Source organism: Triticum urartu, chromosome 3A (genome assembly GCF_056163025.1).
Source record: "Triticum urartu cultivar PI428250 chromosome 3A, HENAU_Tu73, whole genome shotgun sequence".
NCBI classification, from domain to species: domain Eukaryota; kingdom Viridiplantae; phylum Streptophyta; class Magnoliopsida; order Poales; family Poaceae; genus Triticum; species Triticum urartu.
Genome location: NC_141875.1, coordinates 743472457 through 743616635, shown reverse-complemented (window position 1 = coordinate 743616635; position 144179 = coordinate 743472457). Strand labels below are relative to the sequence as shown.

At 45.2% G+C, this 144179-nt stretch overlaps 6 protein-coding genes and 11 pseudogenes across 6 annotated transcripts in view; 2 read left to right on the top strand and 15 right to left on the bottom strand.

Annotated features, from left to right (window-relative positions):
- Positions 1-1614, bottom strand: part of LOC125547406 (uncharacterized) — a 1820-nt gene extending 206 nt beyond the window's left edge. The window contains exons 1-2 of the mRNA XM_087516355.1: positions 1571-1614; positions 145-670 (exon numbers count right to left, since the gene is read on the bottom strand). Coding sequence (XP_087372481.1) covers positions 145-670; positions 1571-1614 — 570 coding nt within the window. The remainder of the gene's footprint in view (positions 1-144; positions 671-1570) is intronic.
- Positions 1615-4089: 2475 nt separating this feature from the next.
- LOC125547404 (uncharacterized) lies at positions 4090-8047 on the bottom strand (annotated as a pseudogene).
- A 31153-nt stretch (positions 8048-39200) lies between these two features.
- On the bottom strand, positions 39201-49301 carry LOC125547402 (uncharacterized). Its single transcript, XM_087516354.1, has 3 exons — positions 49291-49301; positions 47831-48410; positions 39201-39422 (listed from the first exon to the last, which is right to left on the bottom strand). Exons 1-3 carry the CDS (start codon positions 49299-49301, stop codon positions 39201-39203), a joined length of 813 nt encoding a protein of 270 aa, XP_087372480.1.
- A 2404-nt stretch (positions 49302-51705) lies between these two features.
- On the bottom strand, positions 51706-54999 carry LOC125547405 (floral homeotic protein AGAMOUS-like; annotated as a pseudogene).
- On the bottom strand, positions 52711-54063 carry LOC147982571 (uncharacterized). Its single transcript, XM_087545773.1, is given in 2 exon segments — positions 52711-53763; positions 54049-54063. Coding segments are annotated over 2 exon segments (1068 nt in total).
- An 8607-nt stretch (positions 55000-63606) lies between the features above and the next one.
- LOC125549581 (agamous-like MADS-box protein AGL62) lies at positions 63607-65519 on the bottom strand. The gene is given in 4 exon segments (XM_087516353.1): positions 63607-63822; positions 63951-64228; positions 64231-64513; positions 65511-65519. Coding segments are annotated over 4 exon segments (786 nt in total).
- Positions 65520-67846: 2327 nt separating this feature from the next.
- LOC147982570 (uncharacterized) lies at positions 67847-68737 on the bottom strand (annotated as a pseudogene).
- Positions 68738-73732: 4995 nt separating this feature from the next.
- LOC147982569 (uncharacterized) lies at positions 73733-74302 on the top strand. Its single transcript, XM_087516351.1, has one exon. The coding sequence runs from the start codon at positions 73733-73735 to the stop codon at positions 74300-74302; it is 570 nt and encodes a 189-aa protein (XP_087372477.1).
- Positions 74303-79336: 5034 nt separating this feature from the next.
- LOC147982568 (uncharacterized) lies at positions 79337-80124 on the bottom strand (annotated as a pseudogene).
- A 1084-nt stretch (positions 80125-81208) lies between these two features.
- LOC125547403 (uncharacterized) lies at positions 81209-83166 on the bottom strand. The gene is made up of 3 exons (XM_087516350.1): positions 83158-83166; positions 81561-82139; positions 81209-81469 (listed from the first exon to the last, which is right to left on the bottom strand). Exons 1-3 carry the CDS (start codon positions 83164-83166, stop codon positions 81209-81211), a joined length of 849 nt encoding a protein of 282 aa, XP_087372476.1.
- A 2203-nt stretch (positions 83167-85369) lies between these two features.
- On the bottom strand, positions 85370-86643 carry LOC147982567 (uncharacterized; annotated as a pseudogene).
- An 11067-nt stretch (positions 86644-97710) lies between these two features.
- On the bottom strand, positions 97711-98459 carry LOC147982566 (uncharacterized; annotated as a pseudogene).
- A 3305-nt stretch (positions 98460-101764) lies between these two features.
- On the top strand, positions 101765-102617 carry LOC147982565 (uncharacterized; annotated as a pseudogene).
- A 1590-nt stretch (positions 102618-104207) lies between these two features.
- On the bottom strand, positions 104208-105083 carry LOC125547400 (uncharacterized; annotated as a pseudogene).
- A 3127-nt stretch (positions 105084-108210) lies between these two features.
- Positions 108211-109139, bottom strand: LOC125549579 (uncharacterized; annotated as a pseudogene).
- A 13000-nt stretch (positions 109140-122139) lies between these two features.
- Positions 122140-123101, bottom strand: LOC125547398 (uncharacterized; annotated as a pseudogene).
- Positions 123102-142449: 19348 nt separating this feature from the next.
- LOC125549578 (uncharacterized) lies at positions 142450-143345 on the bottom strand (annotated as a pseudogene).
- Between the last annotated feature and the right edge of the window lie 834 nt (positions 143346-144179).

The window sequence follows — 144179 nt, the reverse complement described above, 5'->3', positions numbered from 1 at the left end:
CCATCAACATCTGTTGCTACATATTTATCTCGGTGTCGAACAGCTAAAGCGGAGGCAGCGTCGCCATCAGCATCTGATGCTCCTGCTGCTACCGAGCTCCAAAGTACTGCCACCGAAGAGCTGGAGCGGCAGCGGTGGGGCCACCTCCTTCATGCGGCTCACGTCCACGCGCAAGAGAACCTCGTTGGCGCGTTCGGAGACGATGTCCTTCACCTGCATCAGCGCAGCAAAGAAGGCCACCAAGTCCTCGTCCCCCATGTCGCGCACATTCGGGTCAACCCAAGCCACTATCGGCTCCCCCGCGTCATGCTCATTCGCGGTGACCTCCTCGCGCTCGGTCCGCTTCTTCACCTTGGATAGGTCTGTGCACATCTCGTCGAACTCCTGGTGCCGCTTCTCCATCTTCTGATCTTCACCGGCAGCACCCTCCTCCCTCGCGCCTGCCCCAGCACCCTTCCCCCCCAGGAAGCGTTCCACGACGGTGTTGACAGAGGGGTGGCCGAAGGAGAAGGCATTGCCACCGGGCGAGAAGGTGAGAGCGGCCACCTGGGTGCCGGTCAGGACTGCAAGATCGCTCGCCTTGCTGAAGAACACCACACAGCCCTTGGAGAAGCAGACGTGCCTGGCATCATCCTGCTCGATCCGGCGGATGACGGTCTTCTTCCGGCCGCTTTCACCCCCCGTTGGACGCTGCCATTACTTGCTTGCTCTGTGGCTAAGGTGCTACAATTGTTCAGATATTGCAATTTTTTCGTGCTTAAGTTCATGACTTTTTAGTTGTTCAGAGGCATGTTTTTCATGCACAAGTTCATGATTTTTAGCTGTTTTGGTCTTGCTTTCTTTAATTCCCGGGTTTATGATTTTTAGTTGGTCATATCTTGCAATTTTTTCATGCTTAAGTTTATGTTTTTTAGTTGTTCAGATATAGCAATTTTTAGTTGGTGCATGTTGTCATCCTTTGACCCGTGAGTTTTAATGTACACAGCTCAGTGAATACTGAATTGAATCCCATGGCCTATCACGACATTTAATGTACGTAGCTCAGTGAAGCGATTCTCACCGGCAGCTTGCTATATAAACCCACCGACACCGAGACGTAGTTACACACAGTCTTCCTCCCTTGCTCTGAGCGAGGGAGGAAGAAGAACGTCATCTGCCGGACCGAGCAGGAGGATGCCCGTCACGTCTGCTTCTCCAATAGCTGCCCCGGGTTCTTTACTTTGAAAGCGCCGTAAAATCAGGCCAGCAAGGCATATCGTGTGAGCCAGATTGCATGCGTGCCCCGAACACCCCGGAACAGTGGGTAGTGTAGAGAGGTTTATAGGAGAAATGTTCACAACATATAAAATGTTTTCCCACACAATTTTATAAAAATGTTTGTAACATATGAAGAAAATCTTTGTGTAATTTTAATTAATGTTCATAACACTTAAAAATGCTCCCACATTTTTTAAACTGTTCAAGACATTTTTGAAAAAAATCAACAACTTTATGAGTTATGTTCACCTTGTATTTACAGAATGTTCAGCATGACTTAGACTGGGTGTTGATCTGATCTTCTTGTCAATACAAGAAGCCGGCGTTCGGCTCAAGCGCCTGCTGCAGCATCTCCATCCCGGCGGGAAATTCTGGTGGAGGCGGTGGTACAGACATAAACAAGTGCCGTATCTACATCTCCGTCCCAGTGTTGAACCCTAACGGCTGAGGAATGTCCATCTGTACCATATCTATCGCAGTGGCCAACCCCGCTAGCGGAGGCATTTTCTACATATCAACTAAATTCCCACGACTAGAAGCCATTGATTAATTATTACTATGATAAGGAGACAACCTAATTATTGAGGAAAGGTTTCATCCAGATCTAGGTAGATACATTGTAATATATAACATAAGATTGATGGGATGACTTAGAAGATGCATATGTTACCGATTGACAATAAATTCACAAAATTAGCGTCCATGCATGCACTGGATGGTTTTGTGTTTGAAAGCGGAGCATGCATCGAGAGTTCATTAAGAGCTTATCTCTGTGGGCCCTAGCCTTTATAATTACAATACTCTTGGACCATCACAGTTAATTCTTTACGACCCTCCAAGTAATAGCTCATGAAGCTTCATTTGCCAAGTGTTAATTACATTTATGCTAAAAAGTGTTAATTACATTTTTCTAAAAAAGTGTTAATTACATTTTCCTAAAAATGTGTTAACGATATCAGTACCTACTAGCAGGGTGACCCGCTCGTTTGCGCGGCTAGATGTAACACATATTGCTATATTTAATATTATGTAGTCCTCGTGATATTGGTCTGGAAGTTAACTATCATCAATAGTCTGGCAAATAAAACGGACATTTTGTAGAAACATGGTGAAACTTACTAAGGTCATGTTAATGCAAGAAATAAGTAAATAAAGTAGGAGATTATACATCGTGTGTGTTTTCCTCTAAAAGTACTATAGCATGTTGCATTCCATTGGAAATTCCCACAGGTCTAATATCACCAGACCTTTGTTTTGAACAACTCCAAGAAATTCTATGATAGGACTTCTCTCCTCTAACCCTACTTTTAAATGTTCAAGAAGGGATCATTAAAAAACCTCTAGATAAAATTGGTGTTTTGGATCGATGTGGAATCCATTGGTTTTCATATGTTTTACCCACTTTTCCTCTTCGATTTGCCCTCATCCATATGTTTCCCTGTCTTCAGATCAATCATTTTTTAAGAAATTGCTTATAATTATGGTTAACTCATTGATGAATCAAATGACCTCTTAGCCCAGGTTGTATTACAACTGTCTATTTGATTAATATTGTATTATCGTCATATCCTCATCTTAATTACTATGATTGTCTTTGTCAGAGTATCACTTGATCTGATGCAATTCTAGCTTTCTGTTATTGAAATTTTTTGAGACATTAATTTTCACTCCCAAAAAGATCATAGACTGTAGCTATTTTTCATTGCCTTTTTATGGCTGAAAACATCTTTGCTACAACATTCTCTATTGGTCAGTCACAACCTAGCTTGTCCTTTCACCTCATATGCATGTTGTCGCCTCTAACGCGTTCTTTTATGGGAGTGAAATTATCAGTGAGGAGGTTTCCGGGCTCACATTAGTTAGATAGTGGGTGTACAATTTCTTCATTTTGGATCAAATCCTCGATCGTAAATGAAAATTTTGTTCATTATTTTTCATAGTGCCATGATATGTTTATCTCTTTCTTTCAACAAATATATTCATCCTTGTACATTCATAAGAATTCTTCTGCAATATTCCCTTGCACTTAAACAAGATGTAGCCTATTTGACACAATGGTGCCCTTGTCCGGTTCTGCACGACTTATACCTTTTGACACAATGACCGATTATATATTGCCAAGCCAGTATAGAAAACCTGTGATCCACAGAAGCATATCTGGCATCAGCGGTACTAACGAGAGAAAAGAGAAATAACCCACTCACCCACCCAAGACGTCACGAGCACGTATCACAAGCTCGTGTGTTTGATCCATGGCACATCATCGAAACAATTGGATATGTTGTTGTGGATGCACCGCAGTCTGGTTTGAGGGGTATCTACAGGCATGTATTAAGCATTCTCTTTGGTGCATGTGTTTGGGTCTACTGATGTAGAGGCCGGAGGTTATCCTTCTTTTAAAAAAAGTGTTAGGGTCTACTATATCCCATTCTAATATATATTCAAGGCTTGTCAAGTCCGTATTATGATGGATAAAATGAAGCTTCGTTTTATTGAAGAGAATTGTATGTCCGCTTGTTACCATGTTAAGTCATCCCAAGTATTGAACGTGTGTGTCCATTGAGAAAAGAAGTCAACACTTGTACATTGCTGACTCAAAATCCTGTAGCCAGCTAATGTGTGTAGTACATTTGGGAAGATGCCTGTACTTCATTAAATGCCAGCAGCTAGAGACAGGATAATACAGATTTAGCCATCAATTATTGATAATAAAGAAACGACAAAAAATTTGACAAAAGATTGCATCCAGATGTAACTAGATGACAATAGATCAATGAACTATCGTCCATTGTTTAATGCTTTCACTTGAACGGATCGACAGAGCTCATCATCTCAGTACAGGAACAGGAAGCCGGCGTTCGTCTCCAGTCCAGCAGGGATCTCAGGTGACAGAGGCATCCCCATCTCATCTTCAAACCCTGGCAGGTGAGGAATCACCATCTGCATCTCCTCCATATCCATCCCCGCGGCGAACACCAGCGGTGGAGGCATCTCCTGCATATCCATCCCGGCGGTGACTGCCTGTGCCAGAGGCAGCTCCATCAACAGCTCCTGCTACATATTTATCTCGGTGGCGAACAGCTCAAGCGGAGGCAGTGTCGCCATCAGCATCTGATGCTCCTGCTGATACCGAGCCCCAAAGTACTGCCACTGATCATGAAGAGCTGCAGCGGCAGCGGCGGGGCCACCTCCTCCATGCGGCTCACGTCGACGGGAAGAGAATCAGGTTGCGCATTCGGAGACGACGTCCTTCACCCGCATCAGCGCGGCAAAGAAGGCTACCAAGTCCTCGTCCCCCATGTTGCGCATGTTCGGGTCGACCTAAGCCGCTATTGGCTCCCCCGCATCACACTCCTTCGCTGTGACCTCCTCGCGCTCGGTCTGCTTCTTCACCTCGACCAGGTCCGTGCGCAGCTCGTCGAACTCCTGGTGCAGCTTTTCCATCTTCTGATCTTCACTGGCAGCACCCTCCTCCCCCGCACCCTCCCCCACAGAGTGGCCTCCTGGGTGCCAGTCAGGACCGCCAGATTGCTCGCCTTGCTGAAGAACCCCACGTGGCCCTTGGAGAATCAGACGTGCGGGGCATCATCCTGCTCGATCCGTCGGATGAAGGTCTTCTTCCGGCCGCTGCCCCCCCCCCATTGGGCCCTGCCATTACTTGCTCGCTCTGTGGCTTAGCTCAAAGAAAGGGAAGGAGAGGACTTTATATAGCAATCAGGACTGAGCTAGGTGCATTAAGTGTGGTGATAGGCCATGAGATTCGATTCGGTATTTGCTAAGCTATATGTCAAAGGATAACTAAATACTCTATCGCGCAACAACGACGTGCTTCCGTTTTTCGAGAAACTGTTGGTCGGGTGCATCCCAGATTTTTTTTTTGAAAATAGAGAAGGGCAGCGGACCGGGGCAGCCGCCGGGGCCAGATCTAGACGGTGGGTGGGGCTCAAGGAGTTTGGTCCGGCACGGAGCAAGCAAGCACCGAAGCGGAAGCTTCTTGTCCCTCGGAGACCAATGCCAAAAATTGAGAAGGCAGCGCCACTGAAGCTCCAGGGCATGGAGGGGGGAAGCGCGCTCTAGGGCGCCGGCAGTCCTGGACTTCCGACATGGGGAGGGAGGTGAGTGGGGAAGGGTGGAGGGATATTATACCGGAGGAGGGGAGCAGAGATACGGTGGAGGCGATAGACGATCTAGATTTCCGAGAGACGAATGGGCGGAGTATGTTCTCGTTTGGTCTCTTGGCAACCATGGATGGATTGGTTTTTTTTATTCAACAAGGGAACCAACCCTACCTTCTTAACCTACGGGGATTCCGTTACCCAACCACATAGTGTGGTTAGCTTCTACAAACAAGTTAAGTTGGTGAGTGGGGGTTTGGTGGGTAGGGTACCGTGGAATACTCTACAAGACTTCGATGATAAGTAAAGGCGTATCTAGAGGTCCCCTCGGAATAGGGCCCAAGGAAATTTTTAGGGGATAGGGCAGAAAAAGAGGAGCGATGGGCCCCCATACTAGGAGGCACACATAACACATTCCTCCTTGACAGCCCATCCTCGATGGGTGTGCTTTGGACCATGAAAAACTGGTCCTATAATTTCAACCTTGCGTGAGCCGCCAAGTATCCTTGCTTGCCCTACGGCGACCTTGGCCATTTCATGCTCGCCGTCACCCCGGTACCTGAGCCCGCATCGGACCTCGTGTCACCTCAGAATAATGTCAGGAACTCCGCGTCCATTTATACATTAAAATTAAGTAGTCTATTCGTTCACACATGTTACATCGATATGGACGTGATAAAAAATGTACATGTATATATTTTTTTCACACAGAAGCTAGCGTTCCTAACAATGAGCGTATTCCGGCGAAAATTTATCTTTTTCCTGGGCACACATTTGATACAACACATGAAATATATATACGCACCTCAAATCACCCACAAAAAATTGTCAGGAACCCCGCGTCGCCTGACAGGCAAAACAAGGGAGATCTAGATCGCACCCCCGCATTCTCTCGTCCCTCTTACTCATCTCGCCGCACAATTAATTCTTTTATCGCACACGCTGAATAGTTTTCCCATAAGCAGCCCACGTTTTTTGAATTTGGGGTACCCATCTCATAAATATGGCACGAACATTTATACATAAATTGTTTTTTATTATATTTAAAAATATGTTATTAACATTTAGTCTTTCAAATCTATTAAATTCCAGCCACTGATTTCTAATACTTATTGAAGAGCACCTGCAAGCGCTTGGGGAATCAGGTATGTTAGGCATCCTCTTGATCGTCTTCTTCCGACGACAGCCACCCCCTGATTAGGGGCCACCATTGCTCGCTCAGTGACTGGCATACAGAAAGAAAGCAATAATAGAGAAGGTCAATGCAGATGAGTGCGTTACTACATCTCGAGGTAGGGGGTGGGTAGATAACAACCGATAGGAGATGAATCACTAAGATGAGCTATCTACATTAAAAATCCAGATTGGCATGCATTGAGATTTGTTCTACTCTCTGCCGAATTGTGAGATCTAGGCAGAAAAGTGTAACTCAGTATTTACGAAAAAAAATGGATGAAAATTTGAAGAATTTCTGAAACGTAAATTACATGTTGGATAAGTATGTACGATCGGATTAGCACATCTCTTAATTAAGTAAATGAGACGAAAACTCTAGTAAGTCTGAAACTCAGTGGCGCCGTATATATATATTTTTCGGGGAACATAGAGAAATTTATTCGACCAAATGCTCTCTGGACCATCATGCAAGAGACTACTGACCCTGAATCTGGATGGTTCGGCCAGCCAACTCTCAGTTAAAATAGATACATGTGCAGAGATTCTTGGCACAAAGATGAGATGGAGTGCCGAAGCACGGACTACATATTGAATTAAATGTAGTAATATCAGGACCTAGCTGACCTATTTCTGCAATGATTGGAGCCACAACTGAACAATAATTGTGACAAGTATTCCAAAGATTAAGAACTGCCAGGCAATCAGTCTAGACTAAGACTTTAGGGAAGCCTCTGATGTTAGAAAAATTGATGCCCTCTCCAACGACTTTGTTTTAATATAAGTTGAACAGTAACTCCAAAGAGCAGTTTGCTCCTGGCTCCCATAAACCTAGTTAAATATCAAACACCAAATCCATCTCCTTCAATGGAATTGATAAAGCTTACAGCTATATCCATGTTTAACATAATGATATCGTCTTGTCGAGACCGCCATCCACGGCCTAACCAAATATAGCGTTTCTTGCAAGGGATGTCCAGAAGTAAAAGTGCTTCTTTTGGGAGTTTGATTGAGTTTACCCGATCAAGCTACTCTTTCTCAAGCAGGTGTCTAACTATTCTATTAGTTCCAAATAGACTACACGATGGTAATAATTTTTTATTGCTGGTTATTCGTGTACAATTAATCTGACAGGATATCAAGGGCCAATGTATTTGGATGGAGCCATGGTAGTCGAACATGAAACCATAACCCAGCTCATGTGTTTTAATGTCATACTAAATAATGATTCTCAGTGCAGTACCCAGCTCAGCCAAGGAATTTCCTCTCCGGCCGCTTCTATATAAACCTCGGTGACCCTGAGAGATCTTCCTCCACCTCCTCTTTCCTCTTCCTTCATCCCCGACACTGAGCGAGCGAGCAATGTTGGCCAGGAGGATGGGCGGCAAAGACTGGAAGAAGACCGCCCTCCGCTCGATCCTCAAGAAGGACGCCCGGCATGTGTGTTTTTCCAAGCACAAGCGGGGGCTGTTCAGCAAGGCCACCACGAGCATGCTGACCATGCTTTTGTTGAGTCAACCTTGGTCAGCAGCATTTACACAGATGCATGCATAGTTGCATGCCGGCAGAAGCATCAGCTGTTACTTAGCAAGGTAGTAATGGGCAGGTCGGCAGCAATACTTGCGTGCCTTACTATCTAAGGTAATAGCTAGCTTACTATTGTAGGTAGTAGGCTGTGACATATGTGCTCACGTCACAGCTACAAAAATATCCCAGTACTAGGTCGGTTCACTTAGCTATAAAAGGAGCTTCACCCCGGCCAGTTGTAAGCATTCCATTCCGATCAAATACAAGGAAACAAGCCACTTTAGTTTCCTCCTCTACTCGTGAGTGTACCAGCTTCACTACTAGTGTGTGTGTGTGTGAGCAGGGCCGTGTGCTCTGCTAGTTTACTCTAGCTATAGTTTAGACTTGGTTGATCTTCAGACAACTAGCTACTCGCTAGTTCGGGCCAACAATTGGTATCAGAGCCTTTGGTTAGGCCGAAGCATATGCCGAAAGAAGGCGTCGCCGGCGACGGCTCCATGACCGTCGGGGAGAGCTCGGCTGAGGAGGCGCGTGCGGCGGACGCGCTTGCACTGCGAGGCAGGCTAGGAGGGAAGTTGGGTGCACCACGCTTCATGCGAGACGTGGGCATGTCCAGCACCTCCTTCCCTCTCCTCACGCGGACCAACTACCCCAGTTGGTCGGTCATGATGAAAGTCATCATGGAGGCGCGGCATATGTGGAAAGCCGTGGATACCGGCGATGTCGAGTACGAGGAGGACCGGTTGGCGATGGAGGCAATCTTGCGCTCCGTCCCACCGGAGATGGTGCTCACCGTTGGCGCCAAGGAGACGGCCAAGGAAGCATGGGACACCATCAAGACTCTACGCATCGGCGTGGAGCGCGTACGGGAGTCGAAGGCCTAGACCTTGCGCCTCCAGTACGAGGAGATCCGGTTCAAAGCCGGTGAACAAGTCGACGACTTCGCCTTGCGGCTGCAAGGTCTCGTCAACAAGCTCGCAACGCTCGGAGATCACATCAACAACAAGATGATGATTCTCATGTTCCTCCGTGTCGCCCCCAGGCAGTATAAGCAACTGGCCTGGTCCATTTAGAGCTTGGTGGATCTCTCCACCACGACGATCAAGGGGCTGGTAGGGCGGCTCAAGGTCGTCGAGGAGCGTGGCGACGAAGCTGACAACCGTGCTGGCGGTGAACTACTGCTCACCAAGGAGCAGTGGGACGCGCAGCTTCAGCAGCGTGGCCGCGACAGCTCTTCCGGCAGTGGGGGAGGCACCCCCACGGGAAGCAGAGGGTCGTGACAGAGGCGGAGGCCCACCCAGAGTGGCGGCGGCAACCGCGGTCGCAAGCCAAACCAGGCAGGGCGAGGCACTAGAAACGGTGGCAAGTGTCGCTACTGTAACATGCCGGGTCACTGGATCCGGGATTGCCACAGCTGGAAAGCCGACGAGGCAGCCGCGGCAACGGCAAACCACGTCCATGCTGACGTGGACGGCGGGCCGGCAATGATGCTGTCATGAGTCGAGCCCGTGCAGGAAAGCTCAGTGTCTCTCGCAACCACGGCCCCGACATCCACCCATTCCGTGCGAGAGGCATGGATCCCGTCCATGGGAACCATCACTCCAGTGACAGGCGACAACGACGTTCTCGGGGCCTGTCGACTGGGAGGCGATGAAGACCCGGGTGTGGGGGAGCCACACCCGGCGACGGTGTCCCCGACAACCTCGGGACCCGACGATGTCGCGTAAGTTGGCGCGGGAATGACGCATATGGCGGACCATGCTCCGACCATGATGCTGGCGACCATCGACTCTGTGCAGGGGTCACCCACACCCCAACGACGAGATGTTCGGGGTCTACTGCTTTGGCGGGAGATGGCTCCCCGACAACGGCATGTGCGTGCGGCTTAATCTTCCTCAACGAGGAGAGAGCCATGACCACACCCACGCTTGCAGGAGGCAAGCAAAGTGAGGGTTGGTTCCTCGACAATGGCGCCACGAACCACATGACTGGTTCGGTCGATGCGTTCGCGGAGCTGAACCGCTCAATCACCGGGAAGATGCGGTTTGCAAACGGATCCTTAGTGGAGATCCACGGGCACGGGACCGTCGTCTTCGCCGAGAAATGGGGTGATCACAGGGCGTTTATAGACGTCTACTTCATCCCGGCGCTGAAGAGCAGCGTCGTGAGTGTCGGACAGCTCGACGAGGGCTGGTTCGACATCAGCATCCGCCGCGGTGTTCTCACCATGCGCGACCAGCAGAAGAGGCTGCTCATTGAGGTAACCCGCTCGCCAAACCGCCTATACAAGCTCTTCTTTCGACCCGTGCATCCTGTGTGCCTTGCTGTCGGCCATGTCTCCGACGCGTGGCATTGGCATGCCCGGCTATGACACCAGCACTTCGACGGGTTACGAAAGATGGTGCGAGGCAACCTCGTTCGTGGGCTACCTCACATCAAGCACGCCGACGAGCTGTGCGATGCATGTCTTGCCGGGAAGTAGCGGCGCCTGCCCTTTCCCGAGAAGGCACGCTATTGGGCGCAGAAACCCCTGGAGCTGGTTCACGGGGACCTCTGCGGCCCAATCACCCCGGCAACTCTAGGAGGGCGTCGCTACATCCTGCCGCTAGTCGACGATTATAGCAGGTTCATGTGGGTGCTTCTCCTCGCCTCCAAGGACGAGGCGGAGCAAGCCATTGTCAAGGAGGAAGCGACAACAAAGGTCGAGTGTGGCCACAAGCTGCGTGTGCTACGCATGGACCGTGGCAGCGAGTTCACGTCGGCCACATTCTACAAGCACTGCGCCGATAAAGGGGTGCAACGTCACCTCACAGCCCCTTACTCGCTGCAGCAGAACGGCGTCGTCGAGCGGAGGAACCAAACTATGCTCGGGATGGCACGCTGCTTGCTTAAGGCAAAGCAGGTGCCGAGCACATATTGGGGGAAGGTCGTGCTCACGACTGTCTTCATCCTCAACCGCTCCTTCACAAGGAGCGTCAATGACAAGACACCTTATGAGGCGTGGTACGGGAGGAAGCCCGATGTACGCTTCCTCCGCACCTTTGGCTGCATCGGGCATGTCAAGACGGTGCGCCCATAGCTGAAGAAGCTCGACGATAGGAGCACCCCAATGGTGTTTATGCGCTACGAGACGGGCTCTAAGGCATACAAGATGTATGACCCCGTCTCGCGCGATGTCATCTTCGACGAAGACACGCGATGGACTTGGGAGGCGTCGGGGGAGGCCCCGGCAAGAAGCTCCTTCACCATGGAGTACCCGATGTACTCTAGGACCCCGGGAAGTGCCACCCCGGGAAGCCCGGGAGGTGTGGATCCAGGAACCACAACCCCGAGAACACCGTCCCCGGGTACGGTGTCCCCGGACACCCCGATGTCAAGCAAGGTGGGTTCCGGGAGGCAGTTCGCAACCCCGCCAACGGCGAGGTCAGAGCTGTTCGACACCGAAGACAGCGTTGGCGCACCCCACAGGTTTCGGCGCATGGGGGATCTCCTTGGCGAGGCTGCGGAAACACCGCAACACCCCGAGGATGAGGACGCTGATGACGACGAGGTCCTGCATCTGATGGCCGGTGAGGAGCCGACCACATTCGCGGAGGCCGAGCAAGAGGATTGCTGGCGCCACGCGATGCTGGACGAGCTGGCGTCGATCAATGACAACACCACTTGGACACTCACCACACTGCCTGCTGGGCACCAAGCCATCGGGATCAAGTGGGTGTTCAAGGTGACGAAGGACGAGCACGGTGCCATTGTCAAGCACAAGGCGTGCCTCGGTGCAAAGGGCTATGTGCAGCGTGAGGGAGTGGACTTCGAGGAAGTATTCACTCCGGTGGCAAGGCTGGAGTCCATGCGGCTCATCCTTGCCGTGGCCGCTCACCGCGGGTGGGAGGTACACCACATGGATGTCAAGTCGGTGTTTCTCAACGGCGACCTTAATGAGGATGTGTACGTCTCCCAGCCACTCGGGTTCATTGCCAAGGGCGACGAGCAGGGCGTGTATCAACTACACAAGGCTCTGTATGGACTCCGGCAAGCCCCAAGGGCGTGGAACGCGAAGCTCGATGCAAGCCTCGCATCTCTTGGCTTCTCACACAGAACTTCTGAGCACGGCGTCTACTCGCGTGGCACCGCGAACACGCTTCTCATCATCGGCATCTACGTCGACGACTTGGTCATCGTCAGGGCAGAGCCTGAAGAGGTTCAACGCTTCAAGGGAGAGATGCATCGTCTCTTTAGTATGACTGACCTTGGGCTGCTCCGATACTACCTCGGGCTGGAGGTGAACCAGGAGGGATGTTGCATCACGATCATGCAGACGACCTACGCCACCAAGATGCTCGAGCGAGCAAGCATGAAGGACTGCTATGCTGTGCATGCTCCAATGGAGGCACCACTGAAACTCAGCAAGGATAGCTCCGTGAAGGCGGTGGATGCTACGCTCTACCGCAACATCATCGGGAGCCTCAGGTATCTCGTGCACACCCGACCGTACATCACGTTCGTTGTCGGATACCTGAGTAGGTTCACAGAAGCCCCGGCAAGCGATCACCTCGCTGCCGTCAAGCACCAGCTCTGGTACATCGCGGGTACGCTCACGCATGGATGCGTGTATCGTCGTGGCAACGATGAGAGCTTGGTCGGATACAGCAACTCCGACCATCCTGGTGATGTGGATTCTCAAAAGAGCACCTCGGGCATACTATTCCTTCTCGGGAATAGTCCCGTCAGCTGGCAATCGGTGAGGCAGAAGGTTGTCGCCATATCTTCGTGTGAGGCGGAGTACATCGCGGCAGCTACAACGGCCTGTCAAGGCATTTGGCTTGCTCGCCTTCTCAGCGAGATGCTGAATCAGGACACCGCCCCTGCGCTCATCTTCGTCGACAACAAGTCGGCGATTTCGCTCTGCAAGAATCTAGTGCTTCACGACCGCAGCAAACACATCGATCTCCGCTATCACTTCATACGTGACTGCATCGAGAAAGGCTCGGTGATCGTGGAGTTCATCCGAACTGGTGAGCAGAAGGCGGACATCACGATGAAGGCACTTGGCCGCGTCGGGTTCCAGGATCTGCGCGACAAGATCGGGATCGTCGACACCAAGCTCCTTCGACAAGGTTGAGGGAGAGAATGTTGAGTCAACCTTGGTCAGCAGCATTTACACAGATGCATGCATAGTTGCATGTCGGCAGCAGCAGCAGCTGTTACTTAGCAAGATAATAGCTAGCTTACTAGTGTAGGTAGTATGCTGTGACATATGTGCTCATGTCACAGCTACAAAAATATCCCAGTACTAGGTCGGTTCACTTAGCTATAAAAGGAGCTTCACCCCCGCCGGTTGTAAGCATTCCATTCCGATCAAATACCAGGCAACAAGCCACTTTAGTTTCCTCCTCTACTCATGAGTGTACCAGCTTCACTACTAGTGTGTGTGGGACCAGCACCGTGTGCTCTGCTAGTTTACACTAGCTGTAGTTTAGACTTGGTTGATCCTCAAACAACTAGCTACTCGCTAGTTCGGGCCAACAGCTTTCCGGTGCCCAAGTGGGCGCTGTCATCTTCTCGCCTCGCTGCAAGGCCTTCTCCTATGGCCATTCATCCTTTGACGCCGTCGTCAGCCACGTCATGGCGGGGGACGGTGCAGAGCTTCAGGGCTCCGCCACCGACAACGTGTTGCAGACGCTGCACCGGCAGCATGGCGAGATGCGCACAGAGCTGGCGGAGACGAAGAAGTAGAAGAAGCGCGCGCACGAGACCCTGACCAAGGAGCGCGCCACGGGGGACCAGATTGCCCAAGGACCCCGCAGTGATGGTGATGCATATGCTCATGGAGATGGCGCCGCTGCAGGAGTTCATCGTCGTTATGCAGGGGCATGCTAGCTTTCCCTACCGAGGAGAGAAAGACAAATGCGCACATAATCAAAGTCTAACTTCGCATGAAATCTAATAGTTTCTTGCCACATTTATAGTATTATTCTAAATAAATCAAGCCAGGTCGATGTAAGACCCATCTCCTTGAGTTCTCCATTATCATAGTATCTATCATATTATTAATGAAAAGGTTAGCTGTAAATGGGGCCCGACCCATTTTTGTCTGAGCTGCAAGTCCACCCACGACACACAACTAGGTCCGACCGCTTTTTGTCCTAGTTGGAAGTCCGCGCTCGACATGCAACTCCATGCCTACAGCGAGATTGCAATTAGTGGTGGGAGCAGGGTTGTCGGCAAGTTTAATTTACACATTTATAAAATATTCGTGGTATTTTTTATTTTATTTTATGAAAGTCATGACCATTTTCCAAAATTATGAATTTTTTTCAGGAATAATGTGTTTTAGTTCATGTTTCAGTTTAGAAAAATAAGCATGATCTTTTATGATTTGAGTCTTTGCTTGTTAGTCTACCACAATCATCCTTGCTGTACACACCTTTTGAGAGAGCCATACATGATTTGGAATTTGATAGAATACTCTATGTGCTTCACTTATATCTTTTGAGCTTTATAGTTTTGCTCTAGTGCTTCACTTATATCTTTTAGAGCACGGTGGTGGATTTGTTTTATAGAAACTATTGATCTCTCATGCTTCACTTAGATTATTTTGAGAGTCTTAATAGCGTGGTAATTTGCTTAAAATCCTAATATGCTTGCTATGCAAGATTAATAATAAAACTATCTTATGAGTGTGTTGAATACTAAGAAAAGTTTGATGCTTGATGATTGTTTTGAGATATGGAGGCAATAATATCAAAGTCATGCTAGTTGAGTAGTTGTGAAATTGAGAAATACTTATGTTGAAGTTTGCATGTCCCGTAGCATGCACGTATGGTAAACGTTATGCAACAAATTTGAAACATGAGGTGTTATTTGATTGTCTTCCTTATGAGTGGCGGTCGGGGACGAGCAATAGTCTTTTCCTACCAATCTATCCCCCTAGGAGCATGTGCTTAGTGCCGAGGTTTTGATGACTTGTAGATTTTTGCAATAAGTATGTGAGTTCTTTATGACTAGTGTTGAGTCCATGGATTATACGCACTCTCACCCTTCCATCCTTGCTAGCCTCTTCGGTACCGTGCATTGCCCTTTCTCACATTGAGAGTTGGCGCAAACTTCGCCGGTGCATCCAAACCCCGTGATATGATATGCTCTTTCACACATAAACCTCCTTATATCTTCCTCAAAACAGCCACCATACCTACCTATTATGGCATTTCCATAGCCATTCCGAGATATATTGCCATGCAACTTTCCATCATTCCGTTCATCATGACACATTCATCATTGTCATATTTCTTAGCATGATCATGTAGTTGACATAGTATTTGTGGCAAAGGCACCGTTCATAATTCTTTCTTACATGTCACTCTTGGTTCATTGCATATCCCGGTACACCGCTGGAGGTATTCATATAGAGTCATCTTTGTTCTAGTATCGAGTTGTAATCATTGAGTTGTAAATAAATATAAGTGTGATGGTCATCATTATTAGAGCATTGTCCCAAGTGAGAAAAAAGGCCATGAAAAAAGAAAAGGCCAAAAAAGAGAAAGACCATAAAAAAAGAGAAGGCCCCCAAAATAAATGAGAGGAAAAGAGAGAACGGACAATGTTACTATCCTTTTACCACACTTGTGCTTCAAAGTAGCACCATGATCTTCATAGTAGAGAGTCTCTCATGTTATCACTTTCATATACTAGTGGGAATTTTTCATTATAGAACATGGCTTGTATATTTCAACAATGGGCCTCCTCAAGTTCCCTAGGTCTTCATGAGAAAGCAAGTTGGATGGACACCCATTTAGTTTCTTTTGTTGAGCTTTCATACATTTATAGCTCTAGTGCATCCGTTGCATGACAGTCCCTACTCCTTGCATTAACATCAATCGGTGGGCATCTCCATAGCCCATTGATTAGCCTCGTTGATGTGAGACTATCTCCTTTTTTATCTTCTCCACATAACCCCCCTCATTATATTTTGTTCCACCCATAGTTCTATGTCCATGGCTCACGCTCATATATTGCGTGAAAGTTTATAGGTTTGAGATTTCTAAAGTATGAAACAATTGCTTGGCTTTTCATCGTGGTTGTGCATGATGAGAGCATTCTTGTGTGACGAAAATTGAACATGACTAAACTATATGATTTTGTAGGGATGAACTTTCTTTGGCCATGTTATTTTGAGAAGACATAATTTCTTAGTTAGTATGCTTGAAGTATTATCATTTTTATGTCAATATGAACTTTTGTCTTGAATCTTTCGGATCTGAATATTCATACCACAATTAAGAAGAATTACATTAAAATTATGCCAAGTAGCACTCCGCATCAAAAATTCTGTTTTTATCATTTACCTACTCGAGGACGAGCGGGAATTAAGCTTGGGGATGCTTGATACGTCTCCAACGTATCTATAATTTTTGATTGCTCCATGCTATATTATCTACTGTTTTGGACTATATTGGGCTTTATTTTCCACTTTTATATTATTTTTGGGACTAACCTATTAACCGGAGGCCCAGCCCAGAATTGTTGTTTTTTGCCTATTTCAGTGTTTCGGAGAAACAAAATATTAAATGGAGTCCAAACGGAATGAAACCTTCGGAAACGTGATTTTCTCATCAGTTAAGATCCAGGAGACTTGGACCCTCCGTCAAGAAAGCCATGAGGCGGTCACGAGGGTGGAGGGCGCCCCACCTAGGGTGCGCCCCCTGCCTCGTGGGCCCCTCGAAGCTCCACCGACGTACTTCTTCCTCCCATATATATCCACGTATCCCTAAACGATCGGGGACGGAGCCAAAAACCTAATTCCACCGCCGCAACTTTCTGTATCCACGAGATCCCATCTTGGGGCCTGTTCCGGAGCTCCGCCGGAGGGGTCATCGATCACGGAGGACTTCTACATCATCATCCAAGCCCCTCCGATGAAGTGTGAGTAGTTTACTTCATACCTACGGGTCCATAGTAAGTAGCTAGATGGCTTCTTCTCTCTTTTTGGATCTCAATACAATGTTCTCCCCCTCTCTTGTGGAGATTTATTCGATGTAATCTTCTTTTTGCGGCGTGTTTGTTGAGACCGATGAATTGTGGGTTTATGATCAAGTCTATCTATGAATAATATTTGAATCTTCTCTGAATTCTTTTATGTATGATTGGTTATCTTTGCAAGTCTCTTCGAATTATCAGTTTGGTTTGGCCTACTAGATTGGTTGTTCTTGCCATGGGAAAAGTGCTTAGCTTTGGGTTCGATCTTGCGGTGTCCTTTCCCAGTGACAGAAGGGGCAGCAAGGCACGCATTGTATTGTTGCCATCGAGGATAACAAGATGGGGTTTTTATCATATTGCATGAAACTATCCCTCTACATCATGTCATCTTGCTTAAGGCGTTACTCTGTTTTTAACTTAATACTCTAGATGCATGCTGGATAGCGGTTGATGAGTGGAGTAATAGTAGTAGATGCAGGCAGGAGTCGGTCTACTTGTCTCGGACGTGATGCCTATATACATGATCATACCTAGGTATTCTCATAACTATGCTCAATTCTTTCAATTGCTCAACAGTAATTTGTTCACCCACCGTAGAATACTTATGCTCTTGAGAAAAGCCGCTAGTGAAACTTATGTCCCCCGGGTCTATTTCTCATCATATCAATCTCCATCACTTTATTATTGCTTTGCTCTTACTTTGCTTTTTCTTTTTACTTTGCATCTCTATACCAAAAATACCAAAAATATTATTTATCATCTCTATCAGATCTCACTTTCGTAAGTGACCGTGAAGGGATTGACAACACCTAAGCGTGTTGGTTGCGTCGAGCTATTGTTTTTGTGTAGGTACGAGGGAATCGCGCGTAGCCTCCTACTGGATTGATACCTTGGTTCTAAAAAACTGAGGGAAATACTTACGCTACTTTGCTACATCATCCTCTCCTCTTTGGGAAAATCCAATGCAGTGCTCAAGAGGTAGCAGGCACCACTCCATGCAAAATAGTATTGGACGTTTTAAGACTTCTATCAGTCAACCCCATGCGATGGAAAGTCTCATAATAGAGGATGTTGATGCTACTGTCTCCTTCCATGAGTACCTTAGTGAATTTATATCCACCAACCTGAGGTGCCACCACTAAGGCCAGGTGACCCGTATTGTCATCCCGGGGAGGATGATCTTCCCTACTCCACATAATATGCTGCTCAGACCATCTCAAATAATGAGGGACAGCCGGATGAACAACATTTACAGCCCTCTTATGAAGCTTCTGGTCCCGTCTGCACAAACTGGTGGTGAACACATGATACTGTCCACTATTCAACTGCTTTGGATTGCTCTGATATCCAGACTACTACTGCTGACCTCCCTGGACAGATTGCTAACTATAGCCACCTTGATTTCCGTGAGAGCCTTGAAAGTTGGAATTTGAACCGCCGCCCGGGCCATGAAAACCGCCGCCACCTGAGCCGCCGCCCGGCCCATGATTGCTGTTGAACATGTTAGAATTCTTGAAAGCCTCCCCTTACATCGTTGGTTGTTTCCCTATGCATTGGTGTTAGTCACAAACTCCGAGCTACCGTCAGCCTTACGCTTATTATTGCCTCCTTGATTCGCTGGGTTATGCTGATGACCCTTGGCATTGCCGTTCTTCTTTACCTTTCCTGTCTTCTCATAGTTAGACTCAGGATCCTTGCTACTATCAGAGTCGGCGTACTTGACTAGAGCCGCCATTAGCTGGCCCATGTCATTACAATCGCGCTTGAGCCGCCCCAGCTTCTGTTTCAGAGGCGTAAAGTGGCAATTTTTCTCCAACATTAAGACTATAGAGTCGGCATCCATCTTATCAGATGAATGTATTATGGCTTTGAACCGGCGCACCCAATGGGTCGTGGACTCACCTTCCTCTTGCTTGCAATTAGTCAAATCCACAATTGTCATGGGATGCTTGCATGTGTCTTTGAAGTTCTGAATAAACCGGGGCTTTAACTCTGCCCATGAACCAATGGAATTAGGCGGCAGCCCCTTTAACCAAGTGCGGGTCGTCCCGTCCAACATCATGGTGAAGTACTTGGCCATTGCAGCATCACTGACCTCCAGCAGTTCCATGTCCATCTCATAACTTTCAATCCACTCCCCGGGCTGTAAATCGTCCGTGTAATTAGGCACCTTTCGAGGCCCTTGAAATCCTTAGGCAAACGTTCATTACGCAGCGCTGGCACCAAGCAAGGGACACCTCCAATCGTCGTGGTCACGCCTGCTTCAAGAGAAGTCGTCGGATAGACCGGAAAAGACTGGTAAGCTGCCTGCTAAGCCGCCTACTCAGCTGCCTGTTGAGCCGCTCGCTCAACCTCTTGGCGAATCCTGTCCTGGTCAACCAAGTTAGTGTTGGAAATATGCCCTAGAGGCAATAATAAATTAGTTATTATTATATTTCCTTGTTCATGATAATCGTTTATTATCCATGCTAGAATTGTATTGATAGGAAACTCAGATACATGTGTGGATACATAGACAACACCATGTCCCTAGTAAGCCTCTAGTTGACTAGCTCATTGATCAGTAGATGGTTACGGTTTCCTGACCATGGACATTGGATGTCATTGATAACGGGATCACACCATTAGGAGAATGATGTGATGGACAAAGACCCAATCCTAAGCCTAGCACAAGATCATGTAGTTCGTATGCTAAAGCTTTTCTAATGTCAAGTATCATTTCCTTAAACCATGAGATTGTGCAACTCCCGGATACCGTAGGAATGCTTTGGGTGTGCCAAACGTCACGACGTAACTGGATGGCTATAAAGGTACACTACAGGTATATCTGAAAGTGTCTGTTGGGTTGGCACGAATCGAGACTGGGATTTGTCACTCCGTGTAAACGGAGAGGTATCTCTGGGCCCACTCGGTAGGACATCGTCATAATGTGCACAATGTGATCAAGGAGTTGATCACGGGATGATGTGTTACGAAACGAGTAAAGAGACTTGTCGGTAACGAGATTGAACAAGGTATCGGGATACCGACGATCGAATCTCGGGCAAGTATCGTACTGTTAGACAAAGGGAATTGTATACGGGATTGATTAAGTCCTTGACATCGTGGTTCATCCGATGAGATCATCGTGGAACATGTGGGAGCCAACATGGGTATCCAGATCCCGCTGTTGGTTATTGACCGGAGAGTCATCTCGGTCATGTCTGCATGTCTCCCGAACCCGTAGGGTCTACACACTTAAGGTTCGGTGACGCTAGGGTTATAGAGATATTAGTATGCGGTAACCCGAAAGTTGTTTGGAGTCTCGGATGAGATCCCAGACGTCACGAGGAGTTCCGGAATGGTCCGGAGGTAAAGAATTATATATAGGAAGTGCTATTTCGGCCATCGGGACACGTTTCGGGGTCACCGGTATTGTACCAGGACCACCGGAAGGGTCCCGGGGTCCACCGGGTGGGGCCACCTGCCCCGGGGGCCACATGGGCTGTAGGGGGTACTCCTTGGCCTATATGGGCCAAGGGCACCAGCCCCAAGAGGCCCATGCGCCAAGAGAAGAGGGAAAGGAAGAGTCCTAAAAGGGGAAGGCACCTTCGAGGTGCCTTGGGGAGGAGGGACTCCTCCCTTGGCCGCACCCTTCCTTGGAGGAAGGGCCAAGGCTGCGCCCCCCCCCCTCTCCCTTGGCCCTATATATAGTGGGGGGAAGGGAGGGCAACCATACCTAAGCCCTGGCGCCTCCCTCTCCCTCCCATGACACATCTCCCTCCTCCCGCAGCGCTTGGCGAAGCCCTGTTGGAATCCCGCTACTTCCACCACCACGCCGTCGTGCTGCTGGATCTCCATCAACCTCGCCTCCCCTCTTGCTGGATCAAGAAGGAGGAGACGTCGCTGCTCCGTACGTGTGTTGAACGCGGAGGTGCCGTCCGTTCGGCGCTAGAATCATCGGTGATTTGGATCACGACGAGTACGACTCCATCAACCCCGTTCTCTTGAACGCTTCCGCGCGCGATCTACAAGGGTATGTAGATCCACTCCTCCCTCGTTGCTAGATGACTCCATAGATTGATCTTGGTGTTACATAGAAAATTTTGAATTTCTGCTACGTTACCCAACAGTGGCATCATGAGCTAGGTCTATGCGTAGTTTCTATGCACGAGTAGAACACAAAGTAGTTGTGGGCGTTGATTTTGTTCAATATGCTTACCGTTACTAGTCCAATCTTGATTCGGTGGCATTGTGGGATGAAGCGGGCCGGACCAACCTTACACGTACTCTTACGTGAGACTGGTTCCACCGACTGACATGCACTAGTTGCATAAAGGTGGCTAGCGGGTGTCTGTCTCTCCCACTTTAGTCGGATCGGATTCGATGAAAAGGGTCCTTATGAAGGGTAAATAGCAATTGGCATATCACGTTGTGGTTTTTGCGTAGGTAAGAAACGTTCTTGCTAGAAACCCATAGCAGCCACGTAAAACTTGCAAACAACAATTAGAGGACGCCTAACTTGTTTTTGCAGGGTATGCTATGTGATGTGATATGGCCAAAAAGAATGTGATGAATGATATGTGATGTATGAGATTGATCATGTTCTTGTAATAGGAATCACGACTTGCATGTCGATGAGTATGACAACCGGCAGGAGCCATAGGAGTTGTCTTTATTTATTTATGACCTGCGTGTCAACATAAACGTCATGTAATTACTTTACTTTATTGCTAACCGTTAGCTGTAGTGGTAGAAGTAATAGTTGGCGAGGCAACTTCAAGAAGACACGATGATGGAGATCATGATGATGGAGATCATGGTGTCATGCCGGTGACGATAATGATCATGGAGCCCCGAAGATGGAGATCAAAAGGAGCAATATGATATTGGCCATATCATGTCACTATTTGATTGCATGTGATGTTTATCATGTTTATACATCTTATTTTCTTAGAACGACGGTAGTAAATAAGATGATCCCTCACTAAAATTTCAAGAAGGTGTTCCCCCTAACTGTGCACCGTTGCGAAAGTTCGTCGTTTCGAAGCACCACGTGATGATCGGGTGTGATAGATTCTTACGTTCACATACAACGGGTGTAAGCCAGATTTACACACGCAAAACACTTAGGTTGACTTGACGAGCCTAGCATGTACAGACATGGCCTCGGAACACAAGAGACCGAAAGGTCGAGCATGAGTCATATGGCAGATACGATCAACATGAAGATGTTCACCGATGATGACTAGTCCGTCTCACGTGATGATCGGACACGGCCTAGTTGACTCGGATCATGTAATCACTTAGATGACTAGAGGGATGTCTATCTGAGTGGGAGTTCATAAGATGAACTTAATTATCCTGAACATAGTCAAAAGGTGTTCGCAAATTATGTCGTAGCTCGCGCTTTAGTTCTACTGTTTAGATATGTTCCTAGAGAAAATTTAGTTGAAAGTTGGTAAACTGAGGATTGTCCCCATTGCTTCATAGAAGGCTTATGTCCTTAATGCATCACTCAGTGTGCTGAACCTCGAACGTTGTCTGTGGATGTTGCGAACATCTAACATACACATTTTGATAACTACGTGATAGTTCAGTTAAACGGCTTAGAGTTGAGGCACTGAAGACGTTTTGAAACGTCGCGAAACATATGAGATGTTTCGAGGGCTGAAATTGGGATTTCAGGCTCGTGCCCACGTCAAGAGGTATAAGACCTCCGACGATTTTCTTAGCCCACAAACTAAGGGAGAAAAGCTCAATTGTTGAACTTGTGCTCAGATTGTGTGAGTACAACAATCATTTGAATCGAGTGGGAGTTGATCTTCCAGATGAGATATTGATGTTTCTCCGAAGTCATTACCACCAAGCTGCTAGAGCTTCGTGATGAACTATAATGTATCAGGGACATATATGATGATCCTTGAGATATTCGCGATGTTTGACACCACAAAAGTAGAAATCAAGAAGGAGCATCAATTGTTGATGGTTGGTGAAACCACTAGTTTCAAGAAGGGCAAGGGAAAAAAGGGATGCTTCATGAAACGGCAAATCAGCTGCTACTCTAGTGAAGAAACCCAAGGTTGAACCCAAACCCGAGACTAAGTGCTTCTGTAATAAGGGGAACAGCCACTGGAGCAGAATTACCCTAGATACTTGGTAGATGAGAAGGCTGGCAAGGTCGATAGAAGTATATTGGATACACATTGTGTTGATGTGTACTTTACTAGTACTCCTAGTAGCACCAGGGTATTAGATATTGGTTCGGTTGCTAAGTGTTAGTAACTCGAAATAAAAGCTACGGAATAAACGGAGACTAGCTAAAGGTGAGCTGACGATATGTGTTGGAAGTGTTTCCAATGTTGATATGATCAAGCATCGCACACTCCCTCTACCATCAAGATTGGTGTTTCCGTTGAGCATAGACATGATTGGATTATGTCTATCGCAATACGGTTATTCATTTAAAGAGAATAATGGTTACTCTGTTTATTTGAATAATACCTTCAATGGTCTTACACCTGAAATGAATGGTTTATTGAATCTCGATCATAGTGATACACATGTTCATGCCAAAAGATATAAGATAGTAATGATAGTACCACCTACTTGTGGCACTGCCACTTAAGTCATATCGGTATAAAATGCATGAAGAAGCTCCATGTTGATGGATCTTTGGACTCACTCATTTTTGAAAGGATTGAGACATGCGAACCATGTTTGTTGGTAGATATGCATGAAGAAACTCTATACAGATGGATCGTTTGGACTCACTTGATTTTGAATCACTTGAGACATGAAAATCATACCACATGGGCAAGATGACTGAAAGCCTCGTTTTCAGTAAAATGGAACTAGAAAGCAACTTGTTGGAAGTAATACATTTTGATGTGTGGAGTCCAATGAGTGCTGAGGAGTGTAGTGGATATCGTTATGTTCTTACTTCACAGATGATTTGAGTAGATGTTGAGTATATTTACTTGATGAATCACGAGTCTGAATTATTGAAAGGTTCAAGTAATTTCAGGGTGAAGTTGAAAGATCATCGTGACAAGAGGATAAAATATCTATGATATGATCATAGAGATGAATATCTGAATTACGAGTTTGGCACAGAATTAAGACATTGTGAAAATTGTTTCACAACTAATACAGCCTGGAACACCATAGTGTGATGGTGTGTCCGAACATCATAACTGCACCCTATTGGATATGATGCATACCATGATGTCTCTTATCGAATTACCACGATAGTTTATGGGTTAGGCATTAGAGACAACCACATTCACTTTAAATAAGGCACCACGTAATTCCGATGAGATGACACCGTATGAACTATGGTTTAGAGAAACCTAAGCTGTCATTTCTTAAAAGTTTGGGGCTGCGACGCTTATGCGAAAAAGTTTCAGGCTGATAAGCTCGAACCCAAAGCGGATAAATGCATCTTCATAGGACACCCAAAACAGTTGGGTATACCTCCTGTCTCAGATCCGAAAGCAATAAGGGATTGTTTCTAGAATCGGGTCCTTTCTCGAGGAAAAGTTTCTCTCGAAAGAATTGAGTGGGAGGATGGTGGAGACTTGATGAGGTTACTAAACCGTCTCCTCAACTAGTGTGTGACAGGGCACAGGGAGTTGTTCCTGTGGCACCTACACCAATTGAAGTGGAAGCTTATGATAGTGATCATGAAACTTCAGATCAAGTCACTACCAAACCTCGTGGGATGACAAGGATGCGTACTACTTCAGAGTGGTACGTAATCCTGTCTTGGAAGTCATGTTGTTAGACAACAATGAACCTACGAGCCATGGAGAAGCGATGGTGGGCCCGGATTCCGATAAATGGCTCGAGGCCATAAAAATCCGAGAGAGCATCCATGTATGAAAACAAAGTGTAGACTTTGGCAGAACGGCTCGATGGTCGTAAGGCTGTTGAGTACAGATGGATTTTAAAAGGAAGACGGACAATGATGGCAAGTATCACCATTAAGAAAGCTCGACTTGTCGTTAAGATGTTTTCCGACAAGTTCAAGGAGTTGACTGCGATGAGACTTTCTCACTCGTAGCGATTCTAAGAGTCTGTTGGAATTATATTAGCAATTACTGCATTATTTGTGAAATCTTGCAGATAGGATGTCAAAACATTGTTTCCTCGACGTTTTTTTGAGGAAAGGTTGTATGTGATACAAACCGGAAGGTTTTGACAATCCTGAAAGATGCTAATAAGTATGCAAAGCTCCAACAATCCTTCTAAGGACTGGAGTAAGCATCTCGGAGTTGGAATGTATGCTTTGATGAGATGATCAAAGATTTTGGGTTTATACAAAGTTTATGAGAAACTTGTATTTCCAAAGAAGTGAGTGGGAGCACTATAGAATTTCTGATGAGTGTATGTTGTTGACATATTATGGATCAGAAATGATGTAGAATTTCTAGAAAGCATATAGGGTTATTTGGAAAGTGTTTTTCAATGGAAAGCCTGGATTAAGCTACTTGAACATTGAGCATCAAGATCTATAAGAATAGATCAAAACGCTTAATGGTACTTTCAAATGAGCACATACCTTGACATGATCTTGAAGGTGTTCAAGATGGATCAGTCAAAGAAGGAGTTCTTGCCTGAGTTGTAAGGTATGAAGTTAAGACTTAAAGCTCGACCACGGCAGAATAGAGAGAAAGGATGAAGGTCGTCCCCTATGCTTAAGACATAGGCTCTACAGTATGCTATGCTGTGTACCGCACCTGAAATGTGCCTTGCCATGAGTCAGTCAAGGGGTACAAGAGTGATCTAAGAATGGATCACAGGACAGCGGTCAAAGTTATCCTTAGTAACTTGTGGACTAAGGAATTTTCTCGATTATGGAGGTGGTAAAAGAGTTCGACGTAAAGAGTTACGTCGATGCAAGCTTAACACCTATCCGGATAGCTCTGAGTCGAGATACCGCATACGTATAATGGAGCAACAATTTAGAATAGCTCCAAGTAGAACAGTTATTTGAAATGGCTCCAAATATAGCATAGTAGCTGCATCTACAAGATGACATAGAGATTTGCAAAGTACATACGGATCTGAAAGATTCAAACCCGTTGACTATAACATCTCTCACAAGCATAACATGATCAAACCCAGAACTCATCGAGTGTTAATCACATGGTAATGTGAACTAGATTATTGACTCTAGTAAACTCTTTGGGTGTTAGTCACATGGGGATGTGACCTTGAGTGTTAATCACATATCGATGTGAACTGGATTATTGACTCTAGTGCAAGTGGGAGACTGTTGGAAATATGCCCTAGAGGCAATAATAAATTAGTTATTATTATATTTCCATGTTCATGATAATCGTTTATTATCCATGCTAGAATTGTATTGATAGGAAACTCAGATACATGTGTGGATACATAGACAACACCATGTCCCTAGTAAGCCTCTAGTTGACTAGCTCGTTGATCAATAGATGGTTACGGTTTCCTGACCATGGACATTGGATGTCATTGATAACGGGATCACATCATTAGGAGAATGATGTGATGGACAAAGACCCAATCCTAAGCCTAGCACAAGATCATGTAGTTCGTATGCTAAAGCTTTTCTAATGTCAAGTATCATTTCCTTAGACCATGAGATTGTGCAACTCCCGGATACCGTAGGAATGCTTTGGGTGTGCCAAACGTCACAACGTAACTGGGTGGCTATAAAGGTACACTACAAGTATATCCGAAAGTGTCTATTGGGTTGGCACGAATCGAGACTGGGATTTGTCACTCCGTGTAAACAGAGAGGTATCTCTGGGCCCACTCGGTAGGACATCATCATAATGTGCACAATGTGATCAAGGAGTTGATCACAGGATGATGTGTTACGAAACGAGTAAAGAGACTTGCCGGTAACGAGATTGAACAAGGTATCGGGATACCGACGATCGAATCTCGGGCAAGTATCGTACCGTTAGACAAAGGGAATTGTATACGGGATTGATTAAGTCCTTGACATCGTGGTTCATCCGATGAGATCATCATGGAACATGTGGGAGCCAACATGGGTATCCAGATCCCGCTGTTGGTTATTGACCGGAGAGTCATCTCGGTCATGTCTGCATGTCTCCCGAACCCGTAGGGTCTACACACTTAAGGTTCGGTGACGCTAGGGTTATAGAGATATTAGTATGCGGTAACCTGAAAGTTGTTCGGAGTCCCGGATGAGATCCCGGACGTCACGAGGAGTTCCGGAATGGTCCGGAGGTAAAGAATTATATATAGGAAGTGCTATTTCGGCCATCGGGACACGTTTCGGGGTCACCGGTATTGTACCAGGACCACCGGAAGGGTCCCGGGGTCCACCGGGTGGGGCCACCTGCCCCGGGGGCCACATGGGCTGTAGGGGGTGCGCCTTGGCCTATATGGGCCAAGGGCACCAGCCCCAAGAGGCCCATGCGCCAAGAGAAGAGGGAAAGGAAGAGTCCTAAAAGGGGAAGGCACCTTCGAGGTGCCTTGGGGAGGAGGGACTCCTCTCTTGGCCGCACCCTTCCTTGGAGGAAGGGCCAAGGCTGCGCCCCCCCCCCCTCTCCCTTGGCCCTATATATAGTGGGGGGAAGGGAGGGCAACCATACCTAAGCCCTGGCGCCTCCCTCTCCCTCCCATGACACATCTCCCTCCTCCCGCAGCGCTTGGCGAAGCCCTATTGGAATCCCGCTACTTCCACCACCACGCCGTCGTGCTGCTGGATCTCCATCAACCTCTCCTCCCCCCTTGCTGGATCAAGAAGGAGGAGACGTCGTTGCTCCGTACGTGTGTTGAACGCGGAGGTGCCGTCCGTTCGGCGCTAGGATCATCGGTGATTTGGATCACGACGAGTACGACTCCATCAACCCCGTTCTCTTGAACGCTTCCACGCGCGATCTACAAGGGTATGAAGATCCACTCCTCCCTCGTTGCTAGATGACTCCATAGATTGATCTTGGTGTTACATAGAAAATTTTGAATTTCTTCTACGTTCCCCAACAGTTAGGAGCTCCATCACGCGCCGGGTCATGCCCGCACGGCTGGTCACGGCACCGGGCGTTGTTTGAAACAGCTGTTGAATCTATATGCCTGCTATAACTCGGGCTCCGGCTTGGGCGAGGAGTCGAATGAGTCCTATCTCGACTATAAGAATATGCCTCCTGCTGCACCAGAGCCGTCTGAAGAAGTTCTCTGACCCTTCGTGTTTCAATTGCCGTCGTAGAGTGGCCCTCCACCGGGAGAGCCGCCAATCATGCCGCCGCAGCGGTCATGTTTTCCAAAGGGTTGGAATAATGACCTGGTGGTGTTGGTACACAATGAGGTGAAGCAGTATTCATACGAGGAGATTCCACCACTCGTGGTCGAACCAGTGTTCCTGCCCCGGGTGTTGCAACCCGGTTTACCTCCGGCGGGTAGCTGTGCCCTACACCGGGTGTGCAGATGAGGTTTCTAGGATCATAAGTTAGAGGCAGACGTCAGTTTTCTGGTGCCTTCTCCTCATGACCTCATTTGATGCATTCAAATCCATCGTAAGCTGGAAAGCCCTTGATTGAATCTTCTGAGCCCGAGCATCCAAAGCCTCCCGCTCTGCGGCCATCCCGACGTCCTCCGCTGCTAGGTTTTCCTTGGCTTGTGCTACCTCCTCACATAACCGTGCCACTCCTGCATCATGTTGCGCCTGATCCGCTAGGTTAACCACGACAGTTATCAGGGTTGTCATCCTATCCATGAGGTCCATCAGTACTTGAGCCCGCGGGCACGCAGGGCCTCTTGCCCCGTCCGCCGCTGACCCGGAAGTTATCGCTGCCGCAGCCGTAGAGTTTTGACCGGTTTCGTGCCAGTAATGAAGATCATTGCCCTGCTTGGCGGCTCAAAGGGGTCCGGAATACTGCTGCCATCGGAACAGCCCCCGAGCCAAACACAGACCCTTCAGAAAATTCTCCTCCATGGATGCATCCCACGAAGGCACGCTTCATGGCGAGCTGAGTCCGGGTGGGTCTCGCACGCTGAGCCGTCTCGACGATGTCGGTGCAGATGTCTGGCTCAAGGCCCGGCTCACCGATCTGGCCGATGAAGACATGGAATCCGCCGAAGGGGACCCGGTACCCGTACTCAATTGAGCCGGCGTCGGGGCCCCAGCCTGCGTCGTCGATGTAGAGCTTGCCACGATGACTCTGTTGGGGAACGTAGCAGAAATTCAAAATTTTCCTACGTATCACCAAGATCTATCTATGGAGAGACTAGCAATGAGGGGAGGGAGAGTGCATCTACATACCCTTGTAGATCGCTGAGCGGAAGCGTTCAAGTGAACGGGGTTGATGGAGTCGTACTCGTCGTGATTCAAATCACCGATGATCCTAGCGCCGAACGGACGGCACCTCCGCGTTCAACACACGTACGGAAGGGAGACGTCTCCCATGCCTTGATCCATCAAGGAGGAGGGAGAGGTTGATGGAGATCCAGCAGCACGACGGCGTGGTGGAAGTAGCGGGATTCCAACAGGGCTTCGCTAAGCGCTGCGGGAGGAGGTAGATGTGTCACGGGAGGGAGAGGGAGGCGCCAGGCCTTAGATTGGTTTGCTCCTCCTTTTTCCCCACTATATATAGGGCCAAGGGAGAGGGGGAGGCGCAGCCCTTGCCCCTTCCTCCAAGGAAGGGTGCGGCCAAGGGTGGGGAGGAGTCCATCCTCCCCAAGGCACCTCGGAGGTGCCTTCCCCCTTTAGGACTCTCCCCTTTTTTCCATCTCTTGGCGCATGGGCCTCTTGGGGCTGGTGCCCTTGGCCCATATAGGCCAAGGCACACCCCCTACAGCCCATGTGGCCCCCCGGGGCAGGTGGCCCCACCCGGTGGACCCCCGGGACCCTTCCGGTGGTCCCGGTACAATACCGATGACCCCGAAACTTGTCCCGATGGCCGAAATAGCACTTCCTATATATAATTCTTTACCTCCGGACCATTCCGGAACTCCTCGTGACGTCCGGGATCTCATCCGGGACTCCGAACAACTTTCGGGTTACCGCATACTAATATCTCTATAACCCTAGCGTCACCGAACCTTAAGTGTGTAGACCCTACGGGTTCGGGAGACAAGCAGACATGACCGAGATGACTCTCCGGTCAATAACCAACAGCGGGATCTGGATACCCATGATGGCTCCCACATGTTCCACGATGTTCTCATCGGATGAACCACGATGTCAAGGACTTAATCAATCCCGTATACAATTCCCTTTGTCTAGCGGTATGTTACTTGCCCGAGATTCGATCGTCGGTATCCAATACCCAGTTCAATCTTGTTACCGGCAAGTCTCTTTACTCGTTCCGTAACACATCATCCCATGATCAACTCCTTGGTCACATTGCGCATATGATGATGTCCTACCGGGTGGCCCCAGAGATACCTCTCCGCTTACGCGAAGTGACAAATCCCAGTCTCGATTCGTGCCAACCCAACAGACACTTTCGGAGATACCTGTAATGCACCTTTATAGTCACCCAGTTACGTTGTGACGTTTGATACACCCAAAGCATTCCTACGGTATCCGGGAGTTGCACAATCTCATGGTCTAAGGAAATGATACTTGACATTAGAAAAGCTATAGCATATGAACTACACGATATAGTGCTATGCTTAGGATTGGGTCTTGTCCATCACATCATTCTCCTAATGATGTGATCCCGTTATCAACGACATCCAATGTCCATGGTTAGGAAACCGTAACCATCTATTGATCAACGAGCTAGTCAACTAGAGGCTTACTAGGGACATGGTGTTGTCTATGTATCCACACATGTATCTGAGTTTCCTATCAATACAATTATAGCATGGATAATAAACGATTATCATGAACAAGGAAATATAATAATAATCAATTTATTATTGCCTCTAGGGCATATTTCCAACAGTCTCCCACTTGCACTAGAGTCAATAATCTAGTTCACATCGCAATGTGATTAACATTCACAGGTCACATCGCCATGTGACTAACACCCAAGAGTTTACTAGAGTCAGTAGTCTAGTTCACATCACTATGTGATTAACACTCAATGAGTTTTAGGTTTGATCATGTTGCTTGTGAGAGAGGTTTTAGTCAACGGGTCTGAACCTTTCAGATCCGTGTGTGCTTTACAAATCTCTATGTCATCTCCTAGATGCAGCTATCACGCTCTATTTGGAGCTATTCCAAATAACTGTTCTACTTGGAGCTATTCTAAATTGTTGCTCCATTATATGCATCCGGTATCTCTACTCAGAGCTATCCGGATAGGTGTTAAGCTTGCATCGACGTAACCCTTTACGACGAACTCTTTTTACCACCTCCATAACCGAGAGACTTCCTTAGTCCACTAGTTACTAAGGATAACTTTGACCGCTGTCCTGTGATCCATTCATGGATCACTCTTGTACCCCTTGACTGACTCATGGAAAGGCACACTTCAGGTGCGGTACACAGCATAGCATACTGTAGAGCCTACGTCTTAAGCATAGGGGACGACCTTCGTCCTTTCTCTCTATTCTGCCGCGGTCGAGCTTTAAGTCTTAACTTCATACCTTACAACTCAGGCAAGAACTCCTTCTTTGACTGATCCATCTTGAACACCTTCAAGATCACGTCAAGGCATGTGCTCATTTGAAAGTACTATTAAGCGTTTTGATCTATCCTTATAGATCTTGATGCTCAATGCTCAAGTAGCTTAATCCAGGCTTTCCATTGAAAAACACTTTCCAAATAACCCTATATGCTTTCCAGAAATTCTACGTCATTTCCGATCAACAACATATATTCATCAGAAATTCTATAGTGCTCCCACTCACTTCTTTGGAAATACCAGTTTCTCATAAACTTTGTATACACCCAAAATCTTTGATCATCTCATCAAAGTGTACATTCCAACTCCGAGATGCTCACTCCAGTCCTCAGAAGGATTGCTGGAGCTTTGCATACTTATTAGCATCTTTTCAGGATTGACAAAACCTTCCGGTTGTATCACATGCAACCTTTCCTCAAGAAAATCGTCGAGGAAACAATGTTTTGACATCCTATCTGCAAGATTTCATAAATAATGCAGTAATCGCTAATATAATTCCAACAGACTCTTAGCATCGCTACGAGTGAGAAAGTCTCATCGTAGTCAACTCCTTGAACTTGTCGGGAAACATCTTAACAACAAGTCGAGCTTTCTTAATGGTGACATTTACCATCATCGTCCGTCTTCCTTTTAAAATCCATCTGTACTCAACAGCCTTACGATCATCGAATCGTTCTGCCAAAGTCTACACTTTGTTTTCATACATGGATCCTCTCTCGGATTATATGGCCTCAAGCCATTTATTGGAATCCAGGCCCACCATCGCTTCTCCATAGCTCGTAGGTTCATTGTTGTCTAGCAACATGACTTCCAAGACAGGATTACGTACCACTCTGAAGTAGTACGCATCCTTGTCATCCCACGAGGTTTGGGAGTGACTTGATCCGAAGTCTCATGATCAATATCATAAGCTTCCACTTCAATTGGTGTAGGTGCCACAGGAACAACTCTTTGTGCCCTGCTATACACTAGTTGAAGTGACGGTTCAATAACCTCATCAAGTCTCCACCATCCTCCCACTCAATTCTTTCGAGAGAAACTTTTCCTCGAGAAAGGACCCGATTCTAGAAACAATCCCTTATTGCTTTCGGATCTGAGACAGGAGGTATGCCCAACTGTTTTGGGTGTCCTATGAAGATGCATTTATCCGCTTTGGGTTCGATCTTATCAGCCTGAAACTTTTCACATAAGCGTCGCAGCCCCAAACTTTTAAGAAATGACAGCTTAGGTTTCTCTAAACCATAGTTCATACGGTGTCATCTCATCGGAATTACGTGGTGCCCCTTTTAAAGTGAATGTGGTTGTCTCTAATGCCTAACCCATAAACTATCGTGGTAATTTGATAAGAGACATCATGGTATGCATCATATCCAATAGGGTGCAGTTATGATGTTCGGACACACCATCACACTATGGTGTTCCAGGCTGTATAAGTTGTGAAACGATTTCCACAATGTCTTAATTCTGTGCCAAACTCGTAATTCAGATATTCATCTCTATGATCATATCATAAATATTTGTATCCTCTTATCACGACGATCTTTCAACTTCACCCTGAAATTACTTGAACCTTTCAATAATTCAGACTCGTGATTCATCAAGTAAATATACTCAACATCTACTCAAATCATCTGTGAAGTAAGAACATAACGATATCCACTACATGCCTCGGCACTCATTGGACTGCACACATCAAAATGTATTACTTCCAACAATTTGCTTTCTTGTTCCATTTTACTGAAAACGAGGCTTTCAGTCATCTTGTCCATGTGGTATGATTTGCATGTCTCAAGTGATTCAAAATCAAGTGAGTCCTAACGGTCCATTTGCATGGAGGTTCTTCATGCATATACACCAATAGACATGGTTCGCATGTCTCAAACTTATCAAAAATGAGTGAGTCCAAAGATCCATCAACATGGAGCTTCTTCATGCGTTTTATACCGATATGACTTACGTGGCTGTGCCACAAGTAGGTGGTACTATCATTACTATCTTTTGGCATGAACATGTGTATCACTACGATCGAGATTCAATAAACCATTCATTTTAGGTGTAAGACCATTGAAGGTATTATTCAAATAGACAGAGTAACCATTATTCTCCTTAAATGAATAACCGTATTGCGACAGACATAATCCAATCATGTCTATGCTCAACGCAAACACCAATCTCGATGGTACAGGGAGCTTACGATGCTTGATCATATCAACATTGGAAACACCTCCAACACATATCGTTAGCTCACCTTTAGCTAGTCTCCGTTTATTCCGTAGCTCTTATTTCGAGTTACTAACACTTAGCAACCGAACCGGTATCTAATACCCTGGTGCTACTAGGAGTACTAGTAAAGTACACATTAACATAATGTATATCCAATATACTTCTATCGACCTTGCTAGCCTACTAATCTACCAAGTATCTAGGGTAATTATGCTTAAGTGGCTGTTCCCCTTATTACAGAAGCACTTAGTCTCGGGTTTGGGTTCAACCTTGGGTTTCTTCACTAGAGCAGCAGCTGAATTGCCGTTTCATGAAGTATCCCTTCTTGCCCTTGACCTTCTTGAAACTAGTGGTTTCACTAACCATCAACAATTGATGCTCCTTCTTGATTTCTACTTTCGCGGTGTCATACATCACGAACAACTCAAGGATCATCATATATGTCCCTGATATATTATAGTTCATCACGAAGCTCTAGCAGCTTGGTGGTAATGACTTCGGAGAAACATCACTATCTTATCTGGAAGATCAACTCCCACTTGATTCAAATGATTGTTGTACTTAGACAATCTGAGCACAAGCTCAACAATTGAGATTTTCTCCCTAGTTTGTAGGTTAAGAAAATCGTCGGAGGTCTTATACCTCTTGACGTGGGCACGAGCCTGAAATTCCAATTTCAGCCCTCAAAACATCTCATATGTTTCGTGACGTTTCAAAACGTCTTTGGTGCCTCAACTCTAAACCGTTTAACTGAACTATCATGTAGTTATCAAAATGTGTATGTCAGATGTTCGCAACATCCACAGACAACGTTCGAGGTTCAGCACACTGAGCGGTGCATTAAGGACATAAGCCTTCTATGAAGCAATGAGGACAATCCTCAGTTTACGGACCTAGTCCGCATAATTGCTACTATCAACTTTCAACTAATTTTTCTCTAGGAACATATCTAAACAGTAGAACTAAAGCGTGAGCTTCGACATAATTTGCAAAATCCTTTTGACTATGTTCAGGATAATTAAGTTCATCTTATGAACTCCCACTTAGATAGACATCCCTCTAGTCATCTAAGCGATTACATGATCCGAGTGAACTAGGCCGTGTCCGATTAACACGTGAGACGGACTAGTCAACGTCGGTGAATATCTTCATGTTGATCGTATCTTCTATACGACTCATGCTCGACCTTTCGGTCTCTGTGTTCCGAGGCCATGTCTTCACATGCTAGGCTCGTCAAGTTAACCCTAAGTGTTTTTGCATGTGTAAATCTTGCTTACACCCGTTGTATGTGAACGAAAGGATCTATCACACCCGATTAACACGTGATGCTTCGAAGCGACGAACTGTAGCAACGGTGCACAGTTAGGGGAGAACACTTCTTGAAATTTTAATGAGGGATCATCTTATTTACTACCGTCGTACTAAGTAAACAAGATGCATAACATGATAAACATCATATGCAATCAAATAGTGACATGATATGGCCAATATCATGTAGCTCCTTTGATCTCCATCTTGGGGCTCCATGATCATCTATTACAAGAACATGATCAATCTCATACATTACATATATCATTCATCACATCCTTTTGGCCATATCACATCACATAGCATACCCTGCAAAAACAAGTTAGACGTCCTCTAATTGTTGTTTGCATGTTTTACGTGGCTGCTATGGGTTTCTAGCAAGAACGTTTCTTACCTACGCAAAACCACAACGTGATATGCCAATTGCTATTTACCCTTCATAAGGACCCTTTTCATCGAATCCGATCCGACTAAAGTAGGAGAGACAAACACCCGCTAGCCACCTTATGCAACTAGTGCATGTCAGTCGGTGGAACCTGTCTCACGTAAGAGTACGTGTAAGGTCGGTCCGGGCCGCTTCATCCCACGATACCGCCGAATCAAGATAAGACTAGTAACGGCAAGCATATTGAACAAAATCAACGCCCACAACTACTTTGTGTTCTACTCGTGCATAGAATCTACGCAATAGACCTAGCTCATGATGCCACTGTTGGGGAACGTAGCAGAAATTCAAAATTTTCCTACGTATCACCAAGATCTATCTATGGAGAGACTAGCAATGAGGGGAGGGAGAGTGCATCTACATACCCTTGTAGATCGCTGAGCGGAAGCGTTCAAGTGAACGGGGTTGATGGAGTCGTACTCGTCGTGATTCAAATCACCGATGATCCTAGCGCCGAACGGACGGCACCTCCGCGTTCAACACACGTACGGAAGGGAGACGTCTCCCATGCCTTGATCCATCAAGGAGGAGGGAGAGGTTGATGGAGATCCAGCAGCACGACGGCGTGGTGGAAGTAGCGGGATTCCAACAGGGCTTCGCTAAGCGCTGCGGGAGGAGGTAGATGTGTCACGGGAGGGAGAGGGAGGCGCCAGGCCTTAGATTGGTTTGCTCCTCCTTTTTCCCCACTATATATAGGGCCAAGGGAGAGGGGGAGGCGCAGCCCTTGCCCCTTCCTCCAAGGAAGGGTGCGGCCAAGGGTGGGGAGGAGTCCATCCTCCCCAAGGCACCTCGGAGGTGCCTTCCCCCTTTAGGACTCTCCCCTTTTTTCCATCTCTTGGCGCATGGGCCTCTTGGGGCTGGTGCCCTTGGCCCATATAGGCCAAGGCACACCCCCTACAGCCCATGTGGCCCCCCGGGGCAGGTGGCCCCACCCGGTGGACCCCCGGGACCCTTCCGGTGGTCCCGGTACAATACCGATGACCCCGAAACTTGTCCCGATGGCCGAAATAGCACTTCCTATATATAATTCTTTACCTCCGGACCATTCCGGAACTCCTCGTGACGTCCGGGATCTCATCCGGGACTCCGAACAACTTTCGGGTTACCGCATACTAATATCTCTATAACCCTAGCGTCACCGAACCTTAAGTGTGTAGACCCTACGGGTTCGGGAGACAAGCAGACATGACCGAGATGACTCTCCGGTCAATAACCAACAGCGGGATCTGGATACCCATGATGGCTCCCACATGTTCCACGATGTTCTCATCGGATGAACCACGATGTCAAGGACTTAATCAATCCCGTATACAATTCCCTTTGTCTAGCGGTATGTTACTTGCCCGAGATTCGACGTATCCAATACCCAGTTCAATCTCGTTACCGGCAAGTCTCTTTACTCATTCCGTAACACATCATCCCGTGATCAACTCCTTGGTCACATTGCGCATATGATGATGTCCTACCGAGTGGGCCCAGAGATACCTCTCCGCTTACACGGAGTGACAAATCCCAGTCTCGATTCGTGCCAACCCAACAGACACTTTCGGAGATACTTGTAATGCACCTTTATAGTCACCCAGTTACGTTGTGACGTTTGATACACCCAAAGCATTCCTACGGTATCCGGGAGTTGCACAATCTCATGGTCTAAGGAAATGATACTTGACATTAGAAAAGCTATAGCATATGAACTACACGATCTAGTGCTATGCTTAGGATTGGGTCTTGTCCATCACATCATTCTCCTAATGATGTGATCCCGTTATCAACGACATCCAATGTCCATGGTTAGGAAACCGTAACCATCTATTGATCAATGAGCTAGTCAACTAGAGGCTTACTAGGGACATGGTGTTGTCTATGTATCCACACATGTATCTGAGTTTCCTATCAATACAATTATAGCATGGATAATAAACGATTATCATGAACAAGGAAATATAATAATAATCAATTTATTATTGCCTCTAGGGCATATTTCCAACAGACTCTTGGTCATCCGGCCCACAACATATCCCTTGAGCCCTTCGAAGCTGCACTTCAAGAACTCAAATCCACCGTTTGCATGCCCCACAGTGGGCGCCAACTGTCGTGGAATTGTCATGGCAGATGTCCTAGTGGAAGGACTTAATCATGGAGACATCGCAACTAGGAAGCTTAAAGTGGTTAAAACGGGACAAAGAACACGAGGGTTATACTGGTTCGGCTCCTTGCGATGAAGGTAAAAGCCTAATCCAGTTTGAGGTGGTATTGCTTATGTTTCGATTACTAGGGACCGAATCCGCTTGACCTAGCTTTCGATCTGATCTTTCTTGCCCTGAACCGCCGCCCGGGTTGTCCCTTTATATACAGAGGCTGCCCCCGGCCGGCTCAAAATCATTGATCGGCTCGGTCTCTAACTATTCCTGCCTTACAATGCAAGTTATGTACATACGGTGGTTTATCTCTACGGGCCTTGAGTCACCTTTGGGTCTTGGGCCCTTAATTAAACCGCCATCTTCCCAAGCTGTCTTGGGCTTCATGAATCGCCTTAGGTATAACCCGCCCCCTCCTGGGCGGGTCAAACCTAATAGTTATATCCCCAACAGTGAGGAAGTTTCCGGGCTCACATTAGTTAGATAGTGGGTGTACAATTTCTTCATTCTGGATCAAATCCTCGATCATAAATAAAAGTTTTGTTCATTATTTTTCATAATGCCATGATATGTTTATCTCTTTCTTTGAACAAATATATTCATCCTTGTATATTCATCAGAATTCTTCTGCAATATTCCCTTGCACTTAAACATGACGTAGCCTGTTTGACACAATGGTGCCCTTGTCTGGTTCTGCACGACTTATACCTTTTAACACAATGACCGATTATATATGGATAAGCCAGTATAGAAAACCACTAATCCACGGAAGCATATCTGGCATCAGTGGTACTAACGAGAGAAAAGAGAAATAACCCACCCACCCACCCAAGAAGCCGCGAGAACGTATCACAAGCTCGTGTGTTTGATCCATGGCACATCATCGAAACAATTGGATATGTTGTTGCAATTGGATATGTTGTTGTGGATGCACCGCAGTCTGATTTGAGGGGTATCTACATGCATGTATTAAGCATTCTCTTTGGTGCATGTGTTTGGGTCTACTGATGAGGCCGAGGTTATCCTCCTTTTTTTAAAAGTGTTTGGATCTACTATATCCCGTTCTAATATATATTCGAGCTTTGTCAAGTCCATATTATGATGGATAAAATGATTCTTCGTTTTATTGAAGAGAATTGTATGTCCGCTTGTTACCATGTTAAGTCATCCCTAGTATTGAACGTGTGTGTCCATTGAGAAAAGAACTCAACACTAGTACATTGCTGACTCAAAATCATGTAGCCAGCGAACGTGTGTAGTACATTTGAGAAGATGTCTGTATTTCATTAAATGCCAACAGCCAGCGACAGGACAATACATATTTAGCCATTAATTATTGATAATAAAGAAATGACATAAAATTTGACGAAATTGCATCCAATGTAACTAGATGACAACAGATTGATGAACTATCGTCCATTGTTTAATGCTTTCACTTGAACGGACCGCGAGGGGTTTGGAGCTCATCTTCTCAATACGGGAACGGGAAGTCGGCATTCGTCTCCAGCCCAGCAGGGATCTCAGGTGACGAAGGCATCCCCATCTCATCGTCAAACCCTGGCAGATGAGGAATCACCATCTGCATCTCCTCCATACCCATCCCCGCGGCGAACACCAGCGGTGGAGGCATCTCCTGCATATCCATCCCGGCGGTGACTGCCTGTGCCAGAGGCAGCTCCATCAACATCTGCTGCTACATATTTATCGCCATCAGCATCTGATGCTCCTGCTACTACCGAGCTCCAAAGTGAAGGAAATATGCCCTAGAGGCAATTATAAAGTTATTATTTATTTCCTTATATCATGATAAATGTTTATTATTCATGCTAGAATTGTATTAACCGGAAACATAATACATGTGTGAATACATAGACAAACAGAGTGTCACTAGTATGCCTCTACTTGACTAGCTCGTTAATCGAAGATGGTTATGTTTCCTAACCATGAACAAAAGAGTTGTTATTTGATTAACGGGATCACATCATTAGAAGAATGATGTGATTGACATGAGCCATTCCATTAGCTTAGCACCCGATCGTTTAGTATGTTGCTATTGCTTTCTTCATGACTTATACATGTTCCTATGACTATGAGATTATGCAACTCCCGTCTGCCGGAGGAATACTTTGTGTGCTACCAAACTTCACAACGTAACTGGGTGATTATAAAGGAGCTCTACAGGTGTGCTACCAAAGACTTGCCGGTAACGAGACTGAACTAGGTATTAAGATACCGACGATCGAATCTCGGGCAAGTAACATACCGATGACAAAGGGAACAACGTATGTTGTTATGCGGTCTGACCGATAAAGATCTTCGTAGAATATGTGGGAGCCAATATGAGCATCCAGGTTCCGCTATTGGTTATTGACTGGAGATGTGTCTCGGTCATGTCTACATTGTTCTCGAACCCGTAGGGTCCGCACGCTTAAGGTTTCGATGACAGTTATATTATGAGTTTATGAGTTTTGATGTACCGAAGGAGTTCGGAGTCCCGGATGAGATCGGGGACATGACGAGGAGTCTCGAAATGGTCGAGACGTAAAGATCGATATATTGGACGACTATATTCGGACATCGGAAAGGTCCCGAGTGATTCGGGTATTTTTCGGAGTACCGGAGAGTTACGGGAATACGTATTGGGCCTTATTGGGCCGTACGGGAAAGAAGAAAAAGGGCCTCAAGGGTGGCCGCACCCCTCCCCTTGGTCTGGTCCGAATTGGACTAGGGAAGGGGGGCGCCCCCTTCCTTCCTTCTCCTTTTCCCTTCCTCTTTTCCTATTCCATATGGGAGGTGGAATCCTACTAGGACTAGGGAGTCCTAGTAGGACTCCACACTTGGCGCGCCCCCTCCTAGGGCCGGCCTCCTCCTCCCTTACTCCTTTATATACGGGGGCAGGGGGCACCTCTAGACACACAAGTTGATCCTCGTGATCGTTTTCTTAGCCGTGTGCGGTGCCCCCCTCCAGCATAATCCTTGATAATATTGTAGCGGTGCTTAGGCGAAGCCCTGCGACGGTAGAACATCAAGATCGTCACCACGCCGTCGTGCTGACGAAACTCTTCCCCGACACTTTGCTGGATCGGAGTCCGGGGATCATCATCGAGCTGAACGTGTGCTAGAACTCGGAGGTGTCGTAGTTTCGGTGCTTGATTGGTCGGGCCGTGAAGACGTACGACTACATCAACCGCGTTGTTATAACGCTTCCGCTGTCGGTCTACGAGGGTACGTAGACAACACTCTCCCCTCTCGTTGCTATGCATCACGATGATCTTGCGTGTGCGTAGGAAATTTTTTGAAATTACTATGTTCCCCAACAGTGGCATCCTAGCCTCGGTTTTATGCGTTGATGTTGTGCACGAGTAGAACACAAGTGAATTGTGGGCGATATAAGTCATACTGCTTACCAGCATGTCATACATTGGTTCAGCGGTATTGTTGGATGATGCGGCCCGGACCGACATTACGCGTACGCTTACGCGAGACTGGTTCTACCGACGTGCTTTGCACACAGGTGGCTGGCGGGTGTCAGTTTCTCCAACTTTAGTTGAATCGAGTGTGGCTATGCCCGGTCCTTGCGAAGGTTAAAACAGCACCAACTTGACAAACTATCATTGTGGTTTTGATGCGTAGGTAAGTACGGTTCTTACTAAGCCCAGTAGCAGCCACGTAAAACTTGCAACAACAAAGTAGAGGACGTCTAACTTGTTTTTGCAGGGCATGTTGTGATATGATATGGTCAAGACGTGATGAGATATAAGTTGTTGTATGATATAATCATGTTTTGTTGAAGTTATCGGCAACTGGCAAAAGCCTTATGGTTGTCTCTCTATTGCATAAGATGCAGGCGCCCAATAATTGCTTTACTTTATCGCTATGCGATAGCAATAGTTGCAAGAGCAATTGTTGGCGAGACGACCACATGACGACACATTGATATAGATCAAGATGATGGAGATCATGGTGTCATGCCGGTAACGATAGAGATCATGACAGTACTTTGGAGATGGAGATCAAAGGCGCAAGATGATGATGGCCAGATCATGTCACATATTTTGTTTGCATATGATGTTTATCTTTTATACATCTTATTTTGCTTAGTTTGACGGTAGCATTTTAAGATGATCTCTCAATAATTATCAAGAAGTGTTCTCCCTGAGTATGCACCGTTGCGAAAGTTCTTCGTGCTGAGACACCACGTGATGATTGGGTGTGATAGGCTCTACGTTCAAATACAACGGGTGCAAAACAGTTGCACACGCGGAATACTCAGGTTAAACTTGACGAGCCTAACATATACAGATATGGCCTCGGAACACGGAGACCGAAAGGTCGAACGTGAATCATATAGTAGATATGATCAACATAGTGATGTTCACCATTGAAAACTACTCCATCTCACGTGATGATCGAACATGGTTTAGTTGATTTGGATCACGTGATCACTTACAGGATTAGAGGGATGTCTATCTAAGTGGGAGTTCTTAAGTAATATGATTAATTGAACTTTAATTTATCATGAACTTAGTCCTGGTAGTATTAGCATATCTATGTTGTAGATCAATAGCTCGCGTTGTTGCTTTCATATGTTTATTTTGATATGTTCCTAGAGAAAATTGTGTTGAAAGATGTTAGTGGCAATGATGCGGATTGGATCCGTGATCTGAGGTTTATCCTCATTCCTGCACAGAAGAATTATGTCCTTGATGCACCGCTAGGTGACAGACCTATTGCAGGAGCAGATGTAGACGTTATGAACGTTTGGCTAGCTCAATATGATGACTACTTGATAGTTTAGTGCACCATGCTTAACTGCTTAGAATCGGGACTTCAAAGATGTTTTGAACGTCATGGACCATATGAGATGTTCCAGGAGTTGAAGTTAATATTTCAAGCAAATACCCGAGTTGAGAGATATGAAGTCTCCAACAAGTTCTATAGCTAAAAGATGGAGGAGAATCGCTCAACTAGTGAGCATGTGCTCAGATTGTCTGGGTACTACAATTGCTTGAATCAAGTGGGAGTTAATCTTCCAGATAAAATAGTGATTGACAGAATTCTCTAGTCATCATCACCAAGTTAGTAGAACTTCGTGATGAACTATGATATGCAAGGGATAACGGAAACGATTCCCAAGCTCTTCATAATGCTGAAATTGACGAAGGTAGAAATCGAGAAAAACATCAAGTGTTGATGGTTGACAAGATCACTAGTTTCAAGAAAAGGGCAAAGGGAAGAAAGGGGAACTCCATGAAGAACAGCAAGCAAGTTGCTGCTCAAGTGAAAAACCCAAGTCTGGACCTAAGCCTGACACTGAGTGCTTCTACTGCAAAGGGACTGGTCACCGTAAGCGGAACTATCCCAAGTGATTGCCGGATAAGAAGGATGGCAAAGTGAACATAAGTATATTTGATATACATGTTATTGATGTGTACTTTACTAGTGTTTATAGCAACCCCTCGGTATTTGATACTAGTTCAGTTGCTAAGATTAGTAAATCGAAACGGGAGTTGCAGAATAAACAGAGACTAGTTAAGGGTGAAGTGACGATGTGTGTTGGAAGTGCTTCCAAGATTGATATGATCATCATCGCACACTCCCTATACTTTTGCGATTAGTGTTGAACCTAAATAAGTATTATTTGGTGTTTGCGTTGAGCATGAATGTGATTTGATCATGTTTATTGCAATATAGTTATTCATTTAAGTAAGAGAATAAACTGTTGTTCTGTTTACATGAATAAAACCTTATATGGTTACACACCCAATGAAAATGGTTCGTTGGATCTTGATCATAGTGATACACATATTCATAATATTGAAACCAAAAGATGCAAAGTTAATAATGATGGCGCAATTTATTTGTGGCACTGCCGTTTAGGTCATATTGGTGTAAAGCGCATGAAGAAAATCCATACTGATGGGCTTTTGGAATCACTTGATTATGAATCAGTTGATGCTTGCGAACCATGCCTCATGGGCAAGATGACTAAGACTCCGTCCTCCAGTACAATGGAGCGAGCAACAGATTTGTTGGAAATCATACATACTGATATATGTGGTCCGATGAATATTGAGGCTCGTGGCAGGTATCATTATTTTCTGATCTTCACAGATGATTTGAGCAGATATGAGTATATCTACTTGATGAAACACAAGTCTGAAACATTTGAAAAGTTCAAAGAATTTCAGAGTGAAGTGGAGAATCATCGTAACAAAAATGAAAGTTTCTACAATATGATCGCAGAAGTAAAATATTTGAGTTACGAGTTTGGCCTTTAGTTAAAAACAATGTGAAATAGTTTCACTACTCACGCCACCTGGAACACCACAGCATAATGGTGTGTCCGAACGTCATAACCGTACTTTATTAGATATGGTGCGATCTATGACGTCTCTTACCGATCTACCAATATCGTTTTGGGGTTATGCATTAAAGACAGCTGCATTCACGTTTAAAAGGGCACCATCTAAGTCACCATCTAAGTCCGTTGAGACGACACAATCTGAACTGTGGTTTGGCAAGAAACCAAAGTTGTCGTTTCTTAAAGTTTGAGGTTGCAATGCTTATGTGAAAATGTTTCAACCTGATAAGCTCAAACCCAAATCGGAGAAGTGCGTCTTCATAGGATACCCAAAAGAAATTGTTGGGTACACCTTCTATCACAGATCCGAAGGCAAGATATTCTTTGCTGAGAATGGATCCTTTCTAGAGAAGGAGTTTCTCTCGAAAGAAGTGAGTGGGAGGGAAGTAGAACTTGATGAGGTAACTGTACCTGCTCCCTTATTGGAAAGTAGTTCATCACAGAAATATGTTCCTGTGACTACTAGACCGATTAGTGAGGAAGCTAATGATGATGATCATGTAACTTCAGATCAAGTTACTACCGAACCTCATAGGTAAACCAGAGTGAGATCCGCACCAGAGTGGTACGGTAATCCAGTTCTGGAGGTCATGTTACTTGACCATGACGAGCCTACGAATTATGAGGAAGCGATGATGAGCCCAGATTCCGCGAAATGGCTTGAGGCCATGAAATCTGAGATGAGATCCATGTATGAGAACAAAGTATGGACTTTGATTGACTTGCCCAATGATCGGCGAGCCATTGAGATTAAATGGATCTTCAAGAGGAAGACGGACGCTGATAGTAGTGTTACTATCTACAAAGCTAGAATTGTCACAAAAAGGTTTTCGACAAGTTCAAGGTGTTGACTACGATGAGAGTTTCTCACTCGTATCTATGCTTAAGTCTGTCTGAATCATGTTAGCAATTACCGCACTTTATGAAATCGAGCAAATGGATGTCAAAACTGCATTCTTGAATGGATTTCTGGAAGAAGAGTTGTATATGATGCAGCCGGAAGGTTTTGTCGATCCAAAAGGAGCTAACAAAGTGTGCAAGCTCCAGCGATCCATTTATGGACTGGTGCAAGCCTCTCGGAGTTGGAATAAACACTTTGATAGTATGATCAAAGCATATAGTTTTATACAGACTTGCTGTGAAGCCTGTATTTACAAGAAAGTGAGTGGGAGCACTACAACATTTCTGATAAGTATATGTGAATGACATATTGTTGATCGGAAATAATCTAGAATTATTCTGCAAAGCATAAAGGAGTATTTTGAAAGAAGTTATTCAAAGAAAGACCTCGGTGAAGCTGCTTACATATTAAGCATCAAGATCTATAGAGATAGATCAAGACGCTTGATAAGTTTTTTCAATGAGTACATACCTTGACAATATTTTGAAGTAGTTCAAAAATGGAACAGTCAAAGAAAGAGTTCTTGGCTGTGTTACAAGGTGTGAAATTGAGTAAGACTCAAAGCCCGACCACAGCAGAAGATAGAAAGAGAATGAAAGTCATTCCCTATGCCTCAGCCATAGGTTCTATAAAGTATGCCATGCTGTGTACCAGATCTATTGTATACCCTACACTGTGTTAAGCAAGGGAGTACAATAGTGATCTAAGAGTAGATTACTGGACAGCGGTCAAAATTATCCTTAGTGGAATAAGGAAATATTTCTCAATTATGGAGGTGACAAAAGGTTTGTCGTAAAAAGTTACGTCGATGCAAGTTTTGACACAGATCTGGATGACTCTAAGTCTCGATCTAGATACATATTGAAAGTGGGAGCAATTAGCTAGAGTAGCTCCGTGCAGAGCATTGTAGACATAGAATTCGCAAAATACTTACGGATCTGTATGTGACAGACCCGTTGACTAATATTATCTCACAAGCAAAACATGATCACACCTTAGTACTCTTTCGGTGTTAATCACATAAACGATGTGAACTAGATTATTGACTCTAGTGCAAGTGGGAGACTGAAGGAAATATGCCCTAGAGGCAATAATAAAGTTATTATTTATTTCCTTATATCATGATAAATTATTATTCATGCTAGAATTGTATTAACCGGAAACATAATACATGTGTGAATACATAGACAAACAGAGTGTCAGTAGTACGCCTCTACTTGACTAGCTCATTAATCGAAGATGGTTATGTCTCCTAACCATGAACAAAAGAGTTGTTATTTGATTAACGGGATCACATCATTAGAAGAATGATGTGATTGATATGACTCATTCCATTAGCTTAGCACCCGATCGTTTAGTATGTTGCTATTGCTTTCTTCATGACTTATACATGTTCCTATGACTATGAGATTATGCAACTCCCGTTTGCCGGAGGAACACTTTGTGTGCTACCAAACGTCACAACGTAACTGGGTGATTATAAAGGAGCTCTACAGGTGTCTCCAAAGGTACATGTTGGGTTGGTGTATTTTGAGATTAGGATTTGTCACTCCGATTGTCGGAGAGGTATCTCTGGGCCCTCTCGGTAATGCACATCACATAAGCCTTGCAAGCATTGCAACTAATGAGTTAATTGTGAGATGATGTATTATGGAACGAGTAAAGAGACTTGCCGGTAACGAGATTGAACTAGGTATTAAGATACCGACGATCGAATCTCGGGCAAGTAACATACCGATGACAAAGGGAACAACGTATGTTGTTATGCGGTCTGACCGATAAAGATCTTCGTAGAATATGTGGGAGCCAATATGAGCATCCAGGTTCCGCTATTGGTTATTGACTGGAGACGTGTCTCGGTCATGTCTACATTGTTCTCAAACCCGTAGGGTCCGCACGCTTAAGGTTTCGATGACAGTTATATTATGAGTTTATGAGTTTTGATGTACCGAAGGAGTTCGGAGTCCTGGATGAGACCCGGGACATGACGAGGAGTCTCGAAATGGTCGAGACGTAAAGATCGATATATTGGACGACTATATTCGGAAATCGGAAAGGTTCCGAGTGATTCGGGTATTTTTCGGAGTACCGGAGAGTTGTGGGAATACGTATTGGGCCTTATTGGGCCATACGGGAAAGAAGAAAAAGGGCCTCAAGGGTGGCCGCACCCATCCCCTTGGTCTGGTCCGAATTGGACTAGGGAAGGGGGGCGCCCCCTTCCTTCCTTCTCCTTTTCCCTTCCTCTTTTCCTATTCCATATGGGAGGTGGAATCCTACTAGGACTAGGGAGTCCTAGTAGGACTCCACACTTGGCGCGCCCCCTCCTAGGGCCGAACTCCTCCTCCCTTACTCCTTTATATACGGGGGCAGGGGGCACCTCTAGACACACAAGTTGATCCTCGTGATCGTTTTCTTAGCCATGTGCGGTGCCCCCCTCCACCATAATCCTCGATAATATTGTAGCGGTGCTTAGGCGAAGCCCTACGACGGTAGAACATCAAAATCGTCACCACGCCGTCGTGCTGACGGAACTCTTCCCCGACACTTTGCTGGATCGGAGTCCGGGGATCATCATCGAGCTGAACGTGCGTTAGAACTCGGAGGTGCCGTAGTTTCGGTGCTTGATCGGTCGGGCCGTGAAGACGTACGACTACATCAACCGCGTTGTTATAACGCTTCCACTGTCGGTCTACGAGGGTACGTAGACAACACTCTCCACTCTCGTTGCTATGCATCACCATGATCTTGCTTGTGCGTAGGAACTTTTTTGAAATTACTACGTTCCCCAACACAAAGTACTGCCACCGAAGAGCTGGAGCGGCAGCGGCGGGGCCACCTCCTTCATGCGGCTCACGTCCACGCGCAAGAGAACCTGGTTGGCGCGTTCGGAGACGATGTCCTTCACCTGCATCAGCACGGCAAAGAAGGCCACCATGTCCTCGTCCCCCATGTCGCGCACATTCGGGTCAACCCAAGCCGCTATCGGCTCCCCCGCGTCATGCTCATTCGCGGTGACCTCCTCGCGCTCGGTCCGCTTCTTCACCTCGGATAGGTCCGTGCGCATCTCGTCGAACTCCTGGTGCCGCTTCTCCATCTTCTGATCATCACTGGCAGCACCCTCCTCCCTCGCGCCAGCCCCGGCACCCTTCCCCACCAGGAAGCGTTCCACGACGGTGTCGACAGAGGGGTGGCCGAAGGAGAAGGCATTGCCACCGGGCGAGAAGGTGAGAGCGGCCACCTGGGTGCCGGTCAGGACCGCTAGATCGCTCGCCTTGCTGAAGAACCCCACGCAGCCCTTGGAGAAGCAGACGTGCGTGGCATCGTCCTGCTCGATCCGGCGGATGACGGTCTTCTTCCGGCCGCTTTCACCCCCCCGTTGGACGCTGCCATTACTTTCTCGCTCTATGGCTAAGGTGCTGCAATTGTTCAGATCTTACAATTTTTTCGTGCTTAAGTTCATGACTTTTTAGTTGTTCAGAGGCATGTTTTTCATGCACGAGTTCATGATTTTTAGCTGTTCTGGTCTTGCTTTCTTTAATGCCCAGGTTTATGATTTTTAGTTGGTCATATCTTGCAATTTTTTCATGCTTAAGTTTATGTTTTTTAGTTGTTCAGATATAGCAATTTTTAGTTGGTGCATGTTGTCATCCTTTGACCCATGAGTTTTAATGTACACAGCTCAGTGAATACCGAATTGAATCCCATGGCCTATCACGACTTTTAATGTATGTAGCTCAGTGAAGCGATTCTCACCGGCCGCTTGCTATATAAACCCACCGACACCGAGACGTAGTTACACACACTCTTCCTCCCTTGCTGTGAGCGAGGGAAGAAGAAGAACGTCATCTCCCGGACCGAGCAGGAGGATGCCCGTCACGTCTGCTTCTCCAATAGCTGCCCCGGGTTCTTTATTTTGAAAGCGCCGTAAAATCTGGCTAGCAAGGCATATCGTGTGAGCCGGATTGCATGCGTGCCCCGAACACCCCAGAACAGTGGGTAGTGTAGAGAGGTTTATAGGAGAAATGTTCGCAACATATAAAATGTTTTCCCACACAATTTTATAAAAATGTTTGTAACATATGAAGAAAATCTTTGTGTAATTTTAATTAATGTTCAAAACACTTAAAAATTCTCTCACATTTTCTAAATTGTTCAAGACATTTTTGAAAAAAATCAACAACTTTATGAGTTATGTTCACCTTGTATTTACAAAATGTTCAGCATGACTTAGACTGGGTGTTGATCTTATCTTCTTGTCAATACAAGAAGCGGGCGTTCGGCTCAAGCGCCTGCTACAGCATCTCCATCCCGGCGGGAAATTCCGGTGGAGGCGGTGGTACAGACATAAACAAGTGCCGTATCTACATCTCCGTCCCAGTGTTGAACCCTAACGGCTGAGGAATGTCCATCTGTACCATATCTATCGCAGTGGCCAACCCCGCTAGCGGAGGCATTTTCTACATATCAACTAAATTCCCACGACTAGAAGCCATTGATTAATTATTACTATGATAAGGAGACAACCTAATTATTGAGGAAAGGTTTCATCCAGATCGAGGTAGATGCATTGTAATATATAACATAAGATTGATGGGATGACTTAGAAGATGCATATGTTACCGATTGACAATAAATTCACGAATTTAGTGTCCATGCATGCACTGGATGGTTTTGTGTTTGAAAGCGGAGCATGCATCGAGAGTTCATTAAGAGCTTATCTCTGTGGGCCCTAGCCTTTATAATTTCAATACTCTTGGACCATCACAGTTAATTCTTTACGACCCTCCAAGTAATAGCTCATGAAGCTTCATTTGCCAAGTGTTAATTACATTTATGCTAAAAAGTGTTAATTACATTTTTCTAAAAATGTGTTAAACGATATTAGTACCAAGTAGCAGGGTTACCTGCTTAGTTGCGCGGCTAGATGTAACACATATTGCTATATATAATATTATGTAGCCCTCGTGATTTTGGTCTGGAAGTTAACTATCATCAATAGTCTAGCAAATTAAATGGACATTTTGTTGAAACATGGTGAAACTTACTAAGGTCATGCAAATGCAAGAAATAAGTGAATAAAGTAGGAGATTATACATCATGTTTGTTTTCCTCTCAAAGTACTATATCATGTTGCATTCCATTGGAAATTCCCACAGGCCTAATATGACTATACATTTGTTTTGAACAACACCAAGAAATTCTATCATAGGACTTCTCTCCTCTAACCCTACTTTTCAATGTTCAAGAAGGGATTATTAAAAAAAACCACTAGATAAAATTGGTGTTTTGGATCGATGTGGAATCCATTGGTTTTCATATGTTTTACCCACTTTTCCTCTTCGATTGGCCCTCATCCATATGTTTCTCTATCTTCGGATCAATCATTTTTTAAGAAATTGCTTATAAATATTGTTAACTCATTGATGAATCAAGTGACATCTTAATTAGCCCAGGTTGTATTACAACTGTCTAATTGATTTATATTGTATTATCATCATATCCTCATCTTAATTACTATGATTGTCTTTGTCAGAGTATCACTCGATCTGATGCAATTCTAGCTTTCTATTATTGAAATTTCTTGAGACATTATTTTTCACTCCCAAAAAGATCATAGATTGTAGTTATTTTCATTGCCTTTTTATTGCCGAAAACATTTTTGCTACAATATTCTTTGTTGGTCAGTCACAACCTAGCTTGTTCTTTCACCTCATATGCATGTTGTCACCTCTAACGCGCTCTTTTATGGGAGTGATATTATCAGTGAGGAAGTTTCCAGCCTCACATTAGTTAGATAGTGGGTGCACAATTTCTTAATTTTGGATCAAATCCTCGATCATAAATAAGAATTTTGTTCATCATTTTTCATAATGCCATGATATGGTTATCTCTTTCTTTCAACAAATATATTCATCCTTGTATATTCATCAGAATTCTTCTGCAATATTCCCTTGCCCTTAAACATGATGTAGTCGGTTTGACACAATGGTTCCCTTGTCTGGTTCTGCACGACTTATACCTTTTAACAGAATGACCGATTATATATTGGCAAGCCAGTATAGAAAACCATTGATCCGCGGAAGCATATCTGGCATCAGCGGTACTGACGAGAGAAAAGAGAAATAACCCACCTACCCACCCAAGACGCCGCGAGAACGTATCACAAGCTCGTGTGTTTGATCCATGACACATCATTGAAACAATTGGATATGTTGTTGTGGATGCACCGCAGTCTCATTTGAGGGGTATCTACAGGCATTTATTAAGCATTCTCTTTGGTGCATGTGTTTGGGTCTGCTGATGTAGAGGCCGAAGGTTATCCTTCTTTTAAAAAAAAGTGTTTGGGTCTACTATATCCCATTCAAATATATATTCGAGCTTTGTCAAGTCCGTATTATGATGGATAAAATGATTCTTCATTTTATTGAAGAGAATTTGTATGTCCGCTTGTTACCATGTTAAGTCATCCCTATTATTGAACGTGCGTGTCCATTGAGAAAAGAAGTCAACACTAGTACATTGCTGACTCAAAATCCTGTAGCCAGCGAACGTGTGTAGTACATTTGAGAAGATGTCTGTATTTCATTAAATGCCAGCAGCCAGGGACACGACAATACAGATTTAGCCATTAATTATTGATAATAAAGAAATGACATAAGATTTGACGAAAGATTGCATCCAGATGTAACTAGATGACAACAGATCGATGAACTATTGTCCATTGTTTAATGCTTTCACTTGAAAGGATCGACAGAGCTCATCTTCTCGGTACGGGAACGGGAAGCCGACATTCGCCTCCAGCTCAACAGGGATCTCTGGTGATGGAGGCATCCCTGTCTCATCGTCGAATCCTGGCGGCTGAGGAATCACCATCTGCTTCTCCTCCATTTCCATCCCCGCGGCGAACACCAACGGTGGAGGCATATCCTGCATATCCATCCCGGCGGTGACCGCCTGTGCCGGAGGCAGCTCCATCAACATCTACTGCTACATATTAATCTCGAAGGCGAACACCTCAGGCGGAGGCAGCGTCGTCATCAGCATCTGATGCTCTTGCTGCTACCTAGCTCCAAAGTACTGCCACCGAAGAGCTGTAATGGTAGCGGCGGGGCCACCTCCTCCATGCGGCTCACGTCGACGCGCAAGTGAACCTGGTTGGCGTGTTTGGAGACGATGTCCTTCACCTGCATCAGCACAACAAAGAAGGCCACCAATGTTGTTGCCGAAGCCTAGCTAGCTCTCTCTGTCGTGGATGGATGGAGGTACAAGAACGAAGACACAACAGAAATTTCCTACAGGCGCTCGAACGCCCAGCCGCACGTACGGCCTTCTCTTTTCTCTGATAAACAAGCTGGCTCAAAGCAGTACAAGGGGAGGGGGAGTTTATACGGGTGCACACACACCCCGCACCCAACTCCAAATAACCTGGCCACGATCCGCATGCACTGCGCCCCGGACGCTCTCAAACGCACCGACGCTGCTGCACTTCAACGGATCACCACGCTCACCCCGTCACTTTCGCCAACGCACGCACACACGCCATCCTACAGACTCGGCATGGCCACGAACCGGTGCCCAGCTCCACCAGCATGCACACGCACACCACACACACACCTGGTCACGTACGCATGCAACCCAGGTTGCCACGGGCCGAGTCCGACACGTTCACCACGCGCACGCACGCACACCGCGTCCCAGGCTCGCCACGGTTTTTTCCTAACACACTCCCCCTAAGCCGTGGCCTAGGGGAGTCCGTCGTCGTCGACATTGCCGTTCACCAGCAGCGCCTGCTCCGCCGCTGGCGCCTTCCTCAGCTGTGGGCAGTCCCGCTTGAAATGGCCGCGCTCTCCGCACTTGTAGCAGCCCCCGCGCCGGTTCCCGCCGTTGCACGACGCCACGCTCTTGTCGTCGTCGTCGTCCCGAGCACTCCCGCGCTGCCTACTATGCCGCCGTCATGAGCAGCTGCTCACCCCCACGCTCGCCGCCGTCTTGTCCACGGCGCCGAACCCGCTCGTCGAACGCGCGCAGCCGCCCGAGCGCTTCGTCAAACGCCATCGTCGTCACATCGTGGAACTGCTCGATGCCGACAACGACGGGGAAGAGGCGATCCAGCACCGTATCCAGCAACTTCTTGACAAGTGTTCCGTCGCCCAGCGTCTCCCCGAGGTTGGCATACCTCGCCGCCATCGTCGCGAGCCTCCCGCCGTACACGTCGAGCTCCTCGCCATCTGCCATCTTCATGCGGTCGAATTCGCCATGCAGCGTCCCCAGCCTCGCCGCGTGGACCCGATCGACGCCGACGAACCTCACCTTCTGGGAGTCCCATACCTCCCTGGCGGTGAGCTTCGTCGACACTTGCAGCAGCTCATCCTCCGACAACGCCCCGAGGAGCAATGCGCGCGCCATCTTGTCCTTCTTGGCGTTCACCGCCGCGTCGCCTGACGCCACCGCCTCCCATACGGTGCGGACGTCGAGGATCGCCTGCACCTTGATGGCCCAGACCGTGTAGTTGTTCGCGGTCAGCATTGGCATCGCCATCGTCGCCGATCCGCCCGCGCCGCCGCCGTGTGGGACGAGCGCCATGGTCGCCGGTGATCGCCCGAACCGAAGCTCTGTATACCAATTGTTGGAGTCCAGGACACCTCCAGCTGCACCCTCACTCTCTCTCTCGCACGGACGGAGGAAGAAGAAGGATAGTGGAGCACACAAAGGATATTCCGGCGACGAACGCCACGGCGACGAACGCCTGTATCTTGGCCTTTTATTCCTCTGGACTCAAAAACAAACAAACATGAGTACAAGTTCTTAAGTAGCATCCGGCCACACACACGCACGCAGTCAGCCGGAGCAACAACCTGCCCAGATTTTGTGCCACTCACGCACTAACCAACTAACCCACGCATGCACTATCCGGCCATCTAGGCCACTAGCTAACCATGCGCACAATGCAGCCCGCCTCCCCTATTCTGACGCTCGCGTCTTGCTCGCCAGGCCAACCCACGACGCGCTCTAAAGCGTACTCTACGGCTGCTACTAACTACGCCAATGAACTACGCGACCAGGGCTCATACCACCGCGACGCACGCAATGACACACTCGTGGTTTATTTCTTAACAACCAAGTCCTTGTCCCCCATGTCGCGCACGTTCGGGTCAACCCAAGACGCTCTCGGCTCGCCCGCACCACGCTCCTTCGCTGTGATCTCCTCGTTTCTTCACCTCGAACAGGTTCGTGCGCAGCTTGTCGAACTCCTGGTGCAGCTTCTCCATCTTCTGATGTTCACTGGCAGCACCCTCCTCCCTCGCGCCAGCCCCCGCACCCTCCCCCACCAGGAAGCGTTCCACGACGGTGTCGACGGAGGGGTGGCCGAAGGAGAAGGCATTGCCGCCGGGCGAGAAGGTGAGAGCGGCCACCTGGGTGCCGGTCAGGACCGCTAGATCCATCGCCTTGCTGAAGAACCCCACGCGGCCCTTGGAGAAGCACACGTGCGGGGCATCGTCCTGCTCGATCCGGCGGATGACGGTCTTCTTCCGGCCGCTGCCACCCCCCGCCCCTCGTTGGGCGCTGCCATTACTTGCTCGCTATGTGGCTAAGGTGCTGCAATTGTTCAGATCTTGCAATTTTTTCATGCTTAAGTTCGTGACTTTTTAGTTGTTCAAATGCATGTTTTTCATGCACAAGTTCATGATTTTTAGCTGCTCGGGTTCATGATTTTTAGTTGTTCATATCTTGCAATTTTTTCATGCTTAAGTTTATGATTTTTAGTTGTTCAGATCTAGCAATTTTTAGTTGGTACATATTGTCATGCTTTGACCCGTGAGTTTTAATGTACACAGCTCAGCGAACACCGAATTCAATCTCACGGCCTATCACGACTTTTAATGTACGTAGCTCAGTGAAGCGATTCCTCACCGACCGCTTGCTATATAAACCCACCGACACTGAGACATAGTTACACACAGTCTTCCTCACTTGCTCTGAGAGAGCGAGGAAGAAGACCGTCATCTGCCGGACCGAGCAGGAGGATGCCCGTCACGTCTGCTTCTCCAACAGCTGCCTCGGGTTCTTTATTTTTGAAAGCATCGTAAAATTAGGCCAGCAAGGCAGATCATGTGAGCCAGATTGCATGCATGCCCCGAACACCCCAGAACAGTGGGTAGTGTAGGGAGGTTTATAGGAGAAATGTTCACAACATAGAAAATATTTCCCCACACAATTTTATAAAAATGTTTGTAACATATGAAGAAAATCTTTGTGCAATTTTAATTAATGTCCATTACACTTAAAAATGCTCCCACATCTGTCTATCTATCTATCTATCTATCTATCTATCTATCTATCTATGTATACCTATACCTATACCTATACCTATACCTAATACCTAATACCTATACCTAATACCTAGTACCTAAGTACCTAATACCTATACCTAAGTACCTAATACCTAATACCTAATACCTAATACCTAATACCTAATACCTAATACCTAATACCTAATACCTATACCTAAGTATACAAATTCTTGACTTCCTAGAAATTGCAACGTTAATCAGTAAATAGGAACCGTTAATCTTGGTGGAACCGAGTTATTACGGTTCAGATTAGTCGATATATACATATTTAATATTTTTATAATTTTTAATACTAATTCTTGACTTCCTAGAAATTCCAACGTTAATCAATAATTACGAACCATTAATCTCGGTGGGACCGAGTTATTACGGTTCAGATCAGTCAATATATACATATTTAATATATTTTTAAAGAAAATAAGAGTTGTTTAGTTGGAGGACTTTTCTTAAAAGGCTCACGTACGTACGTTGTGACAAAAAAGATTGGATCCAGTTATTAAAAAACGAGATTGAACCGTAACTGCCATCTCAACCCATCTACTATTCCAACGATCCCTCATCCTTATTCTTTCTCTCTCCTCCCGATGGAAAAGGAGCGGTCCTTCCTCAAAAAATACTCACGAAAGTATCTTCCTAAGCCTTCTCCTTCCAATCCTCTTCGATCTTCCAATGTCGGTACTACAATCTGCGTACAAGCCAACACCGATCTTCCAATGTCGGGACTGCAATATCTGCGTACAAGCCAACACCGAAGCCGTCTATCACCCCTTCCGATGCATATGGCTTGCTGCGCCGTCCAGGAAATTATCCCTGCACAATCCGAGCTACAGCTCGATGGTCATGGTCGACCCGCCGTGTCTGCTGCCGTGCCGCCTACTTCTACTCATCCGCCCTCAGCTTCCAAAATCCACCAGCGCTTCTGATATCAAGCCAACTATCAGATCCGTCATCTATCTAATCTCTTTGAATTCCATGTTCTCACCTGGCTGCAATCTAACGATGGTGATGGTTCATGCAAGGTAGGGTAAGGAGTAGCGATGTTGTCCTTAAGTATGTGGTCGTCCTGTCGTATGTGGTGTGTTGAATCCCTTTTCGGAAGAAAAATATGGTGTATTGAACGTTCGAGAACCTACTAGGGACTGGCGGCATAGAGATTTACCTGTCCAAAGTCATGTTCGTTCTGGGTTGTCCATCTCCACAGGCAAGCACCATATCCGTAAATTCCTTGATTATCCTGCTTGATTTTTCTCTAGCTCTAACATAACACCACATATCTCTTCCATTTTTACAAGTACAATTTGCGCAAAGCCAATCCGCTTATTTCAAGGTCGCTAGATCATATCAGTAGATAAACTGGTCATATTTCTTTTCCTTCTCAGCGAGATATGTTTCCATGGTGAATTTGTTTGTTTTGTGCTGGTAGATGATTCCCAGGTGGTCGTTCGGACAACATGGAGCTGCTGTATAGAACTAGGATTGTTGTTCAAAAGTCTGAACAACGACCCGTGCTTCTTCTGCCATACCAACATTTGCCGGATGTCTCCCATGCCTTCATGGCATCTAATCGGCTGTGTCCAATGACACAAGAGAACAGCCATTACAGAAACACATGAAGATCTAAGGGGGGAAGCAGGAGTGAGCTCAACGGAAATTGAAAACATGTCGGGCATGCTGGAAGTAGGGACAACGGGCAGATGAGAGCTAACTGAATGACAGATACTTATGCTGTTACGTGCTACGAACATTGGATATTAACTAATATATATTCACTATGAAACTAACATGTTGCTTCAGGCTTAACTCCTTTGACGGCTGGGACTGGATCATACATTTTGCTGCGGTTCAGCAATACGTTTGTTTATTTTCTCAAAGGAACTAATGATCACTTTAATATTTTTTTAGCAAACATTTTGATTCTCTTTGAGAAGAAATAATCAATTTTTAGACCAGTGTATAAATGTTCCTTGCAGGAGGGACTATTTACTAAGATAAAAAACGAACAATAGTCATGAATAATTTCGATTGGGATACTGTTTAGCAAGCTACTTCACAGCGTCACACACGATTGAGCCAGTGTCCTAATGGTATATCCCATATATCAAGGTACGGTATTCTGTCCTTCAAAGTATATATGGAGATATATCGACACTTTGATTTGAATTATTCATGCAGATTATTATCTGAATCTGGATAATTTGATTAATAAACCACAGATGGAGGAGTTGAAATATAGGCAGGCCGTGTCCACACACACCTTTCTTCCCAGCTACTTCCCGGCCAGGTAATGTCCAGTTCTCCTATGTCCTATTTTTTTTACAATATAGTGTAAATTGACCTTCCTCTAAAGCCGTTAGCAATTTATAGGTGAAACAGACAACAATTAAATATGTTCGAGAAATGAACTAGATGGTTTCGGCATGACGCGTGGGGGGCTTAGCATCAGAATATGCCATGTACTGACTTAGTTATTCCCAATATGTAATTCATTTAGTATTTTTCTCTTAGAGATTAAGTAATAGATTGATTTAATATTTTTGGTCTATTTCTGACCATATCAAGATTTGTCATTTATACTTGAAAAAAGATTAAAGAAATAAGGTCAAAGCCCGAATTCCAATTCTAATTGCATACATTGAGAAACAGATGGCTTTTTAGAATTCAGTAGCTGAATGTTTGGTCCTTTTTGTCTAATATGCGTCTCCTATGCAATTTGGACAAGCATCAAACATTTATTGTTGACAAGTGGCATCAAGCCCAAATATTTATCATGATATTGTACTTAAGCGTCTCACACTTGACACAAATTTCTTTCAATATGAGACTTAGAAAATAATTATTTCAAGTTCCGATTAGTTTTTTTTAATATTTGGTTATCAATAGAATAATCTGTATATAATATTCCTCTAATAACACCTTTAACCATATCGAGTATCAGAAAAAAAGTAGATTTCATATATACTTTTGAACTAATTTCTTATCCTCAAAACTAACAATCAATCATAGCAGTACTCTCACGATACTCTTTATTTTTAGAGATGAGTTTCCTGGTCTGCGAGTTGCTTATACGTTACTCAATATGCTTAAACCATGGTTAGAACAAAGTAGGTTTGTTCATGAGATTAATCATGTTACAATTATATTTGGTTTCTTCCTAACAATACAATGCAAAATAATATCTCTATATGTAGCTGATTTAATGTTATTCTCCTCATTTGTGTTCCCATAGCATGTTCTCGGTTATTCTGCATTTTTTTATTGCTAAAGATTGAATGTTTTTCATAGTGAATTAGTAATTCATGAAATTCCAGCAGTAATGTTGTTTCTTTTCCCATGTACGTCACAAAGGACTACTTTCATATGTTGTCATAGTCTTGCATTCTAAATTATTTTGTGCTAGCCCGTGCAGTTGAACGGGTTGACGACTAGTTTTTTAAATTGTTCAAGACATTTTTGAAAAAAAAAATCAACAACTTTATGAGTTATGTTCACCTTGAATTTACAGAATGTTCAGCATGACTCAGGCTGGGTGTGGATCTTATCTTTTTGTCAATAAAAGAAGGCGGCGTTCGGCTCAAGCGCCTGCGACAACATCTCCATCCCGGCGGGAAATTCCGGTGGAGGCGATGGTAGAGACATAAACAAGTGCCGTATCTACATCTCCGTCCCAGTGTTGAACCCTAACGGCTGAGAAATGTCCATCTGTACCATATCCATCGCAGTGGCCAACCCCGCTGGCGGAGGCATTTTCTACATATCAACTAAATTCCAACGACTAGAAGCCATTGATTAATTATTACTATGATAAGGAGACAAAATAATGATTGAGGAAAGGTTTCATCCAGATCTAGGTAGATGCATTGTAATATTGAGAAACAGTATAACGTAGCTAGCTAGGAGCCTCCACATCAATTTGACAGTTTGAACCGTCAGATCATCAAATCTACGATTCAGATCAGGTCTGATCATCCTAGGTCGCTCGCGCGCCGCACGCAACATCTCACGGGCTGCTGCTCCACATACCGAGTTGGTTTTCCTCTCCGTAACCGGGCCTTTCGAAGGCCCACGTCCTTTCATTTGGATGCTAACGCTAACAGCCCAGGTTGTGCTCCTCCATCGCTATCCTCCCCAACCGAGCTAGCAGTTTCCCTCCTCGATGCATCGTCGCTCTTTCCTCCTCGATGCGTCGCCGTTCAGCCGTGTTCTTCTGCGTGAACGCCTCCACGCCAGTTACGCACCCCCATGCACCCCCCTACTCTTCATCTGTAGCCCTTCGTTACTGGTTTTAATTTCGTGTCTTGCAGCGTTTGTCCATGGCAACTGCGGTGGCCGCTGGCGCCGTCGGCGCCCTCTCGCCAAAGACAGCGACACAAATGGGCAACGGCGGGATGTTTTCTCACCTTCCCATGCATGACAGTTTTGCTGTGATGGCAAGATGATACAGGCGATGAGGGATGTTAGTGACTGTGCTGCTCTTCTCCGTTCTCTGTTGAGATCTAGGTGAGCACTTATATCATATTCCAACTGCCCTAGATCTACATGACTACATTTACTGCATCTGCTTCACCTTGATTCATTTTTTTTTGCAAGAAATAATGAGATGATCTTCCCTATCTTTTTGTTTAGGCTATCAACTGTGCTTGATTAATTAAGGTTTAGGTACCTAGAGTAATCAAAATGCATGGATAAGTGACCATCCAATACTTCTGATCTGCTGCTTAGACGTCATCTTGTACTCATGATTCTGGAGTTACACATACACTATTGGTTGAAAATGTGAGACCAGCACACAAGTCGATGGAGAGAATATACATTTGTATCTTGGTATCCTAGTGGCGGGAAGATATATTTGTCTCAAGAAGTGAGCAATTCATTATTTGTATGGTAATTTTTATTTCAAAAGTTATGTTTGGAAAAAGAGTTACAGCTCTGCATCTCATATTTTAACTTTTAAGCAACCTACAGAAACTAAGATCTGCTGTTGTATTTTTATTTTCTGTGGTATTTATTCTAACTTCTAAGACATAGTCGTAAAATATCATGTATATGCTATTGATTAATACAATTCTCAATGGTAAATTATTCATTCCAGATTTTCAGCTATTCTTTATTCAACCAATAGTTTGACATTCACAAACTGACAAAATTGTTAGCAAGGAGGGTAATTATGTTACTCCCTCCAATCCATATTAGTTGTATCTAGACATATTTTAATGGTAGATACATCCGTTTGTGCGACCACTAATTTAGAACGGGGGAGTACTTTATTTGCAGCTATGTGACTTAACATGGAAGAAATAACACAAATCTCCTAGCGCAATTTTGAGAAAATCAATGTCATGTATTGCCCTATATATCGTGAGGTATGAAGTATGAACCCTACCTGTTTTTACTCATAATGAATATTTTCTATTTCCTTTGTTTCAAGTGTTTGTTTTCTATTTCCTTGCCAAGAAAGGAAGATATGGTGCGTATATTCACTGATAGGCTTGGTAACCTGTGTTTTGAATGTATGTACTTCATTTTCTTTCTACTTCTATGATGTTTATCTTATCTTTCCTTATACAATTTGATTGGGACCTTTTGTAGCTGCCACAGGGATGATTAGAGGTAGCATTGTAGCGACATAGGGCATAGGTGGTTTTTATCCTTAAGACATCAACCAATTAGTTCACCTTAGTATTCACCATGTGCTGGTATTGGCATTTCACTATTGTTCATTTTTGCACAGTGAAAAAGATTAGTGTCATGTGGGCATACCATGATGTTGGCAAGCTCCAGCAAGGTATGCGTGCATCATTTTACTGATTCAAAAGGAGGCGATCCCATTATAGCCGACTCCCTAGATTGTTGGTAATTTGAGCCTCTCTTGCCCATCCCTAATATTATTGCATGTGTGCATTGTACAGAAATATAGCCCGTATATAGAAATGAGATTCTCTTTAGGGAACATAAACATTAGGATTGATTTATTTTTTGTATATTACATTGTGCAGGATAGTTTATTTCTCCCTTTTGGAGGTTCTGGTATATGATATTTTGAACCATATGAATTTTATGATATGTTCAACTCAACATTTCTCAAACAATTCTATTGAAACTCTTTAAATGGACGGGCGCGGCAACGCGCGCCTATATGATCTAGTATAACATAAGATTGATGGGATGACTTAGAAGATGCATATGTTAACGATTGACAATAAATTCATGAAATTATTGTCCATGCATGCACTGGATGGTTTTGTGTTTGAAAGCGGAGCATGCATCCAGAGTTCATTAACAGCTTATCTCTTTGGGCCCTAGCCTTTATAATTAGAATACTCTTGGCCCATCACAATTAATTCTTTACGACCCTCCAAGTAATAGCTCATGAAGCTTCATTTGCCAAGTGTTAATTGCATTTATGCTAAAAAGAATTAATTACATTTTTCTAAAAATGTGTTAACGATATTAGTACCAAGTAGCAGGGTGACCCGCTCACTTGCGCGGCTAGATGTAACACATATTGCTATATTTAATATTATGTAGTCCTCGTGATTTTGGTCTGGAAGTTAACTATCATCAATAGTCTAGCAAATTAAATAGACATTTTGTAGAAACATGGTGAAACTTACTAAGGTCATGTTAATGCAAGAAATAAGTGAATAAAGTAGGAGATTATAAATCATGTTTGTTTTCCTCTAGAAGTACTATAGCATGTTGCATTCCAGTGGAAATTTCCACAGGCCTAATATGACTATACCTTTGTTTTGAACAACACCAAGATATTCTATCATAGGACTTCTCTCCTCTAACCCTACTTTTCAATGTTCAAGAAGGGATCATTAAAAATCCACTGGATAAAATTGGTGTTTTGGATCGATGTGGAATCCATTGGTTTTCATATGTTTTACCCACTTTTCCTCTTCGGTTTGCCCTCACCCATATGTTTCTCTATCTTCAGATCAATCATTTTTTAAGAAGTTTCTTATAATTATTGTTAACTCATTGGTGAATCAAATGACCTCTTAGCCCAGGTTGTATTACAGCTGTCTATTTGATTTATATTGTATTATCGTGATATCCTCATCTTAATTACTATGATTGTCTTTGTCAGAGTATCACTCGATTTGATGCAATTCCAGCATTCTGTTATTGAATTTTTTTGAGACATTATTTTTTACTCCCAAAAAGATCATAGATTGTAGCTATTTTCATTGCCTTATTGCTGAAAACATTTTTGCTACAACATTCTCTACTGGTCAGTCACAACCTAGCTTGTCCTTTCACCTCATATGCATGTCGCCGCCTCTAACGCGCTCTTTTATGGTAGTGAAATTATCAATGAGGAAGTTTCCGGGCTCACATTAGTTAGATAGTGGGTGTACAATTTCTTCATTTTGGATCAAATCGTCGATCATAAATAACATTTTTATTCATTATTTTTCATAATGCCATGATATGTTTATCTCTTTCTTTCAACAAATATATTCATCCTTGTATACTCATCAGAATTCTTCTGCAATATTCCCTCGCACTTAAACATGATGTAGCCTGTTTGACACAATGGTGCCCTTGTCTGGTTCTGCACGACTTGTACCTTTTAACACAATGACCGATTATATATTGCGAAGCTAGTATAGAAAACCAGTGATCCACGGAAGCATATCTGGCATCAGCGGTATGACGAGAGAAAAGAGAAATAACCCACCCACCTAGCCAAGACGCCGCGAGAACGAATCACAAGCTCATGTGTTTGATCCATGGCACATCATCGAAACAATTGGATATGTTGTTGTGGATGCACCGCAGTCTGATTTGAGGGGTATCTACAAGCATGTATTAAGCATTCTCTTTGGTGCATGTGCTTGGGTCTACTATATCTCATTCTAATATATATTCGAGCTTTGTCAAGTCCGTATTACGATGGATACAATGAAGCTTCATTTTATTGAAGAGAATTGTATGTCCGCTTGTTACCATGTTAAGTAATCCCTAGTATTGAACGTCTGTGTCCACTGAGAAAAGAAGTCAACACTAGTACATTGCTGGCTCAAAATCCTGTAGCCAGCGAATGTTTGTAGTACATTTGAGAAGATGTCTGTATTTCATTAAATGCCAGTAGCCAGCGACAGGACAATACAGATTTAGCCATTAATTATTGATAAACGACATAAAATTTGACGAAAGATTGCATCCAGATGTAACTAGATGACAACAGATCGACGAACTATCGCCCATTGTTTAATGCTTTCACTTGAACGGATCGACATAGCTCATCTTCTCAGTACGGGAATGGGAAGCCGACATTCATCTCCAGCCCAGCAGTGATCTCTGGTGGCGGAGGCATCCCCATCTCATCAGCGAATCCTAGCGGCTGAGGTATCTGCATCTCCTCCATTTCCATACCCGCGGCGAACACCGACGGTGGAGGCATCTCCTGCCTATCCATCCCGACGGTGAACGCCTGTGTGGGAGGCAGCCCCATCAACATCTGCCGCTACATATTAATCTCGGAGGCGAACACCTCATGCGGAGGCAGCGTCGCCATCAGCATCTGATGCTCCTGCTTCTACCGAGCTCCAAAGTACTGCCACCGAAGAGCTGCATCGGGAGCGGCGGGGCCACCTCCTCCGTGTGGCTCACGTCGACGCGAAAGAGAACCTGGTTGGGGCGTTCGGAGACGACGTCATTCACGTGCATCAGCGAGGCCAAGAAGGCCACCAAGTCCTCGTTCCCCATGTCGCGCACGTTCGGGTCAACCCAAGCCGCTATCGGCTCCCCCGCGTCACGCTGCTTCGCTGTGACTTCCTCGCGCTCTGTCCGCTTCTTCACCTTGACAAGGTCCGTGCGCAGCTCGTGGAACTCCTCGTGCAGCTTCTCCATCTTCTAATCTTCGATGGCAGCACCTCCTCCCTCGCGCCAGCCCCCACACCCTCCCCCACCAGGAAGGGTTCCACGACGGTGTCGGAGGAGGGGTGGCCGAAGAAGAAGGCATTGTCGTCGGGCGAGAAGGTGAGAGCGGCCACCTGGGTGCCGGTCAGGACCGCTAGATCGCTCGCCTTGCTGAAAAACCCCACGCGGCCCTTGGAGAAGCAGACGTGCGGGGCATCGTCCTGCTCGATCCGGCGGATGACGGTCTTCTTCCAGCCGCTGCCCCCCCCCCCCCCCCGCCCCCCACCGGTTGGGCGCTGCCATTACTTGCTCGCTTTGTGGCTAAGGTGCTGCAATTGTTCAGATCTTGCAATTTTTTCATGCTTAATTTCGTGACTTTTTAGTTGTTCAGATGCATGTTTTTCATGCACAAGTTCATGATTTTTAGCTGTTTGGGTCTTGCTTTCTTTAATGCCCGGGTTCATGATTTTTAGTTGGTCATATCTTGCAATTTTTTCATGCTTAAGTTTATGTTTTCTAGTTGTTAAGATATAGCAATTTTTAGTTGGAGCATGTTGTCATCATTTGACCCGTGAGTTTTAATGTACACAGCTCAGCGAATACCGAATTGAATCTCATGGCCTATCATGACTTTTAATGTACGTAGTTCAGTGAAGCGATTCTCACCGGCCGCTTGCTATATAAACCCACCGACACCGAGACGTAGTTACACACACTCTTCCTCCCTTGCTGTGAGCGAGGGAGGAAGAAGACCGTCATCTGCCGGACCGAGCAGGAGGATGCCCATCACGTCTGCTTCTCCAAGAGCTGCCTCGGGTTCTTTATTTTTGTAAGCGCTATAAAATCAGGCCAGCAAGGCAGATCGTGTGAGCCAGATTGCATGCGTGCCTCGAACACCCCAGAACAGTGGGTAGTGTAGAGAGGTTTATAGGAAAAATGTTCACAACATATAAAATGTTTTCCCGCACAATTTTGTAAAAATGTTTGTAACATATGAAGAAAATCTTTGTGTAATTTTAATTAATGTTCATAACACTTATTAAAAAAGACTCCCACATTTTTTAAATTGTTCAAGAAATTTTTGAAAAAACAATCAACAACATTATGAATTATGTTCACCTTGTATTTACAGAATGTTCAACATGACTTAGACTGGGTGTGGATCTTACAAGAAGCCGGCGTTCGGCTCAAGCGCCTGCTACAGCATCTCCATCCCGGCGGGAAATTCCGGTGGAGGCGGTTGTAGAGACACCAAGTGTTGAACCCTGGCGGCCGAGGAATGTAAATCTGTACCATATCCATCGCAGTGGCCAACCCCGCTGGCGGAGGCATTTTCTACATATCAACTAAATTCCAACGATGAGAAGCCATTGATTAATTATTACTATGATAAGGAGACAACCTAATGATTGAGGAAAGGTTTCATCCAGATCTAGGTAGATGCATTGTAATATATAACATAAGATTGATGGCATGACTTAGAAGATGCATATGTTACCGATTGACAATAAATTCACGAAATTAGTGTCCATGCATGCATGGGATGGTTTTGTGTTTGAAAGCGGAGCATGCATCCACAGTTCATTAAGAGATTATCTCTCTGGGCCCTAGCCTCTATAATTAGAACACTCTTGGCCCATCACAGTTAATTCTTTACGACCCTCCAAGTAATAGCTCATGAAGCTTCATTTGCCAAGTGTTAATTACATTTATGCTAAAAAGTGTTAATTACGTTTATGCTAAAAAAGTGTTAATTACATTTTCCTAAAAATGTGTTAACGATATCAGTACCTACTAGCAGGGTGAGCCGCTCGTTTGCGCGGCTAGATGTAACACATATTGCTATATTTAATATTATGTAGTCCTCGTGATATTGGTCTGGAAGTTAACTATCATCAATAGTCTGGCAAATAAAACTGACATTTTGTAGAAACATGGTGAAACTTACTAAGGTCATGTTAATGCAAGAAATAAGTAAATAAAGTAGGAGATTATACATCGTGTGTGTTTTCCTCTAAAAGTACTATAGCATGTTGCATTCCATTGGAAATTCCCACAGGTCTAATATGACTAGACCTTTGTTTTGAACAACTCCAAGAAATTCTATGATAGGACTTCTCTCCTCTAACCCTACTTTTAAATGTTTGAGAAGGGATCATTAAAAACCTCTAGATAAAATTGGTGTTTTGGATCGATGTGGAATCCATTGGTTTTCATATGTTTTACCCACTTTTCCTCTTCGATTTGCCCTCATCCATATGTTTCCCTATCTTCAGATCAATCATTTTTTAAGAAATTGCTTATAATTATTGTTAACTCATTGATGAATCAAATGACCTCTTAGCCCAGGTTGTATTACAACTGTCTATTTGATTAATATTGTATTATCGTCATATCCTCATCTTAATTACTATGATTGTCTTTGTCAGAGTATCACTTGATCTGATGCAATTCTAGCTTTCTGTTATTGAAATTTTTAGAGACATTATTTTTCACTCCCAAAAAGATCATAGACTGTAGCTATTTTTCATTGCCTTTTTATGGCTGAAAACATCGTTGCTACAACATTCTCTATTGGTCAGTCACAACCTAGCTTGTCCATTCACCTCATATGCATGTTGTCGCCTCTAACGCGTTCTTTTATGGGAGTGAAATTATCAGTGAGGAAGTTTCCGGGCTCACATTTTGGATCAAATCCTCGATCATAAATAAAAAATTTGTTCATTATTTTTCATAATGCCATGATATGTTTATCTCTTTCTTTCAACAAATATATTCATCCTTGTATATTCATCAGAATTCTTCTGCAATATTCCCATGCACTTAAACAAGATGTAGCCTATTTGACACAATGGTGCCCTTGTCTGGTTCTGCACGACTTATACCTTTTGACACAATGACCGATTATATATTGCCAAGCCAGTATAGAAAACCTGTGATCCACGGAAGCATATCTGGCATCGACGGTACTAACGAGAGAAAAGAGAAATAACCCACTCACCCACCCAAGACGTCGCGAGCACGTATCACAAGCTCGTGTGTTTGATCCATGGCACATGATCGAAACAATTGGATATGTTGTTGTGGATGCACCGCAGTCTGGTTTGAGGCGTATCTACAGGCATGTATTAAGCATTCTCTTTGGTGCATGTGTTTGGGTCTACTGATGTAGAGGCCGAAGGTTATCCTTCTTTTAAAAAAAGTGTTTGGGTCTACTATATCCCATTCTAATATATATTCAAGGCTTGTCAAGTCCGTATTATGATGGATAAAATGAAGCTTCGTTTTATTGAAGAGAATTGTATGTCCGCTTGTTACCATGTTAAGTCATCCCTAGTATTGAACGTGTGTGTCCATTGAGAAAAGAAGTCAACACTTGTACATTGCTGACTCAAAATCCTGTAGCCAGCTAATGTGTGTAGTACATTTGAGAAGATGCATGTACTTCATTAAATGCTAGCAGGCAGAGACAGGACAATACAGATTTAGCCATCAATTATTGATAATAAAGAAACGACAAAAAAATTGACAAAAGATTGCATCCAGATGTAACTAGATGACAATAGATCGATGAACTATCGTCCATTGTTTAATGCTTTCACTTGAACGGATCGACAGAGCTCATCATCTCAGTACAGGAACGGGAAGCCGGCGTTCGTCTCTAGCCCAGCAGGGATCTCAGGTGACAGAGGCATCCCCATCTCATCGTCAAACCCTGGCAGGTGAGGAATCACCATCTGCATCTCCTCCATATCCATCCCCGCGGCGAACACCAGCGGTGGAGGCATCTCCTGCATATCCATCCCGGCGGTGACTGCCTGTGCCAGAGGCAGCTCCATCAACATCTGCTGCTACATATTTATCTCGGTGGCGAACAACTCAAGCGGAGGCAGCGTCGCCATCAGCATCTGATGCTCCTGCTGATACTGAGCCCCAAAGTACTGCCACTGATCATGAAGAGCTGCAGCGGCAGCGGCGGGGCCACCTCCTCCATGCGGCTCACGTCGACGGGCAAGAGAACCAGGTTGCGCATTTGGAGACGACGTCCTTCACCCGCATCAGCGCGGCAAAGAAGGCTACCAAGTCCTCGTCCCCCATGTTGCGCACGTTCGGGTCAACCTAAGCCGCTATTGGCTCTCCCGCGTCACACTCCGTTGCTGTGACCTCCTCGCGCTCGGTCTGCTTCTTCACCTCGACCAGGTCCGTGCGCAGCTCGTCGAATTCCTGGTGCAGCTTTTTTCCATCTTCTGATCTTCACTGGCAGCACCCTCCTCCCCCGCACCCTCCCCCACCAGGAAGCGTTCCGCGACGGTGTCGACGGAGGGGTGGCTGAAGGAGAAGGCATTGCCTCCGCCTGAGAAGGTGAGAGCGGCCACCTGGGTGCCGGTCAGGACCGCCAGATTGCTCGCCTTGCTGAAGAAGCCCACATGGCCCTTGGAGAATCAGACGTGCGGGGCATCGTCCTGCTCGATCCGTCGGATGAAGGTCCTCTTCTGGCCACTGCCCCCCCCCCCCCCCATTGGGCCCTGCCATTACTTGCTTGCTCTGTGGCTAAGCTCAAAGAAAGGGAAGGAGAGGACTTTATATAGCAATCAGGACTGAGCTACGTGCATTAAGTGTGGTGATAGGCCATGAGATTCGATTTGGTATTTGCTAAGCTATATGTCAAAGGATAACTACATACTCTATCGCGCAACAACGACGTGCTTCCGTTTTTCGAGAAACTGTTGGTCGGGTGCATCCCAGATTTTTTTTTTCAAATAGAGAAGGACAGCGGACCGGGGCAGCCGCCGAGGCCGAATCTAGACGGTGGGTGGGGCTCAAGGAGTTTGGTCCGGCACTGAGCAAGCAAGCACCGAAGCGGAAGCTTCTTGTCCCTCGGAGACCAATGCCAAAAATTGAGAAGGCAGCGCCACTGAAGCTCCAGGGCATGGAGGGGGGAAGCGCGCTCTAGGGCGCCGGCAGTCCTGGACTTCCGACATGGGGAGGGAGGTGAGTGGGGAAGGGTGGAGGGATATTATACCGGAGGAGGGGAGCAGAGATACGGTGGAAGCGATAGACGATCTAGATTTCCAAGAGACGAATGGGCGGAGTATGTTCTCGTTTATTCTCTTGGCTACCATGGATGGATTTGGTTTTTTTTATTCAACAAGGGAACCAACCCTACCTTCTTAACCTACGGGGATTCCGTTACCCAACCACATAGTGTGGTTAGCTTCTACAAACAAGTTAAGTTGGTGAGTGGGGGTTTGGTGGGTAGGGTACGGTGGAATACTCTACAAGACTTCGATGATAAGCAAAGGCGTATCTAGAGGTCCCCTTGGAATAGGGCCCAAGGAAATTTTTAGGGGATAGGGCAGAAAAAGAGGAGCGATGGGCCCCCATACTAGGAGGCACACATAACACATTCCTCCTTGACAGCCCATCCTCGATGGGTGTGCTTTGGACCATGAAAAACTGGTCCTATAATTTCAACCTTGCGTGAGCCGCCAAGCATCCTTGCTTGCCCTACGGCGACCTTCGCCATTTCATGCTCGCCGTCACCCCGGTACCTGAGCCCGCGTCGGACCTCGTGTCACCTCAGAATAATGTCAGGAACTCCGCGTCCATTTATACATTAAAACTAAGTAGTCTATTCGTTCACACATGTTAAATCAATATGGACGTGATAAAAAAATGTACATGTATATATTTTTTTCACACAAAAGCTAGCGTTCCTAACAATGAGCGTATTCCAGCGAAATTTATCTTTTTCCTGGGCACACATTTGATACAACACATGAAATATATATACGCACCTCAAATCACCCACAAAAAATTGTCAGGAGCCCCGCGTCACCTGACAGGCAAAACAGGGGAGATCTAGATCGCACCCCCGCATTCTCTCGTCCCTCTTACTCATCTTGCCGCACAATTAATTCTTTTATCGCACACGCTGAATAGTTTTCCCATAAGCAGCCCACGTTTTTTGAATTTGGGGTACCCATCTCATAAATATGGCACGAACATTTATACATAAATTGTTTTTTATTATATTTAAAAATATGTTATTAACATTTAGTCTTTCAAATCTATTAAATTCCAGCCACTGATTTCTAATACTTATTGAAGAGCACCTGCAAGCGCTTGGGGAATCAGGTATGTTAGGCATCCTCTTGATCGTCTTCTTCCGACGACAGCCACCCCCTGATTAGGGGCCACCATTGCTCGCTCAGTGACTGGCATACAGAAAGAAAGCAATAATAGAGAAGGTCAATGCAGATGAGTGCGTTACTACATCTCGAGGTAGGGGGTGGGTAGATAACAACCGATAGGAGATGAATCACTAAGATGAGCTATCTACATTAAAAATCCAGATTGGCATGCATTGAGATTTGTTCTACTCTCTGCCGAATTGTGAGATCTAGGCAGAAAAGTGTAACTCAGTATTTACGAAAAAAAATGGATGAAAATTTGAAGAATTTCTGAAACGTAAATTACATGTTGGATAAGTATGTACGATCGGATTAGCACATCTCTTAATTAAGTAAATGAGACGAAAACTCTAGTAAGTCTGAAACTCAGTGGCGCCGTATATATATATTTTTCGGGGAACATAGAGAAATTTATTCGACCAAATGCTCTCTGGACCATCATGCAAGAGACTACTGACCCTGAATCTGGATGGTTCGGCCAGCCAACTCTCAGTTAAAATAGATACATGTGCAGAGATTCTTGGCACAAAGATGAGATGGAGTGCCGAAGCACGGACTACATATTGAATTAAATGTAGTAATATCAGGACCTAGCTGACCTATTTCTGCAATGATTGGAGCCACAACTGAACAATAATTGTGACAAGTATTCCAAAGATTAAGAACTGCCAGGCAATCAGTCTAGACTAAGACTTTTGGGAAGCCTCTGATGTTAGAAAAATTGATGCCCTCTCCAACGACTTTGTTTTAATATAAGTTGAACAGTAACTCCAAAGAGCAGTTTGCTCCTGGCTCCCATAAACCTAGTTAAATATCAAACACCAAATCCATCTCCTTCAATGGAATTGTTAAAGCTTACAGCTATATCCATGTTTAACATAATGATATCGTCTTGTCGAGACCGCCATCCACGGCCTAACCAAATATAGCGTTTCTTGCAAGGGATGTCCAGAAGTAAAAGTGCTTCTTTTGGGAGTTTGATTGAGTTTACCCGATCAAGCTACTCTTTCTCAAGCAGGTGTCTAACTATTCTATTAGTTCCAAATAGACTACACGATGGTAATAATTTTTTATTGCTGGTTATTCGTGTACAATTAATCTGACAGGATATCAAGGGCCAATGTATTTGGATGGAGCCATGGTAGTCGAACATGAAACCATAACCCAGCTCATGTGTTTTAATGTCATACTAAATAATGATTCTCAGTGCAGTACCCAGCTCAGCCAAGGAATTTCCTCTCCGGCCGCTTCTATATAAACCTCGGTGACCCTGAGAGATCTTCCTCCACCTCCTCTTTCCTCTTCCTTCATCCCCGACACTGAGCGAGCGAGCAATGTTGGCCAGGAGGATGGGCGGCAAAGACTGGAAGAAGACCGCCCTCCGCTCGATCCTCAAGAAGGACGCCCGGCATGTGTGTTTTTCCAAGCACAAGCGGGGGCTGTTCAGCAAGGCCACCACGAGCATGCTGACCATGCTTTTGTTGAGTCAACCTTGGTCAGCAGCATTTACACAGATGCATGCATAGTTGCATGCCGGCAGAAGCATCAGCTGTTACTTAGCAAGGTAGTAATGGGCAGGTCGGCAGCAATACTTGCGTGCCTTACTATCTAAGGTAATAGCTAGCTTACTATTGTAGGTAGTAGGCTGTGACATATGTGCTCACGTCACAGCTACAAAAATATCCCAGTACTAGGTCGGTTCACTTAGCTATAAAAGGAGCTTCACCCCGGCCAGTTGTAAGCATTCCATTCCGATCAAATACAAGGAAACAAGCCACTTTAGTTTCCTCCTCTACTCGTGAGTGTACCAGCTTCACTACTAGTGTGTGTGTGTGAGCAGGGCCGTGTGCTCTGCTAGTTTACTCTAGCTATAGTTTAGACTTGGTTGATCTTCAGACAACTAGCTACTCGCTAGTTCGGGCCAACAATTGGTATCAGAGCCTTTGGTTAGGCCGAAGCATATGCCGAAAGAAGGCGTCGCCGGCGACGGCTCCATGACTGTCGGGGAGAGCTCGGCTGAGGAGGCGCGTGCGGCGGACGCGCTTGCACTGCGAGGCAGGCTAGGAGGGAAGTTGGGTGCACCACGCTTCATGCGAGACGTGGGCATGTCCAGCACCTCCTTCCCTCTCCTCACGCGGACCAACTACCCCAGTTGGTCGGTCATGATGAAAGTCATCATGGAGGCGCGGCATATGTGGAAAGCCGTGGATACCGGCGATGTCGAGTACGACGAGGACCGGTTGGCGATGGAGGCAATCTTGCGCTCCGTCCCACCGGAGATGGTGCTCACCGTTGGCGCCAAGGAGACGGCCAAGGAAGCATGGGACACCATCAAGACTCTACGCATCGGCGTGGAGCGCGTACGGGAGTCGAAGGCCTAGACCTTGCGCCTCCAGTACGAGGAGATCCGGTTCAAAGCCGGTGAACAAGTCGACGACTTCGCCTTGCGGCTGCAAGGTCTCGTCAACAAGCTCGCAACGCTCGGAGATCACATCGACAACAAGATGGTGATTCTCATGTTCCTCCGTGTCGCCCCCAAGCAGTATAAGCATTTGGCCTGGTCCATTTAGAGCTTGGTGGATCTCTCCACCATGACGATCAAGGAGCTGGTAGGGTGGCTCAAGGTCGTTGAGGAGCATGGCGACGAAGCTGACAACGGTGCTGGCGGTGAACTACTGCTCACCAGGGAGCAGTGGGAGGCGCAGCTTCAGCAGCGCGGCCGCGACGGCTCTTCCGGCAGTGGGGGAGGCGCCCCCACGGGAAGCAGAGGGTCGTGACAGAGGCGGAGGCCCGCCCAGTGTGGCAGCGGCAACCGCGGTCGCAAGCCAAACCAGGCAGGGCGATGCACTAGAAACGGTGGCACGTGTCGCTACTGTAACATGCCGGGTCACTGGATCCGGGATTGCCACAGCAGGAAAGCCAACGAGGCAGCCGCGGCAACGGCAAACCACGTCCAGGCTGACGTGGACGGCGGGCCGGCAATGATGCTGTCAAGAGTCGAGCCCGTGCAGGAGAGATCAGTGTCTCGCAACCACGGCCCCGACATCCACCCATTCCGTGCGAGAGGCATGGATCCCGTCCATGGGAACCAGCACTCCAGTGACAGGCGACAACGACGTTCTCGGGGCCTGTCGACTGGGAGGCAATGAAGACCCGGGTGTGGGGGAGCCACACCCGGTGACGGTGTCCCACACCCCAACGGAGACTCGGGTCACCCACACCCCAACGACGAGATGTTCGGGGTCTACTGCTTTGGCGGGAGATGGCTCCCCGACAACGGCATGTGCGTGCGGCTTAATCCTCCTCAACGAGGAGAGAGCCATGACCACACCCACGCTTGCAGGAGGCAAGCAAAGTCAGGGTTGGTTCCTCGACAACGGCGCCACGAACCACATGACTGGTTCGGTCGACGCGTTCGCGGAGCTGGACCGCTCAATCACCGGGAAGGTGCGGTTCGCAGACGGATCCTTGGTGGAGATCCACGGGCACGGGACCGTCGTCTTCGCTGAGAAAGGGGGTGATCACAGGGCGTTTACGGATGTCTACTTCATCCCGGCGCTCAAGAGCAGCGTCGTGAGTGTCGGACAGCTCGACGAGGGCTGGTTCGACATCGGCATCCGCCGCGGTGTTCTCACCATGCGCGACCAGCAGAAGAGGCTGCTCATTGAGGTAACCCGCTCGCCAAACCGCCTATACAAGCTCTTCTTTCGACCCGTGCATCCTGTGTGCCTTGCTGTCGGCCATGTCTCCGACGCGTGGCATTGGCATGCCCGGCTAGGACACCAGCACTTCGACAGGTTACGAAAGATGGTGCGAGGCAACCTCGTTCGTGGGCTACCTCACATCGAGCACGCCGACGAGCTGTGCGATGCATGTCTTGCCGGGAAGTAGCGGCGCCTGCGCTTTCCCGAGAAGGCACGCTATCGGGCGCAAAAACCCCTGGAGCTGGTTCACGGGGACCTCTGCGGCCCAATCACCCCGGCAACGCTAGGAGGGCGTCGCTACATCCTGCCGCTAGTGGACGATTATAGCAGGTTCATGTGGGTGCTTCTCCTCGCCTCCAAGGACGAGGCGGAGCAAGCCATTGTCAAGCAGCAAGCGACAACAGAGGTCGAGTGCGGCCACAAGCTGCGTGTGCTACGCACGGACCGTGGCAGCGAGTTCACGTCGGCCATATTCTACAAGCACTGCGCTGATAAAGGGGTGCAACGTCACCTCACAGCCCCTTACTCGCTGCAGCAGAACGGCGTCGTCGAGTGGAGGAACCAAACTATGCTCGGGATGGCACGCTGCTTGCTTAAGGCAAAGCAGGTGCCGAGCACATATTGGGGGAAGGCCGTACTCACGACTGTCTTCATCCTCAACCGCTCCTTCACAAGGACCGTTAATGACAAGACACCTTATGAGGCGTGGTACGGGAGGAAGCCTGATGTACGCTTCCTCTGCACCTTTGGCTGCATCGGGCATGTCAAGACAGTGCGCCAACAGCTGAAGAAGCTCGACGACAGGAGCACCCCAATGGTGTTTATGGGCTACGAGACGGGCTCTAAGGCATACAAGATGTACGACCCCGTCTCAAAGCGTGTGCATGTCTCGCGCGACGTCATCTTCGACGAAGACACGCGATGGACTTGGGAGGCGTCGGGGGAGGCCCCGGCAAGCAGCTCCTTCACCATGGAGTACCCGATGTACTCTAGGACCCCGGGAAGTGCCAACCCGGGAAGCCCGGGAGGTGTGGATCCAGGAACAACAACCCCAAGAACACCGTCCTCGGGTACGGTGTCCCCGGACACCCCGATGTCAAGCAAGGTGGGTCCCGGGAGGTAGTTCGCAACCCCGCCAACGGCGAGGTCAGAGCTGTTCGACACCGAAGACAGCGTTGGCGCACCCCACAGGTTTCGGCGCATGGGGGATCTCCTTGGTGAGGCTGCGGCAACACCGCAACACCCCGAGGATGAGGACGCTGATGACGATGAGGTCCTGCATCTGATGGCCGGCGAGGAGCCGACCACATTCGCGGAGGCCGAGCAAGAGGATTGCTGGCACCATGCGATGCTGGACAAGCTGGCGTCGATCAATGACAACGCCACTTGGACACTCATCACACTGCCTGCTGGGCACCGAGCCATCGGGATCAAGTGGGTGTTCAAGGTGACGAAGGACGAGCACGGTGCCATTGTCAAGCACAAGGCGTGCCTCGGCGCAAAGGGCTATGTGCAGCGTGAGGGAGTGGACTTCGAGGAAGTCTTCACTCCGGTGGCAAGGCTGGAGTCCGTGCGGCTCATCCTTGCCGTGGCCGCTCACCGCGGGTGGGACGTACACCACATGGACGTCAAGTCCGCGTTTCTCAACAGCGACCTTAATGAGGATGTGTACGTCTCCCAGCCACCTGGGTTCATTGCCAAGGGCCACGAACAGGGCGTGTATCGACTACACAAGGCTCTTTATGGAGTCCGGCAAGCCCCAAGGGCGTGGAACGCGAAGCTCGATGCAAGCCTCGCATCTCTTGGGTTCTCACGCAGAGCTTCTGAGCACGGCGTCTACTCGCGTGGCACCGCGAACATGCTTCTCATCATCGGCATCTACGTCGACGACTTGGTCATCGTCGGGGCAGAGCCTGAAGAGGTTCAACGCTTCAAGGGAGAGATGCATCGTCTCTTCAGTATGAGTGACCTTGGGCTGCTCCGATACTACCTCGGGCTGGAGGTGAACCAGGAGGGTTGTTGCATCACGATCACTCAGACGGCCTACGCCACCAAGATGCTCGAGCGAGCAAGCATGAAGGACTGCTATGTTGTGCATGCTCCAATGGAGGCACGGCGGAAACTCAGCAAGGATAGCTCCGTGAAGGCGGTGGATGCTACGCTCTACCGCAACATCATCGGGAGCCTCAGGTATCTCGTGCACACCCGACCGTACATCACGTTCGTTGTCGGATACCTGAGTAGGTTCACAGAAGCCCCGGCAAGCGATCACCTCGCTGCCGTCAAGCACCTGCTCTGGTACATCGCGGGTATGCTCACGCATGGATGCGTGTATCGTTGTGGCGACGACGAGAGCTTGGTCGGATACAGCAACTCCGACCATGCTGGTCATGTGGATTCTCGAAAGAGCACCTCGGGCATACTATTCGTTCTCGGGAATAGTCCCGTCAACTGGCAATCGGTGAGGCAGAAGGTTGTCGCCGTATCTTCGTGCGAGGCGGAGTACATCGCGGCAGCTACAACGGCCTGTCAAGGCATTTGGCTTGCTCGCCTTCTCAGCGAGATGCTGAATCAGGACACCGCCCCTGCGCTCATCTTCGTCGACAACAAGTCGGCGATTTCGCTCTGCAAGAATCTAGTGCTTCACGACCGCAGCAAACACATCGATCTCCGCTATCACTTCATACGTGACTGCATTGAGAAAGGCTCGGTGATCGTGGAGTTCATCCGAACTGGTGAGCAGAAGGCGGACATCCTGACGAAGGCACTTGGCCGCGTCCGGTTCCAGGATCTGCGCGACAAGGTCGGGATCATCGACCCCAAGCTCCTTCGACAAGGTTGAGGGAGAGAATGTTGAGTGAACCTTGGTCAGCAGCATTTACACAGATGCATGCATAGTTGCATGTCGGCAGCAGCAGCAGCTGTTACTTAGCAAGATAATAGCTAGCTTACTAGTGTAGGTAGTATGCTGTGACATATGTGCTAATGTCACAGCTACAAAAATATCCCAGTACTAGGTCGGTTCACTTAGCTATAAAAGGAGCTTCACCCCCGCCGGTTGTAAGCATTCCATTCCGATCAAATACCAGGCAACAAGCCACTTTAGTTTCCTTCTCTACTCGTGAGTGTACCAGCTTCACTACTAGTGTGTGTGGGACCAGCACCGTGTGCTCTGCTAGTTTACACTAGCTGTAGTTTAGACTTGGTTGATCCTCAGACAACTAGCTACTCGCTAGTTCGGGCCAACAGCTTTCCGGTGCCCAAGTGGGCGCTGTCATCTTCTCGCCTCGCTGCAAGGCCTTCTCCTATGGCCATTCATCCTTTGACGCCGTCGTCAGCCACGTCATGGCGGGGGACAGTGCAGAGCTTCAGGGCTCCGCCGCCGACAACGTGTTGCAGACGCTGCACCGGCAGCATGGCGAGATGCGCCCAGAGCTGGCGGAGAGGAAGAAGTAGAAGAAGCGCGCGCACGAGACGCTGACCAAGGAGCGCGCCACGGGGGACCAGATTGCCCAAGGACCCCGCAGTGATGGTGATGCATATGCTCATGGAGATGGCGCCGCTGCAGGAGTTCGTCGTCGTTATGCAGGGGCATGCTAGCTTTCCCTACCGAGGAGAGAAAGACAAATGCGCACATAATCAAAGTCTAACTTCGCATGAAATCTAATAGTTTCTTGCCACATTTATAGTATTATTCTAAATAAATCAAGCCAGGTCGATGTAAGACCCATCTCCTTGAGTTCTCCATTATCATAGTATCTGTCATTTTATTAATGAAAAGGTTAGCTGTAAATGGGGCCCGACCCATTTTTGTCTGAGCTGCAAGTCCACCCACAACACACAACTTGGTCCGACCGCTTTTTGTCCTAGTTGGAAGTCCGCGCTCGACATGCAACTCCATGCCTGCAGCGAGATTGCAATTAGTGGTGGGAGCAGGGTTGTCGGCAAGTTTAATTTACACATTTATAAAATATTCGTGGTATTTTTAATTTTTTTTATAAAAGTCATGACCATTTTCCAAAATTATGATTTTTTTCAGGAATAATGTGTTTTAGTTCATGTTTCAGTTTAGAAAAATAAGCATGATCTTTTTCCAAATTTGTGGGCATTTTTTAACTTCATGAATAAGTTTTTTAATTTTCCATGTTTCCGTTGATTTTATTTCTTTCTATTTTCCCTTCTTTCTTCCTTTTTATCATTATCTTATTTCACTTTTAATTTGAAATTTTTATTTCTTTTTTCCTTTTTATTGTCACTTTTTTCATCGCTACTTAAAAATGTTCATATTGTATATAAAAAAAATGTTCACCATGTTTGAAAATGTACATCAAATATTTTGTTTGAAAGTGTTCAAAGCATTTGAAAATATGTTCAACTTGTTTTAAAACGTAGTCACCATCTTATATGAAATGTTTGTTGCATTTTGAGAATATTTCATGATGTTTTACATGTTTTTCATCATGTGTTTCAAAAATGGCCTCCACATTTAAAAAATGTATATTGTATAGTAATGAAAATGCTCATTTTTGCAAATCAACCTGTGGTTGGATGGCTAGAGGGACTGTGGTATTCCCAGCCCATCAGGGTTCAAATCCTGGTGATCGCATTTATTCCTGGATTTATTTCAGGATATCCGACGATGTGCATTCAGTGGGAGGAGACGTTTCCGTCGACTACGAGGTGCCTACGGTGATTTTATAAATTTCAAGATGATATGCCAGCTCAGTCTTTTGGAGGTGCTCATAGGGGTAGAGTGTGCGTGTGTGCGTTCAGAGGGTAAGTGTATGCGCGTGTATATGATCACTTGTGTCTGTACTGATATTAAAAAAAATGCTCATTGATAAGATGTCTGTATTCCATTAAATGCCAGCAATCAGCGACAGGACAGTACAGCTTTATCCATTAATTATTGGTAATAAAGAAACGGCATAAAATTTGATGAAAAATTTCATCCAAATGTAACTAGACAACAACAGATTGAGGAACTATTGTCCATTGTTGAATACTTTCACTTGAACGGATGAACAAGGGTTTGAATCTCATCTTCTCAGTACGGGAACGGGAAGCTGGCGTTCGCCTCCGGCCCGGCAGGGATCTCCGGCGACGCAGCCATCGCCATAAGCAACTGCTGTACCGCCATCCTCATCTCGTCTTTGAACCCTGGCGGTTGAGGAATCGCCATCTGCTTCTCCTCCATATCCTTCACCACGGCGAACGTCGGCTACGAAGGCATCTGCTGGATATTCATTCCGGAGGCAAACCACTGAGGCGGAGGCTGCGTCGCCATTACGATCTGTTGCTGCTGCTACCGAACTCAAATGAACTGCCACAGAAGCGTTGCGGCGGCGGCGGAGGGGCCACCTCGGCCATGCGGCTCACATTGACGTTCATCGCCTTGAGGAGAACCTTGGCGCGTTAGGAGACGACGTCATTCGCCTTCATAGTGTTGACCCAAGCCGCTATCTGGTCCCCTGCGTCACCCTCCTTCGCGATGACCTCCTACTTGCTCTCCGTTCGCGTCTTCACCTCGACCAGCTCGGTGCGCAGCTCGTCGAACTCCTGGTGCAGCTTCTCCAGCTTCTTATATTCGCTGGCAGCGCCCTCCTCCCTTGCGCCAGCCCCCGCACACTCCGCCGCAAGGAAGCGTTCCACGACGGAGTCGATGGATGGGTAGCTGAAGGAAAAGGCGTTGCCGCCGGGCGAGAAGGCAAGGGCGGACACCTGGGCGCCGATCAGGACCGCCAAATCAGTGGCCTTGCTGAAGAACCCCACGCGGCCATTTCTTGAAGAAATTGTTGCTCGGGCGCATCGTGTATTTTCTGTTGAAAACAGAGCAGGGCAGCGGACCATGGTGGCAACCAGAGCAGTCGCAGCGCGGGCCGGATCTGGCGGCGGGCTGGGTTCGAGGAGTTTAGTCCGGGACTGAGCAGGCAACCACTGGAGCAGAAGCTGGTCGTCCATCGGAGACCAAAGCACAAAGTTGAGAAGGCGGCACTGCTGAAGCTCCATGGCGTAGAGGCATGCTCCAGGGCGGCAGCAGTTCGCGGGTGGACTTCCGGCGTGGGGAGGGAGGGGAGGCGGAAGGGCGGAGCGAGATTATACCGGCGGAGTGGAGCAGAGATATGGAGGAGGCGGAGGCGACGGATGATCTAGATTCCCGGGAGATGAATGGGCAAAACATTTTCTCCTTTGGTGTTTTGGTTACCATGGATGGATTTGTATTTCTTTTATTCAACAATGGAACCAACTCTACCTTCTTAATCTAAGAGCAATCCTTAACCTAACCAAAGGGTGGGGTAAGCTTCTAATAATGGTTGAATTAAGTTGGTGCGTAGGGGTTTGGTGCATAGGGTCTGGTGGAATACTCTAGAAGACTTCGATGATAAGTAAAGGCATCTCTAAAGGTCCCCTCGGAACAGGGCACAAGACAGTTTTTGGGGGATAGGGACCCAAAACTGCTAGGCACACATGACACATTCCTCCCTCACAGCCCATCCCCATGGGTGTGCTTTGGACCTCCAAAAACTGGCCCAAAAATTTCAACCCTGCGTGAGCCGTCAAGCCTCCTGCTTGCCCTTTGGCGACCTTCCACGATTCATGCTCTCCTTCATCCCGGTACCTGAACTGGTGTCGGACCGCATGTCGCCTTAAAAAAAATGTCAGGAATCCCTCGTCCATTTATACATTAAGACAAAGTACACTAGTAGAACAAGGGGCTTTGGTCCAGCCAAAAAAGAGCATTAATCCCGGTTGCATTACAAACCGGGACTAATGTGAGCATCTCGTCGTTGAAGAGAATTGTATGTCCTATTGTTACCATGTTAAGTCATTCCTAGTTTTGAACGTGTGTGTCCATTTAGAAAAGAAGTCAACACTAGTACATTGCTGACTCAAAATCCTATAGCCAGCGAACGTGTGTTGTACATTTGAGAAGATGTCTGTATTTCGTTAAATGCCAGCTGCCAGCGACAGGACAATACAGATTTAGCCATTAATTATTGATAATAAAGAAATGACATAAAATTTGATGAAAGATTGCATCCAGATGTAACTAGATGACAATCGACGAACTATCGTCCATTATTTAATGCTTTCACTTGAACGGATCGACAGGGGTTTGGAGCTCATCTTCAAAATACGGGAACGGGAAGCCAGCGTTCGTTTCCAGCCCAACATGGATCTCTAGTGACGGAGGCATCCCCATCTCGTCGTCGAACCCTGGCGGCTGAGGAATCAACATCTGCATCTCCTCCATATCCATCCCCGCGGCGAACACCAACGGTGGAGGCATCACCTGCATATCCATCCCGGCGGTGACGGCCTGTGCCAGAGGCAGCTCCATCAACATCTGCTGCTACATATTAATCTCAGAGGCGAATAGCTCAGGCGGATGTAGCATCGCCATCAGAATCTGATGCTCCTATTGCTACCGAGATCCAAAGTACTGCCACCGAAGAGCTGCAGCGGCAGCGGCGGGGCCACCTCCTCCATGCGGCGCATTCGGAGACGATGTCCTTCACCTGCATCGGTGCGGCAAAGAAGGCCACCAAGTCATCGTCCCCCATGGCGCGCACATTTGGCTCAACCCAAGTCGCTGTCGGCTCCCCCATGTCACGCTCCTTCGCTGTGTCCTCCTCATGCTTGGTTCGCTTCTCCCCCTCGAACAGGTCCGTGCGAAGCTCATCGAACTCCTGGTGCAGCTTCTTCATCTTCTGATCTTCCCTGACAGCACCCTCCTCCCTCATGCCAGCCCCCGCACCCTCCCCCACCAGGAAGCGTTCCACGACGGTGTCGACGGAGGGGTGGCCGAAGGAGAAGGCATTGCCGCCGGGCGAGAAGGTGAGAGTGGCCACCTGGGTGCCGGTCAGGACCGCCAGATCGCTCGCCTTGCTGAAGAACCCCACGCGGACCTTGAAGAAGGAGACGTGCGGGGCATTTTCTTGCTCGATCCGGTGGATGACAGTCTTCTTCCAGCCGCTGCCACCCCCCCCCCCCCCCCCCGGCGCGCTGCCATTACTTGGTCGCTATGTGGCTAAGGTGCTGCAATTGTTCAGATCTGGCAATTTTCTCACGCTTAAGGTCGTGAATTTTTAGTTGTTCAGATGCATGTTTTTCATGCACAAGTTCATAATTTTTAGTTGTTCGGGTCTTGCTTTCTTTCATGCTCGGGTTCATGATTTTTAGTTGTTCATATCTTGCAATGTTTTCATGCTTAATTTTTTGATTTTAAGTTGTTCAGATCTAGCAATTTTTAGTTGGTGCATGTTGTCATCCTTTGACCCGTGAGTTTTAATGTACATAGCTTATCGAATACCGAATTGAATCTCATGGCCTATCATGACTTTTAATGTACGTAGCTCAGTAAAGTGATTCCTCACCGGCCGCTTGCTATATAAAAGCACTGACACTAAGACGTAGTTACACACACCCTTCCTGCCTTGCTCTGAGCGAGGGAGGAAGAAGACCGTCATCTGCCGGACCGAGCAGGAGAATGCCCGTCACGTCTGCTTCTGCAACAGCTGCCTCGGGTTCTTTATTTTTGAAAGCGTCGTAAAATCAGGTCAGCAAGGCAGATCGTGTGAGCCAGATTGCATGCGTGCCCCGAACACCCCAGAACAGTGGGTAGTGTAGAGAGCTTTATAGGAGAAACGTGCACAACATATAAAATGTATGCCCACACAATTTTATAAAAATGTTTGGAACATATAAAGAAAATCTTTATGTAATTTTAATTAATGTTCATAACACTTAAAAATACTCCCACATTTTTTTAATTGTTCAAGATATTTTTGAAAAAAAATCATGAACTTTATGAGTTATGTTCACCTTGTATTTACAGAATGTTCAGCATGACTCAAACTGGGTGTGGATCTTATCTTCTTTTCAATACAAGAAACCGGCGTTCGGCTCAAGGGCCTGCTACACCATCTCCATCCCGGCAGGAAATTCCGGTGGAGGCAGTGGTAGAGACATAAACAAGTGTCGTATCTACATCTCCGTCCCAGTGTTGAACCCTAATGGCTGAGGAATGTCCATCTGTACCATATCCATCGCAGTGGCCAACCCCGCTGGCGGAGGCATTTTCTACATATCAACTAAATTCCAACGACTAGATGCCATTGATTAATTATAACTATGATAAGGAGACAACCTAAGGATTGAGGAAAGGTTTCATCCAGATCTAGGTAGATGCATTGTAATATATAACATAAGATTGATGGGATGACTTAGAAGATGCATATGTTACCGATTGACAATAAATTCACGAAATTAGTGTCCATGCATGCACTGGATGGTTTTGTGTTTCAAAGCGGAGAATGCATCGAGAGTTCATTAAGAGCTTATCTCTGTGGCCCCTAGCGTTTATAATTAGAATACTCTTGGCCCATCACATAACATTCTTTACGACCCTCCAAGTAATAGCTCATGAAGCTTAATTTGCCAAGTGTTAATTACATTTATGCTAAAAAGTGTTAATTACATTTTTTTTCTGAAAATGTGTGAACGATATTAGTACCAAGTAGCAGGGTGATCCGCTCACTTGCGCGGCTAGATGTAACACATATTACTATATTTAATATTATGTAGTCCTCGTGATTTTGGTCTGGTATCATCAATAGTCTAGCAAATTAAATGGACATTTTGTAGAAACATGGTGAAACTTACTAAGGTCATGTTAATGCAAGAAATAAGTGAATAAAGCAGGGGATTATACATCATGTTTGTTTTCCTCTGAAAGTACTATAGGATGTTGCATTCCATTGGAAATTCCCACAGGCCTAATATGACTATGGCTTTGTTTTGAACCACACCAAGAAATTCTATCATAGGACTTCTCTCCTCTAACCCTACTTTTCAATGTTCGAGAAGAGATCATTAAAAAACCACTGGATAAAATTGGTGTTTTGGATCGATATGGAATCCATTGGTTTTCATATGTTTTACCCACTTTTCCTCTTCGATTGGCCCATATGTTTCCTTTTTAAGAAATTGCCTATAATTATTGTTAACTAATTGATGAATCAAGTGACCTCTTAGCCCAGGTACTATTACAACTGTCTATTTGATTAATATTTTATTATCGTCATATCCTCATCTTAATTACTATGATTGTCTTTGTCAGAGTATCACTCGATCTGATGCAATTCTAGCTTTCTGTTTTTGAAATTTTTTGAGACATTATTTTTGACTCCCAAAAAGATCATAGATCGTAGCTATTTTCATTGCCTTTTTATTGCTGAAAACATTTTTGCTACAACATTCTCTACTGGTCAGTCACAACCTAGCTTGTCATTTCACCTCATATGCATGTTGCCGGCTCTAACGCGCCCTTTTATGGTAGTGAAATTATCAGTGAGGAAGTTTCCGGGCTCACATTAGTTAGATAGTGGGTATACAATTTCTTCATTTTGGATCAAATCCTCGATCATAAATCAAAATTTTGTTCATTATTTTTCATAATGCCATGATATGTTTATCTCTTTCTTTCAACCAATATATTCATCCGTGTATATTCATCAGAATCCTTCTGCAATATTCCCTCGCACTTAAACATGATGTACCCTGTTAGACACAATGGTGCCCTTGTCTGGTTATGCATGACTTATACCTTTTAACACAATGACCGATTATATATTGCCAAGCCAGTATAGAAAACCAGTGATCCACGGAAGCATATCTGGCATCAGCGGTACTAACGAGAGAAAACAGAAATAATCCACCCACCTAGCCAAGACGCCGCGAGAACGTATCACAAGTTCATGTGTTTGATCCATGGCACATCATCGAAACAATTGGATATGTTGTTGTGGATGCACCGCAGTCTGATTTGAGGGGTATCTACAGGCATGTATTAAGCATTCTGTTTGGTGCATGTGTTTGGGTCTACTATATCCCACGGAAGCTTCATTTTATTGAAGAGAATTGTTTGTCTGGTTGTTACCATGTTAAGTCATTCCTAGTATTGAACGTGTGTGTCCATTGAGAAAAGAAGTCAACACTAGAACATTGCTAACACAAAATCCTGTAGCCAGCAAACGTGTGTAGTACATTTGAGAAGATATCTGTATTTCATTAAATGCTAGCAGCCAGCAACAGGACAATACAGATTTAGCCATTAGTTATTGATAATAAAGAAATGACATAAAATTTTGACGAAAGATTGCATCCAGATGTAACTAGATGACAACAGATCGACGAACTATCGTCCATTGCTCAATGCTTTCACTTGAATGGATCGACGGAGCTCGTCTTCTCAGTACGGGAACGGGAAGCCGACATTCGTCTCCAGCCCAGCAGGGGTCTCTGGTGACGGAGGCATCCCCATCTCATCGTCGAATCCTGGCGACTGAGGAATCACCATCTGCATCTCCTCCATTTACATCCCCGCGGCGAACACCAGCGGTGGAGGCATCTCCTGCATATCCATCCCGGCGGTGAACGCCTGTGTTGGAGGTAGCTCCATCAACATCTGCTGCTACATATTAATCTTGGAGGCGAACACCTCAGGCGGTGGCAGCGTCGCCATCAGCATCGGATGCTCCTGATGCTACCGAGCTCCAAAGTACTGCCATCGAAGAGCTGCAGCGACAGGGGCGGGGCCACCTCCTCCATGCCGCTCACGTCGACGCGCAAGAGAACCTGGTTGGCGCGTTCGGAGACGACGTCCTTCACCTGCATCAACGCGGCAAAGAAAGCCTGGCGGCTAAGGAATCACCATCTGCATCTCCTGCATTTCCATCACCGCGGCGAACACCAGCGGTGGAGGCATCTCCTGCATATCCATCCCGGCGGTGAACGCCTGTGTTGGAGGTAGCTCCATCAGCATCTGCTGCTACATATTAATCTAGGAGGCGAAAACCTCAGGCGGTGGCAGTTTCGCCATCAGCATCGGATGCTCCTGCTGCTACCGAGCTCCAAAGTACTGCCACCGAAGAGCTGCAGCGGCAGCGGCGGGGCCACCTCCTCCATGCGGCTCACGTCGATGCGGAAGAGAACCTGGTTGGCGCGTTCGGAGACGACGTCCTTCACCTGCATCAGCGCGGCAAAGAAGGCCACCATGTCCTCGTCCCCCATGTCGCGCATGTTCGGGTCAACCCAAGCCGCTATCGGCTCCCCCGCGTCACGCTCCTTCGTTGTGACCTCCTCGCGCTCATTCCGCTTCTTCACCTCGACCAGGTCCATGCGCAGCTCATGGAACTCTGCGTGCAGCTTCTCCATCTTCTCATCTTCGATGGCAGCACCTCCTCCCTCGCGCCATCCCCCACACCCTCCCCAACCAGGAAGCGTTCCATGATGGTGTCGGCGGAGGGGTGGCTGAAGGAGAAGGCATTGTCGTCGGGCGAAAAGGTGAGAGCGGCCACCTGGGTGCCGGTCAAGACCGCCAGATCGCTCGCCTTGCTGAAAAACCCCATGCGGCCCTTGGAGAAGCAGACGTGCGGGGCATCGTCCTGCTCGATCCGGCGGATGAAGGTCTTCTTCCAGCCGCTGCCACCCCCCCCCCCCCCCCCACTGGTTGGGCGCTGCCATTACTTGCTCGCTCTGTGGCTAAGGTGCTGCAATTGTTCAGATCTTGCAATTTTTTCATGCTTAATTTCGTGACTTTTTTGTTGTTCAGATGCATGTTTTTCATGCACAAGTTCATGATTTTTAGCTGTTCGGGTCTTGCTTTCTTTCATGCTTGGGTTCATGATTTTTATTTGTTCATATCTTGTAATTTTTTCATGCTTAAGTTTATGATTTTTAGTTGTTCAGATCTAGCAATTTTTAGTTGGTGCATGTTGTCATCCTTTGACCAGTGAGTTTTAATGTACACAGCTCAGCGAATACCGAATTGAATCTCATGGCCTATCACTACTTTTAATGTACGTAGCTCGGTGAAGCGATTCCTCATCGGCCGCTTGCTATATAAACCCACTGACACCAAGACGTAGTTACACACACTCTTCCTCCCTTGCTGTGAGCGAGGGAGGAAGAAGGCCGTCATCTGCCGGACCGAGCTGGAGGATGCCCATCACGTCTGCTTCTCCAAGAGCTGCCTCGGGTTCTTTATTTTGGTAAGCGCCGTAAAATCAGGCCAGCAAGGTAGATCGTGTAAGCCTGATTGCTTGCGTGCCCCGAACACCCCAGAACAGTGGGTAGTGTAGAGAGGTTTATAGGAGAAATGTTCACAACATATAAAATGTTTTCCCGCACAATTTTATAAAAATGTTTGTAACATATGAAGAAAATCTTTGTGTAATTTTATTTAATGTTCATAACACATAAAAATGCTCCCACATTTTTTAAATTGTTCAAGACAGTTTTGAAAAAAAATCAACAACATTATGAGTTATGTTCACCTTGTATTTACAGAATGTTCAGCATGACTCAGACTGGGTGTGGATCTTATCTTCTTGTCAGTACAAGAAGCCGGCGTTCGGCTCAAGCGTCTGCTACACCATCTCCATCCCAGCGGGAAATTCCGGTGGAGGCGGTGGTAGAGAGACCCAGTGTTGAATCCTAGCGGCTAGGGAATGTAAATCTGTACCATATCCATCGCAGTGGCCAACCCTGCTGGCGGAGGCATTTTCTACATATCAACTAAATTCCAACAATTAGAAGCCATTGATTAATTACTAGCAAATATGCCCGTGCGTTGCAATGGGAGACAAAAAATTATGGCTAACCAAATAAGTATGACCCAATATCCTGGTATATGAGTGTACTCTATTTTAACACAGTGGCTCATCATGTTGCCATTTTTTTCTCACCCTAGCCGATGATGATCGCGATGTCCACATGATCACAATATATTCGATGCGGTAAATCCCAAGGCTATGAGTTTGTCAGTGTACGCCACATTTATCATTATGTTGTGCAAGGGAACATTTAAAACTTTAAAAACAAATCTCATTGACTATGAACTATTCCCAACGCCAAGACATATAAAGACTTTCGAAAAACTAATCAAATCCTAGACATGAAATACTTTTGAATCAGTGAACAGTTTTTCGAACCGACAAACTTTTTTTTGAAATTTATGATTTTCTCAAAATAATCATGAACATTACTTTTGTTTACAAAACTATTTAAATGTATGAACCGGTTTCAAATTCATTAACATTTTTTTACTCACCAAACATTTTTTGAATCGATGAACTTTTCTTTAAAATTGGGAAACAAATTAAAAAAACAAAATATTTATTTTTATTTTTGTGAACATTTTCTAAAATGTATTGTACATTTTTTTTCATATTCCGGAATATGTTTTGAATACACGATCATTTTTTCAAAATCATGAACATGATTTTATTTCCCGGCCATTTTTTCAAAATTGTAATTCTTTTTAATTTTGCGAACAGTTTTGCAAAACCACCAACATTTTTTGAATCTGCAATTTTTTTATGATTTTCTAAATATTTTTGAATTCACATATATTTTATGATTTCTCAAACATTTTATTTTTGAAAACTCGCAACTTTTAGAATATTAAAATCACGAATTAATTTAAAGAAGAAAGAAGAAAGAAAACATAATGAGAAAAGAAAAGACAAAAAAGCAAAACCACCAACATTTTTTGAATCTGCAATTTTTTTTATGATTTTCTAAACATTTTTGAATTCACATATATTTTATGATTTCTCGAACATTTTATTTTTGAAAACTCGCAACTTTTAGAATATTAAAATCACGAATTAATTTAAAGAAGAAAGAAGAAAGGAAACATAATGAGAAAAGAAAAGACAAAAAAAGCAAAACCACCAACATTTTTTGAATCTGCATTTTTTTTATGATTTTCTAAACATTTTTGAATTCACATATATTTTATGATTTCTCAAACATTTTATGTTTAAAAACTCGTAACATTTAGAATATTAAAATCATGAATTAATTTAAAGAATAAAGAAGAAAGAAAACATAATGAGAAAAGAAAAGATAAAAAAGTAAAATAAAAAAACAAGCAAGTAAAGCCCCACAAATGGGCTGGCCCATGAACGCATACATGGGTAGGACATGCGTGAGAAAAGAAAGATAAAAAGCACATATATTTTATGATTTCTCGAACATTTTATTTTTGAAAACTCGAAACTTTTAGAATATTAAAATCACGAATTAATTTAAAGAAGAAAGAAGAAAGGAAACATAATGAGAAAAGAAAAGACAAAAAAGCAAAACCACCAACATTTTTTGAATCTGCATTTTTTTTATGATTTTCTAAACATTTTTGAATTCACATATATTTTATGATTTCTCAAACATTTTATTTTTCAAAAACTCGTAACATTTAGAATATTAAAATCATGAATTAATTTAAAGAAGAAAGAAGAAAGAAAACATAATGAGAAAAGAAAAGACAAAAAAGTAAAATAAAAAAACAAGCAAGTAAAGCCCCACAAATGGGCCGGCCCATGAACGCATACATGGGTAGGACATGCGTGAGAAAAGAAAGATAAAAAGCACATATATTTTATGATTTCTCGAACATTTTATTTTTGAAAACTCGAAACTTTTAGAATATTAAAATCACGAATTAATTTAAAGAAGAAAGAAGAAAGGAAACATAATGAGAAAAGAAAAGAAAAAAAAGCAAAACGACCAACATTTTTTGAATCTGCATTTTTTTATGATTTTCTAAACATTTTTGAATTCATATATATTTTATGATTTCTCAAACATTTTATTTTTAAAAACTCGCAACATTTAGAATATTAAAATCATGAATTAATTTAAAGAAGAAAGAAGAAAGAAAACATAATGAGAAAAGAAAAGACAAAAAAGTAAAATAAAAAAACAAGCTAGTAAAGCCCCACAAATGGGCCGGCCCATGAACGCATACATGGGTAGGACATGCGTGAGAAAAGAAAGATAAAAAGTGTGACAGTTGGGGATCGAACACTAGTCTCATCGCCAAAAGATCGATCAGCCAACCACTCTGCCACTCATTTTTCTGTGTATTCTTCTCGTCGCTCCCCTATAAAACAATGAAGGAGGCGGCGATTTTTGGTCCGAAATATTGAATCGTTTTCTACTTACGGATGGCATTGGTGGGTAAATTTTATCAACTTGAAGGGTACTTTTAATGACCGATGACCAGAAGCGATAACCCCTTTATTAGTTGGTAAAGATAATTATACCCACAGCCTATGAAAAGCATGAGCATCTCTCCGGTTTTTTCTCTCATCAAATCAATCATGTTTAATTACCATAAATTCCTTTTAATTACCCTCAACATGTACCACATCTTATTTGATCTCTAGCGGCTCCTTGCTTTTTGAAGCAAGTCTCGGCCGTATAACAATTAGTGAAGTTTTATTTCAAAAGGCGAGGTGGTACTAATTACTAAAGGAACCCTTCATCTAACATAATCATCATCTATACCAGTTGGCTAGTTGTTATGTCGTCGGGAGGCGAGGTGGGCTTTTGGTTCGGCTCGACTTTTTGTTCAAATCTTGGAGGCCGAGTGCAACGGTCGCTACAATATGGAATAGTCCCACCTCGTTGAACCGGCCAAACTAACGGGAGAAAACATACGAACTAAAATAATACGATCAAAGCGGAACGAAACCAAAAGGCGAGGTGCAACAGAACAACAATTTGGTTATGTCGAGATAACATACGGACAAAAATAATACGATCAAAGCGGGACGAAACCAAGAATATTACGTTGTTTTATTAGTAGGGGTATGTGTGTTGCAACGGGAGAAAACAAAAAGTTGGTTATGTCAATAAAACATTCTTATGAACATGTAATCTATAAAATTTCCTGGTGAATAAAAATATAAGAAAAGAGAAACTTATCAATTATGTATATGCAGAAAAACGATCAATGGCCTGGATATGATAATTTAGATTTCGATCGGTACCCAATTAAAAGGAGGGTAAATTGCAAAAATTCACCTCTGTCAGCTTGCAAAGTTCAGCGAACGGAGAGTTTTGCCCACACCATTCTTATTGGGGCTAATTTGAACAAACATCAAAGTTTTGGAGTCTCCACCTGCAGTGCCTTGTGCATTAGTTACAGCCAATCATTTGCTCCATCCATGTACACATATGTATCAACTAGCACCATGCGCCATTGTCGGAAGAAACTAATTAAACAGAAGGGTTAGCTTGGAGACATGGTGAAACTGCAATTATCTTAGTTGCAGGCATAAATTAATATTCAATGTCATTACCTTTGTTGCCTGCATACTGCATACAGAAATATGGGCGCCAAAGAGTAGCTCTCATCTTGGCAGTCCTCGTGCTTGTAATCTGTTGGGAACTATCAAAAAGCATGTGAACACATCAGGGAAACATCAAAGCGGGTTCTTTCATATTTTTATTCTGCGTACCTGATCTACTGATCATCATCACGCCATGTAACTTGGTTCCAATATGAGTTCAGGTGAGGACACCTCCATTAGCCCGAAGATAAAGACAGCCAAAGCAATTAACATAGAAATCTTGTATCTGGTAGCCAAGCGAGACCTGCAGGAGCATCGAGGTGCATGGATTGATCAAGAAGTTGGGGGCGTGTTGAGCAGGTCAAACGCTACTGACGTCGGCGGCGTTGGGGCCAACTGTTGTCGGCGTGCTATGCCTGCAAGGAAGTGTGCATGTTGTAATCGAAAGCGGCGAGGCAGGCCTTCAAGCCCCGTGGGTCAGCGTCGAGGAAGACAATGCGGTGATTTAGGCTGCAAATTTAGCTGCCGCAAAATCCTTTCTCCGACGATTTAAATTAGTGCTTTATACTGGATATAGACATCACAAAGTCAGAACATGCCTTCTTGGAGATGAACCATATAATAAAATATTACACTAAAAGATTAGATATGCACGCAAAGATTGTTTTAAAGCTTTATCACTGTATGAAGAAAACAACACGGTAAGATGCAACGCTAGCTTTTTAGTTCCTCACTGATACCTTCCATTGAACCAGAGCATTTGCAGCATGTTGTAGCCAACAAGCTCGTTTTCTTCCCCTGTATCTATCTTCCGATCTGATCAACATCTGACTTGATTAGTCACTGGGTCGTCTCTTTGTTTGTAGTTTATATTGACCAAGCAAAGGGCATATTAGATGCCATTCACGGAGCTTCAAAGTGGAGGTAGGGCCAGCGGTTGATGGGGAGAGAGAGCGCACAAGCTGCAGGTGCCTCAGCCCCTCAACGGGGCCGCAAGGATCAAGGATCGAGTCGCTGCTGCACCCCTATTGCCGGTGAAGGAGGTAGTACGAGCACATGGCCGCACGCTGCTGCTAGATCTCGCCTCCATGGATCAGAAGAGATAGTAGGCACAGACGACCCTGAGCCATAACCAATACTCCAATAGCACCCATCATGGCTCGGGACGACGACCACCCTCGTTGGTCCTGCAGCCGAGAGTGACACACATGGGGCCGCGGGTGGACAAATCTTCCTCTACTCCGTCGCTTGACCTCAGCGGCACCTCTCATGAACCTACCTCGCCAGGATCCTCGGCGACCACGCCTCGACGACGACGGGTTAGATCGAGGGATCAACTTTGTTTTATAGTGGCGGTTTTTTTTTTTTTAGAAAAATAGCTGTGCTTTCCTTTTTAGGAGAATACGGGTGGTTTTCCTAGTTGTATAGGAAACCGACGCTATGACTTTCAACTCAGCACGTTACATGGTGTGATGGTAAGCCATGTATTCTATATTCTGTATAGGTCTCGCGTTCGACTCCCCAAGTTTCTACTCGTGTTTTCTCGGCCCATAAGCGAAGCTAGCGTTCGCGTGACCCAGTGCTAGCAGCCGTTCGACGGGAACTTGCGGCCCATAATTCGCGTGTAGCCGTTCGGTGAACTTGCGGCCTATAATTCGCGTGGTCCAGTGCTAGCGATGGACAAAATTTAGTACCACCTCGAATATGTTTTAGATTTAAACTGAAAGCGTAAAATCACGGGAAGAAGCGTATTGTGACGGTGAACCCACAGAGTCAATCCGTCCGTGCTTTATTATTAATTAGGGAAAGATTACTATGATAAGGAGACAACCTAATGATGGAGGAAAGGTTTCATCCAGATCTAGGTAGATGCATTGTAATATATAACATAAGATTGATGGGATGACTTAGAAGATGGATATGTTACCGATTGACAATAAATTCACGAAATTAGTGTCCGTGCATGCACTGGATGGTTTTGTGTTTGAAACGGAAAAAAATTCTGTGCGTACGGGTTGTAAACTCCTCTCCCTGCGTACCCTGTGTGAGATGACGCCACGTGGTCCACCTCGCCATTTGACGATCCCCTGTGATCCACTCCCGTGCGCTGGCTTCCTCGGCTCGATCGCTCTCGGCTCCAGGAAACAAAGTCCGTGGCCTCACAAATTTCGGCTCGGCTGGTGGACTGGGCGCACTATCCCTACCCCATCTGCACGAGAGCCAGCTTCAGGCGGCGCCGCATCCCTTGGCGCAGTCGCCACCGCCGCCGCACTCGTCTACATCGTTCGTCACCGGCTGATCCTCGGCAGCCAGACGACGTAGGTGCATCTCCAATTCCCTTTTTCTTCTGCTCGCCGCTGCTCCCCTTCTCTCATGTTGATTGCTTTTTGTTTCTAATGTCAATCTGTTTCCTTCTAGTGTAAGTGGTCAGCATTACCATTTCATTAATCACTTTTCAGTACCTTAGCTGCCAGGAATCGTTGGTGTGAGCAGAACAACCTTGATGATGTGTAGCAACGCAAGATTAATATTGCCTCACTGTCTAATGGATAGTACATGTATATAATTCACTGTCTAAACTGAACAAACTTGCTAATTCATTCTTTGCAGAAGAATTGGGAACCACTTCAGAATTGTGATTCTCTAATTAACGGCACATGAGCTATGGTGATGAGGTGGAAAAATCAGGAACAAGCTGAAGCTTTAGCTATAAGACATGCTTTGAACTTTGCAGCAGAAGCATGTTTTCACAAAATGGAAATAGCATCAGATTGCTTGTCGTCGGTCAACAAGATGAAGAACGCAGAGCAAGAAAGATCCCATACTAGCTAGCATCATAACTGATGATATCAATGTAAAACAGTGAAATTTTTTGTGTAGCTTTCGTCATGTAAATATGCCTTGTAGAGAAGCAACTAATGTTTTGGCAAAATCAACCAAACATGATGCAGCCTCCTGCTGGTATAATGAGTACCCTGAGATTGTGAGGGCAAATTTTGTAAATAATACAATTTCAATGAATGAAAGCTAATGAAATGTCCATCTGACTTCTTGCGAAAGATCTGCATGTGTGTTATCTGGATGTCTTCATAAATATGTAGTTACAAAATTCTGAATTTTTTTTTCTCTAGTTTCTCTACTTTGCTATTCAACTATAGCAAAGATGCTATCTTTTTTTGTCTAGGCCTAAACTTCATATGAAGTCAGGCTAATTTTTTCACTATGAAATCTGAGAACCTCTTCGCACAGGCAATATGAAAAATACTTGTATTGCAAATAAATAAGCACTCCCAAAAATTTGAAACTTTTACAAGAGTTTTGCCTCTGTATAGCTGCAACTTTATAGTTGATGATTGATGCAGGGAAAAACATATAGCTCATGAAAACCTCAGCAAGAGGAAGCCTACTCAATCTGTTTGCACGCAGAAAACTATATTTAATAGCACTAAAGTCCTGGTAGAAATCCAAAAATAATGAAATTTGGCAGCATCAATTAGTTTTATCGTAAAACATTGTGAAGACAAAATCTGCTATGCTATAGTGCATTAGTTACAATTGATGGATACGCCAAATTGCATCCAGAAGATCGTACTCCTGGTCACGCCAAATACTATTCATTGAAATGTAATTTTCTAACAGATGAGGACAACGTGGCATCCTAATAAACTCCAGATAAGCTCCACGACCGGCGACCGCGTCGTCCTGCTGCTCTCCTTCGGTCATGGCGGTTGTACAATCCTCTTGTTCCCCTCCTTGTATGACTTGCGGCAGCGACAAGTTCAAGGTCGAGGAGCAACTATTCTCATCAACGAGGTTTATGTGATGCAAGCCGGAAGAAGCTAGAAGCAGCATGGTCATCCTTGGAGGCGACGGTGTCAGATTCCGCCATGGCAACTCCCACCCTTCTCCACGGCAGTGTCACTTCAGAATGCGGCAGCCCAACCCGCGGCGGCCACGGTTGCCGTTCCGACCCGATCCGATCATATGCGAAGGAGAGGACGTGTTCAGGCGGGCAGCAGAGATGGCTCCCATTTCGTCCGTTGCAGTGAGCGCCGAGCCGGCGAACTGGCGCTAGTACCATCGCGTAGATGACAGTGCTCCGGTCGCTCGGCCATGAGGAATTCACGATCAAATCGCCGCTGCACCAAAGTAGCAGAAGCTAGCAATCCTCATGTGTATCTCTTTGGAATCAATCGCTGCGTAACTGACGGGAGTCGGGATCATACGTACATGACTAATTTCGGAGCCGAACGCAGGGACTGCTGAGCCGAGAGAACGATACAACCGAGCATCTGAAGAGGGGATCGTCAGATGGCGAGGTGGACCACGTGGCATCATCTCACACAGGGTACGCAGGGAGAGGAGTTTACAACCCGTACGCACAGAATTTTTTTTCCTTTCAAAGCGGAGCATGCATCCAGAGTTCATTAAGAGCTTATCTCTCCGGGCCCTACAGTTAATTCTTTACAACCCTCCAAGTAATAGCTCATGAAGCATCATTTGCCAAGTGTCAATTACATTTATGCTAAAAAGTGTTAATTACATTTATGCTAAAAAGTGTTAATTACATTTTCCTAAAAATGTGTTAACGATATTAGTACCTACTAGCAGGGTGACCCGCTCATTTGCGCGGCTAGATGTAACACATATTGCTATATTTAATATTATATAGTCCTCGTGATTTTGGTCTGGAAGTAAACTATCATCAATTGGCTGGCAAATAAAATGGACATTTTCTAGAAACATGGTGAAACTTACTAAGGTCATGTTAATGCAGGAAATAAGTGAATAAAGTAGGAGATTATACATCATGTTTGTTTTCATCTAAAAGTACTATAGCATGTTGCATTCCATTGGAAATTCCCACAGGTCTAATATGACTATACCTTTGTTTTGAACAACACCAAGAAATTATATGATAGGACTTCTCTCCTCTAACCCTACTTTTCAATGTTCAAGAAGGGATCATTAAAAAACCTCTAGATAAAATTGGTGTTTTGGATCGATGTGGAATCCATTGGTTTTCGTATGTTTTGCCCACTTTTCCTCTTCGATTTGCCATCATCCATATGTTTCCCTATCTTCAGATCAATCATTTTTTAAGAAATTGCTTATAATTATTGTTAAATCATTGATTAATCAAATGACCTCTTAGCCCAGGTTGTATTACAGCTGTCTATTTGATTAATATTGTATTATCGTCATATCCTTATCTTAATTACTATGATTGTCTTTGTCAGAGTATCACTCGATCTGATGCAATTCGAGCTTTCTGTTATTGAAATTTTTTGAGACATTATTTTTCACTCCCATAAAGATCATAGATTGTAGCTATTTTTCATTGCCTTTTTATTGCTGAAAACATTTTTGCTACAACATTCTCTATTGGTCAGTCACAACCTAGCTTGTCCTTTCACCTCATATGCATGTTGTCGCATATAACACGCTCTTTTATGGGTGTGAAATTATTAGTGAGGAAGTTTCCAGGCTCACATTAGTTAGATAGTGGGTGTACAATTTCTTCATTTTGGATCAAATCCTCGATCATAAATAAAAATGTTGTTCATTATTTTTCATAATGCCATGATATTTTTATCTCTTTCTTTCAACATATATATTCATACTTGTATATTCATCAGAATTCTTCTGCAATATTTCCTTGCAATTAAACATGATGTAGCCTATTTGACACAACGGTGCCCTTCTCTGGTTTTGCACGACTTATACGTTTTTAACCCAATGACCGATTACATATTGGCAAGCCAGTATAGAAAACCAGTGATCCACGGAAGCATATTTGGCATCAGCGGTACTGACGAGAGAAAAGAGAAATAACCCACCCACCCACCCAAGACGCCACGAGAACGTATCACAAGCTTGTGTGTTTGATCCATGGCACATCATCAAAACAATTGGATATATTGTTGTGGATGCACCGCAGTCTGATTTGAGGGGTATCTACAGGCATGTATTAAGCATTCTGCTTGGTGCATGTGTTTGGGTCTACTATATCCCATTCTAATATATATTCGAACTTTGTCAAGTCCGTATTATGATGGATAAAATGAAGCTTCGTTTTATTGAAGAGAATTGCATGTCCGCTCGTTACCATGTTAAGATATCCCTAGTATGGAGCGTGTGTGTCCATTGAGAAAAGAAGTCAACACTAGTACATTGCTGACTCAGAATCCTGTAGCCAGCTAAGGTGTGTAGTACATTTGAGAAGATGTCTGTATTTCATTAAATGCCAGCAGCCAGAGAAGGACAATACAGATTATCCATTAATTATTGATAATAAAGAAACGACATAAAATTTAATAAAAGATTGCATCCAGATGTAGCTAGATGACAACAGATCGACGAACGATTGTCCATTGTTTAATGCTTTCACTTGAACGGATCGATAGAGCTCATCTTCTCAGTACAGGAACGGGAAGCCGACGTTCGTCTACGGCCCAGCAGGGATCTCTGGTGACGGAGGCATCCCCATCTCGTCGTCGAACCCTGGCGGCTGAGGAATCACCATCATCATCTCCTCCATATCCATCCCCGCGGTGAACACCAGCGGTGGAGGCATCTCCTGCATATCCATCCCGGAGGTGACCGCCTGTGCCGGAGGCAACTCCATCAACATCTGCTGCTACATATTAATATCGGAGGCGAACACCTCAGGCGGAGGCAGCGTCGCCATCAGCATCTGATGCCCCTGCTGCTACCGAGCTCCAAAGTACTACCACTGAAGAGCTGCAGCGGCAGCGGCGGGGCCACCTCCTCCATGCTGCTCATGTTGACGGGCAAGAGAACCAGGTTGGTGCGTTCGGAGACGACGTCCTTCACCTGCATCGGCGTGGCAAAGAAGGCCACCAAGTGCTCATCCCCCATGTCGCGCACGTTCGGGTCAACCTAAGCCGCTATTGGCTCCCCCGCGTCATGCTCCTTCGCTGTGACCTCCTCGCGCTCGGTCCGCTTCTTCACTTCGACCAGGTCCGTGCACAGCTCATCGAACTCCTGGTGCAGCTTCTCCATCTACTGATCTTCGCTGGCAGCACCCTCCTCAATCGCGCCAGCCCCCGCACCCTCCCCCACGAGGAAGCGTTCCACGACGGTGTCGACGGAGGGGTGGCTGAAGGAGAAGGCATTGCCGCCGGGCGAGAAGTTGAGAGCGGCCACCTGGGTGCCGGTCAGGACCGCCAGATAAATTTGGTTAAGTATGTACGATCAGATTAGCACATCTCTTAATTAAGTAAATGAGACGAAAACTCTAGTAAGTCTGAAACTCAGTGGCGCCGTATATATATATTTTTCGGGGAACATAGAGAAATTTATTCGACCAAATGCTCTCTGGACCATCATGCAAGAGACTACTGACCCTGAATCTGGATGGTTCGGCCAGCCAACTCTCAGTTAAAATAGATACATGTGCAGAGATTCTTGGCACAAAGATGAGACGGAGTGCCGAAGCACAGACTACATATTGAATAAAATGTAGTAATGTCAGGACCTAGCTGACCTATTTCTGCAATGATTGGAGCCACAACTGAACAATTATTGTGACAAGTATTCCAAAGATTAAGAACTGCCAGGCAATCAGTCTAGAGCAAGACTTTAGGGAAGCCTCTGATGTTAGCAAAATTAATGCCCTCCCCAACGACTTTGTTTTAATATAAGTTGAACAGTAACTCCAAAGAGCAGTTTGCTCCTGGCTCCCATAAACCTAGTTAAATATCAAACAACAAATCCATCTCCTTCAATGGAATTGTTAAAGCTTACAGCTATATCCATGTTCAACATAATGATATCGTCTAGTCGAGACCGCCATCCATGGCCTAACCAAATATACCGTTTCTTGCAAGGGATGTCCAGAAGTAAAAGTGCTTCTTTTGGGAGTTTGATTGAGTTTACCCGATCAAGCTACTCTTTCTCAAGCAGGTGTCTAACTATTCTATTAGTTCCAAATAGACTACACGATGGTAATAATTTTTTATTGCTGGTTATTCGTGTACAATTAATCTGACAGGATATCAAGGGCCAATGTATTTGGATGGAGCCATGGTAGTCGAACATGAAACCATAACCCAGCTCATGTGTTTTAATGTCATACTAAATAATGATTCTCAGTGCAGTACCCAGCTCAGCCAAGGAATTTCCTCTCCGGCCGCTTCTATATAAACCTCGGTGACCCTGAGAGATCTTCCTCCACCTCCTCTTTCCTCTTCCTTCATCCCCGACACTGAGCGAGCGAGCAATGTTGGCCAGGAGGATGGGCGGCAAAGACTGGAAGAAGACCGCCCTCCGCTCGATCCTCAAGAAGGACGCCCGGCATGTGTGTTTTTCCAAGCACAAGCGGGGGCTGTTCAGCAAGGCCACCACGAGCATGCTGACCATGCTTTTGTTGAGTCAACCTTGGTCAGCAGCATTTACACAGATGCATGCATAGTTGCATGTCGGCAGCAGCAGCAGCTGTTACTTAGCAAGATAATAGCTAGCTTACTAGTGTAGGTAGTATGCTGTGACATATGTGCTCATGTCACAGCTACAAAAATATCCCAGTACTAGGTCGGTTCACTTAGCTATAAAAGGAGCTTCACCCCAGCCGGTTGTAAGCATTCCATTCCGATCAAATATAAGGAAACAAGCCACTTTAGTTTCCTCCTCTACTCGTGAGTGTACCAGCTTCACTACTAGTGTGTGTGTGTGTGTGTGAGCAGCGCCGTGTGCTCTGCTAGTTTACTCTAGCTATAGTTTAGACTTGGTTGATCTTCAGACAACTAGCTACTCGCTAGTTCGGGCCAACAATTGGTATCAGAGCCTTTGGTTAGGCCGAAGCATATGCCGAAAGAAGGCGTCGCCGGAGATGGCTCCATGACCGTCGGGGAGAGCTCGGCTGAGGAGGCGCGTGCGGCGGACGCGCTTGCACTGCGAGGCAGGCTAGGAGGGAAGTTGGGTGCACCACGCTCCATGCGAGACGTGGGCATGTCCAGCACCTCCTTCCCTCTCCTCACGCGGACCAACTACCCCAGTTGGTCGGTCATGATGAAAGTCATCATGAAGGCACGGCATATGTGGAAAGCCGTGGATATCGGCGATGTCGAGTACGAGGAGGACCGGTTGGCGATGGAGGCAATCTTGCGCTCCGTCCCACTGGAGATGGTGCTCACCGTTGGCGCCAAGGAGACGGCCAAGGAAGCATGGGACACCATCAAGACTCTACGCATCGGCGTGGAGCGCGTACGGGAGTCGAAGGCCTAGACCTTGCGCCTCCAGTACGAGGAGATCCGGTTCAAAGCCGGTGAACAAGTCGACGACTTCGCCTTGCGGCCGCAAGGTCTCGTCAACAAGCTCGCAACACTCGGAGATCACATCGACAACAAGATGGTGATTCTCATGTTCCTCCGTGTCGTCCCCAGGCAGTATAAGCAACTGGCCTGGTCCATTTAGAGCTTGGTGGATCTCTCCACCATGACGATCAAGGAGCTGGTAGGGCGGCTCAAGGTCGTCGAGGAGCGTGGCGATGAAGCTGACGACCGTGCTGGCGGTGAACTACTGCTCACCAGGGAGCAGTGGGAGGCGCAGCTTCAAAAGCGGCCGCGACGGCTCTTCCGGCAGTGGGGGAGGCGCCCTCATGGGAAGCAGAGGTCGCGACAGAGGCGGAGGCCCGCCCAGAGTGGCGGCGGCAACCGCGGTCGCAGGCCAAACCAGGCAGGGCAAGGCACTAGAAACGGTGGCAAGTGTCGCTACTGTAACATGCCGGGTCACTGGATCCGGGATTGCCACAGGAGGAAAGCCGACGAGGCAGCCGCGGCAACGGCAAACCTCGTCCAGGCTGACGTGGACGGCGGGCCGGCAATGATGCTGTCAAGAGTCGAGCCCGTGCAGGAGAGCTCAGTGTCTCTCGCAACCACGGCCCCGACATCCACCCATTCCGTGCGAGAGGCACGGATCCCGTCCATGGGAACCATCACTCCAGTGAAAGGCCACACCTCGACAACGACATTCTCAAGGCCTGTCGACTGGGAGGCGATGAAGACCCGGGTGTGGGGGAGCCACACCCCGGCGACGGTGTCCCCGACAACCTCGGGACCCGACGATGTCGCGCAAGTTGGCGTGGCAACGACGCATATGGCAGACCATGCTCCGACCATGATGCTGGCGACCATGGACTCTCTGCAGGAGCGCACGGAGACTCGGGTCATCCACACCCCAACGACGAGATGTTCGGGGTCTACTGCTTTGGCGGGAGATGGCTCCCCGACAACGGCATGTGCGTGCGGCATGATATCAAGGGCCAATGTATTTGGATGGAGCCATGGTAGTCGAACACAAAACCATAACCCAGCTCATGAGTTTTAATGTCATACTAAATGATGATTCTCCATGCAGTACCCAGCTCAGCCCAGGAATTTCCTCTCCGGCCGCTTCTATATAAACCTCGGTGACCCTGAGAGATCTTTCTCCACCTCCTCTTTCCTCTTCCTTCATCCCCGACCCTGAGCGACCGAGCAATGGCGGCCAAGAGGATGGGTGGCAACAACTGGAAGAAGACCGTCCTCCGCTCGATCCTCAAGAAGGACGCCCGGCATGTGTGTTTTTCCAAGCACAAGCGGGGGCTGTTCAGCAAGGCCACCACGAGCACGCTGACCATGCTTTCCGATGCCCAAGTGGGCGCCGTCATCTTCTCGCCTCGCTGCAAGGCTTTCTCCTTCGGCCATTCATCCTTTGACGCTGTCGTCAACCACGTCATGGCGGGTGACGGTGCAGGGCTTCAGGGCTCCGCCGCGGACAACGTGTTGCAGACGCTGCACCGGCAGCATGGCGAGATGCACACAGAGCTGGCGGAGAGGAAAAAGTAGAAGAAGCGCGCGCAAGAGGCCCTGACCAAGGAGTGCGCCACGGGGGACCAGATTGCCGCGTGGCTCGACCCTGATATGCGCGACATGGGGTATGAGGACATGGCGGCCTTCTTCACTGCACTCATGCATGTGTTGGCCGCTGTCTCCGGACGTGTCAACCAGGTTCTCGTAGAGGCCTATCACATCGATATGTTCCTTAAGCTCCTGGTGCCCCCGCCCCCGCCGCCGCCGCTCCAGCTCTTCGGTGCCACCACCTTTGAGTTTGATGCTTACGGTGATGCCTCCTCCTCCCGGTTTGGCCACCAAGGTGAAGATACAATAGGGGCTAATGGCCACGCCGCCGCCGCCGCGTGAGTTCCCCGCAGTGATGGTGATGCATATGCTCATGGAGATGGTGTCGCTGCAGGAGTTCGTCGCCGGTATGCAGGAGCATGCTAGCTTCCCCTACCAAGGAGAGAAAGACAAATCCGCACAGAATCAAAGTCTAACTTCGCACGAAATCTAATACTTTCTTGCCACAGTTATAGTATTATTCTAAATAAATCAAGCCAGGTCGATGTAAGACCCATCTCCTTGAGTTCTCCATTATCATAGTATTTATCATATTATTAATGAAAAGGTTTGCTGTAAATGGGGACCGACCCATTTTTGTCTACGTTGCAAGTCCACCCACGACACACAACTGGGTCCGGCCACTTTTTGTCCTAGTTGGAAGTCCGCGCTCGACATGCAACTCCAAGCCTGCAGCGAGATTGCAATTAGTGGTGGGAGCAGGGTTGTCGGCAAGTTTAATTTACACATTTATAAAATATTCGCGGTATTTTTTTATTTTTTTTTATAAAACTCATGACCATTTTCCAAAATTATGATTTTTTTAAGGAATAATGCGTTTTAGTTCATGTTTCAGTTTGGAAAAATAAGCGTGATATTTTTCCAAATTTGTGGACATTTTTAGTTTCACGAATATGTTTTTTAATTTTCCATGTTTCCGTTCATTTTATTTCTTTCTATTTTCCCTTCTTTCTTCCCTTTTATCATTATCTTATTTCACTTTTAATTTCAATTTTTTCTTTTTTCCTTTTTGTTGTCACTTTTTTTCATCGCTACTTAAAAATGTTCATATTGTATTTTAAAAAAAATGTACACCATGTTTGAAAATGTACATCACATATTTTGTTTGAATGTGTTTAAAGCATTCAAAAATATGTTCAACTTGTTTTAAAACGTAGTCACCATCTTATATGAAATGTTTGTTGCATTTTGAGAACATTTCATGATGTTTTACATGATTTTCATCATGTGTTTCAAAAATGGTCTCCACATTTAAAAAATGTATATTGTATAGTAATGAAAATGCTCATTTTTGCGAATCAACCTGTGGTTGGATGGTTAGAGGGACTGTGATATTCCCAGTCCACCAGGGTTCAAATCCTGGTGCTCGTATTTATTCCTGGATTTATTTCAGGATTTCCGGCGATAAACATTCAGTGAGAGGAGACGTTCCCGTCAACGACGAGGTGCCTATGGTGACTTCGTAAATTTCAAGATGATATGTCGGCTCAGTCTTTTGGAGATGCTCGTAGGGGTAAGGTGTGCGTGTGTGCGTTCATAGGATGAGTGTATGCGTGTGTCTATGAGCGCCTGTGTCTGTATTGATGTTCAAAAAAAATGGTCATTTTTTACTTTATATAATGTTCACAATGAGTTTTCTAAAACTATTCACATAATCTTAAAAAAATATTCACCTTGTTCTACAATTTATTCACCGATTTTTTTTAAAGAAAATACTTACTTTGCCACTCAAGTGCTTGTTACCATGTTAAGTCATCCCTAGTATTGAACGTGTTTGGCCATTGAGAGAAGAAGTGAACACTAGTACATTGCTGACTCAAAATCAAGTAGCCAGCGAATGTGTGTAGTACATTTGAGAAGATGTCTGTATTCCATTAAATGCCAGCAGCCAGTGACAGGACAGTACAGATTTATCAATTAATTATTCGTAATAAAGAAACGACATAAAATTTGACAAAAAATTTCATCGAGATGTAACTAGACAACAACAGATTGAGAAACTATTGTCCATTGTTGAATACTTTCACTTGAACGGATGGACACGGGTTTGAATCTCATCTTCTCAGTACGGGAACGGGAAGCCGGTGTTCGTCTCCATCCCGGCAGGGATCTCCGGCGAGGCAGCCATCACCATAAGCAACTGCTGTACCGCCATCCTCATCTCGTTGTTGAACCCTGGCGGTTGAGGAATCGCCATCTGCTTCTCCTCCATATCCTTCACCACGGCGAACGCCGGCTATGAAGGCATCTGCTGGATATCCATCCTGGCAGCTCCATCACCATCTGATGCTGCATATTCATTCCGGAGGCAAACCACTGAGGTGGAGGCTGCGTCGCCATTAGCATTTGCTGTTGCTGCTACCGAACTCAATAGAACTGCCACCGAAGAGTTGTGGCGGCAGCGGAGGGGCCACCTCGGCCATGCGGCTCACATTGACGTTCATCGCATTGTGGAGAACCTTGGCGCGTTAGGAGACGACGTCCTTCACCTTCATAGGGTGGACCCAAGCCGCTATCTGGTCCCCTGCGTCACCCTCCTTCGCCATGACCTCCTGCTTGCTCTCCGTTCGCTTCTTCACCTTGACCAACTCGGTGCGCAGCTCGTCGAACTCCTGGTGCAGCTTCTCCAGCTTCTTATCTTCGCCGGCAGCTCCCTCGTCCCTTGCGCCAGCCCCCACACACTCCCCCGCAAGGAAGCGTTCCACGACGGAGTCGATGGATGTCCAAAGGAAAAGGCGTTGCCGCCGGGCGAGAAGGCAAGGGCGGACACCTAGGCGCCGATCAGCACCGCCAAATCGATGGCCTTGCTGAAGAACCCCACGCGGCCCGTTCTTGAAGAAACTATTGCTCGGGCGCATCGTATATTTTTTGTTGAAAACAGAGTAGGGTAGCGGACCATGGCGGCAACCAGAGCAGTCGCAGCCCGGGCCGGATCTGACGGCGGGCTGGGTTCGAGGAGTTTAGTCCGGGACTGAGCAGGCAACCACTGGAGCGGAAGCTGGTCGTCCATCAGAGATCAAAGCACAAAGTTGAGAAGGCGGCGCCGCTGAAGCTCCATGGCATAGAGGCGTGCTCTAGGGCAGCGGTAGTTCGTGGGTGGACTTCCCGCGTGGGGAGGGAGGGGAGGGGGAAGGGCGGAGCGAGATTATACCGTCGGAGTGGAGCAGAGATATGGCGGAGGCGGAGGAGACGGATGATCTAGATTCCCGGGAGATGAATGGGCAGAGCATTTTCTCCTTTGGTGTATTGGTTACCATGGATGGATTTGTATTTCTTTTATTCAAAAATGGAACCAACCCTACCTTCTTAATCTAAGAAAAATCCTTAACCTAACCAAAGGGTGGGGTTAGCTTGTAACAATGGTTGAGTTAAGTTGGTGGGTGGGGGCTTGGTGCATAGTGTCTGGTGGAATACTCTAGAAGACTTCGATGATAAGTAAAGGCATCTCTAAAGGTCCCCTTGGAACAGGGCACAAGACAGTTTTTGGGGGATAAGGCCCCAAAACTGGTAGGCACACATGACACATTCCTCCCTCACAGCCCATCCCCCATGGGTGTGCTTTGGACCTCCAAAAACTGGCCCAAAAATTTCAACCCTGCGTGAGCCGCCAAGCCTCCTTGCTTGCCCTTCGGTGACCTTCCACGATTCACGCTCACCTTCATCCCGGTACCTGAACCAGCGTCGGACCTCATGGCACCTTCAAAAAAAATTCAGGAATCCCTCGTCCATTTATACATTAAGACAAAGTTGTATATAAGTAATTGTTAGCACATTGTTGAATCGATCTGGACGTGACAACAAAATTTTCATGTATACATCTGGGACCTCCTCAGGCCTGACAAGAAGGTTCCCGGGGACATATTTCTATGCTAATTCAGTAGCCATGGGGAGTTCCTTGGTGCCTAGGAGTTGCTCAACAGTGAGACCACATACGTACTACAATACATTTCGACGCATGAGACAGAGGACAGGAAAGGCCAGCTCATGTGTTTTAATGTCGTAATACACAGTCCAGCTCATTATGGGGCAGAAAATATATACAGATCTATTTTTATTGTAATAAATCATGATTGTAATGCAGTACCCGGCTTAGCCACGCAATTTCCTCTCCGGCCGGTGCTATATAAACATTGGCGACCCTAAGAGATCTTCCTCCACCCCCTCTTTCCTCTTCTTTCATCCCCGACCCCGAGCGACCAAGCAATGGCGGCCAGGAGGAAGGGTGTCAACGACTGGAAGAAGACTGTACTCCGCCCGAACCTCCAGAAGGACGCCCGGCATGCGTGCTTTTCCAAGCACAAGCGTTGGCTGTGTAGCAAGGCTGCTACTTCTTGAGCTTGCGTTGGTTTTTCCCTTGAAGAGGAAAGGGTGATGCAGCAAAGTAAAGATAAGTATTTCCTCAGTTTGAGAACCAAGGTATCAATCCAGTAGGAGACCACGCATAAATCACCGAATAATCAAACAACTTGCTCCCAACGTGATAAAGGGGTTGTCAATCCCTTAACGGTTACTTGTAAATGTGAGATCTGATGGAGATAGATAAACGGTAGAGTAAATATTTTTGGTATTTTTGGATTATAGATAGGAAAGTAAAATATTGCAAAAATAGTAAATCGGAAACTAATATTGCAAATCGGAAACTTGTATGATGGAAAGTATTAACTTATATGATGGAAAGTAGACCCGGGGGCCATATTTTTCACTAGCGGCTTCACCGATGATAGCAAATAATACGGTGGTGAACAAATTACGGCCGAGCAATTGATAGGCATCACGTCCGTGTCAAGTAGACCGAAACGATTCTGCATCTACTACTATTACTCCACACATCGACCGACTCCTGCCTGCATCTAGAGTATTAAGTTCATGAAGAAGAGAGTAACGCATTAAGTTAGATGACATGATGTAGAGGAATTAACTCAAGCAATATGACGAAAACCGCATCTTTTTAACCTCGATGGCAACAATACAATACGTGCCTTGCTGCCCGTACTGTCACTGGGAAAGGACACCGCAAGATTGAACCCAAACCTAAGCACTTCTCCCATTGCAAGAAAAGTCAATCTAGTTGGCCAAAATAAACCAATAGTTCGAAGAGAACACATTATTCCTACCAGTTTTGGGGCCCAAGCTTAGGCCCTTGCCACTCCTTATTCGATAGTCCATCAAATCCTTACCCAAAACTTGAAAACTTCACAACACAAAACTCAACAGAAAATCTCAGAAGCTCCATTAGTATAAGAAAATAAATCACCACTTTTGGTACTGTTGTGATCTCATTCTTTTTTTACATTGGTGTAATATCTACTGTATCCTAACTTTTCCATGGTCCATACCCCCCGATACTGCTCATAGAATCATCAAAATAAGCAAACAACACATAAGAAAACAGAATCTGTAAAAACAGAACAGTCTGTAGCATGTTGCATTCCATTGGAAATTCCCACAGGCCTAATATGACTATACCTTTGTTTTGAACAACACCAAGAAATTCTATCATAGGACTTCTCTCCTCTAACCCTACTTTTCAATGTTCAAGAAGGGATCATTATTAAAAAACCACTGGATAAAACTGGTGTTTTGGATCGATGGGGAATCCATTGGTTTTCATATGTTTTACCCACTTTTGCTCTTCGACTTGCCCTCATCCATATGTTTCTCTATCTCCAGATCAATCATTTTTTAAGAAATTGCTTATAATTATTGTTAACTCATTATTCAAGAGAATTGTACGTCCGCTTGTTACCATGTTAAGTCATCCCTAGTTTTGAATGTGTGTGTCCATTGAAAAAAGATGTCAACACTAGTACATTGCTGACTCAAAATCATGTAGCCAGCGAACGTGTGTAGTACATTTTAGAAGATGTCTGTATTTCATTAAATGCCAGCAGCCAGCGAAAGGACAATACAAATTTAGCCATTAATTATTGATAATAAAGAAATGACATAAAATTTGATGAAAGATTGCATCCAGATGTAACTAGATGACAACAGATCGACGAACTATCGTCCATTGTTTAATGCTTTCAATTGAACGGATCGACGGGGGTTTGGAGCTCATCTTCTCAATACGGGAACGGGAAGCCAGCATTCGTTTCCAGTCCAGCGGGGATCTCTGGTGACGGAGGCATCCCCATATCGTCATCGAACCCTGGCGGCTGAGGAATCACCATCTGCATCTCCTCCATATCCATCCCCGCGGCGAACACCTACGGTGGAGGCATCTCCTGCATATCCATCCCGGCAGTGACCGCCCGTGCCAGAGGCAGCTCCATCAACATCTGCTGCTACATACTAATCTCGGAGGCGAACACCTCAGGCGGAGGCAGCATCGCCATCAGAATCTGATGCTCCTGTTGCTACCGAGCTCCAAAGTACTGCCACCGAAGAGCTGCAGCTGCAGCGGCAGCGGCGGGGCCACCTCCTCCATGCGGCTCACGTCGACGCGCAAAAGAACCTAGTTGGCGCGCTCGGAGACGATGTCCTTCACCTGCATCAGCGCGGCAAAGAAGGCCACCAAGTCCTCGTCCCCCATGTCGCGCACAATTGGGTCAACCCGAGTCGCTATCGGCTCCCCCGCGTCACGCTCCCTCGCCGTGACCTCCTCACACTTGGTCCGCTTCTTCACCTCGAACAGGTCCGTGCGCAGCGCGTCGAACTCCTGGTGCAACTTCTCTATCTTCTTATCTTCACAGGCAGTACCCTCATCCCTCGCGCCAGCCCCCGCACCCTCCCCTACCAGGAAGCGTTCCATGACGGTGTCGACGGAGGGGGGGCAGAAGGAGAAGGCATTGCAGCCGGGCGAGAAGGTGAGAGCGGCCACCCGGGTGCCGGTCAGGACCGCCAGATCGCTCGCCTTGCTTAAGAACCCCACGCGGACCTTGGAGAAGCAGGCATGCGGGGCATCGTCCTGCTCGATCCGGCGGATGACGGTCTTCTTCTGGCCGCTGCCACCCACCCCCCCCCCCCCCCCCCCCGTTGGGCGCTGCCATTACTTGCTCGCTCTGTGGCTAAGGTGCTACAATTGTTCAGATCTTGCAATTTTTTCATGCTTAAGTTCGTGAATTTTTAGTTGTTCAGATGCATGTTTTTCATGCACAAGTTCATGATTTTTAGCTGTTCCGGTCTTGCTTTCTTTCATGCTCGGGTTCATGATTTTTAGTTGTTAATATCTTGCAATTTTTTCATGCTTAAGTTTATGCTTTTCAGTTGTTCAGATCTAGCAATTTTTAGTTGGTGCATGTTGTCATCCTTTGACCCGTGAGTTTTAATGTACACAACGAATACCAAATTGAATCTCATGGCCTATCACGACTTTTAATGTACGTAGCTCAGTGAAGCGATTCCTCACCGGCCGCTTGCTATATAAACCCACCGACACCTAGACGTAGTTACACACACTATTCCTGCCTTGCTCTGAGCGAGGGAGGAAGTAGACCGTCATCTGCCGGACCGAGCAGGAGAATGCCCGTCACGTCTGCTTCTCCAACAGCTGCCTTGGGTTCTTTATTTTTGGAAGTGCCGTAAAATCATGCCAGCAAGGCAGATCGTGTGAGCCAGATTTCATGCATGCCCCGAACACCCCAGAACAGTGGGTAGTGTAGAGAGCTTTATAGGAGAAATGTTCACAACATATAAAATGTTTTCCCACACAATTTTATAAAAATATTTGTAACATATAAAGAAAATCTTTGTGTAATTTTAATTAATGTTCAAACATTTAAAAATACTCCCACATTTTTTAAATTGTTCAAGACATTTTTGAAAAAAGATCAACAACTTTATGAGTTATGTTCACCTATATTTACAGAATGTTCAGCATGACTTAGACTGGGTGTGGATCTTATCTTCTTGTCAATACAAGAAGCCGGCGTTCGGCTCAAGCGCCTGCTACACCATGTCCACCCCGGCGGGAAATTGCGGTGGAGGCGGTGGTAGATACATAAACAAGTGTTGTATCTACATCTCCGTCCCAGTGTTGAACCCTAACGGCTGAGGAATGTCCATCTGTACCATATCCATCGCAGTGGCCAACCCCGCTGGCGGAGGCATTTTCTACATATCAACTAAATTCCAACGACTAGATGCCATTGATTAATTATTACTATGATAAGGAGACAACCTAATGATTGAGGAAAGGTTTCATCCAGATCTAGGTAGATGCATTGTAATATATAACATAAGATTGATGGGGTGACTTAGAAGATGCATATGTTACTGATAACCCACAAGTACAGGGGATCGCAACAGCTTTCGAGGGTAGAGTATTCAACCCAAATTTATTGATTCGACACAAGGGGAGCCAAAGAATATTCTCATGTATTAGCAGCTGAGTTGTCAATTCAACCACACCTGGAAACTTAGTATTTGTAGCAAAGTGTTTAGTAGCAAAGTAATATGATAGTGGTGGTAGCAGCAACAAAAGTAAAGACAGCAAAAGTAATGTTTTTGGTATTTTGTAGTGATTGTAACAGTAGCAGTGGGAAAGTAAATTAGCATAAACCATGATATGGAAAACTTGTAGGCACTGGATCAGTGATGGATAATTATGCCGGATGCGGTTCATCATGTAACAGTCATAACATAGGGTGACACGGAACTAGCTCCAATTCATCAATGTAATGTAGGCATGTATTCCGTATATAGTCATACGTGTTTATGGAAAAGAACTTGCATGACATCTTTGGTCCTACCCTCCCGTGGCAGCGGGGTCCTATTGGAAACTAAGGGATATTAAGGCCTCCTTTTAATAGAGAACCGGAACAAAGCATAAGCACATAGTGAATAAATGAACTCCTCAAACTATGGTCATCACCGGGAGTGGTCCCGATTATTGTAACTTCGGGGTTGCCGGATCATAACACATAGTAGGTGACTATAGACTTGCAAGATAGGATCAAGAACTCACATACATTCATGAAAACATAATAGGTTCAGATCAGAAATCATGGCACTCGGGCCCTAGTGACAAGCATTAAGCATAGCAAAGTCATAGCAACGTCAATCTCAGAACATAATGGATACTAGGGATCAAACCCTAACAAAACTAACTCGATTACATGATAAATCTCATCCAACCCATCACCGTCCAGCAAGCCTACGATGGAATTACTCACGCACGGCGGTGAGCATCATGAAATTGGTGATGGAGGATGGTTGATGATGACGACGGCGATGAATCCCCCTCTCCGGAGCCCCGAACGGACTCCAGATCAGCCCTCCCGAGAGGTTTTAGGGCTTGGCGGTGGCTCCGTATCGTAAAACGCGATGATTTCTTCTCTCCAATTTTTTTCTCTCCGAAAGCAAATATATAGAGTTGGAGTTGGCGTCGGAGGGTTTCCAGGGGGCCCACGAGGTACGGTGGCGCGCCCTAGGGGGGGCACCCTCGTGAGAAGGGTGTGGGCCCCCTGGTCTTCATCTTTGGCGAGGATTTTTTATTGTTTTTTCTAAGATGTTCCGTGGAGTTTCAGTTCATTCCGAGAATATTTGTTTTCTGCACATAAAACAACACCATGGCAATTCTGCTGAAAACAACGTCAGTCCAGGTTAGTTCCATTAAAATCATACAAGTTAGAGTCCAAAACAAGGGCAAAAGTGTTTGGAAAAGTAGATACGACGGAGATGTATCAACTCCCCCAAGCTTAAACCCTTGCTTGTCCTCAAGGAATTCAGTTGACAAACTGAAAGAAAGAAAGAAAAACTTTTACAAACTTTGTTTGCTCTTGTTGTTGTAACTATGTCAAGCTAGCATTTAAGTTTTCAGCATAGATCATAACTAACCACATTTGCAATAATTCTCAGTTCTCATAATTACTCGTATCAATAGCATAATCAACTAGCAAGCCATAATAATAAATCTCGGATGACAACACTTTCTCAAAACAATCATAATATGATATAACAAGATGGTATCTCGCTAGCCCTTTCTGAGACCGCAAAAAATAAATGCAGAGCACCTTTAAAGATCAAGGACTGACTAGACATTGTAATTCATGGTAAAAGAGATCCAATCATAGTCATACCCAATATAAATTAACAGTGATGAATGCAAATGACGGCTGTGCTCTTCAGCTAGTGCTTTTTAATAAGAGGGTGATGACTCAACATAAAAGTAAATGGATAGGCCCTTCGCAGAGGGAAGCAGTGATTTGTAGAGGTGCCAGAGCTCGGTTTTGCAATAGAGATAAATTGTATTTTGAGCGGTATACTTTCATTGTCAACGTAGCAACTAAGAGATGGCGATATCTTCCATGCTAAACACATTATAGGCGGTTCCCAAACAGAATGGTAAAGTTTATACTCCACCTCCACCAACAAGCATCAATCCATGGCTTGCTCGAAACAACAAGTGCCTCCAACATACATCAGGTCTCAGGGGGAGTTTTGTTTGCAATTAATTTTGATTTAGTTTGCATAAAGCATGGGACTGGGCATCCCGGTGACCAGCCATTTTCTTGTGAGTGAGGAGCGGAGTCCACTCATCTTGAGAATAACCCGCCTAACACGGAAGATAAGGACACCGTTTGTTGATACATGAGTTATTCGAGCATACAAAACAGAATGTTTATTTGAAGGTTTAGAGTTTGGCACATACAAATTTACTTGGAACGGCAGGTAGATACCGCATATAGGAAGGTATAGTGGACTCATCTGGAATAACTTTGGGGTTTAAGGGATTGGATGCACAAGCAGTATTCCCGCTTAGTATAGGTGAAGGCTAGCAAAAGACTGGGAAGCAACCAACTAGAGAGCGACAACAGCCATGTACATGCATTAAAATTAATAAACATTGGATGCAAGCATGAGTAGGATATAATCCACCATGAACATAAATATCGTGAAGGCTATGTTGATTTGTTTCAACTACATGCGTGAACATGTGCCAAGTCAAGTCACTTAAATCATTCAAAAGAGGATACCACCCCATCATACCACATCATAATCATCTCAATAACATGTTGGCATACAAGGTAAATTATTATAACTCATAGCTAATCAAGCATGGCACAAGCAACTATGATCTCTAATTGTCATTGCAAACATGTTTATTCATAATAAGCTGAATCAAGAACGAGGGGCTCATCATATTTACAAAAACAAAAGAGGTCGAGTTCATACTAGCTTTTCTCATCTCAGTCAGTCCATCATATATCATCATAATTGCCTTTCACTTGCACGACCGAATGGTATGAATAATAATAAGAGTGCACATGCATTGGACTAAGTTGGAATCTGCGATCATTCAATAAACAGGAGAAGACAAGGCAATATGGGCTCTGGGTTAAATCAACAATAATGCATATAAGAGCCACTTCAACAATTCAATTATGGTCTTCTCCTACTGACCCACAAAGAAAAGAAAAGAAATAAAACTATTTACACAGGAAAGCTCCCAACAAGCAAAAGAAGAACGGGAAATATTTTTGGGGTTTCTTTTTAATTATTACTACTACAGCAGAAAAATAAACTACTACTATTTTTTTTGTTTTTTCTTAAGGTTTAGCAAACACACAAGAAGAAGGCAGGAAAAAGAAAATAAACTAGCATGGATATTACAGTGAAAAAGTATGGGCACCGACATCTAGCAATGAGTGTGTGTGAAAATAAATGTAATGTCGGTGAGAAATACGTACTCCCCCAAGCTTAGGCTTTTGGCCTAAGTTGGTCTATGGCCACGGCTGGCCTGGCGGATATCCATAATAATAGTTGTTGGGGTCGTACTGTGATGAGGAGGAATAGTTGGGATCATAGTGTGATGAAGAAGAAGACTCTGACTGCCACTGGCTGACAGTGATCTCTGGATCCCAAGAATAAACAGATTGTCGTGGAGGCTCATCTTGTGGTTCCTGTTCCGGGGCTGGTGCAGGATTCTTGTAAGCTTGGATGGCAGCCCACGTGATGAGGTAGGGTCCTAAAAAATTAAACAAAGAAGGAGCAGGCAGGATAATAGTCTCAGGATGGTGTTTGTTAAAGAACAATTGATATTTTAGCTCTCCTGCCCTATTCTTAACAATAAAATCATGTGCCACCATACTTTTATGATCTAGATAAACACGGGGCAGCACCTTTTCTTCCTTCTCAGCATGCCTAATAGGTATGTTAAAATGTGCAGCTAGGCGTGTGGCATAGACGCCTCCAAAGATGGGACCCTTAGTACGGTTCATACTTAACCGTTTAGCAATAATACCGCCCATACTAAAAGTGTTATCACTATATAAACCGTGGTGCAGAATAATTATATCAGGGATACTAAGGTTCCCACTGTTTCCGCGTCCAATTAAACAACGACTAACAAAAAATGCATAGTAGCGTAAAACAAGAAAATGTATGCTAGTGATTCGTGCATCGGAAACCTTTCTAGTTTCTCCTACAGTGATAGTATCAATAAACCCAGCCACATCATCATGATGTGGTTCTTCTGTCTTGCCCTCAAAAGGGATTAAACAAATCCGACAGAAATCATAAAGTGACATCTCCTTATGCTCATCATATAAATGAAACTCCAACATAGGTGGTGAGTTCCTAGAATGAAAATGAAAGTTTTGCACAAAAGTATTTGTGAGTAAGAGATACTGATCACATTGGTCATGGAGGAAAGCGGTGAGGCCTGTATTGTGAGCCAATTCATGAAAATCTTCATAGATACCGGCTGCTCTCAAGAAATCTTCAGAAGTCCATTCACACGCCCGAATCTCCGCGGTGCGCGGCAAATTATACTTAGGCTTCGGTGCCTTTTCCTTCGAGCTTTGGCTCGACGAGCCCCTCAAAAATCTCCTCATTATTTTTCTGAAACAATCTGAAATTTTTAGTAACTTCAAACAAAAATGAACCAACTTCAATAATATTCATAGCAACTACTCCTACAAGTGCCTAGAGCCTAAATCAAGCATTAGAACTACTTGGAACCATATAAATTTGACATGCAAGCTCAAGAACATGGTCACCTATGCAGCACAAATTTGAAAAGAATAAAGCACTAGAACAAAAACTAATTGGACCAATGGAGGAGTCACATACCAAGGAACAATCTCTCCAAGCAGTTTTGCTAGAGGTGCTTTGAGCAAAGAGATCGAAAATCACAGCAAAAGTGGCTAGAACTCGTGCTTGAGTTGGTTTTTCGGGTTTGTGTGAGATAGGGGAAGAAGATGGGTGCTGGGATAAGTGGAGGAGGGCCACCGTGGGCCCACGAGGCAGGGGCGCGCCCTAGGGGGGGCGCCCACCACCCTCGTGGCCAGGTGGCAGCTCCCCCCGCAGTAATTTTTGCACAGTAAATCCTCAAATATTCCCGAAAAAATCATATTAAATTGGCATGGCATTCTGAGGACTTTTATTTTTGGGATATTTTTATATTGCACGGATAAGTCAGGAAACAGACTGAAAATACTATTTTTACTTTATTTAATATAAATAACAGAAAGTAAAAGTGGGGTACAGAAGTTTGTGCTTCTAGTTTCATCCATCTCATGCACATAAAAAAGAATCCACTAACAAGGTTGATCAAGTCTTATTAACAAACTCATTTCGATAATCATGAAACCGGAGAAATTTCGAATAACACTAAGTTACCTCAACGGGGATATGCACATCCCCAATAATAAGAATATCATATTTCTTTTTGACAGTAGGAAGAGGAAATTCAAAACCTCCAAATATAATCGATGGAATTTTTCCAATAGAATTGATACTACGAACTTGAGGTTGTTTCCTCGGAAAGTGTACCGTATGCTAATTACCATTAACATGAAAAGTGACATTGCCTTTGTTGCAATCAATAACAGCCCCTACAGTATTAAGAAAAGGTCTTCCAAGAATAATAGACATACCATCATCCTCGGGAATATCAAGTATAACAAAGTCCATTAAAATAGTAACGTTTGCAACCACAACAGGCACATCCTCACAAATACCGACATGTATAGCAGTTGATTTATTAGCCATTTGCAAAGATATTTCAGTAGGTGTCAGCTTATTCAAGTCAAGTCTACGATATAAAGAGAGAGGCATAACACTAACACCGGCTCCAAGATCACATAAAGCAGTTTTAATATAATTTCTTTTAATGGAGCAAGGTATAGTAGGTACTCCGGGGTCTCCAAGTTTCTTTGGTATTCTACCCTTAAAAGTATAATTAGCAAGCATGGTGGAGATTTCAGCTTCCGGTATCTTTCTTTTATTAGTAATGATATCCTTCATATATTTAGCATAAGGATTTGTTTTGAGCACATCAGTTAATCTCATACGCAAAAATATAGGCCTAATCATTTCAACAAAGCGCTCAAAATCCTCATCATCCTTTTTCTTGGATGGTTTCGGAGGAAAAGGCATGTGTTTCTGAACCCAAGGTTCCCTTTCTTTACCATGTTTCCTAGCAAAAAAGTCTCTTTTATCATAACGTTGATTCTTTGATTGTGGGTTATCAAGATCAATAGCAGGTTCAATTTCTACATCATTATCATTACTAGGTTGAGCATCATCATGAAAATCATCATTAATATTTTTACTAGGTTCATGTTCATTACCAGATTGTGTTTCAGCATCAGACATAGATATATCATTTGGATTATCAGGTGGTTCAGCAATAGGTTCACTAGAAGTTTGCACAGTTCTATTATTTTTGTTCTTCTTCCTTTTAGAAGAACTAGGAACATCAATATTATTTCTTTGAGAATCTTGCTCGATTCTCTTAGGGTAGCCTTCAGGATACAAAGGTTCCTGAGTCATTCTACCAGTTCTAGTAGCCACTCTAACAACATAATCATTTTTCTTACTATTCATTTCATCAAGCACTTCTTTTTGAGCCTTAAGTACTTGTTCTACTTGAGTGGTAACCATAGAAGCATGTTTGCTAACAAGTTTAAGTTCACCTCTAATATTAGCCATATAATCACCCAAGCGTCTAATCATATAAGCATTTTATTTTAATTGTCTACCAAAATAAGCATTGAAGTCGTCTTGCTTAAACATAAAGTTATCAAACTCATCCAAGCACTGACTAGCAATATTAGTAGGAGGGACTTCAGCTTTATCATATCTATAGAGATAATTTACCTTTACTACCTATGTCGGGATATCGGGATCAGGAGGTTCTTTAATAAATAAAGAATTAAGATCATATGTTTCTTCAACAGGCGGTGAATTAAGACCATGTATTTCTTCAATAGGAGGTAAACTCTTAACGTCTTCAGTTTTAATACCTTTTTCTTTCATAGATTTCTTTGCCTCTTGCATATCTTCGGGACTGAGAAATAGAACACCTCTCTTCTTCAAAGTTGGTCTAGGAATAGACTCAGTAATTGGAGCAGGAGTTGGCTCAGGAACTGGCTCAGGAGGTGCCCAATTATTTTCATTTGTCAACATATTATTCAATAGAATTTCAGCTTCATCCGGTGTTCTTTCCCTGAAAAGAGAACCAACACAACTATCCAGGTAATCTCTGGAAGCATCGGTTAGTCCATTATAAAAGATATCAAGTATTTCAGGTTTCTTAAGAGGATGATCAGGCAAAGCATTAAGTAGCTTGAGAAGCCTCCCACAAGCTTGTGAGAGACTCTCTTTTTTAATTTGCACGAAGTTTTATATTTCCCTCAAAGCAGCTTGTTTCTTATGAGCAGGGAAATATTTAGCAGAGAAGTAATAAATCATATCCTGGGGACTACGCACACAACCAGGATCAAGAGAATTAAACCATATCTTAGCACCACCCTTTAATGAGAACGGAAATATTTTGAGTATATAAAAGTAACACGATCTCTCATCATTAGTAAACAGGGCAGCTATATCATTTAATTTAGTAAGATGTGCCACAACAGTTTCAGATTCATAGCCATAAAATGGATCAGATTCAACCAAAGTAATTATATTAGGATCAACAGAGAATTCATAATCCTTATCAGGAACACATATAGGTGAAGTAGCAAAATCAGGGTCGGGTTTCATTTTATCTCTAAGTGATTCTTTGTTCCATTTAACTAATAACCTCTTAAGCTCATATCTATCTCTGCAAGCTAAAATAGCGGCAGAAGATTCCATATCAAAAAGATAGCCCTCGGGAATAACAAGCATATTTTCATCATCACTATCATCATCGTATTCAGATTCAATAATTTCTTTTTCTCTAGCCCTAGCAATTTGTTCATCAAGAAATTCACTAAGGGGCACAGTAGTATCAGGCATAGAAGCAGTTTCATCATAAGTATCATGCATAGGCAAAGTGGCATCATCAATAACATGTGACATATCAGAACGAATAGCAGAAGCAGGTGTAGGTGTCGCAAGCTTACTCATAACAGAACGTGAATCAAGTGCAGAGCTAGATGGCAGTTCCTTACCTCCCCTCGTAGTTGAGGGATAGATCTTGGTTTTTGGATCTCTCAAGTTCTTCATAGTGTCCAGCAGATATAAATCCCAAGTGACTCAAAGAATAGAGCTATGCTCCCCGGCAACGGCGCCAGAAATTGGTCTTGATAACCCACAAGTATAGGGGATGGCAACATCTTTCGAGGGTAGAGTATTCATCCCAAGTTTATTGATTCGACACAAGGGGAGCCAAAGAATATTCTCAAGTATTAGTAGCTAAGTTGTCAATTCAACCACACCTGGAAACTTAGTATCTGCAGCAAAGTGTTTAGTAGCAAAGTAATATGATAGTGGTGGTAGCAGCAACAAAAGTAAAGACAGCAAAAGTAATGTTTTTGGTATTTTGTAGTGATTGTAACAGTAGCAGCGGGAAAGTAAATAAGCGTAAACCAGTATATGGAAAACTCGTAGGCACCGGATCAGTGATGGATAATTATGCCGGATGCGGTTCACCATGTAACAGTCATAACATAGGGTGACACAAAACTAGCTCCAATTCATCAATGTAATGTAGGCATGTATTCCGTATATAGTCATACATGCTTATGGAAAAGAACTTGCATGACATCTTTTGTCCTACCCTCCCGTGGCAGCGGGGTCCTATTGGAAACTAAGGGATATTAAGGCCTCCTTTTAATAGAGAACCGGAACAAAGCATTAGCACATAGTGAATACATGAACTCCTCAAACTATGGTCATCACCGGGAGTGGTCCCGATTATTCTCACTTCGGGGTTGCCGGATCATAAAACATAGTAGGTGACTATAGACTTGCAAGATAGGATCAAGAACTCACATATATTCATGAAAACATAATAGGTTCAGACCAGAAATCATGGCACTCGGGCCCTAGTGACAAGCATTAAGCATAGCAAAGTCATAGCAACATCAATCTCAGAACATAATGGATACTAGGAATCAAACCCTAATAAAACTAACTCGATTACATGATAAATCTCATCCAACCCATCACCGTCCACCAAGCCTACGATGGAATTACTCACGCACGGCGGTGAGCATCATGAAATTGGTGATGTAGGATGGTTGATGATGACGATGGCGACGAATCCCCCTCTCAGGAGCCCCGAACGGACTCCAGATCAGCCCTCCCAAGAGGTTTTAGGGCTTCGCGCCGGCTCCGTATCGTAAAACGCGATGATTTCTTCTCTCCGATTTTTTTCTCTCCGAAAGCAAATATATAGAGTTGGAGTTGGCGTTGGAGGGTTTCCAGGGGGCCCACGAGGTAGGGGGGCGCACCCTAGGGGGGCGCCCCCCACCCTCGTGAGAAGGGTGTGGGCCCCCTGTTCTTCATCTTTGGCGAGGATTTTTTTTCTAAGATGTTCCGTGGAGTTTTAGGTCATTCCGAGAATATTTGTTTTCTGCACATAAAACAACACCATGGCAATTCTGCCGAAAACAGCGTCAGTACGGGTTAGTTCCATTCAAATCATACAAGTTAGAGTCCAAAACAAGGGCAAAAGTGTTTGGAAAAGTAGATACAACTGAGACGTATCAGTTACCGATTGACAATAAATTCACGAAATTAGTGTCCATGCATGCACTGGATGGTTTTGTGTTTGAAAGCGGAGCGTGCATCCAGAGTTCATTAAGAGGTTATCTCTGTGGGCCCTAGCCTTTATAATTAGAATACTCTTGGCGCATCATAGTTAATTCGTTACGACCCTCCAAGTAATAGCTCATGAAGCTTAATTTGCCAAGTGTTAATTACATTTATGCTAAAAAGGTGTTAATTACATTTTTCTAAAAATGTGTTAACGATATTAGTACCAAGTAGCAGGGTGACCCGCTCACTTGCGCGGCTAGATGTAACACATATTGCTATATTTAATATTATGTAGTCCTCATGATTTTGGTCTAGAAGTTAACTATCATCAATAGTCTAGCAAATTAAATGGACATTTTGTAGAAACATGGTGAAACTTACTAAGGTCATGTTAATGCAAGAAATAAGTGAATAAAGTAGGAGATTATACATCATGTTTGTTTTCCTCTAATACTACTATATCATGTTGCATTCCATTGGAAATTCCCACATGCCTAATATGACTATACCTTTGTTTTGAACAAAACCAAGAAATTCTATCATAGGACTTCTCTCCTCTAACCCTACTTTTCAATGTTCAAGAAGGGATCATTAAAAAACCACTGGATAAAATTGGTGTTTTGGATCGATGTGGAATCCATTGGTTTTCATATATTTTTCCCACTTTTCCTCTTCGATTGGCCCTCATCCATATGTTTCTCTATCTTCAGATCAATCATTTTTTTAAGAAATTGCTTATAACTATTGTTAACACATTGATGAATCAAGTGACATCTTAGCCCAGGTTGTATTACAGCTGTCTATTTGATTAATATTGTATTATCATCATATCCTCATCTTAATTACTATGATTGTGTTTGTCAGAGTATCACTCGATCTGATGCAATTCTAGCTTTCTATTATTGAAATTTCTTGAGACATTATTTTTCACTCCCAAAAAGATGACAGGTTGTAGCTATTTTCATTGCCTTTTTATTGCTGAAAACATTTTTGCCAAAACATTCTCTATTGGTCAGTCACAACCTAGCTTGTCCTTTCACCTCATATGCATGTTGTCGCCTCTAACGCGCTCCTTATGGGAGTGAAATTATCAGTGAGGAAGTTTCCGGACTCACATTAGTTAGATAGTGGGTGTACAATTTCTTCATTTTGGATCAAATCCTCGATCATAAATAAAAAATTTGATCATTATTTTTCATAATGCCATGATATGTTTATCTCTTTCTTTCAACAAATATATTCATCCTTGTATATTCATCAGAATTCTTCTGTAATATTCCCTTGCACTTAGAGCCTTGTCTGGTTCTGCACGACTTATACCTTTTAACACAATGACCGATTATATATTGCCAAGCCAGTATAGAAAACCAGTGATCCACGGAAGCATATCTTGCATCAGCGCTACTGACAAGAGAAAAGAGAAATAACCCACCCACCCACCCAAGACGCCGCGAGAACGTATCACAAGCTCGTGTGTTTGATCCATGGCACATCATCGAAACAATTGGATATGTTTTTGTGGATGCACCGCAGTCTGATTTGAGGGGTATCTACAGGCATGTATTAAGCATTCTCTTTGGTGCACGTGTTTGGGTCTACTGATGCAGAGGCCGGAGGTTATTCTCCTTTTGAAAAAAAAGTGTTTGGGTCTACTATATCCCATTCTAATATATATTCGAGCTTTGTCAAGTCCGTATTATGATGGATAAACTGATTCTTCGTTTTATTGTAGAGAATTGCATGTCCGCTTGTTACCATGTTAATCCATCCCTGGTATTGAACGTGTGTGTCCATTGAGAAAAGAATCAACACTAGTACATTGCTGACTCAAAATCATGTAGCCAGCGAACGTTGTCTGTATTTCATTAAATGCTAGCGGCCAGCGACAGGACAATACAGATTTAGCCATTAATTATTGATTTGACATAAAATTTGACAGAAGATTGCATCCAGATGTAACTAGATGACAACAGATCGATGAAATATCGCCCAGCATTTAATGCTTTCACTTGAACGGACCGACAGAGCTCATCTTCTCAGTACGGGAACGGGAAGCCGACGTTCGTCTCCAGCCCAGCAGGGATCTCTAGTGACGGAGGCATCCCCATCTCATCGTCGAATCCTGGCGGCTGAGGAATCACTATCTGCATCTCCTCCATTTCCATCCCCGCGGCGAACACCAGTGGTGGAGGCATCTCCTGCATATCCATCCCGACAGTGACCGCCTATGCCGGAGGCAGCTCCATCAACATCTGTTGCTGGAAATTAATCTCGGAGGCGAATACCTCAAGCCGAGGCAGCGTCGCCATCAGCATCAGATGCTCCTGCTGCTACCGAGCTCCAAAGTACTGCCACCGAAGAGCTGTAGCGGCAGCGGCGGGGCCACCTCCTCCATGCGGCTCACGTCGAGGCGCAATAGAACCTGGTTGGCGCGTTCGGAGACAATGTTCTTCACCTGCATCAGCACGACAAAGAAGGCCACCAAGTCCTCGTCCCTCATGTCGCGCACATTCGGGTCAACCCAAGCCGCTATCGGCTCCCCCGTGTCACGCTCCTTCGCCGTGACCTCCTCGTGCTCGGTCTGCTTCTTCACCTTGAACAGGTCTGTGCGCAGCTCGTCGAACTACTGGTGCAGCTTCTCCATCTTCTGATCTTCACTGGCAGCACCCTCCTCCCTCGCGCCAGCCCCCGTACCCTCCCCCACCAGGAAGTGTTCCACGACGGTGTCGACGGAGGGGTGGCCGAAGGAGAAGGCATTGCTGCCGAGCGAAAAGGTGAGAGCGGCCACCTGGGTGCCGGTCAGGACCGCCAGATCGCTCGCCTTGCTGAAGAACCCCACACGGCCCTTGGATAAGCAGCCGTGCGGGACATCGTCCTGCTCGATCCGGCGGATGACGGTCTTCTTCCTGCCACTGCCACCACCCCGTTGGGCGCTGCCATTACTTGCTCGCTCTGTGGCTAAGGTGTTGCAATTGTTCAGATCTTGCAATTTTTTCATGCTTAAGTTCGTAACTTTTTAGTTGTTCAAATGCATGTTTTTCATGCACAAGTTCCTGATTTTTAGCTGCTCGGGTTCATGATTTTTAGTTGTTCATATCTTGCAATTTTTTTTATGCTTAAGTTTATGATTTTTAGTTGTTCAGATCTAGCAATTTTTAGTTGGTGCATGTTGTCATCCTTTGACCCGTGAGTTCTAATGTACACAGCTCAGCGAATACCGAATTGAATCTCACGGCCTATCACGACTTTTAATGTACGTAGCTTAGTGAAGCGATTCCTCACCGGCCGCTTGCTATATAAACCCACCGACACTGAGACGTAGTTACACACACTCTTTCCTCCCTTGCTCTGAGCGAGGGAGGAAGAAGACCGTTATTTGCCGGACCAAGCAGGAGGATGCCTGTGACGTCTGCTTCTCCAACAGCTGCCTCGGGTTCTTTATTTTTGAAAGCGTCGTAAAACCAGGCCAGCAAGGCAGATCGTGTGAGCCAGATTGCATGTGTGCCCCGAACACCTCAGAACAGTGGGTAGTGTAGAGAGGTTTATAGGAGAAATGTTCACAACATATAAAATGTTTTCCCACACAATTTTATAAAAATGTTTGTAACATATGAAGAATATCTTTGTGTAATTTTAATTAATGTTCATAACACTTAAAAATGCTCCCACATCTATCTATCTATCTATCTATCTATCTATCTATCTATCTATACCTATACCTATACCTATACCTATACCTACCTATACAAATTCTTGACTTTCTAGAAATTCCAACGTTAATCAGTAAATAGGAAACGTTAATCTCGGTGGGACCGAGTAATTACGATTCAGATCAGTCGATATATACATATTTAATATTTTTATTTTTTTAATACTAATTCTTGACTTCTTAGAAGTTCCAACATTAATCAGTAAATATGAACCGTTAATTTCGGTGGGACCGAGTTATTACGGTTCAGATCAGTCAATGTATACATATTTAATATATTTTTAAAGAAAATAAGAGTTGTTTAGTTGGAGTACTTTTCTTAAAAGGCTCACGCACGTACGTTGTGACAAAAAAGATTGGATCCAGTTAATAAAAAAAGAGATTGAACCGTAACTGCCATCTCAACCCATCTACTATTCCAACGATCCCTCATCCTTATTCTTTCTCTCTCCTCCCGATGGAAAAGGAGCGGTCCTTCCTCAAAAAATACTCACGAAAGTATCTTCCTAAGCCTTCTCCTTCCAATCCTCTTCGATCTTCCAATGTCGGTACTACAATCTGCGTACAAGCCAACACCGATCTTCCAATGTCGGGACTGCAATATCTGCGTACAAGCCAACAGCGAAGCCGTCTATCACCCCTTCCGATGCATATGGCTTGCTGCGCCGTCCAGGAAATTATCCCTGCACAATCCGAGCTACAGCTCGATGGTCATGGTCGACCCGCCGTGTCTGCTGCCGTGCCGCCTACTTCTACTCATCCGCCCTCAGCTTCCAAAATCCACCAGCGCTTCTGATATCAAGCCAACTATCAGATCCGTCATCTATCTAATCTCTTTGAATTCCATGTTCTCACCTGGCTGCAATCTAACGATGGTGATGGTTCATGCAAGGTAGGGTAAGGAGTAGCGATGTTGTCCTTAAGTATGTGGTCGTCCTGTCGTATGTGGTGTGTTGAATCCCTTTTCGGAAGAAAAATATGGTGTATTGAACGTTCGAGAACCTACTAGGGACTGGCGGCATAGAGATTTACCTGTCCAAAGTCATGTTCGTTCTGGGTTGTCCATCTCCACAGGCAAGCACCATATCCGTAAATTCCTTGATTATCCTGCTTGATTTTTCTCTAGCTCTAACATAACACCACATATCTCTTCTATTTTTACAAGTACAATTTGCGCAAAGCCAATCCGCTTATTTCAAGGTCGCTAGATCATATCAGTAGATAAACTGGTCATATTTCTTTTCCTTCTCAGCGAGATATGTTTCCATGGTGAATTTGTTTGTTTTGTGCTGGTAGATGATTCCCAGGTGGTCGTTCGGACAACATGGAGCTGCTGTATAGAACTAGGATTGTTGTTCAAAAGTCTGAACAATGACCCGTGCCTCTTCTGCCATACCAACATTTGCCGGATGTCTCCCATGCCTTCAGGGCATCTAATCGGCTGTGTCCAATGACACAAGAGAACAGCCATTACAGAAACACATGAAGATCTAAGGGGGGAAGCAGGAGTGAGCTCAACGGAAATTGAAAACATGTCGGGCATGCTGGAAGTAGGGACAACGGGCAGATGAGAGCTAACTGAATGACAGATACTTATGCTGTTACGTGCTACGAACATTGGATATTAACTAATATATATTCACTATGAAACTAACATGTTGCTTCAGGCTTAACTCCTTTGACGACTGGGACTGGATCATACATTTTGCTGCGGTTCAGCAATACGTTTGTTTATTTTCTCAAAGGAACTAATGATCACTTTAATATTTTTTTAGCAAACATTTTGATTCTCTTTGAGAAGAAATAATCAATTTTTAGACCAGTGTATAAATGTTCCTTGCAGGAGGGACTATTTACTAAGATAAAAAACGAACAATAGTCATGAATAATTTCGATTGGGAGATACTGTTTAGCAAGCTACTTCACGGCGTCACACACGATTGAGCCAGTGTCCTAATGGTATCTCTCATGTATCAAGGTACAGTATTATATCCTTCAAAGTATATATGGAGATATATCCACACTTTGGTTTGAATTATTCATGCAGATTATTATCTTAATCAGGATAATTCGATTAATAAAGCACAGATGGATGAGTTGAAATATAGGCAGGCCGTGTCTATACACACCTCTCTTCCCACCTACTTCCCGGCCAGGTAATGTCCAGTTCTCCTATGTCCTATTTGTTTTACTATATAGTGTAAATTGACCTTCCTCTAAAGCCGTTAGCAATTGATAGGTGAAACAAACAACAATTAAATATGTTCGAGAAATGAACTAGATGGTTTCGGCATGATGCATGGGGCTTAGCATCAGAATATGCCATGTACTGACTTAGTTATTCCCAATATGTAGTTCATTTAGTATTTTTCTCTTAGAGATTAAGTAATAGACTGTTTAATATTTTTGGTCTATTTCTGACCATATCAAGACTGGTCATTTATACTTGAAAAAAGGTTAAAGAAATAAGGTCAAAGCCCGGATTCCAATTCTAATTGCATACATTGAGAAACAGATGGCTTTTTTGAATTCAGTAGCTGAATGTTTGGTCCTTTTTGTCTAATATGCTTCTCCTATGTAATTTGGACAAGCATCAAACATTTATGGTTGACAAGTGGCACCACGCCAAAATTTTATCATGATATTGTACTTAAGCGTCTCACACTTGAGACACAAATTTCTTTCAATATGAGACTTTAGAAAATTATTATTTCAAGTTCTGATTAGTTTTTTTAATATTTGGTTATCAAGAGAATAATTTGTATATGATATTCCTCTAATAACACCTTTAACCATATCGAGTATCAGAAAAAAGTAGATTTCATATATACTTTTGAACTAATTTCTTATCCTCAAAACTAACAATCAATCATAGGAGTACTCTCACGATACTCTTTATTTTTAGAGATGAGTTTCCTGGTCTGCGAGTTACTTATATGTTACTCAATATGTTTAACCCATGGTTAGAACAAAGTAGGTTTGTTCATGAAATTAATCATTTTACAATTATATTTGGTTTCTTCCTAACAATACAATGCAAAATAATATCTCTATATGTAGCTGATTTAATTTTATTCTCCTCATTTGTGTTCCCATAGCATGTTCTCAGTTATTTTGCATTTTTTTGTTGCTAAAGATTGAATGTTTTTCATAGTGAATTAGTAATTCAGGAAATTCCAGCGGTGATGTTGTTTATTTTCCCATGTACGTCACAAAGGACTACTTTCATATGTTGTCATAGTCTTGCATTCTAAATTATTTTGTGCTAGCCCGTGCAGTTGAGCGGGTTGACGACTAGTTTTTTAAATTGTTCAAGACATTTTTGAAAAAGAATCAACAACTTTATGAGTTATGTTCACCTTGTATTTACAGAATGTTCAGCATGACTCAGACTGGGTGTGGATCTTATCTTCTTGTCAATAAAAGAAGCCGGCGTTCGGCTCAAGCGCCTGCTACACCATCTCCATCCCGGCGGGAAATTCCGGTGGAGGTGGTGGAGACATAAACAAGTGTCGTATCTACATCTCCGTCCCAGTGTTGAACCCTAACGGCTGAGGAATGTCCCTCTGTACCATATCCATCGCAGTGGCCAACCCCGCTGGCGGTTGCATTTTCTACATATCAACTAAATTCCAACGACTAGAAGCCATTGATTAATTATTACTATGATAAGGAGAAAACCTAATGATTGAGGAAAGGTTTCATCTAGATCTAGGTAGATGCATTGTAATATATAACATAAGATTGATGGGATGACTTAGAACATGAAATTGTTACCGATTGACAATAAATTCACGAAATCAGTGTCATTGCATGCACTGGATGGTTTTGTGTTTGAAAGCGGGTCATGCATCCAGAGTTCATTAAGAGCTTATCTTTGTGGGCCTTAGCCTTTATAATTAGTATACTCTTGGCCCATCACAATTAATTCTTTACGACCCTCCAAGTAATAGCTCATGAAGCTTCATTTGCCAAGTATTAATTACATTTATGCTAAAAAGTGCTAATTACATTTTTCTAAAAATGTGTTAACTATATTAGTACCAAGTAGCAGGGGGACCCACTCACTTGCGCGGCTAGATGTAACACATATTGCTATATTTAATATTATATAGTCCTCGTGATTTTGGTCTGGAAGTTAACTATCATCAATAGTCTAGCAAATTAAATGGACATTTTGTAGAAATATGGTGAAACTTACTAAGGTTATGTTAATGCAAGAAATAAGTGAGTAAAGTAGGAGATTATACATCATGTTTTTTTCATCTAAAAGTGCTATAGCATGTTGCATTCCATTGGAAATTCCCACAGGCCGAATACGACTATACCTTTGTTTTCAACAACACCAAGAAATTCTATCATAGGACTTCTCTCCTCTAACCCTACTTTTCAATGTTCAAGAAGGGATCATTAAAAAACCATAGGATAAAATTGGTGTTTTGGATCGATGTGGAATCCATTGGTTTTCATATGTTTTTCCCACTTTTCCTCTTCGATTTGCCCTCGTCCCTGTGTTTCTCTATCTTCAGATCAATCATTTTTTAAGAAATTGCTTATAATTATTGTTAACTCATTGATGAATCAAATGACCTCTTAGCCCAGGTTGTATTACAACTGTCTATTTGATTAATATTGTATTATTGTCATATCCTCATGTCAATTACTATGATTGTCTTTGTTAGAGTATCACTCGATCTGATGCAATTATAGCTTTATGTTACTGAAATTTTTTGAGACATTATTTTTTACACCCAAAAAGATCATCGATTGTAGCTATTTTCATTGCCTTTTTATTGCTGAAAACATTTTTGCTACAACATTCTCTACTGCTCAGTCGCAACCTAGCTTGTCCTTTCACCTCATATGCATGTTGCCGCCTCTAACGTGCTCTTTCATGGTAGTGAAATTATCAGTGAGGAAGTTTTTGGGCTCACATTAGTTAGATAGTGGGTGTACAATTTCTTCATTTTGGATCAAATCCTCGATCATAAATAAAAAATTTATTCATCATAAATAAAAAATTTATTCACTATTTTTCATTATGCCATGATAAGTTTATCTCTTTCTTTCAGCAAATATATTCATCCTTGTATATTCATCAGAATTCTTCTACAATATTCCCTAGCACATAAACATGATGTAGCCTGTTTGACACAATGGTGCCCTTGTCTGGTTCTGCATGACTTATACCTTTTAACACAATGACCGATTATATATTGCCAAGCCAGTATAGAAAACCACTGATCCACGGAAGCATATCTGGCATCAGCAGTACTGACGAGAGAAAAGAGAAATAACCCACCCACCTAGCCAAGACGCCGCGAGAACGTATCACAAGCACTGGTAGAAAAAGGGCCTGTTGTCCCGGTTCGTAAGGGCCTTTTGTCCCGGTTCTGGAACCGGGACTAAAGGGTCGGTACTAATGCCCTATCCCTTTAGTCCCGGTTCAATCCAGAACTGGGACAGATGGGCCTCCACGTGGCCTGTGCGCGGAGCCCAGGCAGGAGACCCTTTGGTCCCGGTTGGTGGCACCAACCGGGACCAATAGGCATCCACGGCTCAGCATTTCTGTGGCTGGGGTTTTTGTTTTTTTTAAAGGGGGGGGGGGTTTGGGGGGTTAATTTAGGTGTTTCGTATATTGTGTTAGCTAGCTATAATTAATAGAGAGAAGTGTCCTCTCTTATGTCCGTGCTTGGTCGACGCTACGTACTATACATACGTATAGAGAGGACTAGACACGCTAGCTAGATAGTAAGCAAACGAAGGAAACAGAAGATCGTCATGAACATATATGCATACAGAGAGAAGTGATATCGACCACCTCTCCTTCTCCGAGAGATTGGTCGAACATTTTCTCGTATATCTATCCGACACTACCGGCTACATATATACAATAATTATCTCTTACAAATATAATCATACGGACTCAGGGTCCACATAGTATTCTTCGTCTTCAGCGATCACGTGGTCAAGAAAGAATGCCGCCAATTCCTCTTGAATTGCTCGCATGCGAGCTGGTGCTAGGAGTTCATCCCGCTTCCGAAACATCTAATTTAAAGAAGGGGGTCAATACATATATATATGAATGAATGAAACTCAACACAAATGATGGTAATAAAATAAAATTGTGAATGTTGTTATTTACGTACTTCATATTGTTCGTCAGTGTAGCCCCGCTCACAAGTCGTGTGGCGGATGGACTCCCAAACGTAGTATCCACAGAAATCATTCCCTTGTTCCTGCCACAACCACTTTACAAGAAATAGAGGTCAATCAAACTGATAAAGCAAGAATGCCAAATGGTATTGATGAAACTAGCGCTTGAATCACTAGTAGATGCGCGGAACATGCTACTATAGTACTTACTTTCGGGTGTCTAAATTGCAGCTCCTTCGGCAGTCCCGGAGCTTTTCTGGTGAATTTTCTCCAAACCCTGCCGGGCAAAGAAAACAATTACTTGATATATTAGGAAATGAACAAAGTTGCTGATATGGTGGATAGTGATCGATTTAACTTACTTCTCGAGTATTTGAGTCATGTCTGCATAGTCCTGGGAATCTTTTCGTCTTGAGTCTAAGACGGTTACTAGTCCCTGCTCAAGCTTAATCTCTAGGAGAATATAGTGGAAACTGCACACGCATGCATAACTCATCAATTACATTACTATAACCTTGACTAATATATAAGGGAAACCGAATACGCACAAGACAGTAACACTCACTTGAAGTTGTAAGGAAAGAGTATTATATCTTTGTTTTCATTTATTACCAACGATCGTAGCAAGTTGGCCTCGGTAGCTGCGGCATGAAATTTAACCTGAGTTGCATCTATGAGATATGTGTTAATAAACCCAATATCACCGACTTGTCTTTTCTTCAATTCGGCAATCTTCAATCTGCATAATATAGTGAGGATGATTATAAATACATGCAATGAAAGAGCTGAGCTATATAGAGAGACTTAATGACAGAAGTAGTACTACTTACAGACAGTAGCAGGCGACCGTTGTTTTATCGAGGGCCAATTGATTGAAAAACTGAAAGAACTCCTCAAATGGAACAGGCAACAGTTCGATTCCAACGAGGTCATGCTCCTTTTTAACTTTCACATACAAAGTACTCCTCCCCCAGAGTCTCTGCTGATTTTCAAGTACCAATCATGCAATCTTCGCATCATCGTTGATAGAGATCTTTCATCTTTGACGAGAGGCTTCCCGTACTCGTATCTTTGTATCTGCACCTCCATGAAATCATAATGTACATCGTCGGGCAGGTAATCGCCAAGATTGCTATAATCGGGCAACATCCTCGGATCATTAGCGACGTTGTCGCTAGGCACCTGGAGCGGGGGGCACGATTGCTTTGCTTGTTCGCCGAGCTGGGCAATTTGTTTCCCAGCTCGTCGTTCTTTTAGCCTTTGATCACTGACAGTACTTCCCGACCGCTCCGCTTCGGCAAATTCCTTTCCAATAATGCGCTCATAGTTTCCTTTCGGCGGAGACTTGGGTGGTTTTGTCAGGGCAGCCAGAGTGCACTTCGCTTTCACCGGATCTACCTTCTCCTCCGGAGGTGGATGTTTCTTTGCTTTCACCCCTTCAAAGTAGTTCCTCACTTCTTCTCATGCGATCTCGGCGTTCTCCTCCGGGGTCCTCTCGTATGGTAACTTCTGTGGAGTCTTCAGAGAAGGACCAAATCTGTATTTCCTCCCGCCTCTGGCTGTACTGCTAGACGCCCGCCGAGCAGACAGAGCGGTTGTCTTCTTTACTTGCTTACGAGGCGGAGGAGAAGGACTACGACGCGCCGGAGCAGCCGGAGCGGTGGCAGGTCTCTTCCGCCCTTGCTGACAAGGCGGAGAAGGAGGAGGCTGGCTGCTCGGGCGCGTCGGCGCAGGCGGAGAAGGAGGCCGAGTGCCGCCACGCGCTGGAGAAGGAGCCAGTCGAGTGCCCTGATCGTCACTCGCCGGAGGAGGAGGCGGTGGAGGAGGCGGAGTGTCCTGACTCACCGGAGGAGGAGGCGGTGGAGGAGGCGGAGTGCCCTGACTTGCTGGAGGAGGAGGAGGAGGCGGAGGCGTCCAGTTCGGAAGGTTGATGAGCTCCTTCCGCCATAGGCATGGAGTCTTCAGAGCAGACCCCAGCCTAGTCTCCCCTTCACCGGTAGGGTGGTCAAGCTGGAGGTCCTCAAATCCCTCTATTATTTCATCCACCATCACCCTAGCATATCCTTCTGGAATCGGCCGGCAGTGAAAAGTTGCGCCGGGTTCAGTAGGATAAACAGAGCCAACGGCCGCCTTGACCTTCAAATTCATCCATTGCGTCATAAGGTGGCAATTTTGAGACTCCGTGATAGCATCCACGGGATAGCTGGCAGGAGCCGTCAAGGCATGCTCCGGCTGAAGCAACTCGGTGGAAGCCACGCTGCTTCTCTGCTGAGATGGCGGGGTAGCTTCGGGGAAAGCTTCGGCAGTACGTTTGCTGCGATTTGCTTCTCGTTCCTCTATCGCTTGTACCCTTGCTTGCAGCGCCTGCATTTGGGTCTGCTGCACTTTTTTCCTCCTCTCATGGGATTTGTAACCGCCTATTTCCGGAAACCCAACCTTCCACGGAATGGAACCTGGCGTGCCTCGTGTCCGTCCAGGGTGCTCAGGATTCCCGAGGGCCATTGTGAGCTCGTCGTTCTCTCTGTCTGGAAAGAACGTCCCTTGCTGCGCTGCTTCGATATAGTGTTGAAGCTTCCTGACTGCTATGTCCATTTGATCGTTCGTCCAAATGCACTTCCCTGTTACAGGGTCCAAGGTTCCGCCAGCCCCGAAGAACCAAGTCCGGCAACGATCTGGCCAGTTAATTGTCTCTGGTTTGATCCCTTTATCAACTAGATCATTCTCAGTCTTGGCCCACTTAGGCCGGGCTACGAGGTAGCCACCTGACCCCGTGCGATGGTGATACTTCTTCTTCGCAGCATTTTGCTTGTTTGTCGCCGACATCTTCTTACTTTTTTCCGATGTCTTGTGGGCCACAAATGCGGGCCAGTGATCTCTGATCTTCTCATATCTGCCCTTGAATTCTGGTGTCTCATTATTTTCGACAAACTTATTCAGCTCTTTCTTCCACCTCCTGAATAGTTCTGCCATCCTCTTAAGAGCAAAAGACTTGATTAATTGCTCTTTAAATGGCTTCTCTGGATTATCCTTTGGCGGTAGGGTGAAATTTGACTTCAGCCCAGTCCAAAGATCATTTTTCTGCATATCATTGACATAAGACACCTCAGGGTCTTCTCTAGCCACCTTAAACCATTGCTGGATGCTGATCGGGATCTTGTCCCTAACCAAAACCCCGCACTGAGCAACAAATGCGCTCTTTGTCCGGAGGGGTTCAATCGGTTGGCCGTCGGGCGCGATTGCCACGATCTCAAACTTTTCATCCGAGCTCAACTTTTTCTTCGGGCCTCGTCTCTTTACCGAAGTTGTGCTCGATCCAGAGGGCTAGAAAAATGAACAAAGACTTAATTAATATGTGTACATACCAAAACAATGAATGCATCAATTAGCTACTCAGCAGAAGCTTAACTAATATATATACCTGGCCGGACTCGGTTCGGTCACCGAAGACGTCATCATGGTCTCCTTCTTGCACCGGCATTGGGTCACCGGAGCCATCCTCACGGTCTCCTTCTTGCACCGGCATTAGGTCGCCAGAGCCATCATAATCATAGCCAGCTGCTTCTAGACCATCGGTGTCATTGAGAAACAACAAGCAGACGGCATCACTTCCTCGTGCTATTATGTCCCCCAACAACTCTTCTTGTACTTCGTCTCGGGCGGTGTCCATAGTTTCTACAAATATTGACAACATGGCAATTATTATTCAAACATGACAGATGGATATATTAGTGGCAAACGTAGAACTAATACTAATTAGTGGCCTCGACGCTTCTTCTCTAGGGTTTGGGGTGGCCTCGACGCTGCTTCTCTAGGGTTTGGGGTGGCCTCGACGCTGCTTCTCTAGGGTTTGGGGTGGCCTCGACGCTGCTTCTCTAGGATTTGGGGTGGCCTCGACAACGCTTCAAGGATAAAAAAAAGAGGAAGAAGAAGAAAAAAAGTGGAGAAGAAAGAATAGAGGAGCTCCTCTATTCTTTCTTATCCTCTTTTTTTCTTCTTCTTCCTCTTTTTTTATCGGGAACGAGGGTCGTCGAGGGTCGCCGAGCGGTAGAGGAAACCCTAAATAGCAAGTATCGTGGGTGTGAGATACATGTGGCCGCCGGTGTCAGACACTACATCCACGTCCCACAAGTGACGTGGGCGTCGAAGCCCGCGCCACTTGTGGGACGTGGATGTAGTGTCCGACACCGACGGTACATGTATCTCACACCGACGATACTTTCTATTTAGGGTTTCTCCTCTACCGCTCGGAGACCCTCGACGACCCTCGTTTCCGATAAAATAAAGAGGAAGAAGAAGAAAAAAAAAGAGAAGAAGAGGAAGAAGAAGAAGAACAAAAAGAGGAGAAGAAATAGAGAAGAAAGAACTCCTCTATTCTTTCTTCTCCTCTTTTTTTCTTCTTCCTCTTCTTTTTTTATCCTCTTCTTCCTCTCATGTTCGAGAGGATTGCCGAGGGGTCGGGAGGTTGCCTAGTGTCAAAGGATTCAACAAAACCATGTCTTCATCATTAGGCGAAAGTAACAGGTGCATGATGGTACGAAGCTCTCCAAAGTTATTTTGGAACGGAGTCCCAGATAGGATAATTCACTTTTTGGTACAAAGTTCAGCAAGAACCTTCCAAATATCGTTATTTGGAAGGCCTTTGCTGAAATTCATACAAAAAGGCAAATTATCCTATCCGGGACACCATTCCAAAATAACTTTGGAGGACTTCGTCATGCCCTGGTTACTTCCGGCTAATGATGAAGCCATGGATTTCTTCAATACTTTGACACTAGGAAACCTGTCTCGACCCCTCGGCGATCCTCGACCCCTCGAACCCTCGACGACCCTAGAACCCTCGACCCCTAGACGACCCTGGAACCCTCGACCCTTGATCCCTCGACCATATAGAACCCTCGAACCCTCGACCCTTGACCCCTTAAGAAGAGGAAGAAGAAGAAAAAAAGAGTAGAAGAAGAAAGAATAGAGGAGAAGAAGTTTTCTTCTCCTCTATTCCTTCTTCTTCTCCTCTTTTTTTCTCCTCTTCTTCCCGACCCTCGCCCCCTCAAACACTTGGCGACCCTCGACCCTCTACCCTACCTAGTTCCCGACCCTCGCCCCCTCGATCCCTCGAACACTCGGCAACCCTCGACCCTCTACCCTAGTTAGTTCCCGACCCTCGCCCCCACGAACCCTCGAACACTCGGTGACCCTCGAACCCTCGGCGACCCCCTCCCCCCATCATGTTGAAGTTATCGGGGAGGGGGTATATAGACCCCCCTCATGTCGAAGTTATCTGGTAGGGGGTATATCAACAACGACATACCCGATACATACATACATATATACATAGCCACATGCATCCATACATATATGAACAAAATTAATATCTACTAATTAACAACCTAAATAAAAAAACTAATACATATCTGCATGCACACACATATACACTGCACACACATACACATACATACACATATACACTACAGAGGCGGGCGGCAGAGGCGGGGTGTGGCGGCGCGGCAAGCGGAGCGCGGCCAGGCGGCGGCGTCGAGGCAGAGCACGGCGGGCGGCGGCGGCGAACCGGCAGCGGCGCGGCAAGCGGAGCACGGTCAGGCGGCGTCATCGGGGCAGAGCACGGCGGGCGGCGGCGTCGGGGTGCGGTCATTGGTCACGGTTCGTGGCACCAACCGTGACCAATGCCCCCTTTAGTCCCGGTTGGTGCCACCAACCGGGACCAAAGGCCATGTGCTGCCCCACGGCCAAATTTTTAGTCCCACCTCGCTAGTTGAGAGGGAGCCGCACCGGTTTATAAGGTGCGGTGCGCCTTCCCTCTCGAGCTCCTCTCTAAAGCAGGCTTTCGGGCGTAACCGTGCAATGTGTGCCTGTGGGCCTACTGGGCCTCCCGCGGGCCTGAATCCTGGCCCATGGTAGGGTTTCTAGCCGTATTCAGGCCGTGGGTGCCCAGTAGGTGGCACTTTTTTTGTTTCTACTTACAACAAAATACTTATTGTTGCTATATTTAATTTTTTTTTCCAGTTTTTTGTTTTTTTTCTGCATTATTTATTTTCTTCTGTTTTTTTCTCTATATTTTAATTCTTTTTGCTTTTAGTTTTAGAAAAATTATAAACTTTCTGTTAGTGCCATTAGTTTTCAAATTTGAAAACACTTTTTTTGTTTTTTTGTTTTTTTGTTTTCTTTGTTGCTTTATTTATTTTATTTTGTTTCTACTTACAACAAAATACTTATTGTTGCTATTTTTTTTCCAGTTTTTTTGTTTTGTTTTCTTTATTATTTATTTTCTTTTGTTTTTTGCTTTATTTTTTAATTCTTTCTGGTTTTAGGTCAGCAAAATTATAAACTTTCTGTTGCTTTATTTATTTTATTTTGTTTCTACTTACAACAAAATACTTATTGTTGCTATTTTTTCCAGTTTTTTTGTTTTGTTTCTTCATTATTTATTTTCTTTTGTTTTTTGCTTTATTTTTTTATTTTTTTTGCTTTTGGTTTTAGAAAAATTATAAACTTTCTGTTAGTGCCATTAGTTTTCAAATTTGAAAACACTTTTTTAGTTTTTTGCTTTAATTTTTAATTTTGTTTGCTTTTAGGTTAGCAAAATTATAAACTTTCTGTTAGTGCCATTAATTTTAGAAAAATTATAAACTTTCTGTTAGTGCCATTAGTTTTCAAATTTGAATAGTTAAAATTTGAATTCTTTGAAAATTGTTTGAATCACAAGTTTGTGATTAACTTACTAAAAAATGAGAATAGATGCGCTTATAGAGAAAATTCAACCTAAATTCCTAGTAAATTTCTATGAATTTCAGAGAAAATCACTATGAATTTAGGTTAAACTTTTCTCTGTTAGGGCATCTATTTTCACTTTGAGAGGAGCTCAACAAGGCAGAGAGGGAAGGGCTTATAAACCGGTGTGAGCCCCCTTCGGTTGGCGAGGTGGGACTAAACTCTGCCCGCAACGAGGACCAACCCTTTAGTCCCGGTTTGTGGCACAAACCAGAACTAATGGTCATGGGCCAGGGGCGAGGAGCAAAATTATAAACTTTCTGTTAGTGCCATTAGTTTTAGAAAGTTGAAAGTTGAAAGTTGGCATGGGCCAGGGACTAATGGTCATGGTATTACGAGGGCCGAACCATAAGACATGAAAGCATTTCAAATGAACTCTGAAAAAGTTGAAAGTTGGCATGGTATCATAATTTCACCCACATAGCATGTGCATGTACAAAACGGACAATGGTAGCATGTTCGTGTGTTACAAAGTTGGCATGGTATCATCATAATAGTTGCGGGAGAAAGTCTTCACTTTTTCTTCGCTTGTGTCATTTGCTTATTGCGCCGTAACCATGGATAATCTTCATTGTTCATCAGGATGCTTGGGTCAGCCTTGACATTGAAGGGAGGAATTTCATGAAACTTTTCATAATCTTCAAACATGTCTGTCTTGCCGTCCACTCCCAGGATGTCCCTTTTTCCTGAAAGAACTATGTGGCGCTTTGGCTCATCGTATGATGTATTCGCTTCCTTATCTTTTCTTTTTCTCGGTTTGGTAGACATGTCCTTCACATAGATAACCTGTGCCACATCATTGGCTAGGACGAACGGTTCGTCAGTGTACCCAAGATTTTTCAGATCCACTGTTGTCATTCTGTACTGTGGGTCTACCTGTACCCCGCCGCCTAACAGATTGACCCATTTGCACTTAAACAAAGGGACCTTAAAATCAGGTCCGTAGTCAAGTTCCCATATGTCCACTATGTAACCATAATATGTGTCCTTTCCGCTCTCGGTTGCTGCATCAAAGCGGACACCGCTGTTTTGGTTGGTGCTCTTTTGATCTTGGGCGATCGTGTAAAATGTATTCCCATTTATCTCGTATCCTTTGTAAGTCAATACAGTCAAATATGGTCCCCTGGACAACAAGTACAACTCATCACAAACAGTGTTGTCACCTCTGAGACGTGTTTCCAACCAACTGCTGAAAGTCTTGATGTGTTCACATGTAATCCAGTCGTCGCACTGCTCCGGGTGTTTGGAGCGCAGACTGTTCTTGCGTTCATCGACATACGGGGTCACCAAGGTAGAGTTCTGTAGAACTGTGTAGTGTGCTTGAGACCAAGAATATCCGTCCCTGCATATTATTGAGTCTCTTCCAAGAGTGCCTTTTCCAGTCAGTCTCCCCTCATACCGCGATTTAGGGAGACCTATCTTCTTAAGGCCAGGAATGAAGTCAACACAAAACCCGATAACATCCTCTGTTTGATGGCCCATGGAGATGCTTCCTTCTGGCCTAGCGCGGTTACGGACATATTTCTTTAGGACTCCCATGAAACTCTCAAAGGGGAACATATTGTGTAGAAATACGGGCCCCAGGATGACAATCTCGTCGACTATATGAACTAGGATGTGCGTCATGATATTGAAGAAGGATGGTGGGAACACCAGCTCGAAACTGACAAGACATTGCGCCACATCACTCCTTAGCCTTGGTACGATTTCTGGATCGATCACCTTCTGAGAGATTGCATTGAGGAATGCACATAGCTTCACAATGGCTAATCGGACGTTTTCTGGTAGAAGCCCCCTCAATGCAACTGGAAGCAGTTGCGTCATAATCACGTGACAGTCATGAGACTTTAGGTTCCGAAACTTTTTCTCTAGCATATTTATTATTCCCTTTATATTCGACGAGAAGCCAGTCGTGACCTTCATACTGAGCAGGCATTCAAAGAAGATTTCTTTCTCTTCTTTCTTAAGAGCGTAGCTGGCAGGACCTTTATACTGCTTCGGAGGCTTGCCGTCTTTTTCGTGCAAACGTTGCAGGTCCTCCCGTGCCTCAGGTGTATCTTTTGTGTTCCCATACACGCCCAAGAAGCCTAGCAGGTTCACGCAAAGGTTCTTCCTCACGTGCATCACGTCGATTGAGGAGCGGACCTCTAGGTCTTTCCAGTAGGGTAGGTCCCAAAATATAGATTTCTTCTTCCACATGGGTGCGTGTCCCTCAGCGTCATTCAGAACAGCTAGTCCACCGGGACCCTTTCCAAAGATAACGTAGTGTAAATCATTGACCATAGCAAGTACGTGATCACCGGTACGCATGGCGGGCTTCTTCCGGTGATCTGCCTCGCCTTTGAAATGCTTGCCTTTCTTTCGACATTGATGGTTGGTCGGAAGAAATCGACGATGGCCCAGGTACACATTCTTCCTGCATTTGTCCAGGTATATACTTTCAGTGTCATCTAAACAGTGCGTGCATGCGTGGTATCCTTTGTTTGTCTGTCCTGAAAGGTTATTGAGAGCGGGCCAATCGTTGGTGGTCACGAACAGCAACGCCTTAAGGTTAAATTCCTCCTGTCTGTGCTCATCCCACGTATGTACACCGTTTCCATTCCACAGCTGTAAAAGTTCTTCAACTAATGGCCTTAGGTACACATCAATTTCGTTGCCGGGTTGCTTAGGGCCTTGGATGAGAACTGGCATCATAATGAACTTCTGCTTCATGCACATCCAAGGAGGAAGGTTATACATACATAGAGTCACGGGCCAGGTGTTGTGATTGCTGCTCTGCTCCCCGAAAGGATTAATGCCATCCGCGCTTAAAGCAAACCATACATTCCTTGGGTCCTTTGCAAACTCATCCCAGTACTTTCTCTCGATTTTTCTCCACTGCGACCCGTCAGCGGGTGCTCTCAACTTCCCATCTTTCTTTCGGTTCTCACTGTGCCATCGCATCAACTTGGCATGCTCTTCGTTTCTGAACAGATGTTCAACCATGGTATTATAGGAGCATACCACATCACCTTCGCAGGAACCCTCTTCCTGGGGGGATCGCCGTCAACATCACCATGGTCATCTCGTTTGATCTTATACCGCAATGCACCGCATACGGGGCATGCGTTCAGATCCTTGTATGCACCGCGGTAGAGGATGCAGTCATTAGGGCATGCATGTATCTTCTCCACCTCCAATCCTAGAGGGCATACGACATTCTTTGTTGCGTATGTACTATCGAGCAATTCGTTATCCTTTGGAAGCTTCTTCTTCAATATTTTCAGTAGCTTCTCAAATCCTTTGTCAGCCACAGCATTCTCTGCCTTCCACTACAGCAGTTCCAGTACGGTACCGAGCTTTGTGTTGCCATCTTCGCAATTGGGGTACAACCCTTTTTTGTGATCCTGTAACATGCGATCGAACTTCAGCTTCTCCTTTTGACTTTCGCATTGCGTCCTTGCATCGACAATGACCCGGCGGAGATCATCATCATCGGGCACATCGTCTGGTTCCTCTTGATCTTCAGCAGCTTCACCTGTTGCAGCATCATTGGGCACATCCTCTGGTTCCTCTTGATCTTCACCAGCTCCCCCCGTTGCAGCATCACCGTATTCAGGGGGCACATAGTTGTCATCGTACTCTTCTTCTTCGCCGTCTTCCATCATAACCCCTATTTCTCCGTGCCTCGTCCAAACATTATAGTGTGGCATGAAACCCTTGTAAAGCAGGTGGGAGTGAAGGATTTTCCGCTTAGAGTAAGACCTCGTATTCCCACATACAGTGCATGGACAACACATAAAACCATTCTGCTTGTTTGCCTCAGCCGCATCGAGAAACTCATGCACGTCCTTAATGTACTCGCGGGTGTGTCTGTCACCGTACATCCATTGCCGGTTCATCTGCGTGCATTATATATAATTAAGTGTCCAAATTAATAGAAGTTCATCATCACATTAAAACCAAAGTGCATACATAGTTCTCATCTAACAACATATAGCTCTCCAGAGCATCTAATTAATTAAACCATACATTGAAACTATGTAAAACATTTCAATGCGAAAACAAATGCGATTATAATCGCAAGCAAGGTAACAATTGATCCAACGGCATAATGATACCAAGCCTCGGTATGAATGGCATATTTTCTAATCTTTCTAATCTTCAAGCGCATTGCATCCATCTTGATCTTGTGATCATCGACGACATCCGCAACATGCAACTCCAATATCATCTTCTCCTCCTCAATTTTTTTTATTTTTTCCTTCAACAAATTGTTTTCTTATTCAACTAAATTTAACCTCTCGACAATAGGGTCGGTTGGCATTTCCGATTCACATACATCCTACATAAATAAAATCTATGTCACGTTGGTCGGCATAATTTTCATAAACAATAAATGAACCAATAGTTATAAAGATAATATATATACCACATCCGAATCATAGACAGGACGAGGGCCAACGGGGGCGGATACCAAAACCATCGCACTATATAAGATGCAATAATAAAAGTAAGAAAATAATACAAGTATCCATGTAAACATACAAGTAAGAATATTTTTCCTTTCAGAAAGAAGATAAGAACAAGAGGCTCACCACGGTGGTGCCAACGATGAGCTCGGCGCGGGTGAACGACGGCGGTGAAGACGGGGACGGGGCGTGACGGACCGCTAAACCTAGACAAATATTATGGAAAATGGAGCTTGGAGGTCGAGCTTGGAGAGGAGAAAGCTTAAGTAGTGTGGCTCGGGCATTCCATCGAACACCTTGTGTGCATAGGAGGTGAGCTAGAGCACCACCAAGCCCTCTCCCCCTCGGCCAGAGAAAAACAGAGCACTGGGGTGCTCTGCTCGCGAGCGAGGGGTATATATAGGCACCTCATTGGTCCCGGTTGGTAACATGAGCCGGGACTAAAGGGGAGCCTTTTGTCCCGGTTCAAGCCACGAACCGGGACCAATGGTGGTGGGCCAGGAGCGAGGCCCATTGGTCCCGGTTCATCCCACCAACCGGGACCAAAAGGTCCAGATGAACCAGGACCAATGGCCCACGTGGCCCGGCCGGCCCCCTGGGCTCACGAACCAGGACCAATGCCCACATTGGTCCCGGTTCGGGACTGAACCGAGACTAATGGGCTGACCGGCCTGGACCAAAGCCCTGTTTTCTACTAGTGAAGCTCATGTGTTTGATCCATGGCACATCGCCGAAACAATTGGATATGTTGTTGTGGATGCACCACAGTCTGATTTGAGGGGTATCTACAGGCATGTATTAAGCATTCTGTTTGGTGCATGTGTTTGGGTCTACTATATCCCATTCTAATATATATTCGAGCTTTGTCAAGTCCGTATTATGATGGATAAAATGAAGCTTCACTTTATTGAAGAGAATTGTATGTCCGCTTTTTACCATGTTAAGTCATCTCTAGTATTAAACGTGTGTGTCCATTGAGAAAAGAAGTCAACACTAGTACATTGCTGACTCAAAATCCTGTAGCCAGCGAACGTGTGTAGTACATTTGAGAAGATGTCTGTATTTCATTAAATGCCAGCGGCCAACGATAGGACAATACAGATTTAGCCTTTAATTATTGATAATAAAGAAATGACATAAAATTTGACGAAAGATTGCATATAGATGTAACTAGATGACAACAGATCGACGAACTATCGTCAATTGTTTAATGCTTTCACTTGAACGGATCGACAAAGCTCATCTTCTCAATACGGGAATGGGAAGCCGACATTCGTCTCCAGCCCAGAAGGGATCTCTGGTGACAGAGGCATCCCCATCTCATCGTCGAATCCTGGCGGCTGAGGAATCAGCATCAACATCCCCTCCACATCCATCCCCTTGGCGAACACAAGCGGTGGAGGCATCTCCTGCATATCCATCCCAGCGGTGAACGCCTGTGCCAGAGGCAGCTCCATCAACATCTGCTGATACATATTAATCTCGGAGGCGAACACCTCAGGCGGAGGCAGCATCGCCATCAGCATCTGATGCTCCTGCTGCTACCGAGCCCCAAGGTACTGCCACCGAAGAGCTGTAGCGGCAGCGGCGGGGCCACCTCCTCCATGCGGCTCACGTCGACGCGCAAGAGAACCTGGTTGGAGGGTTCGGAGACGACGTCCTTCACCTGCATCAACACGGCAAAGAAGGCCACCAAGTCCTCGTCCCCCATGCCGTGCACGTTCGGGTCGACCCAAGCCGCTATCGGCTCCTCCGCGTCATGCTCCTTTGATGTGACCTCCTCGCACTCATTCCGCATCTTCACCTCGACCAAGTCCGTGCGCAGCTCGTAGAACTCGTCGTGTAGCTTCTCCATCTTCTAATATTTGATGGCAGCACTCCTCCCTCACACCAGCCCCCACACCCTCCCCCACCAGGAAACGTTCCACGACAGTGTCGGTGGAGGGGTGGCCGAAGGAGAAGGCATTGCCGTCGGGCAAGAAGGTGAGAGCAGCCACCTGGGTGCCGGTCATGACCGCCAGATCGCTCGCCTTGCTGAAAAACCCCATGCGGCCCTTGGAGAAGCAGACATGCGGGGCATCGTCCTGCTCGATCCGGCGGATGACGGTCTCCCCCCCCCCCCCCCCCTGTTGGGCGCCGCCATTACTCGCTCGCTCTGTGGCTAAGGTGCTGCAATTGTTCAGATCTTGCAAATTTTTCATGCTTAATTTCGTGACTTTTTAGTTGTTCAGATGCATGTTTTTCATGCACAAGTTCATGATTTTTAGCCGTTCGGGTCTTGCTTTCTTTCATTCTGGGGTTCATGATTTTTAGTTGTTCATATCTTCCAATTTTTTCATGCTTAAGTTTATGATTTGTAGTTGTTCAGATCTAGCAATTTTTAGTTTGTGCATGTTGTCATCCTTTGACTAGTGAGTTTTAATGTACACAGCACAGCGAATACCAAATTGAATCTCATGGCCTATCACGACTTTTAATGTACATAGCTCAGTGAAGCGATTCTTCATCGTCCGCTTGCTATATAAATCCACTTACACCCAGACGTAGTTACACACACTCTTCCTCCCTTGCTATGAGTGAGGGAGGAAGAAGACCGTCATCTGCCGGACCGAGCAGGAGGATGTCCGTCATGTTGCTTCACCAAGAGCTGCCTCGGGTTCTTTATTTTTGTAAGCGCAATAAAATCAGGCCAGCAAGGCTGATCGTGTGAGACTGATTGCATGCGTGCCCCGAACACCCTAGAATAGTGGGTAGTGTAGAGAGGTTTATAGGAGAAATGTTCACAACATATAAAATGTTTTCCGGCATAATTTTATAAAAATGTTTATAAATATGAAGAGAATCTTTGTGTAATTTTAATTAATGTTCATAACACATAAAAATGCTCCCACATTTTTAAAATTGTTCAAGACATTTTTGAAAAAAAATCAACAACATTATGAGTTATGTTCACCTTGTATTTACAGAATGTTCAGCA

Bases quoted from the DNA above. Each gene is read 5' to 3' on its own strand.
- LOC125547403 (XM_087516350.1), bottom strand. The intron at 81,470-81,560 runs GTACTTTGGATC...ATTAATATGTAG, and splicing joins GCTGCAGCTCTTCGGTGGCA to CAGCAGATGTTGATGGAGCT.
- LOC125547402 (XM_087516354.1), bottom strand. The intron at 39,423-47,830 runs GTGGCCCCGCCG...ATAAATATGTAG, and splicing joins ACGTGAGCCGCATGAAGGAG to CAGCAGATGTTGATGGAGCT.
- LOC147982569 (XM_087516351.1), top strand. From the start codon at position 73,733: ATGACCACACCCACGCTTGCAGGAGGCAAGCAAAGTCAGGGTTGGTTC.